Raw genomic sequence first — 144,179 nt, 5'->3', positions numbered from 1 at the left:
TGGCGTTTTTTTGGGGACAACCAGTGAAAGACCTTTGTGTTAAACTCATTCAAAATGTGTTCTGCTGTGTGACGTTTCTCCAAGCCAAACATGGCTAGTGTTGCCTGTTTCCGAGCAGCTTTAAAAACTTGGTCCGGGTCAACACCTGCGTTTAGCTTTGCTTTAACCCCTGAAAAAGAGACCCAGTTTGCAGTGATGCACATGTAATCAGCGCCTGCGCCACTGGTCCACATGTCTGTTGTCAGATGTATAGTGTGAACAGCACTCTTCTGCAAAGCTGCCCCAATCACCTCCAGCACATCTTCACGTAGTGCTGGAACCGCAACTCTGGCAAAATAGAACCAGCTAGGAACCTTCCATTTAGGGCAGAGCGCTGCCACTAATTCTAGAAAACCAATCCCTTCTACAAAAGAAAAAGGGAGAAGGTCCAGAGCTAGCATTTTAGCCAGCTTAGTGTTATACAGACGCGTCAGTGGGTGGTTACATTCATATGGCGCTTCTGTAAACAACATGGTTCTAATGTTGCCCTGGACCAAGCATTTACGGGATGATGATGATGATGACTTCTTCGACCCAGTTACGCTCGCTGATGAGCTTTTTCGCATTGGTGTCTCACGCTCTCCCACACTCTTAGTGTGGCTCACATGGGGTGTGCTGCTGACAGGGGTACTGGGTGTAAGTGAAGTGTTTGACACGTCTTCTTCCTCCTCGTCATCATCAGATGAAACATCAACGTTTTTTTGACTTGCAATTCGGGCTTCCTTGATCTCCTTTAGGTGCGCAAACCATTGGACAGCGTGCTGTCTCTCAAGATGACCTCTCTGGCCTCCGGTACCATAGTTGGTACCAAACTTACCACGACTAACTGCATGCTTACAAATGCTACAAATGGCGAGGTTTTCCTTTTTTGGGCAAACACTAAAGAAGTCCCAAACTGCGGACTTCAAATGTCTTTGGGGGCCGGAGGAGGCGGCGATACTGGTGGTGGCCAGATGAAGTGGAGGATGTGGATTGCCGAACTTTAGTACGTTTTGCACTTTCACCACCACTAATTGAGGTCGAGGTGGATGGAGGTCCCTTCTTGCGAGGAAGAAATATGGAAGTGTTACGTGTTGGTGTACTAGTTAACTCCAATGATTGTGGTGTTTCTTCCATTGCCTCCTCGTCGACAACATCATCACGCTCAGCAGATTCTCGGGCTAGGGTCAAAATGTCTGTTTGCTGCATGCCCGCTGGGGCTGCAGTGACCTTTATGATGACTGGGTCATCGTCGTGACAGTCTTCATCAGCAGCAGTATCCGCCACTTCTTGTTGAGCCTCATCACACTCCATAACTATGAGATGTTGGACGAGCTTCCTTTTACGCTTAACCACCTTTGTCAGATCATGGTGTGCCTCACTCTCAGACGGCAGTGGTGCTGGTTCCCAATTTTGATCCGTATCATCAGAAGGAGGTGTGCTTGAAGAAGATGTAGACGCCATCCTTGATCTTTTCCTTGCTAGGGATGAGGAAGACAATGAATGATCAGGAGGAGTGGCATCCTCAAATGATACCTCGGCTTGATTGTCGATTTCCTGATGTGCCCCTACTTCTGGAGGAACAACTATTGTGGGCACTTGTGACCCTCCATGCACCTCTGCTTGTGCATCTCCTTGCGCTGCCTCTCCTTCCACAAGTACTTGGGCTTGTACTTGCACATGTGGTTGTTGTTGCGGCTGTGGTTGTTCAACACTCGTCAGATGAGTTACAACAACCTGTGTTGATTGAGGGACATTGCTGCTACTTTCTTGCGATGAGCCAACATCACTGGTCGATGGTGATTGAACAACTAGTCTAAGTGCCTCTGCAGCACTCAAGGGCTTGGACTTGAGTTGGCGTGGTTGTGGTGGTGGCACTGAGCCCAATGGAGTGGGGGTGCTGCACCCAGCTTGGTCCCCAGCATATCCCGCTGCTGCTGCAAGCGTACTTTTTTTTTTACTTACAAAAAATGTGGTGGGCGGCACACCAGTCTCCTTGGTAACTTGCTTCTTCTGCTCCTTACTGGCAACTTTCTTGCTAGAGGAGCTAAGGGGAACTTTTTTTGGGGCCATCTTATTCAGAGCAGGTCAGAACAGCAGGCCGCAGTTGCACAAGTTACAGAGTTGTCTGTGGCCAGACGTGACGTCGCGTGACGTTATGCTGCACACACACACCGCTGCAGGACTTCTTCCTGGCACTGGTGGTTCTCTTGAGTCTTGTGCACCTAAAAGCAATGGAAGACAGAGGAACATCAGTTCAGTTATACACCCCAAAAAATCGAAAAACACAGAAAAATCAGCACAATCCCATGCCATCCAGGCCCTCCATGATGTTTAAATTCAAGACACCCCACAGAAAGACTAGGCCCATGCACCACTCACTACCCCTGGTGAAAAGGCCACAAGAACAGCCCAAAAACGAAAATCACAGAAAAATCAGCACAATCCCAAGCCCTCCATGATGTTTAAATTCAAGACACCCCACAGAAAGACTAGGCCCATGCACCACACTCACTACCCCTGGGCATAAAGGTTGAAAACTAGGCAAAATGGTTGCAGACCTAAGAGCACTGCCTGCATTCAAAATGGCCCCCTGCCTCCCAGCACATGGCCTGCCTGTAGCAGTACTCAAAATGGCCCCCACCCACATGGCCTGTCCCCATGAACACCCCAAAAAATCGAAAAACACAGAAAAATCAGCACAATCCCATGCCATCCAGGCCCTCCATGATGTTTAAATACAAGACACTCCACAGAAAGACTAGGCCCATGCACCACTCACTACCCCTGGTGAAAAGGCCAAAACAACCGCCCAAAAAAACGAAAATCACAGAAAAATCAGCACAATCCCAAGCCCTCCATGATGTTTAAATTCAAGACACCCCACAGAAAGACTAGGCCCATGCACCACACTCACTGCCCCTGGGCATAAAGGTTGAATGCTAGGCAAAATGGTTGCAGACCTAAGAACACTGTCTGCATTCAAAATGGCCCCCTGCCTCCCAGCACATGGCCAGGGCCTGCCTGTAGCAGCACTCAAAATGGCCCTCACCCACATGGCCTGCACCATGAACACCCCAAAAAATCGAAAAACACAGAAAAATCAGCACAATCCCATGCCATACATGCCCTCCATGATGTTTAAATTCAAGACACCCCACACAAAGACTAGGCCCATGCACCACTCACTACCCCTGGTGAAATGGTCACAACAACAGCCCAGAAAAACGAAAATCACAGAAAAATCAGCACAATCCCAAGCCATCCAGGCCCTCCATGATGTTTTTATTAAAGAGACCCCACAGAAAGACTCAGTCCACCCACCACTGTTTACCCCTGGTCAAAAGGCCCCAACAACAGCCCAAAAATCGAAAATTCCAAAATTGTAGTTGCAGCAACTGTAATGCCCCAAACAAACTTACTTGTGAAATTTATAATCCAAAAGTGATCCAAAGAAAGTCAAAAAGGCTCAAATCCAAATATCCAGCAGCATCCACAAAAAGTAATCCTTCCAGGTGAAGAATCCGAATGAAAGTGACCAGCACATGAAGAAAGCACTGGGAGGAGCCTGCTGGACAGGAACAGGAAGTTGGAGACTGTGGGGCACTTCCTTCCTCCCACCCCCCACCCCCAAAAATGGACTCCTTGCAAAAAAAAGTGCAGGCAAATGTCAACCTGAGGAGTTATTGTGATAAAAATCATCATTTTCAGAAGGTTTATGCTGCTTACTGGTGGATTGTTGCTGCTCGCCGCATCTACGTGTTCGCAATTGCGAACTCCCGCGATACGTGATCACGGCGTACTCGCGTTGACAAACTCTCGCTGTGCAAGGTGGGGGGCGCGATGACGTAATCGTGGTCGCCAAACTCCAGCGGGATCTCGCAGCAAGATCCAAAATGGCGCAGCACTCGCAAAATATCGACAAAAACAACTCAGCAAACGCTGAATGACGGTAAGTGAATGCCGCACGCCGCAAAATTGTATCACCAAGAAAAAAAAATCCGCTGCGTATTGATTTGCGGATTTTGCGGGAAATTCGCGAATCTCCCGGATTGCGAATTTACCGAAAATCCGCAAAATCCGCGAGCGGAATGGATTTTCCGCCCATGCTTAGTGCCGACCGCTGCACAGTCATCACTGCATTGATTTTTGTGTAGATAGCCAGAAAACCTACTTCAAAGGGGCTAGGACCGGATTTGCACCACGTGGCAGGGCAGAGGGGCCCACAGTTGGCAGAGTCCAGAGGCTGTTGAATGAAGTCTTTGATGTCCATGAGACTTCAGAACATGAGGCAAGCTAGCAAGACCTTAGAGACATTTGGTTCATCAGATGTAGAAATGCAGGTTCAGTCCTCCTCACTACCAGGCAAGGAGGGCAGCAGGGCAGTCACAACAGAGCAGGATTCCAGCAGAATGCAGTCTTTTCAGCAGCACAGCAGGCCTTCCTCTTGTTTGAGTGTCCTCATGAGTGTCCTCATGTCCAGAATTGCACTGAAGTGATGGTGTCTGTAGTCCAGAAGTTTTACTTTGGTACCTTGGTTATGGAAGGTGGGGAAAGCTTCTAGGCAGTGGCTTTGAAGTGCAGGGAACCACCTTCCCCCTTGCCTTGGTTTCAAGCTGGCTGAAGTGATAATACAGGGTTGTTATCCCTATTGTGTGGAGACTGGTCAGAGCCTATTCATGTTCAAGTGAGGCTATGTTTACATCTGCCCCCCACCAAGCTAGTTAATGACCCAATGAGGACCATTGAGTCATACCTAAGTTCCCACTCTTTGTGGCCATCTAGAAGGAATGCATAAGGTCCATCTGCCACCCACCCCAGACGTGTATTCAGAAACATGTTGAAGGCACAGAATGGTTAAAATAAGAAAATGACAGTTTTCTAAAAGTGGCATTTTTAGACTTCCAACTTAAAATCCAGCTTTATCATAAGTTGTGATTTTCAATTGTGTGTCCAGAGACCCAAACTCTTTTCCCTATTGGAAATTATAAAATGTAATAAAACAAACCCAATGTCAACCTATATAGATTGGCCTTGCAGTACTGAAAAATTAATGTAAGAGTTTTTCACTACCAGGGCATGTAAAACTTAAAAGTACATATTCAACTTTTTACATACACTGCACCCTGCAATTGGGCCTCTATGGCCTACCTTTGGGGTGAATAATGTGCATTAAATAGAATAGTTGGGCGTGGCAAAAGGGGTCATTTGCCAGGTTGAAATGGTAGATTAAAACTACACACTCATGCCCTGAAAGGGCCTGAGACATGTTTAAAGGGCTACTGCATTGGGTGGCAGAATCAGTGCTGCAGGCCCATTGGAGAATGTGGAGAAGCGTGGCTCAATGGTTAGAGCGGCAGACCCTGATGCAGAGGTCTGGCCCGGGACCAGGGTTCAATTCCCGCCTCGGCGGCTCTTGGACTCAATCTCCCCGACCTGATAATTCTCGCCTCGGTGCCTAGTCTAATCATGGGTCCCACTCTGTGACTCTGGGCAATAGCTTGCTTAATCTCCACAACGGCCCCAGCAGCGCTTGGATGCCTGGCTTCACCTTGGGGGTGCCCAGGAGTGGACATTTCACATGGTAAAGCCAGGAAGGGTTCCACAGTTTTATGAGTGCAGCGCCGGGACGCCCCGTCGCGTGGGCAGCCGTGTGCTTTACAAATACAACACATTTACATGTACATTTACATAAGTAGCATTTAAATTAGAGTCCCTGTGCAAATGTAGTACGACTAAAACCAAAAGTCAGGGTAAGATTAGCAAGAGGAAATAGTATAATCCTTCAAGTCAAATTAACGCCATACCCTATGGCGAAATGGTGAGGGCAAGACGTAATTGCTCTAATGACAGTGAATTCAATTTACTTCCCATTCCCATTCCTCCATTGCAATTGGTGTGCACTCCCCTGGCCCGCCTACCCTCCCCGATACCACCTCCCAGCTGACCCTCCCACCCACCGCCCCCCCTAACTACCATTTAAGGCAGATGACCCAACGCGCAGCGTCCACGTGCTGCGGCCACGCCGAAGGTGCGCCAAAGGTAAGCCTGTCTATGCCCGTCCAGGGCAAGACCGCGCCCAGCGCCAGACCCCCTGGTTCCCGTACCACCCACCCCTCCCGCATTACATACGACGCCTCCACCCTCCTGGCCCTTAACCCCGGCCGACTCCCCAACTGCGCCCAAGCCGCCCCTGGACACACCCATGGACCCTTCACATGCAACTCCTGCAAGTATGATGGCACCAAGACCAACTCCTCATCCAATAACACCAAACAGAGTCCTGACACCAACCACCTAAAATGCATCCTGCTCAACACCCGCTCAGTCCACAGACACACCATCGACCTCTGGAATCTACGAAACACCATCTATCCGGACGTCGCCTTCCTAACTGAAACATGGATGAACGCCTCCTCAGCCCCAGACATCACCATAGCCAACCCGAACGGATACAAGATCATCCGAAAAGACCGCAACAAGCAAACAGGAGGAGGCATCGCTATCGTCCACAAGAATTCCATCCGCATCTCAACCAGCTCAGACGTCAACCTCGCTAGCGCCGAACACCTTCACTTCCAGATCCACACTGACCCCAAGACCACTCTCAGAGGCACCCTCCTCTACAGGCCACCAGGACCCCATGCAAAATTCAGTGAAGACATCACTGACTTTATCACCCCACACGCCCTCCCCTCCGAGGACTACATTCTATTGGGAGACCTCAATTTTCACCTGGAAAAAAGCAACAACAGCAACACCACCGCCCTTCTGGACAATCTCGCCAACCTCGGACTCAAACAACTTGTTATTACCCCCACGCACCACGCAGGTCACACACTCGACCCTATCTTCACCTCCAGCAAACATATCTCCTTCAGTCACACCACAGCTCTCCATTGGACGGACCACAGCTGCGTTCACTTTATCTACAATAAGACCATAACCCACAACCATCCTCAAACTACTCTTCGAAGAAACTGAAACAAAATCACCATCAACCAGATCTCCTCATCGCTTCTTCCCCCCTGCCCACTCTTCGAATCCCAACCAAGCAGCCATTAACCTCACTCAATGGCTAACCAACAGCGCTGACAACCTAGCAACCCTGAAAAAACGTCAAATCAAACTAGGCAACAAAAACGCCCCCTGGTTCAACGATGATCTTAAGAAATCCAAGAAACTTTGTTGCTCCCTTGAGAAGGCCTGGAAAAAAGACCCAAACACCAGCATCAGGGACGCCTTCAAAAACGCCACCCGCATACACCACCAACTGATCCGGACTGCCAAGAAAGCCGCATTCAAAGACCGACTAGACAACAACGCCCACAACAGCAAGGAATTATACAACATCGTCAAAGAGTTTACCAACCCCACAGCCAACTCCAACAACATCACTCCCTCTCAAACCCTTTGCGACTCCCTAGCTTCGTTCTTCCACGACAAAATCGCAGACATCCACAACAGCTTCGACAACCAACGCGGAGACCAACCCACCCAACCGTCTGCCGTACCTTCACCCCCCTTGAACATCCTTAATGAATGGAACCCAATCTCCACTGAGGACACCATCCGCCTGATGAACTCCATCCACTCAGGATCCCCCACAGACCCATGCCCTCACCACATCTTCAACAAAGCAGATTCCATCATAGCACCACACCTCCGAGACGTCATCAACTGCTCCCTCAACTCCGCCACCTTCCCGGAAAGCTGGAAACACGCCGAACTCAGCGCCCTTCTGAAAAAACCCACAGCTGACCCCACCGAACTCAAAAACTACCGCCCCATCTCGCTCTTTCCATTCCCGGCCAAAGTCATCGAGAAAGCTGTCAACAACCAACTCGCCGCCTTCCTCGAAACCAACAAATCTCTCGACTCCTCACAGTCCGGCTTCAGAGCCAAACACAGCACAGAGACCGCCCTCATCGCAGCTACAGATGACATTCGAACTCTACTGGACAATGGAGACACAGTCACCCTCATCCTCCTCGACCTCTCCGCAGCCTTCGACACAGTCTGTCATAGCACCCTGATACAACGCCTCAGAAACATCGGAATTTAGGGAAAAGCACTGGAATGGATCACCTCGTTCCTTGCCGGAAGAACCCAGAGAGTCCGCCTCCCACCATTCAAGTCAGAGGCCACTGAAGTCATTTGCGGCGTGCCACAAGGATCATCACTCAGTCCCACCCTCTTCAACGTATACATGAGCCCCCTCGCGGCCATCGCACGCCAACACAACCTCAACATCATCTCCTACGCTGATGACACTCAACTTATCCTCTCACTCACCAAAGACCCTAACACCGCCAAAACCAACCTACATGAAGGAATGAAAGAAGTAGCCGAGTGGATGAAGCACAGCCGTATGAAACTGAATTCCGACAAAACAGAAGTCCTTATCTTAGGTACCTCCCCCTCTGCCTGGGACGACTCTTGATGGCCAGAGTCCTGTGGAAAAGCACCCATCCCGACAGACCACGCACGGAACCTGGGCGTCATTCTGGACTCCTCACTCTCGATGACCAGACAAGTCAACACCATTTCTTCATCTTGCTTCAACATTCTTCGCATGCTCAAAAACACATTTCACTGGATCCCCACCGAAACCCACGCACTGGTTACAAGCCGCCTGGACTACGGAAACACCCTATACGCCGGTACCACCGCAAAACTTCAGAAAAAACTCCAACGCATCCAGAACGCATCAGCCAGACTCATACTAGACATCCCGCGTAACGACCACATTTCTGATCACCTGAAAAACCTCCACTGGCTCCCCGTCAATAAGAGGATTACATTCCGCCTCCTAACCCACGCACACAAAGCACTTTACGAACTTGGACCCGATTGCCTCAACACATGACTTTCCTTCTACACTCAGCTGCGCTCCTCCAACCAAGCCCTTGCTGCTGTACCTCGCATCAACAAAACCACCATGGGAGGAAGATCCTTCTCCTACCTGGCGGCTAAAACCTGGAACTCACTTCCCATTCACCTTCGCCTCACTCAGAACCACCTAGCATTCAGAAAGCAACTTAAAACTTGGATATTGGACAAGTAATCCCCCACCCTTCTCCAAGCGCCTTGAGACCCTCTGGGTATGTAGCGCGCTATATAAATTAATTGAATTGAATTGAATTGAATTGAATCTAACCTCACAGATCTATCTAAAAGGTTCATAAAACATGGTTACCAGAGCAAAACTGTTGAGAATGCGGCATCAAGGTCTAGAAAGCTTAAGAGAGTAAACACTTTAAGTAAAAGAACTAGTGAGAATACTACTAAAAGATGAAAATTCGATTAATTACGAACTTCGGTACTGATAGTGCCAAACTGTACAGTATTATGAATAGACACTGGCATTTATTGAGCATGGACCAAGATATATTGCCGTTTGTTGGAGATAGACCAGGATTAACTTTTAGAAAGGGACGTACACGGTCGAATTGTATTAGTCCTAGCTACCCTGTGACAAAATTTGAACCGGATTGGCTAACTGCAACATTTAAAGGTTTTTACAAATGTGGTAGGTGTAGTCCGTGCAGATGGGCTAAACCTAAAGTAAAAACTTTCAATTACAATGGTACTGGTGAATATTGTATACATTTCTTCATCAATTGCGATACTACTTTTGTAGTTTACGTTATAGCTTGTTCCTGTGGTCAGATCTATGTTGGGAGCACTATCAGGAAACTGAGAGAAAGGATGGTTGAGCATTTTACAGCTCTTAAGACAGGAGACACTCGCTATCCTATTGCTTCTCATATGGTCAGAAATTATCAAGAAAAAGAAAAACATATGTTTACCTACCATGGAATTGATCATGTCAAACGTGACCCAAGGGGTGGCAATAGACAATTACTATTGCGACGCAGAGAGGTTATGTGGTTAATGAAATTGAAAGCTGTGGAACTGGGTCTGAACATTGACCACGAATTTGAATATTATTTAGGACAAGAATGATTAAGATTATGGTTATCTGGTCCTAGATTCTGATCTCTTTAGAATGCGATTAAGATTCATTTGATCTGTGAGAGAATTATATTGATATATAAATGCTTACTTTGCTCTGTGCTTTATCTTATTTACTCCCTTATACTATTTCCTCTTGCTAATCTTACCCTGACTTTTGGTTTTAGTCGTATTACATTCTCCCAGTCATGAGCCATCCATACAGGGGTAATATGACAATAATAGTTAGGTCTTATTTGTCTGTTAGTCACGTTGATTTGTGAACATTGACAATACATACGATATTTGCTGTAATGGAGAAGGCAATAGAATTAATTTACATGGTGGAGACATTCTTGCATGTATATGGAATAAGACTTGGATTAGCTTAGTGATCGCATTATTAATTGCGAAGTATACGGAGCACTATTTGTTTAGTAGAAATAGTTGGTGTTACCAGTTTCATCTGCAGTGTGGACAGCGACATCTTATTGGGTTTATTGAGATAATTTTGATACTTTAAGATGGCGCGCATTACCACTATTTAGACTCACTGATCTACGTGTACATAATACAGAGAACGAGGTTATAGGGAAATGTTCTTATAACAAAATGCGGCATTGGTGCTATTGATCTACTTTATAGTTTATTGCTGGCTGTGATACATATTTTTTGACGATACTACCACTCCAAGATGGCGCGCGTTTTTAGCGACTATTTAAAGCCATTACAAGATGGCGCCCGCGTAGTACGCGGAAATACTGAGTGTCGGATACTACAGATAAGAGGTACAATATCCTTCGCAATTTCATAGTTTATAGGCTAATTTAACTAGTTCACTGCATTTGGAATTAAGGTTAAACGTATAGACTTGATGACTTAGACTTCGTTATTTACTTTTTACAGTTGACGATTTATTTATTTAATGGGATAATGAACATTGGATTAATCGACTCGACATACAGATAGGTAAGGCGGTGACTGTGATCGGAAAATATGGGTGAGCTTTTGTAATCGCCAGAGAATTGTGTGGTTACTTTTTGTTACGTTTCACTTGCAGCTATTGGTTGATTTATGTGGGGTTTGAAGCTACTACCCATATGTTACATATTTGATGAAGATAATATTTATACATGCTACAAGATATATATTACTGGTTGTAGGTGAGTTTTACTTACGTCTGGCTTTTTCATTTATTATTTATCCCATGAGAATGGCTTGTGATCGGGTTGCTTTAATTTTATTCAGACAGATGAGAAGAACTGTTTACATTGACGGTTAAGGAATACTGAGAATTTTTGGGGTATGATTTTACTCCGGAGTTATTTATTTACCTTGGTTGACTTTGTCTTACTATGGGTGTCACACTTAGGACTGCCTACTTGGCTAGTTGTTCTGTCACACTTGGGAGATACAATTTCTCACGCTTGGTATTTGGGACTGCTTCTAGCTTTATGACTTTCTGTCTCACTTTGTTCGGTGACTTTTTTGAGAACTAATTATTAGCCTATGTATTTGTATTTTGTTTGAGGATGTATTATATTGTTTGTTATTATAACCTAAACATAGGTTATTGTAATTACTTGCAGCCCTGAAGAAGTCTGAATGTCAAAGACTGACTAAGACGAAACACGTGTTGGCTGTATTGGCTGTATTAAGAATTTCTTTTCATTGGATGGTGGAATAAAAAGAAGAAGTCTGAAGAAACTCATTCATCTTACTATTTTGAACTGTGACTGAACATTTGAGTGCTTGGTGAATTTTCTGTGCTGGTTCCAGCCACTTGGTGGCTACTAATGAGAGTCTTGGTAACAGACTCTTGTTCACTTTGAGCACCATTGACACCTGTAACCTAATTTACTTACACACGCTGTGCGCTCCTTTTAAACTGTTACCTTTGCTGTTTTCCTGTGCACATGTAGTGCACTTTACTAGGGACTTATAAGTAAATCAAATATGCAAGTTGTGGAGAACCAAAATGTTGCCATGCTTTAGGGAAAGAGCACATGCACATTAGCACTTTAGCACTCGTCACAGAAGTAAAGCGCCCAGAGTAGTAAAGCCAACAAAAACAAATTTAGCAAAAAGGGGAGTAGGAAGGGAAAAAATAAGGGGGTGACCCTGCAGAAAATGCCAGCCCAAAACAACCTTGTTCCATCCTAAAGCCAGGGTAGACCAATCAAGAACTCGATGGTCTTCCATGCTTAGGGCGATAGAACATGAGCAATGGACACTACTGCATGGGCACATGCCAGTTCTATGCCTTTCTGAACCAAGTTGGATCCCTCTGTTAAAGTCTCTTGGTTTAATGAGCTGACCAATGAGGAACCCTACTGCTCACCTATGGACCTCATCTGTGTAGCACCTGACCTTACTTTGCTCATAGGTGCATCCCACTAGGCAGACAGTACCACCATGGCCAACAAAGTGATGTCACTCATTCCACCCCTTGGGTCTGACTTCTGTCCATAACTCAGTACAAACTTTGTTCATAAGGACAACAACTAACAGAGATCACTAAAAGCTGTCAGTGTCCAGAGCCAGGCTACATGCCATCCAGGGGTATCTACCCTCTGTGGTTTCTCAAAGTGGGGGGCATTTACCCCGGTACCTTAAATCATTTTTCGACTTCACCTTCCACAGTTCAGAGGTAGTACCCAGAGATTGATCACTCAGCTCAGGATTAGCACCCAGAGTATGAACAAGAGACACTAGTGGGCTCTCCCTTGCCCAGTTCTTCCCTCTGGGGCCCTGTACCCTCCACTTGTGAGTGCTAGCCCCTGTAAACTGAACTGTTTGGGTGCCTGTGGTGGATGCATCTCCCAAAATCCATTCTATGGGCATGTGGTAAATAACTGAACCTCCTCTGGGTCACTTCCACACCCCATTCTAGGGATACCAGGGCCATAGGGTGGAAGAGGCCCTGCTCATGGGCTGGAGTTACCCTACACACCTGGATGGTGTACTGCTTAGGGGAAACTAGCCTTTCCACTATCATGGTCTCGGTGTCCCTCAGAGCAACAACTGGGACCCCATTCACTGCCAACTCGCGAAAGTAATAATGTACTTTATTTGATTTGTAAAAATCATAAAAGGGTGGATCTTGCGACCATGCAAACAGCATGTACATCGTGAAGTCGACATAAAAACAGCTTTAAAATCACCTGAAAAATAATACGTTAAAATAACGTAATCTTAGCTAATTTACACAAGTATACAATCGCAGTGTAAAATTATAAGGGTATAGCTGAAGGAGGGTATGGCTGTCTCATTGGAACTTCGAAGCAGCAGATGATTGTTCTGAGAAAAGGTGCAAGTACTTTGGGGAATAAATGTAATTTGGTGGGAGATACACATTTTGACTCAGAATAGAGAACGCAACCTGGAAAAGTGAGAGTAAAGGAATATCCGTTAGGAAGGAAGGTGGGGGTCCAGGGTCAGCCCTGATGAGACCAGTTGGCCAGGGTCATCTTTGATTACTGCCTTGTTTTCTAGCTCTTCAGCAGCATGAGCCAAGAATTTTATGGTTTTGCAAGCTAATTGTATCCGAGATCCGCTAAGGCATTCTATCACAGCCGCCCTGCAAGTTCTCACCTGAGCTTCTCTTAAAAGTAGTAGCAAAAGCGTTTTCCTTGATTTTTGCAGTACCGGGCATGTGCATATTAGATGTAATAAAGACTCTATGGCGTTGCTGCAGAGACGACAGGCAGGAGTTGACCAGGACCGTTGCCATTTGGGGGTGAGGTCTTTGCTCGAAAAGCATCCCAGCCTCAGAAGGCCTAATTTCCTCTTATAATGGTCCCTAAAACAGTCTTGCAAGTATGGTTGAGGTTTCAGATGTTTGTAAGTTGGCAACACAATCCAGGCATGGCTTTTACCAGTCACGGCAGCTTTGTCCATTAGCAGCGATACTTGTTTGATGGCTTTGTTGGTAAGCTGTTTCAAAGCATTGTATGACATAGGTGAAAGCCAGGCTTCTTCCAGCTTTAATGAATCGAGCGCTTGCCTAAGGGATTTGTATGTTGAGTTAGGGGACCCGGCCTGTTTTTCGACCTCTAGCCAGCAGAGGTGGGCAAGTGTGTTGTCTTCAGCATCCCTCATGTGCCAGTAGTATTTGGCAAGAGCACCTTGTCTTGCCGGAGTCTGATTAGTTAGTCCATATTCCAAACGTATTTGGGCTTGTGAGATGTGTCCCGGGATCGAAAAGAGGTTTTTAAACAGTCTGGATTGAGCGAGATTTAGCACTGTGGAGTCCCTGATTGCCATAATTTCTGAGCCATATGTGAGCGATGGCAAGAATTTGGCAGCTACGATCTTTAGCATATGGCCAGTAGAACTACCACTTAGGTGTTTTTGTATGGTTTTAAAGGCAAATTGAAGCTGTTTGGCTTTTGATTTCCCCAATTCTAAGTGGTGATTGTACTTTAATTGATGGTCGAGTGAAATGCCCAAATATTTATATTTGTCCACCTGTGTTAATGTAGAAGAATTTATCCTCCATACAAATTTAGTTTTTTTCTTTCGAGAGCTGGAGAAGCATAGGATATTTGATTTTTTGAGGTTTATAGTTAATTGTGCTTTGGTGATGTATAACGTGAGTTTGGAAATCAAACGTTGTAGGCCGATCGGGGTTTTTGAGAGGAGCACAATGTCGTCTGCATATTGCAGACTGGCAATGGATGTTTGGAGGATCTCCCTGGATTGTACATAGATTGCTTTCTAGGTCTGCGGTGTAGATGTTAAAGAGGCTCGGGGCCAACATGTAGCCTTGTTTTAGGCCGTTCAAAGTTGTGAATTTCTTAGTTAGGCATCGGCCGTCTCCTTTTTTTATTTGAACCCAGGTGTACGAGCATAGCTCTATAATTGGTCCCAGTAGCTTTGGCGGCGCTCCCCAGGCTTTCATTTTGGCCCAAAGTTTGGATCTAGGCACTTTATCGAAAGCCGCTGTCAAGTCTAAGAAACAAGTGTAGAGCGTAGTGGAATTATCAATTGCCTTTTTGGCCAGGAGGGTTAGCGCGGATAAGTTTGTGAGAGTGCCCGTTCCAGCCCTAAAATCTGTTTGTGTCGGAGGGATTAGCCCTTTGCTGCTGACCCAAGATTCTAGTTCTATCAAAAGATTTGATGCGTAGATCTTGGCCTCTACATCTATTAAGGCTATTAGCCTATAATTATTTGGGTTTGAGTGGATGTTAAATGCTGCCCCTCCAGGAGTCAGGAATATTCCCGGTGCTTAGGCTGTGACAAAACAAGGGAGATAATTGGATAGCCCAAAACTTTGGATCTTGCCTAAATAGAGCATTGGGGAGGCCGTTTGGACCAGGAGCTCAGTCTGCTCTCAAATTTTTTTTGATATTCAGTACCTGCGTTGTTGTGATTTGGTTGATTGCTCCTGTATGCTCCAGTGTCAGTGGTTTGCAGGTGGCTTTGGATTCGGGGGACTTTGATTCTGCCATTAAACTCGGGCTTTGGGTTGGAATGGACTCAGATGATAGTGCCAGTGTGATATTGGTGGATGTGTCATGCATGAAGTTATATAGTGAATCGATGTGGCTGCACCAGAGCTGATCGGTCATGTCTGAGTTAAACTGCTGATGTTTGCCGTTGAGCATGAGGTTTATTTTTGCCCAAAAGTCTTTGGAATTCCGCTGCTTGCTTGCATGGAGTATAATGCACTCAGGTTTTTCCATGTGCTGTCGCTTGGCCATTTTAATCTCTTGTTTTAGCTCTTTTTTTAAGGATTCAATTTTTTTCATGGTCTGTTGTGGTAGTTGAAGATCCTTTTTACGTTGAGCCCTGATATAAGCGTTTAGTTGCCTTTTTAATAAGCGTAGTTTTGGAGTGTACCATTTCCCTCCTCCATTTCTTATTGTTTTTTGTCCTCTGCATTTACTTTGGTATTTCTTGTTTATATCCACCACGAAGGATTCCCAGGTCTGTACTATGTCTTTTGACGTGGCAGGTGGTGACAACAATGAGTGGCATGTCTCCATTAAGTGGTGAAAGTGATGACACACACCCTGAGGGGTCACCAACTCACCCTCTGAATCCATCATGGCACGGTCTATGACCTGCCCCTGCAACTACTTACCAATAAGACCACATGAGACACCCCTGTAGTGGCACCACCAGTGGGTGGTTTCGTCATACAGACCAAGTCCCCTTGCTTGTGTCCTAGCTGGGAAAAATCAAAGCAGCGGGGTTGAAAATTTGGTGCCCTGGGCCACCACCCATCCGTACCTCCTACCTCTTTCTCATAAGGAGAATGGGAACCCTTTCCTCCTCCTTACCCTGTGAACTGCCTCCATCTCCCTTGACCTCCCCCTCGCTCTGTTGGGGAGAGCCTGAACCACCTCTCTTGTGGTCACGCCCAAGTACCTTTCTTTGGACTCTGGTTCTCATTCAGATGTCAGCCTCCTTAGCAAGCACCCTGGGTCAGTAAGTGTACTATCAGCAAGGTGTTGGCGCAGAGCTGGAAAACAAAGGCTAAACAGGGGCTCTTCTGCAATCAGATTATACAGTCTGTGGTAATCCTTTACCTCACTGCCCTTCACCCAACCATCCAGTGCTGTGCCCAAGGAAACCACACTATCCACCCAAGTCTGTTTGGCTAGCTGCCAATTGTACCTGAAGTTCTGCCTGTACTGGGGTCAGATCAAACTTCCTGATTAGGGCTTTCTTCGTGGGTGGATACCTTATCCAATCACCCCCTCTAGAGCCAGTAGGGTGTCCCACCCTTCACTAGGGACGTGCCGCCACAGAAGAGCCCCCCAACCCTCTGCAGGTACCTTGTGCATCTGTGAAACAATCTCACACCCCTCAAACCATTGGTCTATGTTATCTCCTATCACAAAGTCAAACACCAAACCCTTGGGCATATGGACACTCCAGTCAGAGTGACTGAAGAAATGCTGCCCCCATCACTGCTGATCCCAGACTGTCTGGCCTTAATTTACAGCACCTTCAGACTCATCTCCTCCACGGTCACTATTTTGTCTTGCAAGGCTCTCTCTGCCTTTTCTCTATCCAATTTGTGCCTGCCTATTTCAGTGTTTTTTCCTCCCCCCAGTCCTCCAGCTACTCTGGGGACAGACGCCTGGATGGCACACTGCTCCCTTAAAGTGGAAAATAGCACCCAAAATGTCAAAGTGCCAACCATGGACATATATTTGCATGAGACCAGGCAAAATCAAAAGCTATGCACGACCACAATGGAGCACAAGATCATAACCCAAAGTGAATAGAGCCCTATCTCTGCTTAACGTCAGACAGAGAACAATTTTTGGAAGAAAATGTCTGAGAAGGTACATTTCAGCAGGTGGCGGTATCCAAGGAGGAGGTATTAACAAGAGCCACTGGGCAGAGTCGCAGTGAAGATTCCTTTGTTTGGACTTAGAATCTTTTTTAGAAGTTGAAGATCTCCAGCGAAACTGCAGGTTGTAGCCAATGAGGGCTCCACGAAGACAGATACTCCTGTGAGGAGCCTTGGAACAAGATGTGCTACTGTGGATAAGAACATAGCAGCAGCTGCTGCAAAGTCAGGCCAACGACGATGCACTTTAGACAGATTGACGACCAGGTAGGACCCAGTTTCCTCTTGATTCTCAGAGCACTTTTTGGTCAAAAACATTTTAAGTCCCAAGTTTTGAATATGCTATGCAGGAACATGCTTTTTGCACTACCATTGCAGTGCCTTTCTAAGGCTCAAATATGACTAACTAACATACAACTATATTGCTGCCACTACCACAAACTGCCATTATATCATCAAGTTACATTTTTAATGTATTTTGCCACTATGTCAACCCCCTACACATTTGTCTTATTTGTTCTTATAATCATTTATTTTACTGTTTAATTTAAATGATGTTAGCCATGACTAACACCAATGTTTATTTATTTATTTAATATATAATTGATTTAAGTTAATAACCTTGCCTTTATGAATATGTAATTCATTCACAAGCACTTCAGTTTAATAAAAGAACCCTAACCCTAATCTAATCTTTAAATTTGTTCAATTTATGTATCATTTATTTCATAATGTAACTCATTTAAAACTATTTGATTAATGTATAATACATTTAATCTATACTACTATTATGAAGAGAGAACTGTGTCCTTTGAGCCAGGTAAACTCGAAAAGTACACCACCAATCCAAACACCCAATACATGTTTGAAAATGTCAGGGCAAGCAGAAGGACATAGGCTATATAAATTAAAAAAATAAACATTATTTAGAAAATGTATATTTAAAAAAAAGTAGTCCCTCCAAAGTAGCGCCGGCCGCGACGTGCGTGCTCACGTCAGGAGCACTGGGAGGAGCGGCGTCCGAGGAGCGACGGACATGGCGCGGGAGAGGAGCGGTGACCTGAGGAGCAGTGGACAGGCCAGCGGCGGTGCAAGCAACGGAGAGGCGGACGTGGCGCGGGGGAGGAGCGGCGGCAGACAGGCGGTGAGGAGCAGAGAGGCGAGGAGCGGTAAACTGAGGAGCGGCGGATCAGGTAAGCCTCCGGGGAAAATGTCGGGGCAGGCGGGTGTCGGGCCGTGGTGAGGAGCAGAGAGGCGAGGAGCGGTAAACTGAGGAGCGGCAGATCAGGTAAGCCTCCGGGGACAATGTCGGGGCAGGCGGGTGTCGGGCCAGGCGGGGGACGGGGATCGGCTGAGGAAAGTTCACAAGATGCACAGATACTCCGGCTACCATTTGGGGTTACTGCAACACGCTGTAGTATGTCGGGCCAGGCGGGGGACGAGATGTTGGGATGCACAGATACTCCTGCTACCATTTGGGGTTACTGCAACATGCTTTAATAATGAATAGATGCATGTGTGTCTTTATGGAGCACAGAGGCGAAAGTCAGAGTCTCGGGGGCATAACAATCACCACCTCATCTGTCTTCCCATTCACTGTCAGAATCTACTTGGTAGTAGACCCCACCACAAAGACAGGTGAACGCACCTTACACTGGGGCAGCCGGGGGTCGGGGCAGGCGGGGGACGGGGTGGGCGAGGGCACGGGCTGCTGGGCAATGTCGGGGCAGGCGGGGGTAGGGGAAGCCTGAATGCTCCCGGACAAGGTTGGGACGGGCTGCTAGTATAGTCATATAACTCAAAATGAAAGTATGTAAATAAAATACCTTGAGAGGAACCAACTGAACTACCTAATGCTTCATAATTTTAAATGTATCACTTAATTAGTAAACATGTAATTGAATACATTTATTTTAAATATTCTTTTTTGTGATCTGGGGTTCTGCAATATAGTTGTTTCCACCAAGTAACTGGGTTGATAAAATTGCTCAATGTAGAGAACTCAGTGTAGTGAGGGTGTACCAGTTTCCAGGATCTATTATATGTTACCTGTTTCAATGAGCTCCTCTGTTGAATGATGTTTGGCAGCAGGCAGAACTGATGAATGTGTCACTGAATGCTGCAATCTCCCTCTTAGGTGACTGGATACCTTTGTACCAGATGCAGTGATGAGGTTGGGATGTAAAACAGTCCCACTCACAACTCTCCTTTGAAGAAAGTATTGTCTTGAAGTGAGTGAGGTGCAGATTCTTAGTCATATACTCACCACAGTGGCAAAGTCCCATCCACCCTTCAGGTATCTGCTATTGTGGGGAACCATAGTGTGGAAGAAAAGCAGGAGACTCGATGTGGTTCACAACCTCAAGGAACATCTAGCTTAACTCAGATTCACAGAGTTGAGATTTACAAGTACAAATACGCTTAGAATTTGACCAAGGTTCTAGAAACTAGAATAACAGTTCGCATTCAGACACCGTGACAGAAGCATTCTGCTTGGCAAGAATCGTTGACCATTCTCATTGTATTTTCAATTGGCAAATGTAGGTCAGGCTTCCAAAAAAGTCATGCATGGCATTTTATAAAAAGCCCGAGTGTTATATCTTCACCTTACTTCTAAAGAATCTCAGAGAAATGTTCCTTATATTATCTGCGACCTAAGATTTAAAGTAATTTGCAATAATCATGGATTGCATGAAAAATAATTTTGGGATGATTGACATTGGCCTAATTTGGATCCATTCATCCTCTCTTTCAAGTAAAAAGCTGGAACAGCAATAATCTTGGTTAAAGGTGTGACTGACAGGGTCCCCCATGAGTCTTTGCGGTGCCTAATGTTTTCCAATATCCACATGTAGCTTTTATCAGATGTGATCTACCAACTTAATTTTCCTTTTTAATTGTGCTGACAATACTCTGATTGACCAAAGATGTCACATGATCGTAGGAATGCTGGCATCAACATGACCTGCCTCAGACATCGGGACCTCTGAATGAAAAATACCTCATCTGCCTAAATGGATGAGAAACATTTGATACTAAAATTAAAAGTTAATATTTTATACATCTGGTTTAAGCTGACTTCTTTGAAGCAATAAGTTAAACACACTTCTGCTGCTCTTGCACAATCCCCTTGCTGAGCGGATCTTCTACATGTATAAGCTTCAAGGCCTCCTTGAAGAGCCATTTGTGTCACTGAGGAGAGTTCGGATTGATACTGAAGGAATAATACTAACAAAGTAACTGTAGGGGATACAGAAATCAATAGGAACAGATGACATCCAGTGTAACCACTTACGCCTCTATTCTGATGGGTCAGCAAAATGTAAGGCCTTTTGTGGTCCATTCTACAAATACAAATATGGGTTTAATGCATATTGTTCCCCATACCAACATGCACCAACAGTTTAGTAGTGCCTGTTTGGGATCACTGAAAGAATATCAATGACACAAATATAGACTTAAACAACAGGGGGTGGTGATGGACAGAGCTTCTGAATTAAGCAGAATACTCTCACCCAGTCAAGAGATCAGGGCTTAATCCAACACCGTTTTTTAGCTCACTGCACCATCCCAGCTCAGAACCTGGCTATATGCAAATTAGTCTGTCCCTGGCCCAGTGTATCATGGGAACAGGGCAAACCAAACTACCAAGCCAATTCTTTCACTGGGAAGGAAACAAGCTACCGGGGACCGGTTTCTGGCATTTCAGCAGTCTTCGGCCCGGCTTGCTTGAATCCTGATGGTGCAATGAGCTAGGGACTCACGTCTGAGTATACCCTTCCACGCTTATGGTGGACAAAATAATTAAACAACAGGGGGTGGTGATGACAGAGCTTCTGAATTAAGCAGATTACTCTCACCCAGTCAAGAGATAAGGGCTTAATCCAACACCGTTTTTTAGCTCACTGCACCATCCCAGCTCAGAACCTGGCTATATGCAAATTAGTCTGTCCCTGGCCCAGTGTATCATGGGAACAGGGGAAACCAAACTACCAAGCCAATTCTTTCACTGGGAAGGAAACAAGCTACCGGGAACCGGTTTCTGGCATTTCAGCCATCTTCGGCCCGGCTTGCTTTAATCCTGATGGTGCAATGAGCTAGGGACTCACGTCTGAGTATACCCTTCCACGCTTATGGTGGACAAAATAATTAAACAACAGGGGGTGGTGATGGACAGACTAATTTGCATATAGCCAGGTTCTGAGCTGGGATGGTGCAGTGAGCTGAAAAACGGTGTTGGATTAAGCCCTGATCTCTTGACTGGGTGAGAGTATTCTGCTTAATTCAGAAGCTCTGTCATCACCCAGATGACACCGTCAGTGTTTCTGACCAACGACATACAGTTCCGGTTAAATAAAGTTTTGTTAGCAGGGGTAGAGACGTTAATGCCCTTCCTTCTTGTGAATATTCCGATTTTTGGTGATATTTCACATTAGTTTCCATCATAGGAATCCGTTCTAAGATGGCGCCCATTTTGGTGTTTGTTGGGCTGGTCCCTTGTTGATGTCTACCCCTGCTAACAAAACTTTATTTAACCGGACCTGTATGTCGTTGGTGAGAAACACTGACGAAGGCTAACGCCGAAACGTTTGTTTTGCTGCTAAAATAAACCGCTGTTGTCTGCTGCTGCCGGAGTGCTGTTTCCTTTCTTGATGGGAGAGGATTTTTGAGCGTAATATATATATATATATATATATATATATATATATATATATATATATATATATATATCGAAACCAGAGTCCTTCCCCGTCTAGAAAGGATACGAGCCCACGCAGGTCAGTAAAGATTCCTTCCTTAATTGGCAGTGCAAAAGATCGGCATAATGCATTTCAGCGTATCCGCCTTCCTCAGATGTCTTTGATCATTTGATCATTCACTGTTCACCTTTTAAATTTCAGAGTGTCCCTTTACTATTGGTAGAGGCTCTCTTTCACGTTTTCAGGGCGGGTGCTCAAGACGCAATGTCTCAAGCTTCCAAGCTGCAGCGACATCTGTGTAAGTACTCGCCCTGGTGGGCGGTGCCTGCAGCTACACCACTGAATTATGGACCTTGTGGTATCAGGAACTGGAAACTTTCTCCTTCATCCAATATATAGATTCCAAAAGAAATTAATAAAGAGACGGGCGCCAAGCCTCTCGAATCAGGGCTTGTACAGCTGAGCGTCACCGCTTACACATTACACAAGAAAAACAAGCATTACTTCAAATGACCTACAGCAGTCCCTCCATCCTTTTGTTTAGCAAGTAAAAGGTGACAGAGGAAAAGATTTTCCTCTGTCACCGTTAAAAAGAGAAGCAATTCATATGTTCCATATTGCCCTATGATTAAGGCCTGTGTTGGGTTGAAACGCGTTATGGCAAAGATTTCCACACTAATAAATACTTGCTAAACAGACGGATGGAGGGCTTGCTGCACCTCATTTGGAGTAATGTGTGTTTTTCTTGTGGCATATATATATATATATATATATATATATATATATATATATATATATATAGAGAGAGAGAGAGAGACATATCTAAACCTGCAACACGCCAACATTCTTCAGCATGACAAGAACAGGTACAGACCCTCAAGGGACTCAGTTGAAGTTTCTCAGTGCTTTATTAATTCAATAGATGGCATCCAGTCAGTCCTGCCCATATATATTCACTGCAAAAAACAAAGGTTACAAAGACGTTATAGTTAGGTTCAGGTTTCACTCATACAAAACAAGCAGTTATAGTTAGATGAGCTAACTATAACTCACGCCACCGCAATGCACTGCTTATGATCCCATATATTACATCACTAATGACATGGTCAGTGACATCACTGTCAACATCACTGATGACATCTCATATGACATCACAGATGACATCATCCAGTGTCTTTGAGTGTTTTTAAAAGGTTTATGAGTGATAAATATATATACCAATGTGTATTGATGAATCAATGGGTATGTGAGTGTGTGTATGGAGGATTCAGTGGGTGCAAGACTTTCTGTATAAGAGAGTGATTAGGTGTCTTAGTGAATGTATGGGTGTGAGTAGGATGTGCGAATATCTGTATCAGTCTGTCAGTTGGGTTTAATTGGCTGTATGGGTTAGTAGGAAGGTATGTGAGTGGTGATTGGTTGGTTACCTAGGTACCTGTATATGAATGTATATGTGGGTGGGTGAGAGGGTGTGTGATTGCCTGCCTGGATGAGTGAGTGGGTGAGTCAGTGGCTGTATTGGTTAGTGAGTGCGTCTGTGAGGGGCTGTAATGGTGACAGGGTGTATATGGCTGGGTCGGTGAGTGAATGGATGTGTCAGTGGTATATGGGTGAGTAACTGCATATGTCAAAGGGCATATAGGTGGGTGTTGGAGTATATGAGTGACTGTATATGTGAGTGAGTGATTGTGAGAGTGACTATATGGCTGAGTGTGTGCTTGTGTCAGTGACTGTATAGGTGAGTGAGAATGTGTAAATATATGTATGAATAGGTGAGTGGGTGTGGGCATAACTATATAGGTCAGTAAGTGGATGTGTGATTGACTCCATGGGTGAGTGAGTAGGTGTGTGAGTAGCTCTGTGGGTAACTGACAGTGTGTGAGTGGCTGTATGAGTGTATGAGTGGATATATCAGTGGCTGTATTAGTGAGTGAGTTGGTATATGAGTGGCTGTCTGGGTGACTCAGTGGATGTGTGTGTATACCTATGAATCAATGAGTGTGTGTATAAGTATTTGTATGGATGTGCCAATGATTTTGAGAATGGTAGGCTGGAAGTTGAAGAGCAAGTATAAAAGGTTATATTGGGTTGTGAGTGGGTGCATCAGAAATTCTGTGGATGATGTCATTAATGATGTCATTTGTGATATTACTGACCATTTCACGAGTGATGCAATATGTGCGTCCATAAGCAGTGCATTGCGGGGGTGCAGGATATATAACTGCTGAATTTCTCTGGTTTTGTACATGTGAAACCTGAGCCTAACTATAATGTGTCTGTAACCTTTGTTTTCTTTCAGTGAATTTCTGATTTTTTTTTATTCCACTTTCTAACTATAAAGTCCCTGTAACTGGTGTTGATTTCAGTGGATTTCTAGGTTTTAAAACTTACAGCATATGCTAGAGAAACTAGAAACTGTTTCCGTTGCACATGTAAGTCTTTCATAAGCAAAAAACATACAGTGACCATTCCTATCTGCTTAGTGCTATCAATCTTATCAAATTTAATTCTATCTCACTCCTGTTTTGAAAGCTGATGAAATCAATAATTATACTCATAGAAACATTAACTAATCCTCCCTCAATATTTAAATTTCAGTATAAAAATACTCTACAGTTCTTGCAAACACTTAAACATTTCTCTAATTTTGCAGTCTTTAAAGCAAATGTTTTCAATGATTTCAATTTGGTTTGCAATCTGTTCCAGTTTGTCTATTGTAATCAGTTCCAATATTTCTTCTTTGTCCAATTGCAGTAAATGTGTACTGAAAGAGGCACACTCTGCTAGTGTAGGTATTGGTTTTCCTTCTTGAATGAAAGTGAACATTATTTCTGCTGCTGTCTTGTTCATTGGAAACACTTTTTTAAGAAGATGACTTTGTAGCAGATGCTTTCCTTCTCTAGAATTATTACCTACTACTTCACAATATTCCTGTATTCAATGTCAGATGCTGGCTGCATATTCCTAAGTAATGCTTTGTATTGGAGGTTTAACCAATTATTGACATTTTCAATTCTTCCCAAATATTTCTGAGATTCATCATGAAGCAGTGTTTTCAACATAAGCTATCCTTTTACAGGTATACTTTGCAGTAGATCTCCAAAAACAATCAAGTGTTTTCCTCCAAGTAGGACATTGTAGTCTGTTTTAAGAATCTGTTGCATTTTTAACTGTACACAGACAAGCATTAGTAGTATCTTTATTCGATTTCCCATGAAAAGCACAACATATAAATACGAATAAATGTAAAATAATGCCCCAAATCCGTAAACTCAGAATACAAATAATACTATAAAAACTGAAATTCATAAGACATATACTAGTCACAATTCAAATTTCCATTTTCTGGTGACTGTCCTAAATTCCCAATGCGTACGTGATTTATATCATAAGTATGCTGAGGATCCAATCGTATTTTGGTATTTAATAAAGTGTCTATTGCACAACCACCTAAAATATTTACAATATAGTGATAGTGGTTTGATGTAAATATGAATCCACCATTAATTAACAAATTTGCCTATTGGGGGAGGAGTTAACCACTCTTTAAAAGCATGGATACTACCATTTATATCCAGTAGAAAGGAATAAAATGAGTTAATCTCAGTGAACGGCACTCTCAGTACACTATAACCAATTTCATGTACACATGTGCTAGTATCACTGGAATACTTATCATGAGTTTGGCAACTATTTCTCAATTTAAAAAAATCATGGATAATAATAAATAATAAATAGATTACTAACAATGTTAGAATCTCATGAGAATCCTTTTTTACAATATATGTTATCTTATTTAAAAACAATATGGACATGGCAACATGTATAGTAATTCATAACTGAGTCATTTGGTGTACAAGGATTTCAATATCCTATTTCTTAATCTCCCGGCATGTAGCAAAAATCTAGAGAATCCAATTTGTCAATATCCTGTACAATTACTTTTTAGAAGTCTTATAATCTCAGTTAATTGGTTGGCAGCCAAAATCCAATATATCAGCAGTATCCAAGTTCTTCTGATCTACTTGTACACTGGACAGAAGAATAGTAAGTGTGCCTCAGTTTCAGGTACAGCCTTACAGGCCGGACAACTGGGCAAGGTCTTGGCATAATTTCAGTTACTGCAAAAACTGATAACTGGAAGATGTGATTCAAGAATTCTTCTTGGTGCATTTGGTCTTTAAAACTCAAAAACTTGCTTCTCAACTCCCCTACATTACTCTTGCTTAACCAAGTGTCGGTCACATAACTACAATATCTCTTTTTAAGAAGGTTTAGGGACCTTTTTTGGATACTGTTGGGGTTGAACCAGAGATCCCACATACCCAGCTCGACCAGCCAACCCTTGATCAAATTGAACCAGAGTGTTAGTGGCCTGAGAGCAATCAAATGAGCGACTCTTCTCAGACCCAGGTCCAAATGCATTGGTATCTATGGTGCATTTCTGTGCAGTTCGAGCATTGATCTCATAAATAGGTTTTCAGTTTTTTCAATGGGGACCACATTAGTGTGACCCCATATCTCTGCCCCATAAAGTGCAGGTCCATTGCCCTGGGCATGTTATACTTGGATCTCCGAAGTCACCGGTCTATAAATTGACTTCTATAGATTTTTGACTAGGGCGGTCCCCATGAGAGCAGACCTTTTATTATTTGTGGAGTCCATGATTGTGAGCTGGTCAGCCTTACCCCTAAGTAGTCAAATTGTTTCACCTATTCTAATGAAGTAGAACCCAACTTTACACAACAATTGAAGGATTTGTGGAAATTAAAAAATATAAATGTAGTCTCTGAGGTGTTAATTTCTCTACCAGATTCCTCACATCCCTTCTTAAAATGGAATACTATGTTTTGTAGCCCCATCGGTGTTTTGGAGATTAGATCGGTGTTGTCAGCTGAAAGGAGTGCAGTCACCACTTGCCCTATTATCTTGGAAGCGGTCACCCCTGAAATCTATTAATGGTTTGACCAGCCCATTAATAGAAATGGTAATGAGAATTGGAGCAAGGACACACCCTTGCCGCACACCTCTGTTCACCCTGACCAAATCGGTCATCCTCCCCTCGCTCCCCCAACTAATTCAGGCATAGTTGTTCTTATTGAGTCTAATGGTGACTTGCAGGAGGTTTTTTGGAATCCCTATTTTAGTAAGAGCGGGGTTTACAAACACTATGTAAAGTGAGTCTTTTTTAATTGTCGTATATTTCCAGAGGATTAATATTATCTGGAACAACTGATCTATTATGCTTGTTTTACCTCTAAATGCTGCCTGCAAAGGTGATAATAAGTTAATTTCCCTTGTTCAGTCATGAAGTCTCTTTTCATTTTCTGGGCGATGTCAATGAGGCTGATGGACCTATAATTCACAGGGTTGCTTTTACCCTCTTTTTTGAAAATAGTCATTACCTCTGCGCCTAACCAGGAATCTGGAATTTCTGCCCCTTTTAATATAGCATTAAAAGTATAATTTAAAATCACACTCATATAATAGGTTCAGAAAAGAAGGGGTTTGTCTAAACCTGGGGCTTTCCTCCATTGCATGGTTGCAATTGCTTCCATAGTTTGTTCTATACCAAATATTACAGAGTCCAGGTCTGTTTTGGGGATGAAGTACTCAGAGATTTATCCACCACTGTCCTGTGGGCCTGTGTATCATTTGGAAAATTGGGCTTCCCAAGTCTGTGGGGGGGGAATGTGAACATTTTTCTCCATGATTAAACATTTTGACCCTTTGGACATCAGGTGCCTAAATTCCTTGCTATTTCTAGTTTGGGACACAGCTAATAGGTCCTGCCAGTTTCTTTGAGCCAAATTCTGTAAGTTTCTAAAGGCTTTCCTTTTTATAGCTACCATTGTTCTTGAGCCAGTTTTGACAGCTCCCATTAAGGATTGCCAAGCTTGTGTACAAGTCTCATTGAACCACTTGTTCTGCTTGTTCCTAGCCATTTAATCCCCACTGCTGTTTTTATAAAAATGTTTTAATGTTGTTTAAAAGATTGGTAAATGTGTCCACCATGGATTGCTTCTCTAGACTTCTGGTGTCCATATTAACCAATGAATGAGCGACTTTAGTATAGATTTGTGCCAGTATGTCAGCACTACTTGAAGGTCATTCGACTCTCCTTTTGTTATTGCTGAGGACAACTGGATTAGGTAAATTGGATTCTATCAGAGATTGAAGGGAACCAAATACATGCATTAAATCTAGGGATAGGCCATCATGGTCACTATCATATCTCTCCACTACCCACGTACCATGAATTCTAGATTTGCAGTTGACTCTCTTGTATGTATGATTTAACCTTTGATCAGAGGTAGAGCGGTCATTGATGGCCCTTAACCCGCATTTAAAAGTAAGAGAAGTAACTTGAAGGGCTACCTTCACATTTTTAGCTGACCTCCCATGGCTCAAACATGGGATACCTAGTTCAGCATACTCTTCGTTAGTTACTTCAAGAGTCTCAAAAGTTATGTTAAAGTCCTCTGCAATGACTATGTCATGCCTTTTCCTTTTCGAGAAGCTCATCTAGAGCGACTATTATTGGGAAATTGTGGTGTTGAGAGGCAAATATATTATAAATGTTTGCCAGTACCCTGACCTGTTTTTAGTAGTATCTTTAATATTCAGGACCATTAGATTGGTGGAGTTCATATAGTTTTTTTTAATACGGATCCCCAGATTAATTTTATTCCATATAATAATGAGACCTCCTACAGGGGTGACGCTTTTTTGATGATACAACTTATACTATAATCTGTAAAGCCCATTCTATGCATAGTGTCAACGGCTCAGGTCGTTTGGAAAATGCAGATGTCATGACTTTCTATCAGCTTCCCCCACTCTTCACAAGTAACCTTAGACCTGAGTCCTGCTAAATTCCAGGACAACAATCTCAGTTCCTTGTTGTGCTCAGCATTTAATTGGAATTCCTTGTCAGTGACTGCACCTGCGCGCATTAGGTTAACTTGATGAGAACCAGAAGTGGACCTCTACACTTTTCCCCGGAATTAGTGGGGTATAAGGGCCTTTTCTTTATATATGTAAATTCTACCTATTTTACCTGCCTACAGGATGGTATGGAAGTTGCTATCTCTCCTTGTTGTTGCCATGCACGTCCCATAAAGCCTGTCACAAATACACCATCTGGACCACATAATAGAGATACCCAAAAGGATGGCAATGTGGGTGGATAGCTTGATGACAGGATTAGGTGTTCTTCTGATGCCACCATTAGGGGTGGCCTATGGCCCTTACCAAAAGAATGATCTAGCTAGATTAATTGAGGCTAAGGCAGGGCCGACGGTGACAGCCATGGGAAACATAACAGAGGAACTTACTGCACTAGGGTGGTGAGGACTCAAAACCTCTTTGCTGTAGACATCATCCTGTCTAAAGAAGATGGGGTGTACCAGGTCATCTATCAGATGTGTTGCCCCTGCATCCTGGATAACAGCATTAACATAAATTAGGTCATAGGCAACATCAGGAAATTGCAGGAAGAGACCCATCATATACACACGGGATGTGGGAGTTAATAATATCCTTGTTTCGGGTCAAGAGAACATGGTTGGTGAAAGCACTGATAATAAGAGAGACAGGGCTTGTAACTATATGTGCATTAAGACAGGTGTGCTCAGCATGTCTGTCCACTACAATACCGGCTCCACCTATACACCTCTATGAAGAAATGAACGTGGTATACAAGACACCAAGGAACAAGGAGGGACGGGTAGAAGGGGTAGGAACAGAAATGGAGATTAAAAAGTAGGAAGAGTAGGATACATCATTGATTATCAGAGAGCGGGATGTGGAACCCAAATCCCATTTGTGTTATCCTGGTCTGTGATACTCAATGATGTGAGGGCCTGCAGAATGTGTGTTAAGGTCAAGATGCCTTCGGTAACCTCTGGTTCTCATAGAAGTAAACAGCAAGGCCTGGTTAAAAACATCACTTGTGACATACATTGTCTCTCAAGGCCAGCAACATCCAGCATTAGCCTACCTTGCATTATAGAACTAAGTGCTTGTCCCTGATTCCACAAGATCATGGAGCACAATAAGTTATTGTCAAGGTGTTGGAAAATTCCCACAGTCTTAATCACCAGGCATGTGAGCATCATGCAGTCCACCAAAATGTGTCACACCGGTGGCACGCCCACTGCTGTGTGCTTATTGGTTATATGCCTTGGATTTTGTAATTTTTCCTGCCTCATCAACAGCACAGGATGTAATTGTTCATGGTAATGAAGAAATATCCTTGCATCTGTATTTTCATTGGATATGTATTACAACTCCCTTTGCGGTTTACAGAAATAAAAGGTTGCATCTGCTGTCCCCTTGTGCACATATAGTAAAAATCTTGCCTATTAACCATGAGCGAGTCTGTGTCTCATTTTATTCAGATTCAACAGGAGTTAAGTAGCACCATATCTTAGAGTAGATATGGCGCACTTAGCTCTCCGGTTCATGCTACCTTGCTTGCTGCCCTGTCCTGCATAATGCTATGTTAAATAGACACGTAATATAGTAACAACCAAGGGGACTTTAAACCCAATGGAGACACACACTTCCGAAAACCAAGATTTTAAAGCAAACCTTCATCAGTATAATATCATGTTGTTCCTATAGCTATAGCTCTGTACAGCCCATGAAAACGATGGGGCATATTATCAATATGGGCATTAAAATTATCGCTGCTTTAGCGTCAGGAAGCTGCTGCTAAAGCGGTGATAATGGGCATGATAATATGCCCTTGAGTTTTCCAATAGAAGCCTGTGTTCACACCAGAACATGGGCTTCTATGGGAATGCACAACAGCATGTTATAAAGCCCATTATCGCCGCTTTAGTGGAAGTTGCCTGCCGCTAAAGCTGCGATAATTTTAACGCAGTTTCTTGATAATATGCCCCACTTAATGTATGTTTTTAGTTAGTTATGTGTGTATATATTATTTAATTAATTAAATAATTCATTCATTCATAGATTTAGATATTTGTTAAGTGTGCTGTTACCACAAAGTGACTTACAGACAAGGGAAGCAAAACTGATCAAGTAAAGTCTCTCATTATCAAAGAATTATTGGGTAAATAGTTGATCAAAAATAGAACTTAATGAAAAAGGCAAGACATTCCGTTTCTTTGTGTTTTGTGGGTAAAGAACGCTGGTATGGCCTACCTTTCTCCTTTCATTCAATTTCACATCACCTGCTCTTTCCCTCCTTTGCAAGTGCAAAATCCCTGGATTAAGAAATATTTGATGGCTTCTAGTGTTCTATTTAGACAATAGGTGATTAATTTGTCCTACAGATAAGTAGGACCTATTTTGAGAAGAACAAGCTGGTGTAGAATGTCCGGATGGTTAACCCTTCGATGCTCATGATGAGCTCAGCTCGTCATGATGCACGGTTGAGCTGTGCTCATGACGAGCTGAGCTTGTCATGAACAATGGTAAATCAAGGAATGCAGCACTGGGGAAGAATACCTTTAGCTTTGAAGGTGTTAAAAACAGATGCAAAGTTTTGAACAAATTGGAAACACTTCATAATGAAGTCTGGGGCAGCAAGTAGAAGAACAGAAAAGTGAGTGTTCTGATAATGAAGAAAACAGGGAATGTATCATTATTGACATCATTCTTGAACAGAAAAGAGGAATCAAACAGAGTGCCCCCCATAAAGAGTTCCAGATGTTTGGATTGTCATTAAGGATACACATTTCTCTCTCAAAGGGTACAGGTTATTCATTGATATTGATTAATACAGCACATTTCCACCTAGTAAGGTGTCCTGGTGCAGGTATAAGGTAGAAACATGTGACATATAAGACACATTGGAAAAGCCAAGTTTTAAGTAGCTTTTGGAAAGTGGTTGGATTCTTTTGGTGGTAAACTAAACTTCAAGTGGAAGTGTGATCCAAAGCCATCCAAGAAATTAAAAACTCGGCCTCCAAATCTTATTTTTGAAATCTTTAATATTTTAGTTCTTCAGCCAAGGAAGAGAGCATTTAATAATTGGATTTCTAGTAGTCCACCATCCTGTGCAGCTTAGATAAAAAACGCTAGATGATTTGGTACGTTAGACTGTATCAATGCTTCTGAGAAGCGAGCCAGTATATGGGAACCTCTTGTTAATCATGATTCAAATTCAGATAGAGGATTAACATGGTCCAATGATTAAGACATACTAATCCAATGGGAGTTATGCAGGGGAATCCTCAACACCTCGAGATAAAAGTTGAAAGTAGGTGTATCAGGGCAAGGGAACGTCCGGCAGGTACTGTGTGTATATTTAATTCTCTAAACCCAGTATGCACCGTAACAAACACCTTTTTGGAGTGTCGCATATGAGGACCAAAAAAAAAAAAAAGAGAGCAGTGATCAGCAAGGTGAGTAAAAGTCTACTTTGTCTCTGTAAAAGCGGTTGGCATTCTTCATGAAAGTTTTTCTATTCATCACTAGCTCCCAGAATGTACAATATGAACAGAAAGAAGCTGTGGATCCTGCCACAGAGTCTGATCTGATGCAAGAGATAGTGTTGGTATGTATTTCCTGTCCGGAGAAATGGTATAGATTTAACAGGGAGGTTGCACTCTCAAAACTATATATAAAAAATATAACACAAATAATTCAAAATGCAGTACAAGCCCTTGTCATCCCCCGCATAGACTATGGAATTGTGACCCTCAGTGGTCTCCCTCTAACAACAAATGCACCCCTAAGAGCCTCCTTGAACGCTGCCGCGAGACTCATTACGGGCTCAAGAAAACTCTCTCATATAACCCCTGACTTGAAATCTCTGAAATGGCTGCCCTTTGAAGCCAGAATACAACTGAAAATTGCTGTGATGACACACGCGGCCGTACACCACAAGGCACCTAACTACCTCACTCAAAAGCTGACTATATCAGGAGGTTCGAGATCCAATAGAAGAACAAAAAATCTACTATTAAAACCTTGCAGATTCCGGAAGGAAAAAACATACAAATGCTCCTTCTCCTTCTCCTTCTCCTTCATCCTAGGGCCAAACTGGCCCTAGGATGGACCAGGAGATCCTCGGCCACTGCTGCCTTGGCCGAGCTGCACTGGCTTCCCTTGAAGCAACGAATAGCCTTCAAGGCTCTTTGCTTGGTCTTCAAGGCACTACACGGTTTAGGGCCAAGACCTCTTCAACATCTGTTCTCTTGGTACATCCCTACCAGAACGCTACGATCCGTGACCGCCTGCCTTGTGAAAGTACCGAGATTTAAGAAGGCTAGGATCGGGGGAAGATCTTTCAGAGTAGCTGCTGCCAAGCTCTGGAACAGTCTGCCTGCCGACATTCGCCAAATTCCTCAGCTCCTACCCTTCAGGAAACTAATAAAAACATGGCTCTTCCCCCAGCCCTCCACCCCGCCCCCCCGTAATTAACTCCCGTTGCTTCTAACCCAGGAGTGAGCTACCAGCGCCAGGATACCTGCCAGGTGACAGTCGCGCTCTATAAATGTTTTAAATAAATAAATAAATAAAATTCTCAGGAATGGCACCGAGGATCTGGAACGCACTCCCTCCTGAAACCAGGCTTATCTCCTCCACGGCCGTCTTTAAGAAAGAGGTGAAAGCCATCCTCTTGGCTAAGTTCACCTGAACTTTAATGTTTGTTGCTCAGAGACTTCGCACCGCTTGGGTATTACTGGTTACATGTTTGTCTAATGTCAAATAATGTCATATTATTCAGGATCTAGATTTGCTTATTCTTCTTGTTTGCCATAATTCCATGATGGTTAGTCGATCATTTTATACTACTCACTAAATATCTATTATTAGACTATTCACGTTAGCCTACTGAATCTCGATGCCCGTCCCCTTTGCTCCCCGTAACTTTTAGATACTGGCATAAGCCATCCCTTTAGCATAAGTTCTCCTGATTTTTATCGTAGTTGTATGAAAGACTCAGTATCGTCTTATATTATCGCTTATTTGATTGTTTATTGATCTCTTATTAGAACATGACTGCTATCCGATCATGCTACTGAATTTTATATTGCACCCAATATTATGTTGCGTCACCCTCATGCTATCCCCACCCCTGTTTCTGTGAAGCGCTCTGATATCTGTAAAGATCTTGTTCGCGCTATATAAAACTCTGAATAAATAAATAAACACAAAGTATTCATAGTCCATTCTTCTTATAGGTGGGGATCATCACGTCATTTGCTATCAAAGAAGTTAAAAGCATCACTGTGGATGATATCTTTGGCATTCTTCAAGACACTTTACTGTACAAACTGCTAATTCTAGAAGTTTTTGCCACAATAGGTAAACCAGGTAGCTTATTTTAGGCTTCAACATTGCTGCTTCGAAAAAGATTGACCTTTAAGGAAAATATACCTTTATGACAAAAATGATTTCCTAATAGATCATTATATAATTGGAATGCATACATTTTGATGAAATGTGTAATGTCATGTATTGTTGAGGATAACACAAATAACTCAGTTTTTTCAGGAGCATGGTCAACTTGTGTACGAGTAATGCATTCTACCCAGGAGTAAATTAAACAACATTTAAAAACAAAAATTCTTGAATAAATTGATCATTTAAAACAAAGGTCGGAATTTGTTTCCAGGAAAAGAGAGATTGAGGGACCTATTGACAGAATACATTTTGTAGTACTAAAGTAATGCTACAAAAATGCTATTTACAAACATAGCAGAGGAGGTTTCGCCTTCTCCTGTCCCAGCGTCTGTACAGAAATCTCCAACGTGACTGTGGAGTCTCCACACATGTTAGTATATGTTGTAGTAGTAAATGTAGAAGGGACAGGGAGGAGGCTGGAAAAGGGGTAATAGTTACTACTAAAGGGAAGAGGGGTTTATGAAAGAATGTGTATTCACCCATAGGAGTAAACCCATTGCTATTCTCAACCTGCACTTCTACAGTTAATTCAGGCATAATTGACCTAAAAAAGTAGTAAATTACACAAGTTCAGTAAAGTGCAGTAACTCCAGCACCACATATAGCACACTGGTAATGCAAGATCCTCCAACAGAAAATAATGGAGATACAGACTTAAACTAAAACCTCATAGGAAATTCATATTAAATGAAATTATTTTAAATAGTTGCACATATAAAGGTAAAATGTATAAATAAGAATATACATGTTTATTATTTCATTATAAAATACTTTAACAATCTATCTTGAATTTAAAAATTATGAAAGATCGAATTTTAATGAAATACATCTAAATTACTTTATTTAAATATGTACATCAATTGTATTAATTATTAATACATAATTGGGAAATATATGTTTTAACTTTTCTTTTTTTTTAGCCGAGCATCAAGAAAATTAAATACCATATGAGCAAACATTAACACTAATCGACACAGAGATGATAACTTCATCTTTCAAAGCTAAAACCATTTACAAAATGGACGCAGGAAACCCTTTTCTTTCTTTATATTTAAATACAGCTATCCCAAATATCTAAAACAGAATGATAGAAGATTATATAATACCAAAGTGCAAAAGGTAAGAGAAAAAAGTGCAAGTGCTAGTGCAAAGATGCTAAGTTGCAATATTAAAGTGCTAAAGTGCTTAACAGAGCATTTTTCCCATTCCTCCAAACATTCTAAAAACATAAGAATAATAGAATGTCAGCTAGACTCTAAATTTCAGGTAGTACTATCCCTCTATCGGATTTTCCAAATTACTTAAAAAACTTCCAATTCTTGTTACATTTCCTGGAAGCTCCCACCCGTCTCGCGCAGGCTTCTTCAAAAGCCTGCAACTTTTTCATTTTGTTTAACCATTTATCGTTACTACAGAAGTAATAGAGAGGAAAGTTGCTTCAGCTTCCGTTAAAATTGATCTATCTCTACAAATTCCAAACAGGGCAACCTCGGCCTCCAGCAATACCCTCTTTTCAAATGCCTGACTTAGGGCCGAGAAGATTGCCTTCCAAAAAGACCCCAACATAGGACATGTAAAAAAATATGGAGCCAGCCCCTTCTCCTTCCACCTGGCATCGGAAGCACCTATTTTCGGCTTGCAGGTACTTTTCCTTGAGTGCTATAGGAGTAGGTAGGCCAGCCACTGGGATAGGAAGGCCATTCTTTTAAAATTGGCTGCTCTCAAAGACTTACTCCCTCGATGACATATAGCTTCCCATTCATTAACAGAAAAAGTACATTGTGTTTTTCACGGGTCGCCCTTTCCAAATGATTCTTTAGCAATAGGAGTTGGCCCTTATTTTGAAGCAGACAATACCAGATCCCTATTCCACTTAATTTAGCCCACAAAAGGGCTATCACAAGTTTGTATGGCATGTCAAAAACCCCATTAAAATTTTTTAAGAAATGAGCAATTTGTAAATATAAAAAAAAAAGCTGATTCCCATTCCTCAGCAGCACCTCCTGCCACGAGATCACCCTATTCTGGATTGAAAAATATCTTAGGTCACCTAGCCCACAGCCTTCCCAATTTCCAAGTGACATGATGGAATTTGGAGGCCGAGACTCTTACATTCCCTCAATTTCAAATACTGAACCCGGAGGAGCCTGTCACTATGAAAAAAGACTGAAGTCTAGTCGAGTAATCCTTAAGTGTCTTTGTTGTAACTTGCCCGATGGTTCTACCCACCTCCCTACGCTCCCCCCTACGCCACCTCTCCTCTTGGTACGGCCCGTGCTGTCACCTGAAGGCAGCGATAGAATGATGGGTTGTCTGAGACTAAGCCGTCAAACTGGGAGCACCTGTGTTTACTAGAACTTAATAAACGTTCATGAACCTATCTACGTGTAGTCTTTCTTTACTACACTTTTGGCGACGTTGGACAAGGAGCTGAGCCAGGGTCAGCGAGGTGTCTCTCCCCTGGAGCAGTTTGGTGCTTGGACGGAGAAGGGAATATAAACTGGTGAGTTACCCTTCCTGGTGGTGCATTACCTGCAGTTGGAGACGGAAGATTACAGGGAGAGTAGGATATTCGGTGATAAACGCTGAAGTTCATTGAAGTGATCTCCTTCGGGACGCAGCAAGCAGATTTGAAAGTCGCCTCGTTGAAGTTGAGCTGGTGCTGTGCGGGGGAGAAGAATCAAGGCTTTCCGATGTGTCTTCCGACATGTGGTGACCGGCGCGGGACGTTCTGCTGATCGGTATTCCCTGAGGTGTGCCCTGCGTTTGAGTGTGCAGCAGGATTCGGGGAGTCCTTGAGCCTGATCGGATGCTGAGGGGGAGCGGAGGCGCGTTCGAGAAGTTTGCCTGGTGAAAGCGGGGAGGCAATCGTCTGCTGGAGGCATTGTTTCGCTCCTGTCATCCAGTGTGAACTTGGCGAGGAAACCGCTTCGTGCCTTTCTTCGATTGGGTGGACTGGTGTGTACGGCGTGTGAAGCATCGGACTCGCGTGAGGAAGACAACGAAGTCGGACTGATTCTGACGAGGCGTCGACGCTCTTCACAGGAAGTTCCCGCCCTGTACAATAAACATTGCCTGCAATTGGTTCGGTGAGGGGAATCGAGTGAGAAAGAAAGAGGACTCATTTAGTCCCTCTAGCCATTGGTTTAATGACTGCAATGTTCAGTAGGAAAGTTGGTTAAAAGGAAGTAAATTTCACCTCACTGGGGGGGGGGGGAATATTGGTACATTGAATTTACACTGCACAGGAAGGAAAAATGAAACAAAGAAAGTTTAAACTGAGCTGGCAAACTTTCCCTGCCATTGGGGAAGCTTTTAGGGATAGTTACCAGTGCTAGCTGGAGGGAATCCTATTTTTATGGCCATGGCAGGGGCAGGAATGAGCCAGTCTCCACCTTTCTTAAATGAACTGGGTGAGCCTGACATTCCATGGAAAAGATGGGAAGGTATATTCAAGTCATACCTCATAGCTATAGGGGGAGATAATTACAACAATGTGAGAAAGCAACATATATTACTGCATAATTTGGGAATACATGGCAGGAAAGTGTTTGAGGACATAACTGGCAGGCAGGTAGATGATGAACAAGAAGAGGTAGAAGGGACCAATGTGTATGAATATACGTTAATGAAATTGGAGGAACATTTTAAAATTAAACTGAATGTGATACTTGAGAGGCACAAATTTTACAAAAGGGCTTAAAAGAAAGATGAAAAGGTCACTAACTATGTTGCGGTCCTGAGGGGCCTATCTGCCACGTGTGAATTTGGGGCTTTAACAGACTCTATGATAAGAGACCAGATTGTTAGATGCACTAATGACCCTAGGATCCAGGGGGAACTCCTTACAAGGAACCCTGACCTAGAGGAAGCTCTGAGTATTGCTAAAGGTTTAGAGCACACTGCGTTGTGCATGAAGGAGATGAAAATACATGATGGGGCAACAAGAGAGAAAAATTAGAGCAAAGGGGTACAAGAGGGGGAGACAGTTTGTAAAGTGGGGGAGAAGGCAAGGAGTAGTCAACGCAGCAACATACAAGGGTTACTATGCTACAAATGTGGTAGTCCTAATCACCTGGCTAACAACTGGAAATGACCTGCAAGAGATGTGTTATGTAGGAAATGCAACAGGAGAGGGCACTTTTCAAAAGTGTGTAAGAATTTCTATCCTAAAGTACACATGGTGGAAAATGTAGAAATTGATGATGGGGGAGAGAAAACCTTCATATTTCAGGTGGGGGATGGAGAAGAAAATGAATGTATGAATATCCTAAATGTGAAATTACCCTTGATGGAGAGAGAGTTGAAGTTTTTGCGGATTCTTGCTCCCCTTATACGTTGATAGACAAAAGTGTGTTTGAAGAAAAGTTTGCAAAATATGGTGTGGAACAAGAGAAAGCTGACATATGTCCAGTAGGTTACTACAAGGAACGTATACCATTAGAGGGAATGGCTAAAATGAGGATAACATTTAGGGATAGGCACACGGTGGGGAAAGTGTATGTCACCACAAGGGGTTCTAACCTCCTGCGGTGGAAGCACCAGAAGGAACTAGGGATTAAGCTAGATCCCAATAATAGAGAGCAAGTGCTTTAAGTGGAACCACCCAGTATCGCTGAAAACCTGACCATGGAATTTAAGGAGGTATTTAATGAAAAGCTGGGTGTGTTAAAGAACTATATGCACAAAATTACGCTCAAGGAAGGAACTGTACCGGTAGTACATAAAACACGTTCCATTTCCCTGCGAATGAAGGAGCCATTGAAAAAGGAGTTGGACAAACTGGTCAGCCAAGGGGTGATCAAGGAGATAGAAAGTTCAGCATGGTTGGCTCCGGTCGTTATCACGACAAAGGACGGAGGAAAGAACATTAGGCTGTGTGTAGACCTGGGAGACCTGAATGCAAACATTCAAGTAGACCGATACCCCCTCCCGAGAATGTTGAGCACTATACAAGGGGCAAGATTCTTTATTGTGTTGGACCTGTCCTCGGCCTATTATCAGATAGAGCTACATCCGGAGTCACAGTCTCTGACAGCATTCACAACTCCTTTTGGAAACTTTAAATTTCTACGGATGCCATTTGGGTTGGCGTCTGCGGCTGCAGCCTTCCAACGGGTGATGCAGCACATTCTCAAAGACTGCGGAAAAACAATGTGCTTCCAGGATGACATCCTGATTTATGGTTCAAATGAAAAGGAACACAGTGAGAACATAAAAGGAGTGCTAAGGAGATTGAAGGAGTGAGCAAGTGCAAGTTGGGGGTGAGCTCAGTGGACTATTTGGGCCACACTATTTTGGAAGAAGGCATCAAACCAAAATGTGACCTTGTCAACGCCGTTAGAGATGCTCCAACACCAAGAAACAGAGAGGAGGTGGTGTCATTTCTAGGACTGGCGGAGTACATGGCAAAATTCATCAAAGATTTTGCCACCAGATCTTATTCTTTGAGAGAATTGGTAAAGAAAGACAGCATCTTCAACTGGGGAGAAAAACAAGAGACGGTGTTCAGAGATATAAAAAATGCAATCATACAGGCACCCTTTATAGAAAAATTTGATCCTGAAAGAGACATAATAATTTCTACAGATGCAAGTAACAGCGGAATAGGCGCAACCTTAGCTCAATGAGTGGAGAAGGAGTTAAAAGTGGTAGCTTTTGCTTCAAGAACCCTCACCTCTCCGGAAGCCAACTATTCCACGGTGGAAAAGGAGGCCCTAGCTGTGTATTGGGCAATCAAACATTTCAAGTACTACGTGTGGGGAGTACAATTTGAGGTGCATACGGACCACAAGCCGTTGGTGCCTTTGTTCACCAAGAAAAACATGGAGGAAATGACCCCGCGCATAGCGAAGTGGGTGTTGGGCCTGCAAGGATATAATTTCAGAGCAGTATACATACCGGGCCAACAAAACTGGGTGGCGGATTTCCTTTCAAGGGCGCCCATCCGCTGTGATGCTGAGGAAGAAAAAGTTGATGACACCATTTTGGAAATAGGTGTAGCAGCAGTGGCAAAAGAAGAATGGGAAAAACAAATGGAACAGGACAAAACCTTGAAGAAGGTAAAGAAGTATATTGTGTCAGGATGGCCCCAGAGGTGCAAGGAACTGAGTACAGAAATCCAACCGTATTGGAATGTAAGAGAAGACCTTTCGGTGGACGCAAATTTCATCTTGAAGTCTGGAAAACTAGTTCCTCCAGAGGGAATGAGGAATCAAGTGATCACCTTGGCCCATGAAGGTCATTTGGGCAGAAGTCTATGTAAGTCAAGGTTAAGAGCAGACTACTGGTTCCCAGAAATGGATCTAGAGATGGAGGAAAAGGTACGAGATTGTTACGCGTGTAGCTTAAGCGACAAATCTAAAGTATCTAAACATTCTCCCTTGATTCCAGTGGAAGTACCAATGGCACCTTGGCAAAAACTGGGTTTCGACATTACGGGACCCATTCATGGAAGGGGCTCACAGGACTGGTACCTGTTGGTAATAATTGACTATTACTCAAACTGGATAACTCACAAGGTGGTAGTTAATATCAACACAAAGTCATTGATATGATTCCTGAAAGAGGTGTTTACAAAAGAGGGTATTCCCTCAACATTGATAACTGACAACGGAGTGCAACTGATCTCGGAGGAAATGAAAGAGTTTCTAAAAGACTGCTCGATAACTCATATCTGCACTCCGTTGTATTGTCCTAAGGCGAACGGCAAAGTGGAAAGGGCCAACCGGTTGTTGAAGGAATGTATCAATCTGGCCAGCAAGTCGGGGAAAAACGTGGAGGACGCCATCATGGAAACTCTGTGGGCCTATCATACCACCCTCAACTCCATTTCTGGACACTCACCGTTCGAGCTGATGAGAGGAAGAAAAGCTGGATCAAAGCTGTCCCCGAATTGGATGCGGAAAGGTGATCATGTGGAGGTGGATCAGGAGGAAATGAGAAAGAAAATTGAAGACAAGCAAAGCAAATACAAGGATTGGTACGACAGGAAGTGGGGTGCAAAGGAGAAGAACCTCAAAGAAGGACAGATGGTGTACATCAGAAAGCCGGACAGGATGGGGAAAAGAGAGGACAGATTCTATTCCCCAGGGAAAATAAAGGAAGTCAAGAGCAATGTGGTAGTCATGGAGGACGGGAAAATGTGGAGTCAAGACCAAGTAGTCCCTGTTACCATTAGAAGAAACCAGATAGGTGAGGGGGTTTCAGAGTCAGGTGACAGATGGCAGGAAATGGGGCAGAGAAGAGAAAGTCACAGGAAAAGAACCACCCCGTCCTGGCACAGACAGTTTAACATGAGGTAAAGGGTTGTTCTGCCACCTAGGGAAGGGGCACATGATATCTCCTGTCAGGTTAATCTAGGCATGAACCTAGGAAAGGGTCTTCTGCGCAAGACTCAATGTTATAGTGTTGTGGTACATTACGTATTTGTTGTTCTCACCCTCTCCTGCGCTTACCTGTTTTACCCTGATCCTCACTCTCTCCCTCACACTCTCCCGCTCTCCCTCTCCTTCTCTTTATCTCTCTTTCTCTCTCCCTCTCCTGCTCGCCCTTACTCTCCCTCTTGTCATTGGCCCCGCTCCCTCAACCCTGTGTGGTCTCGCTAGGGAGGATGATGTGTTGTAACTTGCCCCATGGTTTTACCCACCTCCCTACGCTCCCCCTACGCCACCTCTCCTCTTGGTACGGCCCGTGCTGTCACCTGAAGGCAGCGATAGAATGTTGGGTTGTGTGAGACTAAGCCGTCAAGCTGGGAGCACCTGTGTTTACTAGAACTTAATAAACGTTCTTGAACCTATTTACGTGTAGTCTTTCTTTACTACAGTCTTGTATCTTGTTTTTTTGGGAAGTTTGGAGGTTTTTAAAAATATTGAAATCTGTGAACCAGTTTTCTACACCATTTTGTCCACAAACAAGTTATCTCTAAGCCCATTAGAACCCAAAAAAGCAGCATCGTAATAAGTTTGTATATGGGGTAAAGCCACACCTCCCTGTTAAATCGTTAATTGTATTGATGTAAGCTCAACCCCTGGCAATTTTTTACCCCAGACAAACTGTTCATTAAGGGTTTCCATCTCTTTAAAAAAAAAAATATTTATTTTAAAAGGAACATTAATAAAAAGAAAAATGAGTAGCGGAAGGATGGACATTTTGATAAGCGCTACCCGTCCCACCAAGGTCAAAAGGGAGTAAAAGTCATTGCTCTAAAAAAATGTCTTGCGTTCCTATATAATTCAGATTATATAGCTGTTCTTATCGGTTGGTCACGAAGATCCCCAGGTGTCTAACAGGGTATGAGTTTGCGGCTTGCACCCTGAGACAGGGAGGAAAAAGTTTATATCTGAATCCATAAAAAGAACTTCAGTTTTGTTTGAATTTATTTTGTAACCCCCAATTAATACAAATGTACTAAATTATCTCATCACCACTTCCAAATTATAATTGTTGGGCTTCAAATATAAAATAATATCCTCCGCAAAAAGTTTCAATTTGGCCATACCCGAGATTGGGGCCCTAATTGCAACATTATCACACATTTTCATTCCTAAAGGTTCTATAAAAAAGGTAAAAAGCAATGGGGAGAGCGGATGTCCTTTTACAGTGCCGGCCCGTTTTGTATTAATTACCACCTGAGCCTGTGTACCCTGATAAACGTTTCGAAACATCAAAATAACCTGTGGGGTTAACCAAGGGTAAAAAACAAAGTGTTTCAGTTCACCAAATCAAATGCTTTCCCCGCATCAACCATCATAATACAGGCCGATGTAGAGTTAGTGTTACAATAATCCAAAGCCTGCATTAAAAATTCCGTATTGGCAGCCATAGACCTTCCTGCTATAAACTCGGCCTCGTCTTTATGAATTATTTCCTGTGCAGCCGATAAAAACGCTCAGCCCACACCTTCATTAAAATCTATAGTCTGAATTAAGGAGGTTAATGGGCCTATAAGAATTAACATCCTTTGGGTTCCTATCCTTTTTTACAAAGCAGACAACAATTGCCTCCTTAAAAAACGAGGGAACCTGACCACCATTTTTGATGTGATGGAATCATTTTTTCAAGGGTGGGATCAATTCTTTTGAGAAGATTTTATAAAATTCCATTGGGAACCCGTCTTCACCACATGCTTTATCTCCGGCCGTTGATTTGATAGATGCCAAGATCTCAGCAGCTTCTAAATCTGATTTTAACTGATCAATCCGAGAATCAGATCGTTTGGAAATTTTTACGTTGTCAAAGTATTCCTGTATAGTCCCTTCCCCCACCTGGTATTCAGTAGTATAGAGTTGCTGAAAGTGTTCCAAAAATATCTGTGGAATCTCATCACTATTAGTAACTTCTGCTCTGGTCTTGGGGTTAATCACCTTCAAAACTAAGGTCGCTTCTTGTTTGGTTTTTGTCATTCACACTGCTATCAGACTGCTTTCTGAATTGCCTTCTTCTTAACATCGAGATCCCTTCGTGTCTCAAAGGAAGATATTGGGATCAACCCCTTCTCTGAACACGCGTATATAGGGCTTCAGCTCGAGTTGGGTGAGGGGAGAAGGGAGCGACCCAGGTGGCAGATGGATCGCCTCCTTCTCCAAGATCAAGAATGGGTTGAGAGTTTTAGAGCATGGATCTCCGAGTATTTTAGGATTAATGAGGGGACGGCTGGACCCTTCGCGGTTTGGGGGTGTGTTAAGGCCACAGCTCAAGGGAAAATAATCTCTTTTTCAGTAGCCCAGTCTAAGACTCGGCGGTTCTGAATAGCTGAACATCAACGGGCAGTGGAAAGAGCATATGCCCAGAAGATCCGGGCACGTACAAATCAATTAGATAAGGCTAGAAAGGCCCTGATGGATTTTTTTGTTTTAGAAGATCCTACCAACAAAAGGACTATGAGGATAGCCAGATGGTCGGCAAACTGCTGGCCAGATATTTTTTAACTTTAAGTGTGAATTTATTTTTGTTAGGAACATAATCAAGAAATGGCACAGCAGCTGTGCACACCATACCAACAAAGGCAATATCTCATAATATTTATACCAATAAATAACAACAAAAGCAAAAAGCAAAGGCAAATCTGTGAAAGTAGCATGGATAATGTGATATGTAATTTTATCTGCAAGAGCATTTACAACATATGTAATTGCACCTGCTTCACAAATGGGGAGGTTATCAGCAGTGCTTTAACGTTAATAGTGGAATTGTGGCCATTTGTGAGTGGGCCATGCTGCCTGCAAAAGAAGGGGAGCCCTCACAAACTGAGAGGTTTGTGTACATTCAAATATCCATTGCAGGACTTTTCATCCGTTGAAGTGCACATACATGTTCACCTTTGAAGGGCAGAAGTAAGTGCATTTTTTAGTGGGTAATGAGGAGGGAATGCCTCATATTAAATTGTGATGAAGTCTGAGTAATTAGAAAAAAATTACAAGTGTATCTGCACCTTTGAAACGCATATCGAACTTGGTCAACATGTGCCAAAGTAAATGATTACCACACCTCAGTATTTGACCTCCGGTTTGTACTCTAGAGGTATCATCTTCCATCACTGAGTATTTCTGAATGAAACAGTTAGGTTATTATAAGAGTGCTGATCCGGAGTCCTAAATGTTGCAACTTCACCCTGTCTGCAAAGAGCAGTGATTTCTCGTTGCAATTTAATGTGACTTCCAATCCTCGCCCATCCGGTGTGCCCTGGGCACCTTAGCTTCGTGGATACATATTCAGAAGCACAGTCCTCCCCACACCCTGGGTGCTCAAAAAACGTGTGCATTTTTCAAAACAGCCCTTCCTATATATTTCTTCCACAGAACCCTGAAGAGTTAACTGACACGTATGTATGGTACATTATGTTATTGAAGTAAGAATGCACTACTCAAACTGAAACTTTCAGCAACTAAATTGTGTTTAATCTACTAACACAATAACAACGTGCCAGCACGATGGCACTTTAAGTGCGGCTTGTTTGATTGTGTATGTGACTGCTGAAGAATTATTAACATCGGGAATAGAAATCCTGCCTCTGCACAGTAACTCCTTTCAGAATTCGTAACATATAACATCTGCAAAGATTACAAAGGCGGCATCTTAAAACAAACAGGTCTGCAGGCACTCATATTGTCTTTGAGAACATGCTTAAAGTTCTGATTATTAACTGAAAGTAAAATTTACACCTCCCCTGCTATTTATGTCCTGATCCTTTTTTGGGTAATTGCTTTGTAAAAGGGCTTTCAGGATCACAAAATGTACTCTGTGCTCCGTGGCTGGCATAAATGGACTACATCGTTGAAGTAATGGCTCCCGCCTTGAGTGAGAGACAGGGCCTGCTGGGGATAGAAATCTATCTATCTCTGGCCATTGAGCCGTACAGTAACAAAAGTGTCATCTCCATATGCATTAGCGAAGGCAAATTTATTGTGCTGCGCTTACGACTGGATTCATTCTAATGGGCATGTAGAAGAAACAAGGAAAAGTTTAAAGAAGGGAAAATAACTAACAGCCAGAGTGCTCCAAAGAGTGATTATGCTATCCTTTCGAAATGAAGGATGCACGTACATAGAATGCGTCAAGGATTATTTGGTCATAATTTGTGTCTCTATGTGCATACCCTGGTGGTTGAGATTGTTCCTGATTTTGCTTGCTAACATGTCTATGCAAATATATCTGAAAAAGGGGCAAAAACAATGGCAAAAGATTCAAAAAGAGGCTGGGAGCCACCAAAGGGACCTCTACAAATGAGATTTGTGAGAAAAGGCGTTGTTGATGGAGGAGTGAAACCCTTCTCAAGTAACAGCTACAATCCTTGTGAGGGCAAACGACTGAAAGTCACAAAATTAACTTGTACTTACCCCACTGGTAGCTTGGAAGAAAGGCAGTCAGACTTAATTTACAGGCAATGTGTAAATTATTTGTGCAGATTTTCGCTACCCTTGGCATTGGTTCTGATGTGGCTGGCAGCTGCGCTGCGAGGCTATGCAGGGCATTTGCGTTGCTCAACGTTGATTATGAGGAGGCTGGCAGTTGTGCGGCAAAGCTTTGTGGGGCTTTGTGTCACTTGCTATTGGTTCCGATCTGATGAAGTTTTCAACTGTGCTGCAACTGGATTTGGTGGAACCTCCAGTTTAGGCCAGGAGGTGCTCTCTCCAATACCAACCAAGTGCCAAGGACCTGTAATGCATGAAATGAGGAACAAGAACTCACTGCAGCGGAGCCCAGAAGGGTTAATGCAGGCCCACTTGCAGGTCCAGACAGGTTCTGTGCAGCAGGTCCTGTACAGTAGGTCAGGTCAGCAGTTGCAGGGAGTCCTCTAGAGCTCTTCGTGTCCCCTGTAGCTCCGAATAGGAGGTCAGTCAGGTAACAGCGGTCGGGCAGTGGGCTGGGTGGGGGGGTTTACAAGGGACAATGCAGTGGGGAAAATGAAATAAATAATTAATTTTCCCTCTGCATTGTCCCTCGAAATCCTCCCTCACGTGGCACCACCGCTGTTACCTGCACGGACTGTGGCTGCACTCAGCCTGGGATGAAGGGAGCAGGTTGAGTCTTCCTTCTCAGCAAGCAGAACAGGCCTCAAGCAGCAGGGCAGCAGGATGTCCTTCCTCTTGAATCTCCACAGGTCTAAGAGTGTTCAGCAGTGTGGGTCTGAGGGTCCCCATCATGGCCGGACTGGGCGTAGTGGGCATCAGGCGTTTTTCCAAGTGGGCCGCCAGGGTGGGGGCCATTTATCAGCCGATGGGGGACGTTTTTGTTACCGGGGGTCTGCAATATCATCCCCCTGTAACAAAATCAGCCAAAACCGACTCTAACAAACAGCTCAGCCGCACCCCGCCTCCCCTCCCAGGGGGGCCAGCCGAGCAGTTTGCCAGGGCCAGTTTCTGTTCCCCCCATTTTATACCTGGTGCCCACTTTGAATTGGGAGAGGCTTCTTTGCTTTCCACCTATAGAGCTGTCTGGAATCTCCCGCCTCCCTGCCCTAGTCCCAGTCTTTCTGGGGGCATAATAGGCTATTGTGTTTACCTTTGTGTGTGAACTGAGTCAGAGCCTTTGAAGTGCTGTAGGTTACAGCTCTGTCCCCATCCTGCCAGTAATGGCCCATTGTCCCAACACCCAAGCCCTCTACTGTGATGCTCTCTTGGAGGAATACATAAAGGCCAACTACAAATTACATCTAGGCATGTGACCCAGAAATAGGCTGCAGGCACCAAATGACTAGCACAAGAAAATGACAACTTAACTTTCTCAAAGTGGCATTTTCTGAATTGTGACTTAAATTCTGAGTTTACCAGTAAAGAGGATTTTAATTTACAGTTCCTCAGAAACCAAACATGATATTCCTATTGGCTCCCAATTAAATTTTATCACTTATGAAATGTAATAAGGTGACCCAATGTAATCCTATGGAAGTGGTAGGCCTAGCAGCACTGAAAAATTGATTTTGGAGTTTTTTGACTACATGTGATGAAAACAAAAAAATGCATGTCCAACTTTTTAAACTCACTGCACTCTGCCCTATGGGCTGAATAGGGTCTATTCTAGGGGCGACTCATATGTATTCAATTATTCAATAACTCATTTGACTCAAATGTATTAATGGTTTAGGGGTAAAAGAAAACAGTTTAGACAGTGGAACTCTATAGAACACCAGCACCTGACCCACATTCCCTCTTGATATATATATATATATATATATATATATATATATATATATATATATATATATATATATATATATATATATATATATATATGCAGCTCAAGGTTTCCACCAGATTTGCCCAAGAAACCACGCACTCCGGGGGTAGTTCGCCGATGTTATTTATTTCAGAATTCGCAACAGCCGCGTTTCGGTGCTCCGCCTTCCTCAATGTTACAAACATTGATGGTAAGCGCCATGTTTTTAATAGCGTTCTTGTGTGATTACGTGGTAAAAACAAACAAGGGACTAAATTATACGCCATATTGGATGTTGTTCACAATGCACATCAGGTAATGTTTCAGTACATTATAGAAACTGTGGTAACTTTTCTTTTTGATTTCGCCACTATTCAGGGTCAATCAATCACATGCACAATACAATCGAACTTATTTTGCGCAAAGAAAAAATATCGATCGCGCGCACATTGCCACAGTAACATTTCTACGCCGTGTATCAGCTAAATTATTTCGGCATAATTAGGGTTTATGCAGTTAAACATATATTTCAACTCGGCTACTCCGAAATGTATGGACCAAAGCCACCAGTATCTTTTCTACTGACAATTTTTTCGCCATCTTGGAACTGCAACCCAATTTTAGAATAAGCCGTTTAGCCATATGCTGGCGTAACCATTGTACTGTAACAATTCCAATGATGTTTCAAAATAATCAAGCCGTGGATCGGCAATTCTCCCTTGACTTACAAATGTTTTACCACAACCTTAATTATCAATATCATAAACATATATCATCGGTTCAAGAACTTTCACTGTGGAAGGATTACCTTAATGTCATGCTTCAATTAATCATATTTTTCACAATATTAGAGGAATTAAGAAAACTACACAAATATTTCTGTTCTCGGCAACCTTGTCCAATGTCTCTATAAGTTGATTCGGATGGAATATTCTTAGAAAAATGCATTTCAGAAATTCATATGTTGGTTGAAGTCATTGATTTTCTACTGAGATGCAAGCCTGCATCAGTTCATTGTACTTCTGTTTCTTACTTAAAATCCAATATGAGATGCCAATTCTTCCCCTGCATTCAAACCATTGGGATGTTTAGTCATTAAGTCTATGATGTATCGGGACTCAAGTCTTCTTAGCCTATGTAATCTGTCTTCCCCCCTGGGGTTCTCTGGTATATAATCGAATCCATAATATTGAAGTTGATGTCTGTTGCTGGAATGTTTATCCTGGAAATGTCGGGCGACGGGATACGATTGGTCATTTTTGTCTATTGCCCTTAAATGTTCTAAAATCCTTAATTTTAAGGGTTTAATCGTACTCCCGATGTACTGTAGTCCGCACGGACATTTGAGACAGTATACTGCATAGGAAGTGTTGCAGGTAAGGTATTTATTGATTGTTTTTGTTACTCCTGTATTTGGTATCTCATAGTTTTTCACCCTTTTGCTGTGTGCACAGGCTTTGCAGTGGTGACAAGGATGAAAGCCCTTCAAATCAGCGAGTGTGTTGGATTTCCTTTCAATTTTCTTTAAATGACTTTGGACCAACATGCCTTTTAGAGACCTGGATTTCTTGAAGGTTACCAAGGGATAATCAGGAATGTCATCTTTGATGCAACTGTCAGTCTTTAATATATGCCAATTCTTTTGGAGCATACGTTTCAAGAAGTTCGCTTCCGCCGAATATTGAGTTACCAGCCGGAATTTACCCATTTCGGTTTTCTCATCAATGGAAGTACGATTCTTTTCTACCAGTAGATTTTGTCTCTGCAATGCGTTGACTTTATGATATGCATTTTGTAAGGTGTCCATTGCATAGCCTCTCTTTTGAAATCTACCAATACATAGTGATGCTGCAATTTTAAAATCTGAGTCCCTCGAGCTATTGCGTTTGAGCCTGAGTAGCTCTCCGTAGGGAATGCTCTGTATTAATGCAGTTGGATGGTTGCTTGTGGCGTACAATACTGAGTTTCCCGCTGTGCTCTTGCGGAAAAGAGATGTTTCCATTTTGTTGTCTATTATGAACACTTTCAAGTCCAAATATTCTACACTGGTATTGCTGATGGAGCCACTGAAAATCAAATTCTTATCGTTTCTATTGAGGACGTCAATGTAGGCCTTGGCAGTATGTTCCGATCCCTGCCAGATTATGAACAAGTCGTCTATATAACGACACCACTTGATCACACAGCCCCTCTCGCCATCCACTTCCAGCGACCTGGGTACCTGCTCCTCCCACCAGCCCATGAAGAGGTTCGCATAGCTGGGGGCAAAGCAGGTACCCATCGCAGTTTCAGATATTTGTCTGTAATAAACGTCCTCAAATAAAAAAATATTGTGTTTCAAACAAAACTCCACAAAATACCTGCAGGGGACTGAGCGAAATATATATATATATATATATCAACAACCAAATTTACCAACAAATAAGGGGTGTTGCAATGGGGGCCTGTTTCTCCCCGAGCTACGCATGTTTGCACAGGGGGCTTTGGGAGGAACAGGTCCTGGGGGGAGAACTGCGTACCACTATGGAACAACATGTGGTAACATACCTAAGATATATAGATGATTTGTTCTTCATTTGGAGTGGAACGGAAGAGTTGGCGAAACAGTTTATTGACAATCTAAATGCTAACAGTTTAAATCTACATTTCACATCATGTATTAGTGCCACTTCTGTCAGTTTTTTGGATATGGAGGTCTATGTGGAAAACAATCGCATGCAGACCAAATTATTTAGAAAGCCCACAGCAGGCAACACCATCCTGCATGCCTCTAGCTTCCATCCACGCCACCTGATTCGCAGTATTCCCTATGGTGAGTTACTGCAGATCAGGCGGATTTGCAGCAGTGATGAGGAGTGCGAACTAGCGCAGGAAGCCAGTATGAACAGATTTCTGGCTAGGGGATACTCCAAAGGTGTACTTGAGAATGCCCAGAAGAGAACTAGGCTTGTATCCCGGGAAGTTGCACTATTACCGAGGGCTAAGGAGGTAGACACATCCCAGGTGGGGGAGACAATCAGGCCCCGTATGATCATTGCATATAGCCGTCAGCATACTGCCATCAAAAGAATTTTCAATCGTAACTGGAACTTGATACTGGGGGATCCGGTTATTGGCAGTAAGGTTGTAAATAGACCACTCGTCACTTTTAGGAGATCAGTATCTATGGCTAGATCCCTAGTTAAAAACACTTTGGAACCACAGATGTCCAACACTTGGAAGGCTCTGGGGAGGGGTTTCAAAAAATGCTTGCAGTGTAAAGCATGCAAGCATGGGATCAATAAGACCAGATATACTGTCCCTTTTTCAGAAACCCCAAGAGAAATTTCAAAGCGCCTCAACTGCAAAACAGACTATGCAGTATATGTGCTTGAGTGCAGTTGCGGGCTCAGGTATGTGGGTAGCACCCGCCTGCCGGTCCACCAACGTGTGCTTCAGCACATTAGAGCCATTAAAAACAAAGACCAGGCCTATCCGGTGGCGAGGCATTTTGAATCAGATCATAATTCCAATCCAGTCCATCTCACGTATTTTGCAGTAGACACAGTTTGGCCCATGAAAAGAGGTGGCAATCGAGATGCGAGGCTTCGTTTACTCGAAACCAGATATATTCTGGAAATGAATAGCAAGCAACCGCATGGGCTAAACGCAACTGAAGATTTATATACATGTCTGTAAATGATCAGAACCACTTTATATTTTTGAGCATATGCTTTAAACTAGAAGGAAGAGACTCAACAACAAGACTGTAGGGTATGTTTAAAATGACAGCCTGGTTCAGGATAGCATATAGCTCCGTAAGTTAGAAACATACTATCAGTAATGTCACAGAGAATGTGGTTACTATTATTTTGAAGCAGGGATTTTTCATACATAAAATGTAAATATATATATATATTCAGAAATTCTTGTTTGTGCTAACTGCTCTGTCTGCGAGAAATTCATTCTTACGGAACATCTAGTTCAGTAATATATTCTGCCTTTTCTTACTGTATGTATTTTTGAGAGCAACATCATTCAAAGAGGGCAACCTTGGATGGCTATCCATGGAACTTTTGTTAGATCAATATCACATAGAATGACTATTTTTAATCAGCACTTGCACAAGAAAAATAAAAAATGAAAAAAATATAATTATGCACTCACTGTTTTGTGCCGAGAATGTGACTAATATCTAAAGAGTTCAGTTATGATTTTTTCAATGAAGTTGATGCTCACATGAGCTTTATCCTTTCTAATAATATTTGATGCTGCCCACTTGGGCTTTATTCAAAATGTTTTGAAGTTGTGCACACCGTATCAGAGAGTGAGCAGAGCAACCTTTGATCAGTATGAATTGAGTAGGGGATACAAAAATGTTCCCACTTCACGTTACTAAAGTATTTATACAATTGTAATAAGACACACTGTGATACTAGGTTGTTTTTTTAAAATATTTAAATACCTGGGGGCATATTATCAAGGGGGTTTATCTCCGCTTTTTTGGCTTTAAAAGCCAAGAAAGCGGAGATAAAATTATCTCCCTATTACCAAGCTGTCGCTAACACCAGTTAGTGACAGCTAATAGGAGATAGCGACCATCTTGGGCCCCGCTTTGCATGTCAGTGATATTTATCACTAATGACATGCAAAGTGGGCGTGCCAAGATGTTAGCGACTGGAAACAGTCCCTAACATCGCTATCTCCTATTACCAACTTTTGGAGATATTTGCGCTAAGCGCGAATATCTCCAAAAGCTAACACCTGCCCTGAGCAGTTCTTAGCCATGTTATCCAATGGGAGGTGGATAACATGGCTAGGAGCATTTGCTCGATAATGCATGAATATCGCTGACTTTTCAGCGATATTCATGCATTGCGGCCGTTTTTTATCGCATTTGCGATAAACCTTGCTAATAGCAAGGTTTATCTGCGATAAAAATCGCCGATGTGCGGCGATAATTTTTGTCTCTAAACAAGTTAGAGACAAAAATTATCGCTAGTTGTTGGTAATATGCCCCCTATTTATTTATATAATTTTTATACCTTGTACGGTTGCACAAATGAAATGTATAATGCAATAGTATTTCTTGCATTCAAGCATGTGAAACGAAGTATTTTTTCCATGTTGTTTACTTCTTGAAAAAAATAACGCGCGCACTGGCACTTTAAATCTCGGCACTTGCTCTCAGCAACTCGCCATGTGACCAAGCTTTGCAAGAGGCGAAACGCGTAATGGCGGCGGCAGGCTTGCTGGAGAATAAACCCTTCAATTGAGCACTTAATCTGGGTCTGTTCCTTCGTCATTTCAAGTTGTGTGCTGGGGCGGCTGCTTCAGCCAGGGTGACGAGTTTACGTTTATATATATATATATATATATATATATATATATATATATATATATATATATATATATATATATATGTATATATATATATATATATATATATATATATATATATATATATATATATATATATATATATATATATATATATATATATATATATATATATATATATATATATATATATATATATATATATATATATATTACCTACTGGTTATCGCCAGTAGGTATATATAGTTAGGATTTTTTTCCTATGGGACTTTTGAAAATTCTATGTCTAATAACTTTGGCGTTTGTGGACGGAATCGGCTGAAATTTTCAGGAAAATGGCACATTTTGTTTCTGAGCAGCCCTTGAAAATTTGGGGGGGTTTCATCAAGAGGGGGCCGAAAAAAAAGGGGGGTCCCAAAACGCCGAAGGTGCGCCAAAGGTAAGCCCGTCTACGCCCGTCCGCGCCTGGACCGCGCCCAGCGCCAGACCCCCTGCCCCTCGCGCTGCCCAGCCCCCCCGCGTTACCTACGATGCCGCCACCCTCCTAGCCCTTAACCCCGGTCGCGCCCCCAACTGCGTCCAAGCTGCTCCTGGACGCACCCATGGACCGTTCTCCTGCTTCTCCTGCAAATTTAGCGGCACCGACAACATCTCCGCTATGACCACTCCACAGACTCCCGACCCCAACCACCTACAATGCATCCTTCTCAACACCCGCTCGGTCCACAGACACGCAATTGACCTATGGAATCTACTAGACACCATCTCTCCAGACGTCGCCTTCCTAACGGAAACTTGGATGAACGCTTCCTCCGCCCCTGACATCGCCATCGCTATCCCTGATGACTATAAGATCACACGCAAGGACCGCACCGACCATACAGGAGGAGGAATCGCTATCGTCCATAAGAAATCCATCCGCATCTCTAGCAGCTCCGACGCCAACCTCGCTAACTCCGAACACCTTCACTTCCAGATCCACATCGACCCCAAGACAACTCTTAGAGGCACCCTCCTCTACAGACCACCAGGACCCCGCGCAAAATTCAGTGAAGACATCACGGACTTCATCACCCCACACGCGCTCCCCTCCAAAGACTACATCCTTCTGGGAGACCTCAACTTCCACCTTGAAAAGATCAACGACCGCAACACCGCCACCCTCTTAGACAACCTCGGACTTAAACAACTGGTCACTTCCCCCACCCACATCGCAGGTCACACACTCGACCCCATCTTCACCTCCAGCAACCATGTCTCCTTCAGCCACACTACGGATCTCCTCTGGACTGACCACAGCTGCGTTCACTTCACCTACAACAAGCCGAAACCCATCATCCACCTTCAACCAACTCTACAAAGAAACTGGAACAAAATCACCACGGACCAGATCTCCACATCGCTCCTTCGAACCTCCCCAGCCCTCTCTTCTAACGCCAACGAAGCCGCCTCCAACCTCACCCTTTGGCTATCCAACACTGCCGACACCTTAGCACCATTGAAAAAACGTCAACACAAACTCGGCAACAAGAAGGCCTCATGGTTCAACGATGATCTCAAGAAGTCCAAGAAACTGTGCCGCTCCCTTGAAAAGGCCTGGAAAAAAGACCCATCCACCAGCAACAAGGACGCCTTCAAAAGCGCCACCCGTACACACCACCAACTGATCCGAAAAGCCAAGAAAACAGCATTCAAGGATCGACTTGACAACAATGCCCACAACAGCAAGGAACTTTTCAACATCGTCAAGGAATTTTCCAACCCCTCGGCCAACTCCAACGACATCACCCCCTCTCAAACCCTCTGCGACTCCCTAGCCTCTTTTTTCCACAACAAGATTGCTGACATCCACAACAGCTTTGACAACCAACCCGGAAGCCAACCCACCCTACCATCTGCTGACCATCTTCCCCCCGTAAACACCCTTAACGCCTGGAACCCAATCTCCACGGAGGACACCATCCGCCTGATGAATTCCATCCACTCTGGATCCCCCACAGACCCATGCCCTCACCACATCTTCAACAAAGCAGACTCCGTCATAGCTCCGCACCTCCGAGACGTCATCAACTACTCCTTCAACTCCGCTACCTTCCCAGAAGACTGGAAACACGCTGAACTCACCGCCCTCCTGAAAAAACCAACAGCAGACCCCACCGAACTCAAAAACTACCGCCCCATCTCGCTTCTTCCATTCCCGGCCAAAGTCATCGAGAAAGCCGTCAACAACCAGCTCGCCACCTTCCTCGAAGCCAACAAATCACTCGACCCCTCACAATCTGGCTTCCGAGCCAAACACAGCACTGAGACCGCCCTCATCGCAGCAACTGATGACATTCGAACTCTACTGGACAATGGAGACACAGTCGCCCTCATCCTCCTCGAACTCTCTGCAGCCTTCGACACAGTCTGCCACAGCACCCTTTTACAACGCCTCAGAAACATCGGAATCCAAGGAAAAGCACTGGAATGGATCACCTCGTTCCTCACCGGAAGAACCCAGAGAGTCCGCCTCCCACCATTCAAGTCCGAGGCCTCTGAAATCATCTGCGGCGTACCTCAAGGATCCTCACTCAGTCCCACCCTCTTCAACGTATACATGAGCCCCCTCGCGGCCATCGCCCGCCAACACAACCTCAACATCATCTCTTACGCGGATGACACTCAACTTATCCTTTCTCTCACCAAGGACCCCAGCACCGCCAAAACTAACTTACACGAAGGAATGAAAGAAGTCGCCGAATGGATGAAACAAAGCCGTCTGAAACTGAACTCAGACAAAACAGAAGTGCTCATCTTAGGTACATCCCCCTCTGCATGGGACGACTCCTGGTGGCCGGAAGCCCTCGGAAAAGCACCCATCCCGACAGACCACGCACGGAACCTTGGCGTCATCCTGGATTCTTCACTCTCAATGAACAGACAAGTCAGCGCCGTATCCTCTTCCTGCTTTAACATTCTTCGCATGCTCAGAAAAACATTTCGCTGGATCCCCACCGAAACGAGGAAAACAGTCACCCACGCTCTAGTCACGAGCCGACTGGACTACGGAAACACCCTCTACGCAGGTACCACCGCTAAACTCCAGAAGAAACTACAACGAATCCAAAACGCCTCAGCCAGGCTCATATTAGACATCCCACGCAACGAACACATCTCTGGTCACCTTAAGGACCTCCACTGGTTACCCGTCAATAAGAGGATCACTTTTCGACTGCTTACCCACGCACACAAATCACTCTACGACATCGGACCAGATTGCCTCAACTCTCGACTGTCCTTCTACACCCCCTCCCGCCAACTTCGCTCTTCCAGCCAAGCCTTCGCCACTGTACCTCGCATCAACAAGACCACCATGGGAGGCAGATCCTTTTCATACCTGGCTGCCAAAACATGGAACTCACTCCCCACCTACCTTCGCCTCACCCAGAATCACCTAGCGTTCAGAAAGCTGCTTAAAACGTGGATATTTGACAAATAATCCTCCTCCCCTTCCTAAGCGCCTTGAAACCCTCTGGGTATGTAGTGCGCTATACAAATTTTATGACTTGACTTGACTTGACATAGGGCGTTTGGCCTCACTTTTAGCTCGAACGGCTGAATGGATTTGCACGAAACTTGGCAAAATTGTAGTTAGCCCGATGTGCCTTTGCTGGGTCTCAATATATGTGCTCCAGTGGATTTTGAGAAATTAACGTTTTAAAAAATGTATATATCTGTGACAGCGTCCTGGATAGCGCACCAGATCGCGTACTTTTCGCGTCACGGAGCTTTGCGAAGCGATGCTGATTGGCTCTCCGGTGTCTTTCAACATTCTAAACAGTCCGGTGCGGCCGCCATCTTGTCTCTCGGAAGGATCGAGAGACAAGAAGAGGTGAAAAACGAAGGGGGAATTTAATGAAAGGGGGCAAGGTAGACCCCTCTTGACCCCCTAGGAATGATGTTAGGGTTATTAAAGGGTCCCGTGGGGAAAATAAAAAAAAATTGATTTTTCACGGTAGAAGCGTTTCCCGGATCGCGAACCGGGCCGCAAACTGGTAGCGAAACGGGAATTCGCCATTTTGTGTTTCGATTTAATTAAATTACTAGGTATAAGGGGGTACGGGAGACGTATCCTGATCCCTTATGTTTTCTGAGGGTGGCTGAGGAGGCTCATATATGTTGATACATGTCTTCCAGTGGCTGTGCGTGAGCGTTTTATTTTTTTGCTGCGTGACGTCTGTTAACGTTCGATTCGATGAAAATCAGGAAGTGTTGACCGCCAATTTGTCACTGCGATAAAATATTTTGTTATAAATTAATCCTTATTGATAAACATTGTCTGCGCCATCTTGCCTTTTTTCCAATGCCACAATTTTGTCGTGCACGGCAGCCATTTTAGATGCCTTGACCAGACCCATTCTCTGCACGCCGTCGATTCTCAGCACGGCTCCCTACCCTCGCAAGCATCTCCCCCACGCACTGGTCACCCCCGCTCTCTCTCTCATGCATGGGCCATAAACCTCCCCCCATCTGCGCTGCTCTTCCCTGAGAATCACACCGCGTGCCTGCCCGACACCTCCTTTTCACCCTATTCACTACCGCACCCTCTGACACTCCTCTTCCTCTGTGTCCGATTGTCCAGGCCGGTCCCAGGCTATCACCTAGCCCTGCGGATGTAGTTTATGGCCCCAGCTGTAGAGAATCCAGACATGCCAACCCTCCCGATTCAGGCGTGAGGCTACCGATTTCAGTGCTAGTCTCCCGCCTCACGATTCCTGCAAGCAAAAACCCGATTCCTCGGGGGTTTCAGCTGACAGGGCTTGGTATTGTGTTACGTGCTAATTCTTCCAGGAAACGTCAGAGGGCCGATGCAGGGGCTCTAGAAGGGGTGATAAACCATTTAAGCCTCATTAACAAGCGCATGGTCTTTTAAAGATGTGTGAAGTACTCGGGCGGCGGTGTGTGTGCCCTGTTTCAGGAGCAGGCGGGGGGCGGGGGGGGGCACTGCCAGCAACTTGCCAGGCCAGGCAGTGTTCAACACTTGCATCACCCTTTCTCTGCCTACTATTGCGCTCCATGCTTCGGAAAGGTAAGAAATAGAACGTGCATTTGAGTTTGAAATGTCCGATCCTGCAGCAGCACACTTCCAAAGCCCACACATGACAATAACCCGATTCAAGGCCCCATTCTCCCGATTTAAAAAAAAAAAAATCTCCCACTTTGCTCTTCTGAAATGTTGGCATGTATGAGAATCATCCCTCTTCAAAGGAGTTACAGTAGATGAAGGCCCCCACCCCATGAGATCCGTCACACCATACGGGTTCCTACTATCTGATAACCATCCTGTATTGTGCTTGGGGAGGGGATTCTCACTGTGAGGGTGTGTGGGACCGAGCCTGAAGCGGAAGATTCCAGGGATGCCTCTTTGTACATCAAAGTTTTTACAATTATGTGTCACATTAAAAATATACTCCAACAAAGTAGTAGGATTATAACACTTTAATAACTTATAAATATATAGAACGCAACAAAAACAGTAAATACATTTAAACATTTTTTTTAAAAAATAAGCAACAATGGTCAGTAGCTGTGTTTTGTGCGAATAGTCCCAAGGCAGCACAACGTGCTGAGTTCTGGACGGCACCCAGGTGATGTTACCTGGGTGCCGCACTGGTTTTTGGTATCCTACAATGCAGCTCCGAAAAACAGCGTGGGGCGTCCCGGGGGGTGCGCGGGGAGGCCTCGTCAGTAGCGGTCTGTTGTGCGAATAGTCCCAAGGCAGCAGAACGCGCTGAGATGTGGATGGCACCCAGGTGATGTCCAGTAAGTTGCCGCACTGGTTTTGGCATCCTACAATGCTGCTCCGAAAAACGGCGTGGGGCGCCCCGGGAGGGGGGGGAGAGGCGGCGTGAACGGGCCTCCCCAGGTGGCGGCTCGTGTGCTGTAGTGGGGCGCCCCTTTACCGTTTCAGTTGCCATTTCGCCCGCTTTTGGTACACTGTACCAAAATCCGCCATTCAGCTGAGTTGCGCCTACTCTTGCGGTTCAGTGATAGGCGGCTGCCACAGGACTCTCAAAATGGCGGCAGGCTCTTTCCCTTTTGGGCCTGGTCCACTAAAATGGCCCTGGGACACCTTGGAACTCGGAAGCTTGTCTGCTAGGTCTTGGATCCCATTCTCGAAAGCGTCCCCTCAGCCGTGAAGATTCTACAAAAGTCTTGGGGGCTTTGTCGTTATTTTGGGTGGGGTGGGGTGGCCGGCGGAGTCGAGCTGTCTTGCAGCCATCATGGTGTGGAGATAAGTTCATCTTACTAGTTTCGTATTTCTCATGAGGGGTTGTTCTTAATGTTTCTATTTTAGCGAGGTCAAAAACAGATCCCATTAGTGGCCTACTGATTTTGCTCGATTCCTTTTGTTTTTTTTTAACTATTTTTCACTATCTGCAAAGACTAAACAGAGTATTGCGACTCTGTGCTTGTTTGTAAATACAGAATGAACCAAAGAGAACCAATTCTAAAACAGTAAATGCTTGGATAGCAATCAATCAAATAGAGAGAGAAGCAGGCGCGACGGATTACAACGGGGGCAAAGGCCTGCGTTAACTACCCTTCACTATCTGCAAAGAGAGAGTACTGCTAAGAGAAAAGAGGGGGGGGAAAGGGGGGCAGCGTTCAAAGCACATCAGCGTGCATAAACACGAAAATGTTTTTACCTATCATGTACTTGACATTTGACAGCATTTGATATTTGGTATTAAAAAAACATTGAAATTCACAGAAAAAACCATAGGTTTTAGGCCATATATAGTTAGGAATTAGCATTTACAAAACCTTGAAAATTCACTGAAAAAACCATAGGTTATAGACCATATATAGTTACGGATTAGCATTTACAAAACCTTATTTTACTCATATAAAACCATTGAAATTCGCATATATAGTTAGATGCGCTAACTATATTTCGCGCACCCGCAATCCACTGCTGATGATGTCACATATTACATCATTCATGACATGCTCAGTGACATCACTGATGACATCACTGATGACATCTCAAATGACATCACTGATGACATCACTGATGACAACATCCAGTGACTGTATGTTTCTGTAAAGTTAAAATATGTCTTACATATTGAAGAATGAGTGGATGTATAAGTGTCTGGATAAAGGATTTAGTAGGTGCATGACTGACTGTATGAGAGAGTAATTAAATGTGTCTCACTGAGTGCATGGGTTAGTGACTAAACTGTCTTAATTTGTGCATCATTATATCTGTTGTTCTATGAACTGCTGCATGTGTTGATCAGTAGCTATATGAGTAACTGTATGGGTTATTGATTGGTTGCCGAAGTATTTGTATGGGAGACTGAGTGTGTGTGTGGGTGGCTGGAAGGTGTATGACTCTGTGTATAGATGTGTGAGCAGTTGATTCACTAGATGTATCGGTTCAAAAGTGCATGTGGAAATAGCTGTATGGGTGGTTGACTGTGTGCATGAGTGTATTGGTGAGTGAATGGATATCTCAGTGCTACATGTCAAAGTAAGTACATATGTAAAACACAGTACATGTAAGAGTTGACATATATAAATAACTGTGCATAAGAGCCAGTGAATGTGTGAGTGGCTGTATGGATCATTGTGAACTTGTATCAGGGATTGTATAAGAGAGTAAATTTGTGTTAGTATATGTTTGAATAAGTAAGGTGTGTATAACTGTATAGTAGAGGAAATGGAGGTGTGATTGATTCTTTGCATGACTGACTAGGTGTGTGAGTAACTCCATGGATGAGTGACAGTCTGTGAGTTTTTGTTTACACTGAGTGTATCTAAGGTTATATTAGAGTCTGAAGAGGTTCATCGTATTATCACATGAATGATGTCATTAGTGATGTGCTCAGTAATGTCAAATGAGATGTCAAATGAGATGTCATCAGTGATGTCATTTGAGATGTCATCAGTGATGTCATCAGTGATGTCATTTGAGATGTCATCAGTGATGTCACTCAGCATGTCATGAATGATGTAATATGTGACATCATCAGCAGTGGATTGCGGGTGCGCGATATATAGTTAGCGCATCTAACTATATATGCGAATTTCAATGGTTTTATGCGAGTAAAATAAGGTTTTGTAAATGCTAATCCCTAACTATATATGGTCTATAACCTATGGTTTTTTCAGTGAATATATATATATATATATATATATCTACAGGATGATCAGAGATGAGGCAGCACACCGCTTGCAAGTGGTTCACAAAACCTTTACTTCGAGACAATGCAGCTTTCCATCCCGACATTCAGTCCCTTTGCCTTACGCGTTTCGAAGCATTTTCGCTTCTCATCAGAGGCTCACGCAGGAAACACAGTTCATTGCTGCTACATCTTCCATGTTTGCTTTCAGAAATTTAATTGGCCTCAGGTGTGCCTTCTTTAAGTAGAGGTATTTTTCAACATTGCATGCTGGGTCATGTAGTCATTTAGCATATTTTGTACCCTCCAATGGGTTCGGTTCCTGCATGTTGCTTTCGGGACATATTTAAAGCCCTCCAGTGGGCTCCCGGATGAAATTCTGCATTGTAAATTCTTTAACTTGCTCACGCCACATCAAAGAGGACATTACTTCTTTGGCGGTCCTTTTGCTGGTTTTCAGGCAGTGCGATCCCTCCACGGCCGGAGCCGCCGTGATTTGTATTTCTACAGGATGCTCAGAGATGAGGCCGCACACCGCTTGCAAGTGGTTCACAAAACCTTTACTTCGAGACAATGCAGCTTTCCATCCCGACATTCAGTCCCTTTGCCTTACGCGTTTCGAAGCATTTTCGCTTCTCATCAGAGGCTCACGCAGGAAACACAGTTCATTGCTGCTACATCTTCCATGTTTGCTTTCAGAAATTTAATTGGCCTCAGGTGTGCCTTCTTTAAGTAGAGTTATTTTTCAACATTGCATGCTGGGTCATGTAGTCATTTAGCATATTTGTACCCTCCAATGGGTTCGGTTCCTGCATGTTGCTTTCGGGACATATTTAAAGCCCTCCAGTGGGCTCCCGGATGAAATTCTGCATTGTAAATTCTTTAACTTGCTCACGCCACATCAAAGAGGACATTACTTCTTTGGCGGTCCTTTTGCTGGTTTTCAGGCAGTGCGATCCCTCCACGGCCGGAGCCGCCGTGATTTGTATTTCTACAGGATGCTCAGAGATGAGGCCGCACACCGCTTGCAAGTGGTTCACAAAACCTTTACTTCGAGACAATGCAGCTTTCCATCCCGACATTCGGTCCCTTTGCCTTACGCGTTTCGAAGCATTTTCGCTTCTCATCAGAGGCTCACGCAGGAAACACAGTTCATTGCTGCTACATCTTCCATGTTTGCTTTCAGAAATTTAATTGGCCTCAGGTGTGCCTTCTTTAAGTAGAGTTATTTTTCAACATTGCATGCTGGGTCATGTAGTCATTTAGCATATTTTGTACCCTCCAATGGGTTCGGTTCCTGCATGTTGCTTTCGGGACATATTTAAAGCCCTCCAGTGGGCTCCCGGATGAAATTCTGCATTGTAAATTCTTTAACTTGCTCACGCCACATCAAAGAGGACATTACTTCTTTGGCGGTCCTTTTGCTGGTTTTCAGGCAGTGCGATCCCTCCACGGCCGGAGCCGCCGTGATTTGTATTTCTACAGGATGCTCAGAGATGAGGCCGCACACCGCTTGCAAGTGGTTCACAAAACCTTTACTTCGAGACAATGCAGCTTTCCATCCCGACATTCAGTCCCTTTGCCTTACGCGTTTCGAAGCATTTTCGCTTCTCATCAGAGGCTCACGCAGGAAACACAGTTCATTGCTGCTACATCTTCCATGTTTGCTTTCAGAAATTTAATTGGCCTCAGGTGTGCCTTCTTTAAGTAGAGTTATTTTTCAACATTGCATGCTGGGTCATGTAGTCATTTAGCATATTTTGTACCCTCCAATGGGTTCGGTTCCTGCATGTTGCTTTCGGGACATATTTAAAGCCCTCCAGTGGGCTCCCGGATGAAATTCTGCATTGTAAATTCTTTAACTTGCTCACGCCACATCAAAGAGGACATTACTTCTTTGGCGGTCCTTTTGCTGGTTTTCAGGCAGTGCGATCCCTCCACGGCCGGAGCCGCCGTGATTTGTATTTCTACAGGATACTCAGAGATGAGGCCGCACACCGCTTGCAAGTGGTTCACAAAACCTTTACTTCGAGACAATGCAGCTTTCCATCCCGACATTCAGTCCCTTTGCCTTACGCGTTTCGAAGCATTTTCGCTTCTCATCAGAGGCTCACGCAGGAAACACAGTTCATTGCTGCTACATCTTCCATGTTTGCTTTCAGAAATTTAATTGGCCTCAGGTGTGCCTTCTTTAAGTAGAGTTATTTTTCAACATTGCATGCTGGGTCATGTAGTCATTTAGCATATTTTGTACCCTCCAATGGGTTCGGTTCCTGCATGTTGCTTTCGGGACATATTTAAAGCCCTCCAGTGGGCTCCCGGATGAAATTCTGCATTGTAAATTCTTTAACTTGCTCACGCCACATCAAAGAGGACATTACTTCTTTGGCGGTCCTTTTGCTGGTTTTCAGGCAGTGCGATCCCTCCACGGCCGGAGCCGCCGTGATTTGTATTTCTACAGGATGCTCAGAGATGAGGCCGCACACCGCTTGCAAGTGGTTCACAAAACCTTTACTTCGAGACAATGCAGCTTTCCATCCCGACATTCAGTCCCTTTGCCTTACGCGTTTCGAAGCATTTTCGCTTCTCATCAGAGGCTCACGCAGGAAACACAGTTCATTGCTGCTACATCTTCCATGTTTGCTTTCAGAAATTTAATTGGCCTCAGGTGTGCCTTCTTTAAGTAGAGTTATTTTTCAACATTGCATGCTGGGTCATGTAGTCATTTAGCATATTTTGTACCCTCCAATGGGTTCGGTTCCTGCATGTTGCTTTCGGGACATATTTAAAGCCCTCCAGTGGGCTCCCGGATGAAATTCTGCATTGTAAATTCTTTAACTTGCTCACGCCACATCAAAGAGGACATTACTTCTTTGGCGGTCCTTTTGCTGGTTTTCAGGCAGTGCGATCCCTCCACGGCCGGAGCCGCCGTGATTTGTATTTCTACAGGATGCTCAGAGATGAGGCCGCACACCGCTTGCAAGTGGTTCACAAAACCTTTACTTCGAGACAATGCAGCTTTCCATCCCGACATTCAGTCCCTTTGCCTTACGCATTTCGAAGCATTTTCGCTTCTCATCAGAGGCTCACGCAGGAAACACAGTTCATTGCTGCTACATCTTCCATGTTTGCTTTCAGAAATTTAATTGGCCTCAGGTGTGCCTTCTTTAAGTAGAGTTATTTTTCAACATTGCATGCTGGGTCATGTAGTCATTTAGCATATTTTGTACCCTCCAATGGGTTCGGTTCCTGCATGTTGCTTTCGGGACATATTTAAAGCCCTCCAGTGGGCTCCCGGATGAAATTCTGCATTGTAAATTCTTTAACTTGCTCACGCCACATCAAAGAGGACATTACTTCTTTGGCGGTCCTTTTGCTGGTTTTCAGGCAGTGCGATCCCTCCACGGCCGGAGCCGCCGTGATTTGTATTTCTACAGGATGCTCAGAGATGAGGCCGCACACCGCTTGCAAGTGGTTCACAAAACCTTTACTTCGAGACAATGCAGCTTTCCATCCCGACATTCAGTCCCTTTGCCTTACGCGTTTCGAAGCATTTTCGCTTCTCATCAGAGGCTCACGCAGGAAACACAGTTCATTGCTGCTACATCTTCCATGTTTGCTTTCAGAAATTTAATTGGCCTCAGGTGTGCCTTCTTTAAGTAGAGTTATTTTTCAACATTGCATGCTGGGTCATGTAGTCATTTAGCATATTTTGTACCCTCCAATGGGTTCGGTTCCTGCATGTTGCTTTCGGGACATATTTAAAGCCGAATTTCATCCGGGAGCCCACTGGAGGGCTTTAAATATGTCCCGAAAGCAACATGCAGGAACCGAACCCATTGGAGGGTACAAAATATGCTAAATGACTACATGACCCAGCATGCAATGTTGAAAAATAACTCTACTTAAAGAAGGCACACCTGAGGCCAATTAAATTTCTGAAAGCAAACATGGAAGATGTAGCAGCAATGAACTGTGTTTCCTGCGTGAGCCTCTGATGAGAAGCGAAAATGCTTCGAAACGCGTAAGGCAAAGGGACTGAATGTCGGGATGGAAAGCTGCATTGTCTCGAAGTAAAGGTTTTGTGAACCACTTGCAAGCGGTGTGCGGCCTCATCTCTGAGCATCCTGTAGAAATATATATATATATGATCAAGTCCCCCTAGCAGGGACGAAACGCGTCATGGCTGCCAGCATTTAACTGTAACTGAATGCAAATAAACTGAAGGCATTTCAACAAGCTTGGTGGTTCATGCTCTTTCTGTCCTGCGTCCTGCGAAGGTACGAAGCAGCTGCAAGGAGCTTTCGGCGATATATATATATATATACTAGGAGTACCCAGATCTGTGTGTGCACACTGTTAGCACACCCACTGTCACAGTGCAATTCAAATTCAGGAGTGTCACAACTAAAACAAAAGCGGAGGTGCACCACATAACAAGGGAAAGTATTCAATCTGTGTCCAGAGTGTATTCTTCAAAAAGTTTTTCTTTTATTTAGACAGAGTTAAAACAGCAATCCTGAAGAATTAAACAGCCAACGCGTTTCGGCCATACACACGAACTTCTTCAGGGCTACCATTTAACAAATATATACATATAAATATACAACAAGGGGACAATTGACAGAAACATAAGTTATATACTAATTGTAAACATAGACATACTAAAATCATAAGTGACTATTATGACAAAGGACCACTAAATACAACCATTTACATTAAAATACATAAACAATATATCTATTATCAGAATGCAATGTTATTCGTAATATAGCCAGTGTGTCCATGAAAGACAGTACTCAACAGAATTTTAGCAAGGGTAAAGCAAAAGTCAAAGAAAAGGGAGATCTCCTTTAAGATATAATAGAGAAGAAGGGGACATCAGGAAGCAAAAGGCCATATATAGTTGGTGTAAAATACCTAGGACATGTTTAACAGGGAATTAAAGATAAGTAGGCCCAAGAACACTTACAAAAATGCATGTCCAACTTTTTAAACACACTACACTCTTCCCAATGGGATGATTAGGGTCTATTTTAGGGGTGTCTCATATGTTTTCAAGTATTCAATAACTTATATGACTCAAATATATTAAAATTGATTGATGAGCCCAGCCAAATGTTTTATTTTGCCTAGCTGAAATGGCAGTTTAGAAATTCAGACACAGGCTACAATGGTAGGAATGAGTCATGTTAAAAAAGGGTAACTGGTAGCATTTCATTTACAGGCCCTGGGTAACTGTAGCAAGACTTTACTAGTGACTTACAAGTAAATGAAATGGGCCAACAGAGTGTAAATCAATTTCACTGTGTCTACAGAGGTGAGCATAGACACTTTAGGACTGATTAGCAGTAGTAAAGTGTGCAGAGTGCTAAGTGGAGAAGTGTGGCTCACTGGTTAGAGAAAGCAGACCCTGATGCAGAGGTCAGACCCGGGACCAGGGTTCAATTCCCGACGCGGCAGGCTCTTGAGCTCAAAATGTCCACGGACTCGATAATTCTCACCTCGGTGCCTACTCGAATCATGGATTCACACTCTGCAACTCTGGGCAATAGCTTGCTTAATCTCCACTACGGCCCTACCGCGATGGGATGCCTGGTCTTCACCTTAGGGATGCCCAGTAGGGGTTATCTCGCAGGGAAAGCCAGGACGGGTTCCCAAAGCAAGCGCTAAGAGACCTGTCGGTGATTTGGCGCTATATAAATTCAAATTAACATAACATAACATAACAAGTCTAACTGGATTGAGAAAAAAGTTCCTTGTTGATAATGGGGTGTATGGTATCAGAACGAAATAAGGCAATACACAGGGGAAAATAAGTTCTCATGATTCTAGAAAAGGCAAATAGGTGATTTTCAACAGGGAAGCTATTCCAGAAGTGGGATGACACAGAAAAGTTAAAACTTGATTTGAAGCCTACGTCAACCTAAAGAATGTGGAATGTTAAGATGATTTATGACTGTACTCCTGGATAACTTATATACACATGTATCCAGGGGTCTATACCAATAACTCTGAACGATATAAGTACCTATACCCACCAGACCAAATGTGCACACCAGTTTCCAAAATGGAAACTGCTATACCGGAAAATATTAATCAAATAGACGGATTCCCATCACTCACCCTTAGGTGACACGCTTCAGCATCTGGGTCCCCTCAATGATGTCACAATTGTGACACTAAGGGCTGCAACCTTATCAGAGGGATGGGGAGCCCGAGGATGTTTTATTAAGGACACTATATGGATATTCAGATGAGAGCACCTACATTTTGTGGGAAATATGCAATGCATAAGAAAAGAAATGATAGTTATTTAAAATTGACCTATGAGAGACCCTATCTTTATTATTGTCTCGCACAAATCAAACCTAAAAACAGTGCAAAAGCGACAGTCTATAACAAATAACTGTCTGGTGTTCGTAATTAAAGGGTCAACATGTGTCAGCACCTATGGACATTATTCTGTCCCATGCCTTCTTTAGGACCACTACTATGTTGCTACTGCAATTGTGTACAAAACTTTATTTGGCAAATTCCAAATGTATAAAAGTACATAGGAAAATCCCAGAGACGGTTGGAACAAATGCAACCAAAAACACGAACTTGGCCATATGTAGTCCTTCCTCTGCAAGTCCCCTACAGCTCATGGTTTCTGTGACATAATGAAGGAATAGGCACAACTATCTTAGTATACATAGAAGTATACCCGCTCAGAGAAAACTAGATAAATCGTAGTGATGCTTGGTTTATCATCTACAAACACCCAAAAATGTGTTCCTGCACAATCGTCCTTACCCGACTTGCATGAGGAGGATACCTCACCTCACCAGGCTGCAGCTTGGGGAACACAGAGGCACCGGTCTAAGGGACAAAAAATGGGGGGATACCACAGTCCCAAAATTCTGAAAAGCTTTCAAAATGTAACAGAGAGCACACATGCACACATATTACACAGAACTGCACATCACTTTAGCCAAGTAACACACTAATGTGGTCAAACAACCACTGACTAAACTAAACAGGTCTGATAAAATCTTCCATGGCCCAAAATAAAAGGGGCTATGACTGACCACTAGTATTTACCTCTCTCTTCTGTTATGACAGTTTTCTACAACATTTCAGACCAATTGGATGTTTAAATCCCTACACATATGGGCTTCACTTCCATGGTCAGTGCTGTGCAGGTCTTATATTAGTAAAGCCAACTTAGTCGAAGCAAATGCTGATCCCATATCATATCCAAAGGGAAGGATGTAATTGCCCATATATAACACATTTGTGCCCTCCTGATACCCACTACTCAAGCAAAAACAGTCATTCTAATTGTCTTCCTACTACCTTTAGTATCTCCCAGAGGAAATAACTACGAAGCCATGGTTCGATTTAAAATGAAGCACTATTATGGGCAGAGCGCACGCGTCTTTCATACCCCTTTTAATAGTGGTGGGGGACGCGCAATTATACAAGTGATCTAATCGGTACCTTACGCTGAAGCGCGGTGCAAGTAAAAACAGTCCTGCTAACATGCGAGATATCATGCATCTATCACCAACAACACAGGATGTACTTTCATCGCTGAGCACGCCGGTGGCCCACTTACCATTCTGTCGTACCTCGGACGGTCTTCCAAGCAGTCTGGGGATGTAGCGACCGGTGGGGCCATGGCTCGCTCTACTAGTATACAAGTCATTTAGAAACTTTATTCGGTTAATATCAGTAAAAACAACCATAAAAGTACAGTAAAAATTACAATGGATGAAACTACAGTCAAAGATTAAAAGGTAGGACATCAGCCAATCATTGCTTAAAGAGAGATTCTCATATACAAATTGATTTCCGCAATCTAAAAACATTTCTAAAATATTCAGAAATAGATGCAACTGTTAATATAGTGTCTAATTTCTGTATTGCTAAAAAAGCTGGGCGGCACCAATTTACTTCCATCTCCTTCAATAAAGGAACAATCATAACATTTACAGAAAAATGAAAAGTGAATGTCTGATTGTTCTGATGAATCATCACAAGGGCATTTAATCATATGTCGTGACCAGGTATTCATCCCAGGGAAACTAAAAATTCTAAAAAGGTTATTTAACCTGAAACTTGTTAATAAGAACTTTTCACAATCACTCATACGTAAAGTTATGTATGGTTGTAATTTGCTAGAGGTCATTATTAATTGGTGAGCTATTACTGTCTGTTTTTTCAGTTCCTCAGTAGTTCTTGTCTCTTCCAGGTACTTCATACATTGATTTTTCAGCTCTTTACTGGAGATATGGCACATTAAAAGTGGATCATCATAATATTTTCGACAGCCCAATTTTATAAAAAAGTTTTTTACAAATGTCAGCCATTCTATCTTGCTTGCATGATCTAAACTTGTCACATCCTTTAAGATAGTGCGGTTCAGTGCACACTCCTCGGTGGTCCACACCCTATGCCACAGAAGTTTTGGTTGGACCTTGATAGTGTCTTCTATATACGGTTGGCCAAGTTCTGTGTGACAAATGTAGGTTGAAACACTCTCGGGTACTGCTAGGAGATATCTCAAAAACATGTTTTCCGCTAACTGAATGCATTTTATGTTGGCATAACCCCATATACCTGCGCCGTAGACAGCAATTGCTATGCAAAAGAATATTAAAAGTTCCCTAATTGGCATTTTCCCCATGTTTTTAGTGAATTTTTTTAAGGCCATTATGGCTTTACAGAACATGAGTCTTCTTACTCTTACTGCACTTGTCCACAGACCATGTTCGTGGAACAATATGCCTAAGTAGGGAAAAGTGGGGTTGAAATCCAGGGGACTGGAATTGATGTACATGTTTTTTTCTGTTTATTAGCCCCTGGGCTGCAGTTCATACAGAACGTTTTTTGTGCAATTAATTTTCAAATCCAAATTTGACATGTAGGTATTAAGGGCCAGATGTAGGTGTCCAAATACCGGTCGGAAACGGCCTAAAATACCGATTTTCGGCCGTTTCCGACCGGTATTTAGACATCGGTATGTAGGGGTTAGAAAAACCTACAGATTCGGTAATTTTACCGCAACGGTAAAATTACAGAATCTGTAAATTTTCCGATTTTGTAAATGTTACCGATTCGGTAAAATTACCGATCGGTAAAAATACTGAATCTGTAATTTGCTATGTAGGTAGCACTGTTAACAGTGCTACAGGCCATTCAGGATTTGGTATTTACCATGTAATACTATTACATGGTAAATAACGAATTCCTGTGTACATGCACATCTGTGCATGTACACCTGTGCCATGTGGCACACAGACATGCCCTAAGGGCATGTATGTGTGTCACATGGCACACAAGCCTGAAACAGGGGTGCAACAGGGTGTCAAAGTGACACCCTTTCCCCCTTGTAAAATCGGTAAATTTACCGATTCGGTAATTACCGATTCGGTATTTGCTATGGAATCCTATGGGCTTCAAGGCCCATAGGATTCCATAGCAAATACCGAATTGGTAATTACTGAATCGGTAATTACCGAATCTTACCAATTCTGTATTTTTACTGAATTTTTCACCTACATAGCAATTACCGAATAGTAAATACCGAATTGGGAAAAATTCGGTATTTACCATTCGGTAATTTGCTATTACCTACATCTGGGCCTAAAAGAGGTTATCATCCTTTGCAGCGCAAGGGGCGTCCGAGCCATTATGACCGCATCGTCAGCGTACAGGAGTGCTGGGATTGCTCTTTTTTCTACCATAGGCATATCCCTGCACTCCTGAAGCAAGATTTTTTCTAGGTCATTAATATAAACTAAAAATAAAAATGAACCAAGGACGCACCCCTGGCGCTCCCCTCTTCCTATACCAAACTATCTTGTGCATTCCCCGTTTCTATCATAACGCACTGATGCCGTAGCACCTGAATAGAGGTCCTTAAGGAAATGAATTAGTTTTTCATCCACCCCCATATTTTCTAATATCAACCACAATTTACTATGTGTAACGCAGTCTAATGCTGACGTCAAGTCAACAAAAGCGAAAACAATGCGTTCACTCCTAGCCCTGGTAAATTTTTCTTGTACAATGAATAGGTTAAGGCCCTGGTCTACGGTCCCTACGCCCTTCCTGAACCCATATTGAAGGTTGCTGATAATAGAGTTTTCGTCCGCCCAGTTTTGTAACCTACTTAAAATTACTCGACCAAAGATTTTTATGGATGAATCCAGTAGTGAGATTGATCGGTAGCATGAACAAGATTGCCTATCTCCCTTTTTAAAAATGGGAACGATGATTGATGTGAACCATGATGGGCTTAAGCCTTTCTCAGTGGTTGCATTAAGTAACTGAGCTAAAATAGGCCCTCACAAATCCATATTATTTTTGAACAGGTCGGCTGATACGCCATCTGGGCCCACAGCTTTCCCAGCTTGGCTTGCTTTTAGGCTTAAGTTCACCTCTTCCACGGTGATATCCAATTTGGAAAACAGAGTCTTGCCCTGTGCCCTTTGTGCTACTGTCGTTATAGGTTGTGTTTGCTGAGTTCCAGATGGTACACTGTACAATTGGACATAGTGATTTACCCATTCCTCTTCTGAGATCACTATTTCAATTCGTGCCTTGGTTTTATCACAAAAAAATGGGGCATTGACCGCTTTCCAAAAGGCGGCTGTGTCCTTGCTCTGAGAGGCCTCACATAACGCATCCCAGGCATCGCTTTTCATTTCAGATTTCCTTTTCTTTAGTGTCTCATTATAAGCTTTCCGTAGCTCCCTAACCAGTGAAGAGTCCCGGGGAACAACATTTAATGCATGCTTAGGTCTAGAGTGGGCCTTTGTGCATGCAGATCCGAACCAGCTCACAGATTTTTCTTTACGGTTTTTCAATTCCACCCATAATCTATCCTTGATGTGTGATGCAATAATTAAAAAAGAAATGTTTAATAATATTCTGGCTATCTGAATTTTCATCCATACAAGCCATAATACTAATCAAGCATTTAGAAATCAACTTGTGAATAAAATCTTCCGGAACCACCTTGCTCCATTTAAGGGAGTATCCGTTTTGTCCACCCATAATTACATCAGAGATGGTCAGCCTCCTAGTGTTATCTACCACGGAGTCAAAATATGGGTTCAAAATCTCCATAGTTAGAAGGTAGTGCAATGTTGAGGGTCTTACAGGTTTTGATCTGCCGTCCATATCTAACAGGGAACAAAATAAAGTCAATTGCCGTGGAAGCACCCCTACCGATGAATGTCGGCGCAAAGGGAGACTCCATTTGGCAGATTTAATTTGCATAACCCAAGTCAAGGGAAATGGCGATTTCATTTAACAGGTCCCCACATGTACTATGTTCAAAGTGGGTTAGACTGGTATTCTGATCCAGCATAATACCGCAAGTGCCTTGCTGACCCCTTTTACAGGTGGAGCAATTGAAGTCCCCTCCCCATATGACAATTACTTCTTTAGTGTTTCCGTCCATCTCGTGTTTTACATCAGCACCCAGATTTTTTAGTGTTGCTTCAATTGCCTCCGAGGTGATATTATTATAGAAATTGACAATTATCAGAGACAGTAAGTTATTTATACATATCTTGACCAGTTGATAGTGTCTGTTATTGGACAGTAGATAACCTCTCTCACACTTAAACTGGTTTGACACGTAGGTACACAAACCCCCTTTTTCCCTACCATGTGTTGAGACTATTGCTGGGGTAACTAGTGTTTTAAATAGATTGATGGCAGGGCTCAGTTGTCCAGGTTTCTTGGAGGCATATAATATCATATTTATTCACGGTGCTTATCCATGTGCTATTGGACAATTTAGTTTTTAAACCTGCTATGTTCCAAAACATTAATAGCCATCCTTCCCCATTGAGTGATTGAGCCTTTAATTTAACAGGGCTATTCTTCTCCAAGTATTCCCTTTGAGGGTCCTCCACTATGGTATATCTCCTGGGGGCGTTAGCTTCACCTGGATCGCCTTCAGCGACTGCTGCAATGGGGTTAATCAATCTGGCCTTCTCTATATGTTTGCCATATCCATTCCCTCCCAAGCACTCTCTCTTTGGGGTGTCTTGTTCAATAAGTTTCAATTCAACTATGCCTTCTCTGGGCCCCATCATTACAATCGATGCACCATCAAGTACTCCCTCAGCGGCCACTAGTTTTTCATAATGTTTATGTGCATAGTGCTCCTTAAGCATCTCTTTAGTAAGTCAATCTACCCCTTCTAATCCTGAGAGCATGGCAAATCGGTTGGAAGTTGGGTTGTTAAAGCTAGAACCAAATGCATTACTTGCATATGGACTCCGATGTCTTAACGGTGGTGTCAGCATGGTTCGGGGGTAAAAATAACTTAAGTCGCGTGTAAATATACCTCCATCACTTCTCTCATGAAACCATTCTCGAATATAGACAGTTACTCTGCTATCCCTGAAATTAACAATAATGGAATCCCCCTGTAAGTCTTTTGCTCTGTGCCCCACCCAACGTAATCTTCTCACATGAAAAGTTTCGCCATCTATGTTTGGGGGAAGTGTCCTGTTCATTCTTAACCAGTAAACTACTTTGTTTTTTAGTTCCAGGTATCCTTCTGTTTTCCCATCTGTCAATTCAGGGACCCCAGCTAAGACTACAACTTATGGAGCTGCTCCCGGCGGCAAGTCTATATGTTGTAGGGTTCTTTTTGGGTTTATATCAATTGGGTGTTCCCTATCTGTGGATCCCAGTTTGTTGACCGATTTGTTAGCCTGTCCTACAGTTCTTTGCTCCCTGTCTATTGGGGGGCCAGTCAAAATTTTCGAGGGGGCCAATATGTTCACGGGGGATAGTAATAGGGGATCCACTCAGCTAGGTTCATTAGTTGTTTCTATCCCTGTTGTTTGCCCAAATGTGTTCTGGTTCTATTTGTGTTCTACCAGTTTCTTTATTAGTTCAGTATTAGAGACTGTTACTTCCTCTATGGACCCCAATTGTTCACCAATCCTTTTCACTCTTTCCACAAGTGGTCATTATAAGGATTTCACTAGGTGCTCAATTTTCTCCATTAGGCCTTGGGTAGATTGGTGCGATGGAGGTACGGGCTCTGGCAGATTTTTCTTTGTTACTCTTAGTGAGCCCTTTAAGGGGCTTAAGTGCATTTTAGCTTTTTTCGCACACCTGCCCCTATGGCTATCCCCCCCACGCATCCTTTTTAATATAGGGCCTTGCCCTAGTGGTCTATTTTGCACTTTATTCTTAGGGATAGGCTTTGGAGAGGTGCGTGATGCGGACTCCTCAGGAATAATTTCTAGTACGGATTCAGTACTTAAATCATCACTATTGGACTCCCTACTTAGCTCCAGGGATGCAGCTAGAGCTTGTTGCTGTGAGGGAACGCTAATTACTGTATTTGGATCTTTCTCGGCGTCTTGTTTCGGTGGGGCAATGGCTAACAGGATAGATCCCAAGCAAGAGCGTTTGTTGTAAAGGGGTTCTAGCGACAGGCGGCGCTCTGTGATTGCTATCTCACATTCTAAAATGGTAGCAGCCCTGGTTATGAACTGATCTAGTGTCCCTGTGATGCTCCTTCCCACTGCTGATTTCCTGCCTTTACCAGATCGTGAATTCATCTCCTGTATTGTGGGTGTTCCAAGAATAATAACTGATTACAAGATCATATCGGGCACACCAAAAATCGTATTAACAATATATTAGTGAAGTCCTGACTTATACAAGTCAATTCATTAAAGTCACTAATAGGGAGATAAGATCTTACTTCAGATGTCCTAGATGCCAATGTAAAGGGGGTGGCCCAGCCCGGCCTCCTCCAGCCCCTGACGGCCGCAGATGGTCCCGCCCTTGTCTCGGGCTTCTCCCGGCACGAACCTGCACACGTATCGCGCAGCGGGTGGCGCGAGAAGTAAAGTAGTGGCGGCTGGCGTTGGCGGGCCGGTACAACACAGGTACAACACAGGTGGCAACGGCGCTCCTGGGACACGTAGTCTGTCCAAGGTAGCTTCGCCCCCAGCAAAGACCAGCAGAGTCCTGAGCGGCAACAGGAGTCAGCCCCAGCAGTGACCTTTAGCAGCAGCAGCAGCGTCCTCAATTGCAAAGCGGCATTCGCGCAGCATGTGCCACGAGAAGTAAAGTAGTGGCGGCTGGCGTTGGTAGGCGGGGACAACACAGGTGGCAGCGGTGTCAATGGGGCTCCTGGGACACGTCGTCTGTCCAAGGTAGCTTCGTCCCCAACAAAGACCAGCAGAGTCTTTAGCGGCAACAGGAGTCAGCCCCAGCAGTGACCTTTAGCAGCAGCAGCAGTGTCCTCAATTGCGAAGCGGCACCCGGTATACAAGTCATTACGTCATGCAATGTAACGCGACTTTACAGAGTTTCATGGGAAATGTAGTGAGACTCCCTATAATGAGTCATAAACCAGATGATATCTCGCCTAATACTTAGGGGAGGCGATCCATTCAATCAAAAAAGTTGAGTCTATTGGATGAAAATCCAACTCTAAAATAAAATAAAGTGAATCAGGGGCTACTCCATATCATATATATGTGTGATCTACACGCATGAGTTTCATAATGCAGCACAGCTCGCACTGCAGGGACTCATAAGGACAGTAGTCAACCCTGCATCATGATGTCTGGAACAGGTATTTACGCCAGAAATGCTGTATTTAGAATCCAATCAATCGTCAATATAGATCTATGTTAGTTGTCAAACAGCTATCAGAGTGAAAACAGAAACAAGTACTGTTAGATGTCCTGCATTTGCGCGGTCTACTGCTCATGCGCACCATTGTGCAAAATGGCGCATCGCGGGGGTTCGTGGGACATGTAGTGAAGTGCTACAAAGATAACTTGAGCAGATAATGTTACCTAGTGTGATCACGAATCCAAATTGATGTTTTAGCAAAAAAACTCTAAAGTGGAGTGCTGATCAGGGGCTACTTAATGTGGCATGCTAACCCATCAGATCTCGAGCTAATAGAGAGACCTTATCTACAAGAAAATACCCTGATTGTGATGTAGAAAAACGCATTATGTTGCCCATAGGATGTACACAGAGGCAGTGAAGGTATAGAACACCTTTAAAAAGTTCAGTACCCTCCCTAATTCTGGGTTATCATACCTAGACAGTTGAACAGATCCATAAGAGCCAGATAAGCATCCTTCTATCTGTCTACTGTCTTACTCATGTAATGATTATCCAAGGTGGCTTATCATGACAAACAATAATGAGGCTACATCCTTGTTAAAGATTTACCCACGGTATGGCATCATTGAGACCCCCTTTGTCGCTTTTCAATTTAAACACCAACTTCTTTTCTTTTAGTAACAGGAACTTTGAGATGTCTGTGACATGATCTGGGATGTATGGCTGTTCCAGAATCGTCCATTTGAAATCATCTGGTTTGTGGTTAACCTCTAGGAAATGACCTGTGAGCTTAGTGGCCTGTTTTTTACACCTCACTGTGCTTTTATGTTCCATTATCCTCAATTTTGCTTTCCTTGTAGTCATGCCCACGTAATTCACTATTGCAGTTTGTAAATTTCTTCAGGGCCCAAGGTCTATCTGTCCAAATGTCAATAGTCTTCGATTTCTGTGTTTGAGGGTATTGTAAGTAGGAAGACTCGTAGGCGGGGGTGGTTCTTCAATCTTCTTTATTGTAACAAAGTAGTAGGCAATACAGCGACACGATCACAAGTGCATCCTCCACCTTCCCCTTCAGTAACCAAAGATATTAATCCAAACAGAAAAAAAAATATTTTGAAAAATTGTGTTCAATGCCGCTGCTGCCATGAAATCCCATCCTCGTCGCCATATATTGTAAGTAGGAAGACTCGTAGGCAGGCGTGGTTCTTCAATCTTCTTTATTGTAACAAAGTAGTAGGCAATACAGCGACACAATCACAAGTGCATCCTCCACCTTCCCCTTCAGTAACCGACTCCCTCCCACTACATTCTACCAGCATACATTCCACGCACTCCACACGTGCATACACATACACGCGCCACACACATACACGCGCCACACACGCACAACACGATACATATAACAAATACCACAGAGGGCAAACCCCACATGACCCACATGGAAAATGGCCCTGAACTGCTGGGAGGTCCCACAGTCTACCGACTATGTATGTTCTATCTGTTTTGGGTCTAGTATGGACCAACTGGTCACGCAGATTGGCGCTCCTCTTAAAGGAAAACAGGGGTAAGGGAATTTGGTCATTACCGGTGTTCAAAATTTTCCAATGTCTCCTGACGCTCCTTTGTATGTCATTCGACATAGTACTGAATGTATTTACAAATGTTAACCGAGACATCTCCCCTTTTGGTTCGGAGGGCTCCAGTAAGGCTTCTCTGTTGTTGTTCATTGCTCGCTTAACCGAGCGAAGAACCAATCTGGAGGGGTACTGTCTGGCACACAGTTGTGTAGATAGTGTCTTGGCATGTCCCCAAAATCCCTCTTTGGTGGAGCAGTTATGCCGCACCCGTAAAAACTAGCCATATGGCAAGTTATCCCTGAGGAATCTCGGATGAAAACTATCATAACACAGCAGGGAACTTTTTGCCATAGGCTTCCAACAGAGTTCTATCTCCAAACCATTAAGAGTTGCCACAATGAGTAAATCCAAAAATGCTAGCTGTCTGACTTTCCCTACCTGGAGGAACTGGATACTTCTAGCAAGCAAGCGGTCAAACCACTCCAAGACATCACAATTAATAATAATCCTCATTTGTAAAGTGCACAATCCCCCGTAGGGGGCTCTAGGCGCTGGGGGACGTCGGGAAGATTAAGCAAGCTATTGCCCAGAGTCACATGGTGCTGGGCTAACCTGCTGCCGAAGCCGGGGATTGAACCGTGATTCCCAGATTCCAGAGTCAGTCGCCCTAGCCGCGGCGCCAAACCTCTTCCACCACCCATTGCCTATCCCCATTACCCTCAGAGGTTAAAGCACAATACAATCCAGATTCAGCTTATTAAGAAAACGTGCTCCATTCAGGAATTAGAAAATTGATATGAGTCAAAGAATTTGAAAAACAGATTTTTTAATGAATGTATTTTTAAGCTATTAGGTATCCTGAACCAGCCTCCTCCAGGGGTCTGAATGATAAACAGGAGACTGACAAATCATATTATCAGACCTAAAATATGCAGCAGGAATTCTTACGATTTTAACAGATGTTTAACCTAGTCTTGTTACATCAAAATAGCTCAAGACCAGTCCTTCAACACATGTTCTAAAGAGATTTAGCTGAGGTAATGCACATGTTTAAATATAATGGCTGATATTTAATCAGTGAATATCAGAGTTGGAATTCAGGAGATGACCTAATATGATTACAGAGGAGGAAGGCAGTGAAATAGCTTCTGCCATAAGCAGACAGCCCATTTATAATTTGTGTAAGGATTACTTTCAAATACCATAAGGAAATAATTTTGGTAGGGGTGCTCAATTGCAGACTGAAAAACATTAGTATCAAAGTTGACAACATTTATAGGAGGCAAACATGTTGCTATTTGTGTGGTAAATTAAACACACTAAGAGTACTGGGAGCTGCTTGCAATAAGTCTATAATGCCTAACAATCAGCGAGGTAGCATTCCAACCCATTGTTCTTTTGCTCACCATGCCACCTTAGCTTGGACCCAGCCATATGCAAATCAGTTTTGACCCTCCTCCTCACAGGAACAGTCTAGCCCAAACTGCCAAGTCAGGCCCTCCCTGAACTAGATCACAGTCAACCCAGGACATTCTTTAGCCTTAGTTATGGGCTCATCAGCTGGGTACAGCTTGGATCCAGTGCCACTGTGAGCATAGGATCCACATGCCGGCATACCCTATCACACATAGGGCGGAACATGAAACACACAAAGGGTGATGAGAGGCTGCTTGCAATAAGCTTAACCACTGGCAATTGCTTGGGTTAGCAAACCAACCCATTATTTATTTGCTCACCACGCCACCCCAGTTTGGACCAAGCCTTATGCAAATTGGTCTTGAATCTGTTCCTCCTGGGAACAGACCAGCCTGAACTGTCAAGCCGGGTACTCCTTGATCAAGAACACAAGCAACTCAGGACCGGTATCACCCTAGTTATGGGTTCATCAGTTGGATAGATCTTTGCTCCAGGGACACACTGAGTATGAGACCCTCACCTGGGCACACCCATGCCACTTAGGGTGGTATATGAAATGCACAAAAAGTGTAGGGAGGCTGCATGCAATAAGTTTAATCACTGGCAATCGCTTGTAGTAGCATTCTAACCCATCGTTTTTTTGCCCACAATGTAGTAGCTCGTGCTTTGTTCTGATGGGAATGTTCATCGGTGCACAACCTCACTGCGTAAGTGTTCTGTACTGAGCGTTGGGGCACGACAGTTGGTTGTTGTCAATGCTGCAACTGCTTTGCCAGTGATGGTCCAGATGAGCAAATACAACTATTTATTGCACTTACCAGTTACCAGTTCCTTCATTACTACAGAGTTTTTCAGGCAACGAGTGCTGGCCATCAACACGGACCTGCGTGCCTGCTTCAAGGGTAACTTCTTCAAGGCTGTCGTGTTTTGAGTGAAGTTCGGAGACAGGAGCTTCATTGGCACAAGGTATAGGTGTCCGGAGTGTGGATCGGCGACATTGAATTCTTCTACAAGACACCAGGGGCAAAGCAGCATTTTTATGCACAGGAGGGGGAGTGAAACGCATTGAACAATTTGCATTTCACCAATGTTGAAGGACGCATGGCCAAGGATGGTGTGATGACGTAATTACAGTGAGCGTATGGGAGTCCAGCTGGAACGCAAAGGAAGATTTCCTGGTTTCCTAGGTACCCAGAGACATGCCCAGTCTCTTTTGTGACGTCACAAAGCCTGTCTTGAAGTTTTTTCCTTATTCAGCGGGGGAGTGGGTGATAAAGGCTTCTCTCTCTGTCATAATTGCTTCTCTCTAGTTTTCTTCATTCAGCGGAGAGGTGCGTCATAAAGACTTCCTTCTTCTACTTCTGCACAACAATATTACTGAGCTTATTCTTTACTTGGTAGACCAAGTAATACATTTTTCTTCTCACAGATATTTTTTCACTCTTAGTTGTTATATCTTTTCCATCTTTTTTTTCTTTCATTTTCTTCCTTCTGGTGTTTCTTCTTTCATTTCTTTTGTGTTTATGGGAAATACCCATATTGTAGCTCGTGCATTGTTCTGATGGGAATGTTCATAGGTGCAGAACCTCACTGAGTGTTCTGTACCGAGTGTTGTGGCGCGACAGTTGGTGGTTGTCGGCGCTGCAACTGGTTTGCCTGTGATGGTCCAGACAAGGAAATACAATTATTTACTGCTCTCACTAGTTACCAATTTCTTCATTACAACACCATGCCACCTCAGTTTGGACCCATCCAAATGCAAATCAATCTTGACCCTGTTCCTCACAAGAACAGTCCAGCCCAAACTCCAAAACAGGTCCTCCCTGAACTGGAACACAAGCAACCCAGGGACTAGTTTTGCCCTAGTTATGGGATCATTAGCCAGGTACAGTTTGGTTCTAGTGAAATAGTGAGCATGGGATCCACTTCTGGGCAAAAACATGGCACTTAGGGCGGCACATGAAACACACAAAAATTAATAAAAGGAGCCTTAGTGGCATGGGGATGCCCAGACATGGGTCCCATGTTCACTGTGTCACTGGAACCCAGCCGATGAGCCTATAACTAGGGAAGAACTGATGCTGGGGTGCTTATGTTCCAGTTCAGAGAGGACTTGATAGTTTGGGCTGGACTGTTCCCATGAGGGGCAGGGTAAAAACTGATTTGCATCTGGCTGGGTCCAAACTGAAATAGCATGGTGAACAAAAGAATGATGGGTTGGAGTGCTAACCGAGCTATTGCCAGTGGTAAGATGTATTGCAAGCAGCATTCCATCACCTTTTGTGTGTTGCTGTGTAGTGATAGAAATGGGTTCTGGAGGTTAGAATAGCTAGTGAACTGCCATACAATCATATAGTAGAATTGTTAGGCATTAATAAGGTCAGATGATTGTGTTAGCTGAAACAAATCTTGTATTTCATGCTGCACAATGTTTAAAGTATTTTGGTTAAATTAGGGGTCTCTTCTGAAAACAAAAAGCAGTAGAGTCACTTGGATTAATAGGTGCTCACTTGCTATGCAAGCAGCGTTAGCTTCATCCAGGAGAGGAGTGCATTTATTTTCCTTTCTTTGCAATAGTATGCTAAAACATTCTTCCACTTCTGATGAGGTAAAACAAAAAATTTATGTTTTTGCTTTACCTCAATATTACTGTTTTTCATGGCAATATTCCTTCCCACTGCCTTTAGCAGAGCAATTGACGAACATAAATTTCCTTTGTGTTGAACTACTAAAGTTACATCTTACTCACTTTGTTAGCATTATATTCAAATGAGGGTTGTTTATTTAACAAAACAGTGGCTATTTTACTCAAACCTTGCACTAAACTCAAAACTATATGAGGGTTGTGATTAAAGGTAATAATTGTGACTTTATTTAGACTTTCCATTCAGTTTTCAATTGTTTAGTTTAGTTTTCAGTAAAGTATATTTTTCTCTAACATGTTGGTTACTATGCCACAGAATGTTAGCTGTGTGAAAGAATGCATGTGTGTTCATTCACAAAAAAGCACTCATGAATCAGAATCACTAACCTGGTCCCGTTTACAGGCTTTAGAATAACTTTGTCATTGAGCCTCCAAATTAATAGCTTGTGTGCAGGGTCTTGAATATCCATTTTCATATGTAGGCCCTGGTGAGGGAAAACCTGCTAACTTTACTTTACCCCATGGTAAGGAATTAGCTCCAGGGCTGACATGCGACTACTTTAACAAAGTATAACTATTGATAGAAAGGAGCTAAAATATAATTCAAAGATTGGAAAGAATAGGTGTGATAAATCCAACATCTTGCCATTGCTAGATGTGAAATATCTATTACAGAAAATAAGTTATAGGATTTTCTTTTCTGTGAGCCAAAATACAGCCTTCCAGAAAACCCTCTCTGATTTGCCAGGCTGAGACACGTTGGGGCATATTATCAAGGGGGTTTATCTCCTCTTTTTTGACTTTAAAAGCCAAGAAAGCGGAGATAAAATTATCTCCCTATTACCTAGATGTTGCTAACACCAGTTAGCGACAGCTAGTAGGAGATAGCGACCATCTTGGGCCCCGCTTTGCATGTCAGTGATATTTATCACTAATGACATGCAAAGTGGGTGTGCCAAGATGTTAGCGACTGAAAACAGTCGCTAACATCGTTATCTCCTATTACCAACTTTTGGAGATATTCGCGCTAAGTGCGAATATCTCCAAAAGCTACACCTGCCCTGAGCAGTTCTTAGCCATGTTATCCAATGGGAGGTGGATAACATGGCTAAGAGCATTAGCTCGGTAATGCATGAATATCGCTGACTTTTCAGCGATATTCATGCTTTGCGGTGATTTTTATCGCATTTGCGTTAAACCTTGGTAATACCAAGGTTTATTTGCGGTAAAAATCGCCGCAGCTCAGCTGTAAATTTTTGTCTCTAACCAAGCAATAGCGATAATTATCGCTATTGCTTGTTTATATGCCCCACGTTGTTTTAATGAGGTGTGATGTAGCCTGCTAGAGAGACAAAGGATTTCCTGTGGTAGGAGAACTAAGACTGCAGAAGCGGAAGACAGGAAGTAGGTGGAGGGGCCAAACTGTTCTTCGTAGAGGAAATGACAGTTTGGATAGTACACAGGATCACCCCCACATTCTTCCAACCAGACTGGAACCCCAGTATTTAGATTATTAAGAGGGCAGGAAGGGTAGTGTTAGGAAATCTTGAAAACACCACCGGGTTGACTTACTTAGATCTAACCCTCCAGGAGAAAGTTTCTCTATTTTTGATTTTGGAAGAATAGTGCTTTCTGGGACAAATATGTGCCACACTTTGGAGCATGTGGTCATACCTGAGGGTGGCACCCTGTATCCTATTGATCAGGGGTGCTCCACTGCTTGATGCCCCGGGAACACTGAATAAATATGGGAGAGTTGCCAAGTAACTCAGATCTATTGACTGAAACGAGAAGAAGAAGGATTACCCAGCTGAAACCCTGACATGCACCCAAAGGATTGCACTCTGAATGAATGCACCTGCTGCACAATCTGGAACTTTAGCCTGAAGGACTTTGCCTGGCTTCTCACAGATAAGGGGTGGACTGCCTGGCAACAGCAGGATAATAGAGCTCACCTGCACCATCTCTCCCAAGAAGTCCCCACCCTGGAGAGCATCCCGTGGATTTTTTTACTGATTTGGCCGGGTGCATAGTTGGAATTGTAGTCCTAACATCCCAAGGATGATCTCAGACCGTCTAGACCCTGGGATAGGAGTTTTGGACATTTGAATCCATCGGAGGAACTTCAGGAAGAAGTTCCAGATGTTTGGAGCAACCTTTGTAAAAAGCACCAAAAATCAACCAGGTGCATTGTGGGAGTTGTAGTCCCAGACCCTAACAGGCAACCCATAGCATCTGGACCCTTGGTTGGAGCTGTAGACCACTTTCCTGCATCAAAAAATACATATGGAAATTAATTTAAAGAACTCTTGACTTTGTCTCCAGTGAAGCACAACCGTTTTTAACCTTTTGAGTGCTATTTGCTTCTAAGCGCTGTTTTACTTTTCATCTTTAAAAATGCATATCTCTGTCTCCCTACTTTGTATTTTTGTTGTTTTGCAGTCTGATTGTTTGTAGAAATATAACGTATTTGGATAAACTGGTGTTGGGTTTTTATTGGGTATTCTGTTTTACCTATTTAATGTATTGGTGTTTTTAAATGATTTACTCACCTGCCTCCTAAGTTAAGCCTGCCTGCCTGCTCGTTGCCAGCTATCAAGGGCTGGGCAAATGAATCATTTATTGAGATCTTACTAGAATGTATATTATGATTGTGGACTCATTACTAGTGGTTAGTACCTACTTATATCTACTTGTAAACTACTTTACAACATGCAACTATTGCAACAAAATAAAGAAAGGTTATCAAATATGCAAACTTTTTAAGACCAAAGTACAAGAACATCATCAATATGAGTTTGTAGGACCTGATATTCATAAACTTGAAGTGCTGATGTGGTGGGTGTTGGCCAGCCAACACTATTAAGTGACAACCAGAGAATCCGCTATTTAAAAAGAGGGGTGTCAGCAAAACCACACGGCGACGTGCTCATTTCCTTACTGGGAAGAGGAGAGTAAACCAAAGGAGCGCAGCGGGGGAAGCTGCCACCGGGAAGCCAGACGCCCAGGGAGGCAAAACGCTCTGGGGAGGCCTGCTGTGAGACCCTGGTGCCGTGAGGGGAACGGCTGGAAAGCACGAAATTTTTGCCAGCAACCCGACCGCCGCGAGGGCAAGGGACTACATCCCCCAGGTGCCCCGGCGGTCGGGTGACGTCAGCGGAGCGCCCGGAGGCGCGGGAGAAAAACAGGAGAGCCGAGCGCTGCAGGTGAGCGCAGCGGGGGAAGCTGCCACCGGGAAGCCAGACGCCCAGGGAGGCAAAACGCTCTGGGGAGGCCTGCTGTGAGACCCTGGTGCCGTGAGGGGAACGGCTGGAAAGCACGAAATTTTTGCCAGCAACCCGACCGCCGCAAGGGCAAGGGACTACATCCCCCAGGTGCCCCGGCGGTCGGGTGACGTCAGCGGAGCGCACAGAGGCGCGGGAGAAAAACAGGAGAACCTCTCGCACCGCGAGTCGCGCGCGGGAGCGGCCGGGCTAAGGCCGGGACAAGGCGGGACCATCTAAGGCCATCATAGGCCAGAGGAGGCCGGGACGGGCCACCCCCCCTGGCCGTGCATTTTAAAATAGGTAAGACTTCTTGTGCTAAGTCTTTCAAATCCCTTCAGGTGCCTGCTGCTACTGATAACATGTCTTGTAAAGGGGCCAAGAAACTGCATACTGGGTCTAGTGACCGGGCCAAGGGGTCAATGGTACAATACCTAATAAATACTGCACCGTCCACTGTCCAACAACCAGTAAGAATAGCACAAGATCAATTGTTTACCGACCGTCCCAATACTGACATTACTCCCCCTCAGTCTATCATCGTCTCTCCAAACTTATCCTTCTTGGAGGAACTTAACAGCTTATGCCACACCAAATATGCGGCTGTTAAGTCGACATCAGAGCACACTATCGCCTCCTTTTGTCCTACAGCCATTACAAGCCCCCACCTCAGTTCTTTATCCTCACCCTATGGAAACCGCTTGGATACTCCTCTCGGTCCACCAGAATTAAGTAACATGAACCCAATAATGTTTTTCCAGGACCCCTCTGGTGAAAGGAATCATGCTGCGGACAAACATATAGGCACTCATGCTAAGGAGATATTGTTTGCCCACTCAATCACACCAACACTCTTGGCCCAGATACAGACTATGATCAATGCCGCAATACACCCGCTAATCGAAAAAATTAAGGACCTCGGGGCCCGGATCACAGCAATAGAGGAAAAGATCAAGATAAACTCGCTCCCCCAAAATAACGTGGCAGACCCCAATCTATCACAGTCTCCACGTAATACTGTTAAGCCTTCAACAACTTCAAAAAATAGAGTATCCCAACTCCAACGGACAAGCGCAGGTACGCCAACTCAATCTAGCGGGAAAGCCCCCATCAAAACAAAAACAATACCTAGCTGTTCCTTTACAACAGGGCTGAATAATGCTACAATGCCACCTAAAGAGCTACTCCCCACGATACGGAACATGCAAAGGAAAACTAATCACATCCATCTAGCACCGTAGGCTGCTCCGTTCGTGGGTGTCCTGTCTGGGGTGCCGGAACTCCCAAAGGGTAAATCTGAAAGCGAACAGGAGCTGAGAAATAAGACTCTATTTTGGCTAACAAAAAATAGACCCCTACCCCCATACATTGATGGTAGAATAAAATGTGTTAGAAGGGTGGGATGGTTAGGCCCGCTCCGAAAAGAGAGATCCAGTGATCTGGTGCTAATAAAGTTCATTAATAACAATGTTGTCCCTTACCTCCAATCTTGGAAACCACAGATAGGAGACGGACCTATACACACCTGGGGTTTATCCGATTTTTATCCTAGAGAAGCACTACACCCTCATACAAGATCATCGCCGAGATTAACTTTTGGTTGGGCCAATACAACTCCGGGGTGAAGGGCTTTTAATATACAGACCCTCTCTGGACATTCTATTGATTCGCTACCTGACTTTTTAAAAACAAAAAAAGATTTTATTTTATGTTATCTACCGTGACATGATTTGAAATGAACTGAAATAATCTGATTTGTAATTGTGTATATATCTTGCAATGTGCTTTTATGATTTTATATTTAAATCGAATAAAGCTAAAGCTACTACTACTACTAAGAGGGAAATTACGGAAAGAGCAGAGCACAATCCCAACAAGCATTTACAATGCAATGGTTTCGCCTTTGGAAAAGTTAGAGTTATTGGCATTGTATATGCCAAAATGTGTATTTATGTTTTTGTTTCGAAAACAGATAAGTAAATGGCATTGTCATTTACATTGCCATTACCTTTTTTTTTGCAGTCACTTGGCACTCTCTAGCACTCCCTAGTACTCTTTATGCACTCTGCATTTCTTATGCACTCTGCATTTCATATGCACTCCCTGTGCACTCTGCACTCCCTATGCAGCACTCTGTATGCACTCTGTACTCTATATGCACCCTGCACGCTCCACTTTCTATGCACTCCCTATGCACTCTGCACTTTTTATGCAGCACTCTGTATGCACTGTGCACTTTGTATGCACTCCACACTTCCTATGCACTCTGCACTCCCTATGCACTCTGCACTTATCATGCACTCCCTATGCACTCCCTATGCACTCTGCCCTCCCTATGCAGCACTTTGCATAGAGAGTGCAGAGTGCAGAGAGAGTGCAGAGTGCCTAAAGAGTGCAGAGTGCACTCCCTATGCACTCTGCACTGTCTATGCACTCTGCACTCCCTATGCACTCTGCACTCCCTATGCACTCTGCACTCCCTATGCACTCTGCACTCCCTATGCACTCTGTATGCATTCTGCATTACCTATGCACTGTGCACTGTCTATGCACTGTGCACTCTGCACTTCTTATGCACTCTGCACTCCCTATGCACTCTCTGCATTCCTTATGCACTCTGCACTTCCTATGCACTTTGCACTCTCTATACACTCTGCACTCCCTATGTACTCTCTCTGCACTTTGCACTGTCTATGCACTCCCTATGCACTCTGCATTACCTATGCACTCTCTATGCACTTTGCACTCCTTATGCACTATGCACTCTCTCTGCACTCTTTATACATTCTGCACTTTTTATGCACTCTCTCTCTGCACTCTCTATGCACTCTGCACTCCTTATGCACTCTGCACTGTGTATGCACTCCCTATGCACTCTGCATTCCCTATGCACTCTGCACTTTGTATACATTCCCTATGCACTTTGTATGCACTTTTTATGCACTCTCTCTGGACTCTGCATTCACTATGTACTCTGCACTGCCTATGCACTTTGCACCCTCTATGCACTCTGCACGCACTCTGCACTCTATGCACTCTGCACTCCCCCTGCTCTATGCACTCCCTACTCTGCACTCCCTTTGTTAAAGTTTGAGCTTTTGATAAATGGTGTTTTGTATCTTCATTGAATTATGTGTAAAACGTTGATGTGTTTTACTTTACACAGAAATCTGGAGTGCATTTATAATGCAATTATTTGCAGAGAGAGGGAAGGGATGAAAGAGGCCAGGAGTAAGAAAGCTCAAAAGGAAGCGAGTGCAGGATAGAGAGGGAGGGCAGGAGGGAAGGAATAGACGCAGGAGAGAGGGAGGGCATAAAGGAGTGTGAGGGCATGAGGGAAGGTAGGAAAGTGTGAGAAAGGCAGAAAGGAGAGGGCGGCAGGTAAGAGAGGGAGGGCGGAAAGGAGAAGGAGGGCTAGAGGAGGAGAGAGAGGGAGATGGAGGACAGGAAGGTGAAAGAAAGAGGTGGAAAAGGGAGGGCAGTAGAGACTAAGAAGGCAGAAGAGAGAGATAACAGAAGAGAGAAGGGCAGAGGTAATAGAGTGAGAGAAGGCAGAAGAGATAGGGAGGGCAGGAAAGAATAGAGCAGGAAGGAGGGCAGAAGCGAGAGAGTGTTGAAAGAAAAGATAAGGAGTGCGGGATAGAAAGTGAGTAGAAAATGTAGATGGAGAGTGAAAGGCAGGAGTGTGAGAGATGTAGAGGGAGGGTGAAAGGAAGTGAGATTGAAATAAAGGAGAGAGAAAAAAGAGATTGAGGACAATAAAGTGAAAGAGCAGAAGAGAGGTGGAAAGGGAGAGAGTGGGAGAGAGGGAAAGGGAGGGAGTGAGAAGGAAGGATGTAGGGCAAGAAAGAGAGGGTAGAAGGGAGAGAGGGGCAGGTATTAGTGTAGTAATGTAGACAGAAAGAGGAAAAAAATTTGTGAAAAAGTTGACAGTGCCTCAGGAAAGCAACACCATTGGAGTGTGCAGATTTGTTCTCATCACATAAGGAACACCATTGGAGTTTGCAGATTTGTTGTCACCTGCACTCACTTTCTCATCATAAGCACTGGTCAACGTATAGCCTCTACACATGCCCTTTTAAACATGCACTATTTGCACTTGATCTCTCTGTACTTGCCCTGTCCGGAAAACACCCTCTCTGCGCACGCCCTCTTTACTCATGCCTTCTCTTCACTTGCCCTCGCTACACATGGACCTGTGCAGAGAGATCATATGGAGAGAGGCATGTGCAGAGAGGCCATGTGTAGAGAGGCTGTGTGCAGTGATAGCGCATGTTGAGAGGGCATATGCAAACAGGAGAGGACAGGATACAGAGGTAGTGTAGGAATGAGAAAGTGTAAGAAGTAGTGGGAGGGCAGAAAAGAGTGGGAGAGCAAGAGAGAGGGCAGAAATAAAAGGGAAGGGATGAAAGAGGCCAGGAGTAAGAAAGAAGAAAGGTCAAAAGGACGCGATGCGCCCAGCTCACCTCACCATACATAGGGGTCTCAGAGCACACACTCGCACGTTTATCTACGCCTGATGGGTCAAGTAAGGGCACACCCCATGATGGGGACTCGTTGGGTGGATTGCGTTCTGCTGACGTCACTCTCCGGGTTGCTGACCGCTCTCCAGCATTGCTTGCGTCACCTAGTCCCTGTGGCCTGCAGTCCGCTTAAGATGCGGCTCCAAGGTCAATTCACCAAAATGCCTGGGGTAGCGGAAGTGCCTTTACATTCCACTTGACCTTCACTTACACATACATATTTATACATATACAAACACACACTCTGCCTACTCATTTACACTCTTACATAAACACACTTAAAACTGCCAGCACGCACACAACATACATATATATAAAAGCATTTTTCCCCTTACCTCAGCTGCGAGGGAAAAGCATTCACCAGCTATAAATATGGGGTCGTTGGAGCCCCCCTCTGGGGCTCGACGTCCTGAAAAACTGGCCCCTCTGAGCCTCAACAGGCTCTCTTCAGCGTTGGGGCGACCGACTGCCATCCGGGGCCGCCCTGACTCTCCATTTACTTCACCAAATGCCCCCCAGAGCCTCTCAGGGCTCTAAATACAAAAAAATGGGGCGGGGAGCCTCTCCGGGCTCTGTGCACGTTGGGGCGACCCACTGCCAACCGGGGCCGCCCTTGAAATCTGTAGTTTCTAGTAAGGGTACCTTGAATACGCCCCTCTGTTTCATTGGCTAGCTCCATAAATGGAGGCTAGCCATTGGAACAGAGAGGCGTCCGTCATGGCCGGACCAGATTCGGGGGCGTTCCCGAGAATCTTTGGCTTTTGGCTACGTCATGCTACGTCAGCCAAAAGCCGGGAACGCCCCCTAATCTGGTCCGGCCGGGCCGTGCTTGCTGCTGTCCTGCCTTGTGTCCCTCCTCCCGCCGTCCCCCCTCCCCCCTCCTCGCTGTCCTGTTATGGCCTGATCGAGTGGCCACCTCGATTGTTAACTAACTGAAGAGCCGGTGCCCACCCGGCATTGCCCAGTGTTCTCACCGCTGCGGCCCGGGGGCCTGAAAGTGATCAGAAGCTGAAGCGAGAGAAACGAAGGGGCCGCGACCTGATTGGTCCTCTGTTGACAGGAGGCGCACTCTGATTGGCCGTTTGCAGTATGCCTGTCCCGAGAGCCGCGCTCTGATTCGATGCCTTGCCCACAGAAGCTGGGCGTGTATGGAGGCTCGACGCAGGAGCCGCGACCGGATTGGGCCGCAGCAGTGGAGCCGCCCCAGCGAGGATCCGGAAGCCGAGTCAGCCGTTCGACCCCGTCCTCGCCGAGGGAATCTCCGAAGTGCCGGGTAATCACCGCCGGGCCCGGGGAGAAGAGGAGGAAGAGTGATGGCAGCTGGACTGCAGGGCCCCCGTGAGCGGAGGGAGCCCTGCAGCGAGAGGAGCGGCCTTCAGAAGCGAGCGGAGGGGGCGCGAAGCACATTGCCGGTGCCTGCCCCCCCCCATGAGGCTCCCCGACTAGAGGGAGAGCCCCGAGTGAAGAGAGAGCCTTCTTATGCAATCTGCACTCCCTATGCACTCTCTGCATTCCTTATGCACTCTGCACTTCCTATGCACTTTGCACTCTCTATACACTCTGCACTCCCTATGTACTCTCTCTGCACTTTGCACTGTCTATGCACTCCCTATGCACTCTGCATTACCTATGCACTCTCTATGCACTTTGCACTCCTTATGCACTCTGCACTCTCTCTGCACTCTTTATACATTCTGCACTTTTTATGCACTCTCTCTCTGCACTCTCTATGCACTCTGCACTCCTTTTGCACTCTGCACTGTGTATGCACTCCCTATGCACTCTGCATTCCCTATGCACTCTGCACTTTGTATACATTCCCTATGCACTTTGTATGCACTTTTTATGCACTCTCTCTGGACTCTGCATTCCCTATGTACTCTGCACTGCCTATGCACTTTGCACCCTCTATGCACTCTGCACGCACTCTGCACTCTATGCACTCTGCACTCCCCCTGCTCTATGCACTCCCTACTCTGCACTCCCTTTGTTAAAGTTTGAGCTTTTGATAAATGGTGTTTTGTATCTTCATTGAATTATGTGTAAAACGTTGATGTGTTTTACTTTACACAGAAATCTGGAGTGCATTTATAATGCAATTATTTGCAGAGAGAGGGAAGGGATGAAAGAGGCCAGGAGTAAGAAAGCTCAAAAGGAAGCGAGTGCAGGATAGAGAGGGAGGGCAGGAGGGAAGGAATAGACGCAGGAGAGAGGGAGGGCATAAAGGAGTGTGAGGGCATGAGGGAAGGTAGGAAAGTGTGAGAAAGGCAGAAAGGAGAGGGCGGCAGGTAAGAGAGGGAGGGCGGAAAGGAGAAGGAGGGCTAGAGGAGGAGAGAGAGGGAGATGGAGGACAGGAAGGTGAAAGAAAGAGGTGGAAAAGGGAGGGCAGTAGAACTAAGAAGGCAGAAGAGAGAGATAACAGAAGAGAGAAGGGCAGAGGTAATAGAGTGAGAGAAGGCAGAAGAGATAGGGAGGGCAGGAAAGAATAGAACAGGAAGGAGGGCAGAAGCGAGAGAGTGTTGAAAGAACAGATAAGGAGTGCGGGATAGAAAGTGAGGAGAAAATGTAGATGGAGAGTGAAAGGCAGGAGTGTGAGAGAGGTAGAGGGAGGGTGAAAGGAAGTGAGATTGAAACAAAGGAGAGAGAAAAAAGGGATTGAGGACAATAAAGTGAAAGAGCAGAAGAGAGGTGGAAAGGGAGAGAGTGGGAGAGAGGGAAAGGGAGGGAGTGAGAAGGAAGGATGTAGGGCAAGAAAGAGAGAGGGTAGAAGGGAGAGAGGGGGCAGGTATTAGTGTAGTAATGTAGACAGAAAGAGGAAAAAAATGTGTGAAAAAGTTGACAGTGCCTCAGGAAAGCAACACCATTGGAGTGTGCAGATTTGTTCTCATCACATAAGGAACACCATTGGAGTTTGCAGATTTGTTGTCACCTGCACTCACTTTCTCATCATAAGCACTGGTCAACTTATAGCCTCTACACATGCCCTTTTAAACATGCACTATTTGCACTTGATCTCTCTGTACTTGCCCTGTACGGAAAACACCCTCTCTGCACACGCCCTCTTTACTCATGCCTTCTCTTCACTTGCCCTCTCTACACATGGACCTGTGCAGAGAGATCATATGGACAGAGGCATGTGCAGAGAGGCCGTGTGTAGAGAGGCTGTGTGCAGTGATAGCGCATGTTGAGAGGGCATATGCAAAGAGGAGAGGACAGGATACAGAGGTAGTGCAGGAATAAGAAAGTGAAAGAAGTAGTGGGAGGGCAGAAAAGAGTGGGAGAGCAAGAGAGAGGGCAGAAATAAAAGGGAAGGGATGAAAGAGGCCAGGAGTAAGAAAGAAGAAAGGTCAAAACGAAGCGAGGGCAGGATAGAGCGGGAGGGCAGGAAGGAAGGAATAGAGGCAGAAGAGAGAGAGAAAGGGCATAAAGGAGTGTGAGGGCATGAGGGAAGGTAGGAGGGTGTGAGAAAGGCAGAAAGGAGAGGGCAGCAGGTTAGAGGGAGTGCGGGAAGGAGAAGGAGGAGAGAGATGGAGGACAAGAAGGTGAAAGAGAGCAGAAGAGAGAGGTGGAAAGGGAGGGCAGTAGAGACTAAGAAGGCAGAAGAGAGAGAGGGATAACAGTAGAGAGAAGGGCAGAGGTAATAGAGTGAGAGAAGGCAGAAGAGATAGGGAGGTCAGGAAAGAATAGAGCAGGAAGGAGGGCAGAAGCGAGAGAGTGTTGAAAGAAAAGATAAGGAGTGCGGGATAGAAAGTGTAGAGAAAATGTGGATGTAGATGGAGGCATGTGCAGAGAGGCCGTGTGTAGAGAGGCTGTGTGCAGTGATAGCGCATGTTGAGAGGGCATATGCAAAGAGGAGAGGACAGGATACAGAGGTAGTGTAGGAATGAGAAAGTGTAAGAAGTAGTGGGAGGGCAGAAAAGAGTGGGAGAGCAAGAGAGAGGGCAGAAATAAAAGGGAAGGGATGAAAGAGGCCAGGAGTAAGAAAGAAGAAAGGTCAAAAGGACGCGAGGCGCCCAGCTCACCTCACCATACATAGGGGTCTCAGAGCACACACTTGCACGTTTATCTACGCCTGATGGGTCAAGTAAGGGCACACCCCATGATGGGGACTCGTTGGGTGGATTGCGTTCTGCTGACGTCACTCTCCGGGTTGCTGACCGCTCTCCAGCATTGCTTGCGTCACCTAGTCCCTGTGGCCTGCAGTCCGCTTAAGATGCGGCTCCAAGGTCAATTCACCAAAATGCCTGGGGTAGCGGAAGTGCCTTTACATTCCACTTGACCTTCACTTACACATACATATTTATACATATACAAACACACACTCTGCCTACTCATTTACACTCTTACATAAACACACTTAAAACTGCCAGCACGCACACAACATACATATATATAAAAGCATTTTTCCCCTTACCTCAGCTGCGAGGGAAAAGCATTCACCAGCTATAAATATGGGGTCGTTGGAGCCCCCCTCTGGGGCTCGACGTCCTGAAAAATGGCCCCTCTGAGCCTCAACAGGCTCTCTTCAGCGTTGGGGCGACCCACTGCCATCCGGGGCCGCCCTGACTCTCCATTTACTTCACCAAATGCCCCCCAGAGCCTCTCAGGGCTCTAAATACAAAAAAATGGGGCGGGAGCCTCTCCGGGCTCTGTGCACGTTGGGGCGACCCACTGCCAACCGGGGCCGCCCTTGAAGCCCTCGTGGCTTCACACACCCAAGGAACGCGAGCTCGCGCTACTGCGGGGGAGGGGCGGACACCGGCAATGTGTCCCGGCGCCCCTCCCTTTCGTCGGCTCACTCACCGTCCGGCGGCTCTCTCTTCACTCGGGGCTCTCCCTCCAGTCGGGGAGCCTCACGGGGGGGGGGGCAGGCACCGGCAATGTGCTTCGCGCCCCCTCCGCTCGCTTCTGAAGGCCGCTCCTCTCGCTGCAGGGCTCCCTCCGCTCACGGGGGCCCTGCAGTCCAGCTGCCATCATGCTTCCTCCTCTTCTCCCCGGACCCGGCGGTGATTACCCGGCACTTCGGAGATTCCCTTGGCGAGGACGGGGTCGAACGGCTGACTCGGCTTCCGGATCCTCGCTGGGGCGGCTCCACTGCTGCGGCCCAATCCGGTCGCGGCTCCTGCGTCGAGCCTCCATACACGCCCAGCTTCTGCGGGCAAAGCATCGAATCAGAGCGCGGCTCTTGGGACAGGCCTACTGCAAACGGCCAATCAGAGCGCGCCTCCTGTCAACAGAGGACCAATCAGGTCGCGGCCCCTTCGTTTCTCTAGCTTCAGCTTCTGATCACTTTCAGGCCCCCGGGCCGCAGCGGTGAGAACACGGAGCAATGCCGGGTGGGCACCGGCTCTTCAGTTAGTTAACAATCGAGGTGGCCACTCGATCGGGCCATAACAGGACAGTGAGGAGGGGGGAGGGGGGACGGCGGGAGGAGGGACACAAGGCAGGACAGCAGCAACGGGACAGGCCTACTGCAAACGGCCAATCAGAGCGCGCCTCCTGTCAACAGAGGACTAATCAGGTCGCGCCCCTTCGTTTCTCTCGCTTCAGCTTCTGATCACTTTCAGGCCCCCGGGCCGCAGCGGTGAGAACACTGGGCAATGCCGGGTGGGCACCGGCTCTTCAGTTAGTTAACAATCGAGGTGGCCACTCGATCGGGCCATAACAGGACAGCGAGGAGGGGGGAGGGGGGACGGCGGGAGGAGGGACACAAGGCAGGACAGCAGCAAGCACGGCCCGGCCGGGCCAGATTCGGGGGCGTTCCCGGCTTTTGGCTGACGTAGCATGACGTAGCCAAAAGCCAAAGATTCTCGGGAACGCCCCCGAATCTGGTCCGGCCATGACGGACGCCTCTCTGTTCCAATGGCTAGCCTCCATTTATGGAGCTAGCCAATGAAATAGAGGGGCGTATTCAAGGCACCCTTACTAGAAACTACAGATTTCTCTGGATGCGGAGCTTACGCTCCGTTCCCCAGCGAAACCTAAAAAGGATCCTTTTAGTAGTGAAACAGAGAGAGGAGAGCAGAGAAAATAAATTAAATTTTTTTTTAACCAAAATTCAATTATGCAGATGTAATTTATAGCATTTTGAGTTATGCTTTTAATACACCATTTAGAGAAACCACTCCATCAAACCAATTAATTGAGAGTGAGTCAGATAGAAAAATCCGATCCAGGAGCACTAGAACAATGCAAACAATCAAAATGTGAGCAGCTAGTTTTTGCAGCACTTGTGGATTTTGCCTAATTTGTTAGCATGAAGTTCATCTTGGAGTCAGTTTTGGACACACGTGCACTATATAATAGTGCAAGATTACAGACTTGTGTTGGGTCTAATTTTTTTGGGGGTGTCATTTGATACAAAATTTCCAATTTTTTGTGTAATTACACTGGAGAAAATGTGAAGTTTGCACACATTAAGGGCCACATGTATTAATTAATTTTGCGGTCCGTTTCTAACCGCAATAATGCTTTAACATATTTATGAAACACATGTTGCGATTCGGTAACAAATGGGAAGGAGTCCCGAGGGGGCCCCATCCCTTTTGAGAATGGAATTTATTTTGTAAAAGCAGGTAGTGTTCTCACGGACAGCCCATTTCTTTTAACTACTTCCATGGTCATGACGAGCCCAGCTCATCATGAGGCACAGTGGCGCTGTGCTCATGACGAGCTGGGCTCGTCATCACAGCTGCGGCGCGCCCACTCGCAATTGGTGCCCCGCCTGTGCGGGTGAATTAATAAGTGGGTGGGGTTGTGCATGTCATGAGCACAGCTCTACTGTGACCCATGACGAGCTGGGCTTGTCACCTGCACCGTGGGGGAAGGGGTTAAGGAAAATGGGCTGCATTTGAAAACAAAAAAGACTGCTTTATTTAAAAGCATTTACAGACCTGGTGGTATGCTGACCTCAGCAAGCCATCATCCATGTGAAGGTGTAGATTCCTAATGGCTCGCAAATTGCAACCTACCTCATCAATATGCATGAGGTAGGCCTATTTGTGACCCATTAAGCATCGCTAATGAAACTGAATAGAGTTTCATACATTAGGATTAGCGATTACCTAATTGCAATTCAGAGAAAATCGCAATTAGGTAATCGCTACTTGTAATAGTGATACATGTGGCTCAAAATGTGTACACTTATATTGGATTGTTAAGATGTTGGTTCTGGTCATTACAATCTACATGCTAACACTGGTTTTCTAGAGTTTAAAGATTTTTGGGAGGTCTGCTAAGTATAAAGCAAATAATATTGGGGCCATCACACAGCCATGGCACAGACCATTCTTGATGTTTATCTTCCTTGAAAGGCTAACTCCATAATCCAATCAGACCCTAGCCCAAAAATCCTTGTGTAATTCTTTCAGTATTGCTAATGCTATCTTTAACATTTCTAGTTGTGACCACAGCATTCATCAGTTTACCAGATTTCAATGCATCCCCGAAATTAACAAAATGTCTAAAACAATTATCTGTGTTTGGATGTCCTTCCTTAAAACCACCCAATTCTATCGGAATTCAGTGAAATCCAGTTTCTAAGGTCTCATAATATTATTTTTAAATAGACCTTTGACCCCAATCAATTAAACTAATTAACTGGTAAATGTAGGGATTGAGAAGGCCACCCTTTTTATGGAGCGGTTTTAAAATAGGGACTTTCCAGTTTTAAGGGTAAATACCAGTGGAGGTAAATGAATTAACTGCCCCAGCAAAAAATATTGACCACCACTGTGCAGTCCATATAATTATAATTGCTGGCATTTCATCCAACCCTGCTGCTCTCATTATTTAAGAGAGAGAATAATATGTTTTACGTCACAGAGAACAAGGAGAACACCACTTCAATGCCCCTTTAAAAACTCCCACAGAAGCGTGCTCACTGTTACTCTCGTATATTACAGAAAGGTGCTTGACTAAAGCATTGTCTGGCACTGTACAATTAGCACTAGTATCTTTGCCATGCCAACCTGCAAGTACCAATTACCAGAATCATTTTTTCCCTTGAAATTGTCCCTGTAGAATTGGGCTGTGTTCTGTTTTATCGTACCTTATATCATAATTGTACTGCTTGGTATTAGTTAACATCGCTCTACCAATTATATCAAGGTTCCAACTTGAATCATTTCTTTTTTCAAAACCTGACATTGGGATTTAAATCCTGTTGTCTGTTTTCCCCCCGTATACAGGTTACATTACGCTTTACATGATTCTTTCGCCACTTTTTGAGCAATTGAATCTTGCTAGAGTATGGAAGTCCAAATTTCTTTGTAACTTGGCCAATACCAATCAATCAATCAATCAAAGAACTTGTAAAGCGTACTATTTACCCGTGAGGGTCTCAAGGTGTTGAGGGGAGGGGGGTGCTGCTACTGTTTGAAGAGCCAGGTCTTGAGGAGTCTTCTGAAGGCGAGTAGGTATTGGGTCTGCCGTATGCGGGTAGGGAGGGTGTTCCAAGTCTTTGCGGCGAGGTAGGAAAAGGATCTGCCCCCGGAGGTCGTTCGTTGGATGCGGAGGTTGGTGGCGAGGGCAAAGCTGGCGGAGCGGAGCTGGCGGATGGGGGTGTGGAAGCTGAGTCTGCTGTTCAGGTAGGCTGGTCCGGCGTTGTGGAGAGCTTTGTGTGGGTGGGTGAGGAGCTTGAAGGTGATCCTCTTGTCGACGGGGAGCCAGTGTAGGTTTTTCAGGTGGGGGTTATGTGGCTGCAGGGGGGACGTTGACGATCAATCGGGTTTAGGCATTTTGGATGCGTTGTAGTTGTCGTAGGTGTTTGGCTAGAATTCCGGCATAAAGTGCGTTGCCGTAATCCAGTCTGCTACTGATGAGGGCCTGTGTCACCGTTCTTCTTATTTCGGTCGGGATCCACTTGTAGATCCTGCGGAGCATGCAGAGGGTGTTGTAGCAGGAGGAGGAGACGGCATTGACCTGTTTAGACATGGAGAGGGAGGAGTCGAGGATGAATCCAAAGTTGCATGCATGGTCGGTGGGTGTTGGTGCTGTTCCCAGTGTGGTCGGCCACCAGGAGTCGTCCCAGGCTGAGGGGATTGGTCAGAGGATGAGGGTTCAGCGTCAGATGGCTGCTCCTCATCCAGTCGTCGACGGCTTTTATTCCCTTGCGGAGGTTGGTTTTGGTGGTGTGTGGGTCCTTGGCAAGGGAGAGGATGAGCTGGGTGTTGTCGGCGTAGGAGATGATGTTGAGGTCATGATGGGGGGCCAGTTGTGCGAATGGGGCCATGTAGACGTTGAACAGCGTTGGGCCGAGGGATGAGCCCTGGGAGATGCCACAGATAATGGTGGTGGCTTCGGATCGGAAGGGTGGGAGGTGGACGCTCTGGGTTCTGCCGGAGAGGAAGGACGTGGTCCAGTCAAGGGCCTTCTCTTGGATCCCAGCTTCTAGGAGGAGTGTCTTTAGGGTGTGATGGCAGACCGTGTCGAAGGCGGCTGATCGGAGGAGGATGAGGGCTAATGTTTCGCCGTGTCCTAGTTGGTACCTAATGTCATCTGTGGCGGCAGTGAGGGCCATCTCGGTGCTGTGGTTATGTCTGAATCCGGACTGGGATGAGTCCAAGATGTTGTTGTCTTCCAGGTGGTGGGCCAATTGCAGGTTGACGATTTTCTCGATGACCTTTGCCGGGAACAGAAGCAGGGAGATGGGCCGGAAGTTCTTGAGGTCCTTTAGGTCCGCTTTGGGCTTTTTGAGGAGGGCGTTGATTTCGGTGTCCAGCTTTCCGGGAATGTCACTGTTTCGAAGGAGATGTTGATGACCTTTGGTAGTTGGGGTGCAATGGCTGCGTCTGCTTTGTTGAATATGTGGTGTGGGCATGGGTCTGACAGAGATCCTGAGTGGATGGAGTTCATGACCTTGTGTGTCTAGTCGTCATTGACGTTGGACCAGGAGGTCAGGCGGTTGACAATGGTGGTGTTCACAGGGGGGGTGGCGCCTGGCGTAGTCGGGGTGGTCGTGGCATTGAAGCTGTCGTGGATGTCGGCGATCTTGCGGTGGAAGAAGATGGCTAGTGAGTCGCATAGTTCTTGTGAGGGCGGGATGTTGTTGGCGTTGGCGCTGGGGTTGGAGAGTTCCTTAACGACGCTGAAGAGCTCTTTGCTGTTGTGTGCATTGTTAATCAAGTGGTTTTTGAAGGAGGAGCTCTTGGCTAGTCTGATGAGTTGGTGATGTCTGTGGCTGGCGTCCTTGTGGGCTGCGCGGTTGTCTGGTGTCCGTTCGTGGAGCCATATCTTTTCCAGTTTCCGGCATGCACGTTTGGATGTCTGGAGCTCGTCCGTGAACCAGGCGTCTCTCTTGTTGGTGTGGTTGTTTGAGGGTTTCTTGAACGGGGCCAGGGTGTTGGCGCAGTCGTTGATCCACTGTCTGAGATTGCAGTCTGCGGCGTCTGGGTTGGTGGGGTAGGTGGGTGGGTTCTGGGCGAGGGTGGTGATCAGCTGGTCTTCTGTGACTTTGCTCCAGCAGTGGTGAGGCAGCTATTAGGTGCGGTGGTGCATAGTTGGTTTCTTGAAGGTGAAATGGATTCAGCGGTGGTGGATGTTCAGTGGAGTTCGGTGGAGTGGTGGAAGGCAACGTGGGGGCCTGTGGAGAAGATGGGGTCCAGCGTGTGGCCAGCAGCGTAGGTGGGTGTGATGACGAGTTGTCTGAGGCCGAGGTTGACGAGGTTGTCGTTCAGGGTGGCGGAGTTGGCGTTGTTGTTGTTCTCGAGGTGGAAGTTCAGGTCCCCGAGGAGGATGTAGTCCGTGGAGGCGAGTGTGTGGGTGCTGGCGGGGTCGGCGATGGAGTCACTGAATGGGCCCGGGGTCCGGGGGTCAGTAGATGAGTGTTCCTGTGAGCATGGTGTTGGGGTCGGTGTGGATCCGGAAGTGCAGGCATACGGTGGTGTTGAGGGTGTTGTTTGGGTGGGTGGCGACCTTGAGGGTGTGCTTGTGGGCGATGGCTATTCCTTATCCGATTCCGTTGGCGCGATACTTGCGGGTGATCTTGTAGCCGTCCGGGATGGCTATGGCGATGTCTGGCGCCAAGGAATCATTCCACCAGGCCTCGGTCAGGAAGGCCACGTATGAGGCGGAGGTGTCGAGCAGATACCAAAGCTCGCCTGTGTTTTTGCGTGTGGAGCGGGTGTTGAGGAGTATGCAGCGGAGGTGGTTGGGTCCAGTCCTTGGAGGTTTGGTTGTTCTGTCGCAGGTGAAGCTGCAGGTGCGGCAGGAGAAGGATCCGTGGGTCCATTTCGGGGCTGCCTGGAAGCAGGTGTGGTTTTGGCCAGCATCAAGTGCGTGAAGGGTGCTGGCGTCATAGTGGATTCTGGTGTTGTGGCATTTGCGGGGTCCAGAGGTTTTGGCACAGGGCGCAGTCCAGGCGCGGACGGGCGCAGATGGGCTTGCCTTAGACGCAGCCGCTCAAGCGGCAACCATTATAAGGAGAGGTGGGAGGGAGGAGCAGCTGGGAGGCGGGAGGCGGGTGGCAGGGGGTAGCGAATGGGCATGGGGGCGGGGCCACAAGGGCAGCAGCGGCGGGAACTGTGGGGAAGGGGAATGGGCACAGAGGCAAAAGGCGGAACAGATACACAGGGCATAGCAGGATAACACAGTGCAAAAAGGATTACACAAGGCAAACTGGACACAAAGAGGCAAAAGGGAACAAGCAGATCACAAAAACAGCAAATGGACACAGAGAGGAAAAATGGAGCGAGCAGAGCACAAAAATGGCAAAAGTGGCACAAGAGGGGAGTAAGCAATGGTCAGTGGGCACTGAACACAACGGCAAGAGCGCTGGTGGAGCTGCAGCGGGGGGGAACGACCTACCTGGTAAGGTCAGGGGTGATGATCACTTATGTTTGTGGTAATGCAGCTGGGGAATTCTACATACATTTTGATCTAAAAGGGCGATGATCACTGTCCGTTAGAGAGAGAGATTGAAAGCCCCAAATTAGCAGAACATGCTGTGCTTGATCAAATATGAAAAGTATAGGGAGTTTTTGTTTAACCAACTTAAAGAACTGGCTTGCATATCCAAAACAAATTGACCATTTAAACAGAAAAAAACTCCAACTCTCTACACATTTCAACATGTTTCCCACCATCTTGTACCTTCAACATGGGGGAAAATTTGCAGGCAGAATCTTACAGATTCTCATCAAGCTGCTAAAATGTAACTCTTCCTGCAATGTCTTCAAATGTAGGTAAACATCACTCATGATTAGCATTAATACATTTATAAATGATGTGCACATGTTATATAGATCATTACTGAACAGCGTTTCTCCCATAAACTGATGTACACAGTCAAAATTATTATGTTTTCTGTGTCTCCCATATTATTATAGAGATTGATTGTACATGCCAGCAAGCACTCATTAATAGTTGGAACTTAGTTAAAATATCTTTCTATTTGGGCAGATATTAATCTTATTTGCCCCCGTGAATTATGCTGGTAGCTGCCTGGGGTTCCTTCTGACTACATTTGAATGAATCATGTGAATATTAGGTGATGGAAGCTGGAGTCCCAGTCCTGCACCACTGTCACCAAATGCGAGACCCAGGACTCCTCACTCAACGTTAGGCCAAGTAAGGACACCGTTTGAGATAGCCCTCTCACCCAATTAGTAGCTTGGCATGAGCAGCCAGCCCTATCTCCAAGGCACAAGTGTAAAGTATGTGCAACCACACTCACAGCAACACACTGGTGACAACACAAATGGACTACACAAGAGTTTGACAAAACGAGTATAAACTTTATATAAAATGATATACTATCAGACCACACAATACAAAAGCCAACATATAATAAAGGGTAATATTCGTTCCGGATGGCCGTTAAGTTCAAATCCCAACCACCGTTTTTAAAATACTATGCTGGTCGTAATGCTAGAATGACAGATGTTGCAATTGACAAACAATAATCCACTGAGTAACGATACAATCCTGTGCTGGGCAAAGGAGAAATAATACAATGTGTAATCATACACCCCGGTACCTTGCAATGGGAGAAATAATGCAATGCGTACAGCTAAAATCATGTACTGTGCAATGAAGGAATGATGCAATGCGTCACCTCCCAATCACGTCGTTGGCAATGAAGAAATAATGCAATGTGCACCGCTACAATCATGTACTTTACATGAAAGGAATAATGCAATGCATAACTATAGTCATGTACTATGCAATGAGGAAATAATGCAATGCGCAGCACTACAATTGTGTACTTCGTTAGGCACAAATAATGTCAGGCGTCATAAGACAGTCCGGCAGTTCGTTAGCAGCAATACTGGCAATGTGTATTACGACAATCAGTCTCTTCTGCAAGAGTTGTGCCCCACACATATCAATAATGACGTTATGTACAGTTTCTTACTCTGGCCCCAGTATTGCCACTTCTCTGGTCAGTACGGGCCCCCAATCTGTGCCTAAGCAAAGGCTCACATCGTCAGGACTGACAGGCCGAGAGATTGTCCCCCTGAGCCCGCACCCCGCCCAGGTAATGATCCACGGCCTGGCAGCTCAGCTTCTCTGGGGCTTCCAGTCCGAGCCGCGATTGTTAGTAAGGTCTCAGGTGGCCGGGGAGCAGATGTACCCCATGCCTCTGAGCTTACTTTACTCTGGGTGCACGTTCACCACAGCCCCCTCTGGGTCTCCTTGGGCACAAAGCCACACACAATGCTGATCGGTCTTCATGTCGACTCCGAGTGCACGTTCACCAGACACTCCTTCCTGCATCGCAGTTGGCACCAAGACATGCGCACAGGGCTGCAGAGACTCACTTTCTTCTGGTGCACACAATGGTCAGCTGATCACCTCCACAGTCCCAGGTTGCACTAAAGCATGCACACTGCTTCACTGAGAATTACTCGCACTCCAGTGCCCTGATATCCAGGCGCTCTTCTCCAATGCCTTCGGCCGAAACACAACACGCTCACTGTGTCCGAACCTCACTTCTCCTCTGGTGCACTCAATGACGAGGCGCTCTTCACAAGCACCTCCGGTGCACCCCGACACCTACCCTGCATGTCTGAGACTCACTCCACTTCCAATGCACATGTTGACCAGGCATCTTCCCCAACGCTTCCTGTGCACCACGACACGCACCCTGTGCGTCCGAGACTCCCTTCACCTTTGATGCACACGTTGAACAGACTCTCCTCACCAACGCCTCCTGTGCACCACGACATGTACCCAGCATGTCCGAGACTCACTTCACTTTCAGTGCACACTTTGAATGGACCCTCTTCACCAATGCCTCCTGTGCACCCCAACACTCACCCTGCGCGTCCGAGTCTCACTTCTCCTCCGTGTGTCCAAGATCACAGGGCACACCATCCGAGGGTCTCAAGCTGCCACAACACGTGCTCACTTCGCCACTTGAAACTTCTCCAGAAACTTTTATGTTCCTGTGTTTCCAAACAGGGAGCCAGCAAACTGCAGACCAGCCGCAGATCATCAAGCAAAGGTTGGTCCTTCCCAGCAGTGAATGAATGAATGAATGATTACGCATTTATATAGTGCATGGCTACCCGGAGGCATCCCAACGCGTTAAGTACCTAGTCATTACTCCGGCTCAAGGAAACAGAAAGGTTTTAAGCTGTTTCCTGAAAGTAAGGTGGTTTGATTCAAGTTGGATGGCATCTGGGAGCTGGTTCCAGAATTTTGCAGCGTGAAGGGAGAAACGACGGCCACCCATGCGTGTCCTTTTGATCCTAGGGACTGTCAGAAGTTTCTTGTGGTTTGATCTGAGGGTCCGAGGGATATAATGGAGCTGAAACATGGGTTGGATACAGGCAGGTCCGAAATCAGAGATGGATTTACGGACAGTACACATAGCCTTGAACCAGATCCTTTGCTGCACTGGAAGCCAGTGCAAATGGCGTAGTGCAGATTTGACCGAACTCTCTTTAGGCACATTCATTAGCAATGGTGCAGCACAGTTTTGTACTATCTGCAAGATTTTATTAGTTCCCTGAGGGGCGCCCGGGTATACTGCATTCGCGTAGTCAAGACGTGACAGAATTTTATTTATTTATTTGCGTGTTTGTATCGTGCTAGGATCATGTCCCGAAGGAGTATCTCCGCGCCTTTGGCAGCCTTATTGCAAATAAACAGTACTGGCAGTGTAACATATTAATTTTGAAATAAAAAGGTTTTAAGCTGTCTCCTAAAGGGGAAGTGCTCCTTACAGAGTCTCAAGGAAGTGGGAGGGTATTCCACAGCATTAGACCAGCAATGGAAAGTGCTCTATCGCCTTGTCTTGCCTTTTTTGCTCTAGGTACCCGCAGCAGAGCCTGTTCGCTAGATCTCGGGGATCGCGAGGGTACATAGAGAGAGAATTTATTAGACAGGTACATGGGGCCTTTCCTCTGAAGACACTTGTGTATGATACAACAGGCCTTGAACTTCACCCTCTGTTTGATGGAAAGCCAATGCAAAGTAGTAAAAAGGGGTTTGGAGGGGGTGCGGGGGGCCGGTTTAGATCAAGGCGAGCCACGGTGTTTTGAACTACCTACAATCTAGAGATTACTCCCTCGTTAGCTGAAAGAAGTAACCCATTGCAGTAGTCTAAGCGACTCAACACTAAGGCCTGTACTAAGGTTTTCCTGGTTGAGTCAGGAAGCAGAGGGAATACTTTCCGCAACATCCCAATGATGTGGAAACAGGACCCCACCACTTGATTGGCATGTTGCTTGAGGGAAAGTTCCTGGTCTAGACGAACACCGAGATTCTTAACCACCTGCTTGGGCTCAGGGACTGGGCCAAGATCTTGTGGCCACCAGTCGGGGGACCACAGGAGTTTGGCCTCACCGAACAGCATCACCTCCGTCTTTGCAACATTGCATTGCAGGAGGTTAGATGACATCCAGTGGGCCACTGCCTTCATCCCTTGGGAAAAGGAGTTCCGACCTCATCCGTGAGGGATTTAAAAGGAAAGAGGAGTTGGGTGTCATCCGCATATGACACAGGGATGAACCCATGGGATCTCATGATGTTCGCTAGGGGGGCCACATAGATGTTAAAAAGGGTAGGGCTCAAACAAGAGCCCTGTGGCACCCCCTTCGAGATTCCCAACTCCTCTGACCGATAAGCACCCAAGGTGACTGTTTGGGTGCGATCTGTCAAGAAACTCCTCAACCAGGCCAGAGCCTTGTCTTCCCGGCCGATGTTAACAAGCCTGGTGGTCATGATGTCGTATGACACGGTGTCAAACGCCGCAGACAGATCTAACAGAACCAGGATAACAGAGTATCCTTTATCCTGGAACATGTGTAGATCGTATGCGACTGACAGCAAAGTAGTCTCGGTGCTGTGTCTTGGCCTGAAACCCGACTGGGAGGGGTCCAGTCCATTTGTCTCTTCGATGCATTTTGACAAATGCCTATTGACAAATTTCTCTATGATTTTGCCCATAAAGAGGAGAAGAGAGATAGGTCTTAAATTGGTAAATTCGGTCCAGGGAATAGCGGTGTTCTTCCTCAACGGTCTCACTAGCGCCCTTTTCCAGTCTCTCGGGACCTCTCCAGTACTAAGAGATAGATTAATTAGCTGTTGAATTCCTGGCCCAAGGACTTCTGCCAACATAGGCATAATGCGGGCTGGGATGATGTCCTGAGGTCTACCACTCTTAATCTGAGTGATTAATGCAGTGACCTCTTCTAAAGAGATAGAGGGAAAGCTTTTAAGGTAGTGGGAATTTGGTTTCTGTTGTATGTTGTTGTGGGAAAGGTTGATTTCGGCTACCTCACTTTCCTTCGAGGCTACTATCTTTTCATAGATTGAATCGATCTTCTTCATAAAGAATAGAGCGATCTCCTTACATAGATCTTGGGATGCAACCTCTATGGTTTCACATGCTGCTGGTCTGGTAAATGTTTGTAGGATTTTATACAGCACTTTGGAGTCTTTCCCAGCCTCTGTTAGTTGTGTAGCAATGTAGTTTTTCCGAGCTGCCCTAATGGCTTTGTGGTATGCCCTAAGTGAGGTTTTGTGATGTTCCTTATCATCCAGCCTGTCTCCATACTTTTTCCAGCTTCCTGGTTTTTTGTTTCAGCAGTCTCAGGTCTTCGGAGAACCATATCTTTTGTCTATCTGCCTGGCAGGGTTTGTATGTTTTCAGCGGGATGGTGGACTTTATTGCTTCACTAACTGTCTTCTCAAACCGCTGGAGCTCAGTGGTCATGTTTCCTGAGTAGTCATTGGGCAGGGGGGCTTTATACACCTCTCTAAAAGTATCCGCTGTTAATTTATGCCAGGGTCTTCTTTCACTAGCCAGGGTGGTCTGTATACGTGGCTTATCCATGGCATCGGTGTAGAACTTTAATATAAAATGGTCAGTCCATTCTACCTGGGTAGATACTGTGCATGTAGTTAGGGGTGAGTTGGAAAACACTAGGTCCAAAGAAAGGCTGCCTCATGTGTGGGTCCATGGTTAATCTTTTTGAGACCTAAAGAATCAAGATCGGTTAGGAGGGATTTAACCTCCGTGCATTTTTCTAACTCACCGTGCATATTGAAGTCCCCTACTAGCAGGAAGTTCTGATTTTCCTCTACAAATGGTGCTAGGGCCTCTATGAGGGCAATGGAAAAATTCCCACTCGGGCCTGGAGGGCGATATACCAAAGCACCCTTTCTATGTTCCCTAGATGTGGAACTGAGTTTAAAGATCAGTAGTTCCATCTGTGGGGTGCTGATTTCCTCTAGACAGAGTAGTAATAGTTATTTTAGTAATGTTTAGTAGAATGAGTGACTGGACCAACAGACGCCTGGCTACAAAAAGGAGGAGATTTAAGATCTTTCTTAGCAGTCTAATTAGACCATTGCAAGTTGGAGCAACCTTACGCGCTTGTACCAGAAAATTAAGGTTGGGATCTAGCCAGACACCCAGACTCTTTATTTGCTTCCCAAGGCAGCTAGGCCACCACGGATGTAGATTGTTGGGGGCCATGTGCCCCAGCATCATTGTTACGGTCTTGGAACCATTAAGTTTCAGGAAGAATGCATCTATCCATTCCAGTACTTTACTTAGGCATGAAGAAAGATTAGTGCCAGAGGTGCCATGTCTGGAGAGGGAGACTGCCAACTGGGCATCATCGGTGTAGGAGACCAACTGGACCCCCCAGGGAAGAACCACCTGAGCCAGTGGCCTCATGTAGATGTTAAACATGGTAGGGCATAATGAGGATCCCTGGGGGACCCTGTACTGCAAGGGAATCTGCTTTGAAATTGCCTCATCTTCAAAGTCTCTTCAGTTGTTCCTTCCTTAGCAAAGGTTCCTCTTGAGCACGAAATGGGTCCAAGCCTTTTCAGTCTCGATTCATTTCTATTTCATTTCAACGTTCAGGGTCGCAGCTCTCATAGTTATACCCCTAAATGGCTTTAAAGTTTGTTGTGCTCAGGGGTCCCTGACCCCTGCATAAATCATTTCTGGGTGTCTCCCTCCCAGTGTCACCTTTCTCCCTTTGATACTGGGGGTCTGGATCCTTAATCACTCAGCAGGAGACGGGTCAATTGTTTTATGGCAGCAAACCAGGCCTCTTCACCTCCCGGGGCTACTCCTCGCCTACTCTCAAGATGCAGGTAAGCCTGTTGCCATTCCAACCCCTCCCTGGGTCAAGACCTCCCCCAGCTCCTCTCACCTCTCGGATCCACCAGTCAATCCACATTCAGCAGAGACACACAGAAATGTTTAAAGCACAAAACTCAGCCACTTTCTTGTAAAGTGGTTTCTGAACACAGTGAGAAAACCACTTTCATCGAAAGATGTGTTATGATACTGTGAGTTCATACATACTAAGCTTCACCTCTCCATTTTAAACTAATAGGAAACTAGGCTAACAACACAGCCTATGGGCAGGATGGCCTTTCACCAGGGAAAATGAAATGGAGTGTTTTTCACTATCAGGACATAGCACACACCTCAGTATATGTCTTGCCTTTTACTTACACTGTACCCTGCCCAGGGGTTACCTGGGACCTACCACAGGGGTGCCCACTGTGTACGCAACGGGGAAAGTAAGGCCTGACAAGTTGTTGCACTTGTCAGGACAACATGCTAACTTAGCAAACTGCGCACAGGCCCTACACTGAAGGCCTGAGTTCCCTTCTCCACGCATCTTTGCATTACTAGCCCTGGCACACACAGTGCACATTACTATAGACTTTACTAGTAAGGCAAACATACCAATCTTGGCCACTCAATTACCATTACACTTTGCACAGGGAACACTTGTACTTTGACACTGATCAGCAGTGGCAAAGTTCCCAACGCATATAAATTGGCAACTCTATATCAGGAAAACGGTCTAGGGGGAAAGCAAAAAGTTTAGGGAACTTTAGCCAAAAGGCCAAGTCCTACACTAGGGTATCCCAAGATAGCTAAGTTTCTTGGACACATATAGTTGTAGTCGCCTCAAGAATTTTCTTTTAAGATTCAGATAATCTGGGGAAATACAGTCCAAATCTAAAACCCTAAATTTGTTGAACTTGTCATACTTGCTGCTTTGGATTTATAACCTCAAATCAGTTAAAATAACTCACAAGAAGAGTCATTTTTAATTACCTTTACTTTACCCCGCTAGTCTTCATTTCTGGTTCCAACGCCAATCTTCCTGAAAGACATTGACTTGCCTTATATGTAGTCTTACTTGTGTCATTTTCTTTAGGATAGTCCCATCATGTACATACTGATTACATACATTGTGTCCCATCCACATGACATAACGGTCCTAAACACAGGTGACTTTTTACCAAGTAGCTTACTTCTGTGTCTTTGACAACCAGGTTCTTGGTATCCTATCTTAATCCCTGTTCCTGACATACATAACCATGTCCCCTGGCACAGTAGATTTATTCTGTATAAAGGTCACCACTTTTTTTATCCATGGCCAACAGCCAGCTGTGCATGAGTGTTTTTGCTTAGTAAAGGATTAGCAAAGGATTAGTGGATGTTTTAAAAACATATTTATTCCGGAAAGACCCTGAAATTACCACTTAAGTATACAAGACCCTCACTCCCCCTTTCTGAATTGAGGAGAATTCCTTCCAGGCTGGACCGAGACTCTGCAGGCTGATCCATTGACAAGCAGAGCCCTGACATCCGTTGCGGGGTACCATACCCGATGCAGACATGGGGTCCTTCATTCAGACAACCTTATCTTAAGTGTATGCAACACTTAACCTTAGCGCACTGTTGCTATATAGCGGAACCCGCTAAAAATTATTTGGACACTCTTAGATGCATTTTCAAATCCGTTTTAGTATTTTTACAAATGAGTATTTTCAAAGCATTATAATTAAACACAATACAATTTTGTTATTCATCAAACACAACAAATGTTACTAACAAAACATTTCAAAACTTCAATGTCAGTTTCTTGAAAATTATAACATTTCCTCTGTGTATGCCCAATGCAGTTCGAGCTATATGTAGCTCTTCGTCGGGGGCCTGTAAAGATAAGATATAAGATACAATACAATCACTCAGATGTCATCTGGTACATAAAGAGGTCTCAAATGATATATAGAGAAAGCGGTACCGCATTATCAGCTTTAACCTTCACCAACACCTTAGTGCATCTGTGAAAATAACACCAAACCAAAACTTACTACAGTCGCGCTTCTCAAGAGCTTTATCCTTCTGTGGAAACAAAACACACAAACAAACCGATCTATCCAACCTTGTAACGAAGTGGGTAGCTGAACGCAAACATGAACATAAACTCAAGGAACTGAAGACTATCTTACCTTGAACACCAACCAGTATTCAAGTCAAATTTCGTTTACCCAGCGCTTCAATTTTCTGCCTAAAAATAACAGAGAGACCGTGACCTGTCAATCGGGTGAAATGACCCTGACGAAAACTATAAACACCACTGCTGCAGCGCAGCACTCTCACCTTATTAATCCTTCTCGGCGTTCTCTCTCTCGCTCACACTCGCTACACTCTGGGAACAGTAAATGCGAGGAAACTTGCCTCACCGGGTCCTATACACGGAAATCTATCCAACAACATAAAAAACGGACTCGCGGCTCTAACCTAACAATACTAACCCGCGCCATCTTGTAATGGCAAAAAATAAAGACCTACCAACTGTGATTGGAAAAGAAAATGTGAAAAGAAATATAGTGTGAAGCACAGAATATGCAGTGATGTACCTGGGAAAGAATGAAATTCTCTACATATACATATTTCAATTTAAGTTACAGTCATCATACTCGAATACAGAATCAGAGTCAAGGGGAATCATAAAAAACATGAAAAATCGACTTTTTCATTGAGACCCTTAGGTTCTTGTGACGCTAGGAATTTGATCCAGTGAATTTCTCTCTGGAGGAGGGATCTGGTGAGATCAACCCCCTCTTGAGTTTTAACTACCTCTAGGATGGAAAACCTTATCTGGGCTATGCTATGCTTGTTGTCATTCCAATGTTTGGCTAGGTTGCTTTTGGTGTTTTTATTTCTGATCGTACTCTTGTGTTCTGAGATCCTTGTTTTAAGTTTTCTTTCCGTTTTGCCCGTATAAATTTTACCACAAGGGCATTTGATGTAATAAATCAAATTTTTTGAATTGCAGTCACCGTTGTAATGTAACTTTATTTCTCTGCCAGTTTGCGGATGATTCAATGTTTTACCTACGATCACATTAGAGCAATGTACACAGTTTTGACATTTCTTCATACCTCTGTTTGTTTCTTCAATCGCCCTGGTTGGAGTCATTAATAGTTCTTTTAAGTTTTTTGATCGTTTGTAGGCAAAGATGGGTTTGTTGTTAAATATCCCGTTGAAATCAACCTCATTTTTTAAGAGATCCCAGTGTTTGTATATTATAGATTTCAGTTTTTTTGATGTGGTTGAAAATTTAGATACAAACACCTGTCTGTCTTGAAGTTTTTTAGGTTTTTGTATCAGCAAATTATCTCTGCTATAAGTTTCAATGCGATCTTCAGCTTTCTTCAATACCTCCTCAGGGTATCCTCTGTCTTTATAGCGTTGGTGTTGCAAGTGTAGGTTCTTTTTATATTCATCCTCCTGAGAGCAGATCCTCTTAATTCTCATGTATTGAGATACCGGGAGATTGTCTTTAAGATGTTGAGTATGGAAACTTTGATACAGTAATGAGTTATTGACATCCGTTTGTTTTCTGTATATGGTAGTGTGAATTTGTAGATCATCAATGTTAACTAGGACATCCAAGAAAGGGAGTTCTTTTTCACTTATAGCATAAGTAAATTCAATGTGCTCTGAACAGTGATTTAGCCTTTCTATCTCCAATTCCAAACTTTGTCTGGTTCCTGACCACATAAGAAAAATGTCGTCAATAAACCTCCTGTACAGGGTTGTATGATCATTCCATAGTTTATTGTTATAAATGTGGTCTGCTTCGAATTTCGCCATAAACGTATTGGCATATGCCGGGGCCCCGGCAAATCCCATGGATGTTCCATGCTGTTGGAGAAAGAACTCAGACGACCATTGAAAATAACTGTGGTGTAAGCAAAAGTGTAAAAGTTCTAAAATAAACACTTTGTTGGCTCTTATCGGATTTTGTTGTAGCAAAGCCCATTCCACGGCTTCCAATCCAGCTAGGTGAGGAATGGAAGTGTACAATGACTTAACGTCAATAGTACACAATAATGTAGGACTAGTCATGGTGACATTTTTTATCGTCAAAAGAAAATCATTGGTGTCTTTGGTGTAAGATGGCCATTGTTGGACGAATGGTTGCAAAAATGTGTCAATATACTGACCGAGTGGTTCAAAAATGGTGCCACACCCGGTCACGATTGGACGCATTGGGGGGTCTAAGAGATTCTTATGCACCTTTGGGAGCATATAGAGGGATGGTCTCCTTGGATTTGACACTGTGAGAAATTGTTTAGTCGTGGTGGTTATATGGCCTAAATCAAACGCTTTGGTCAGGATTTCATTGAGAGTTAGTTGTAATTCATCTGTAGGGTCTCTCTCCAATTTTAGATATGTCATGGTGTCTTCTACATGTTCATTCACTTTCCTGTGGTACATTGATTTGTCCATAATTACTATAGCACCTCCTTTGTCAGCTTTTTGTATGTGGATGTTTTGATTCTCTTGAAGGCCCTTTATGATGGATCTGTCATAAATAGAAATGTTTTTCCTTTTAGACTTCTTCAGGTTCAAACTCTCCATTTCGTTAAGGACGGAGTTTTCAAAAACATCCAGGATCTTGTGAGATACTGGGGCTTGAAATTTGGATTTCGGTTTGAACTCTAGGAGTTCAGGTTCTTCTTTGGCAGTTTGTTCTGGTACCACATTCGTGAAAAAGTGTCTGAGTTTGAGAACCCTCATGAATTTATAGAACGCAATTTCATTCTCCAATTTGTTGGTGTCATATGTTGGAACGAATCCTAATCCTTTGTTCATCATTCTCATTTCATCGTTGGTCAATTCCGTTTTCGAAATGTTTAGAACCAAGTTTACCTCGTGCTTCTTGTTCGGACTCCTTCTACCTCCTCTCCTTGTTTTGATTGTTTTTTCTGTTGTTTCCCTGGTGGTTGACTTGCATCCCCTCCCTGGGCTAAAAAAGGCTGGCTTGTGGTGGTAGTTTTGGTAGTGTCAGTTGATGTGTGACCAGAGCTAGTTTCTGCCATTTGAGTTTGAGCTGCCGGCCTATTTGTGCTCAATTCACTTTCGGATACTAAGCTCTCTTCTGAGGTTGCCACGGTCTTTTTCTTCTGGAATGTTCTGCGTTGGGCATAAACTTCAGCCCACGTGTACACTTCATTCAATTTATAGTCCAAAGTGTCACGTTTGAACTTCCTCAGTTTACCCTCTTGGAGCTCCTTTTGGTATCTTTCTAGCTTGGAGTTTAGATCCTCCAGTGATTTATCCCAATCAGTCTTATTCATCCGGGACTCTAAATTTTGTTTTATTTCGTCAATTTCATTTGAAAGTTCATGGATAACTTTTGCCAACTCTTCAATCAATAAGAGGATCAGGTCCAACAAACATTTGTTTAAAATTGAGAACCATTTCTCCATAAACTCCTTGTTCAGGTGAAATCTGTGCAACATTGGTTTTATAGACATCCTTAAGCCACGTGGGATCCTCTTGACCCTGTGGTACTGCACCAGGGTTGATGCGTGTAACTTTTGATTTACCTCACGTTTAGCAAGAAATTCAAGTTGCTTTAATTGTTGAATGATAGTATTGCCTTGCACATTTGAAGATTTAACGTCCTGAATCAAAGTATAAATGCTGTCTGCTTGTTCAGATGTATAAGCTAATGTTTTAGCCCTGTTTTCTGTCATGCTTGAGATTTGGTCATAGGCCATGGTGCTCACTCCGTGTAGACAGATTCTCAAAATGTTTTTTGTGTGATAAGAGGAGCACTCACAATTTTATTCTTACTTATCTTTTGATAATTACTATTAATGAAATTTTAAACTAAAGCGTGCAGCTGAGGTAGCGTGCTACCTCAGCTGCACGCTTTAGTTTAAAATTTCATTAATAGTAATTATCAAAAGATAAGTAAGAATAAAATTGTGAGTGCTCCTCTTATCACACAAAAAACATTTTGAGAGTCCTTCATTCAGAACCATCAGGTGAGGGGTTAGTACTTCCCCGGGAGTTTCTTGGCTCCATTAGAGCTTCACCATCATACCTAGGCTAGGTACATTTAGGTAGGCTACGCATTGGAGTACACTAATGCTATTGTTTTATATTATATGTTTTATTTATCTTATTAGCACTGTGGTAGAAATGTATCTATTGTTTACGATATTGCTACTAGTGATTACATTTGTCTGCTCCTGTCTTTTGATTGTCGCAGCTAATATTTTTCATACTAGACTGACGCTTGATCAATAAATAATTATTGAAACTGTTCCAATCATAATTCCATGTGTATTCTGAGAAAAGCACGCAAGAGTGACTGAGCAAAATATACCATATTGTTTCCACGATACCTGAGGAGTCAGGGTTGTCATGTTCAGTGGTTGCCAGAAACTTTATAAACCACTGTAGAATACAGGGGGGTGGTAGTGGCACCTTAGAGCTAGCTGGTCTAATTGCTGATTCATCCTGTGGGGGTGTCCAGAGTCTGTCTGCACACCAGGCCCTCAGTTTAGGTCCTGGGGGTCCTAGGAACTACACAACACCTGGCTATTTAAAAAAGGTGGTTTATGCATAGCAGATTTTTCAAGGGGCACTATTGGAGTTAATCCTTGAGTAGCTAGTTTTTTCTCTACTAATTAAATGTACTTCTTTATTACCAAAAAAAGTTACCTTTTGAAGTTCTTTAAATGACACCCCTGCAATGAAACCCACTTGTTGTTGGTCACTTAAATATGTATCTATTACTGATGGGCAGTTCCTAAATGCCCCCAACACTGTGGATCTGTTGAGAGGTCCCAGCTTCACTTTTTTCTCTTCATTTTAAATATCAAAATATATTAAAAGAGGGACAGTTTTTACTTTGTATTCAGATTCTCCTATTCTTGTGAACTTTATTTTATTCAGTTAAATCTACCCTACCCCGCTCCTCGTGATTCTTTGTCTTTATACTCTGTCTTAGTGTTTTCACCTTGGGAAAAAATCAGAAGGCCAACATTTGTGGATGGGGATTTTTTCCCCCTTTTGCACAGATCTCATGGTGGGGGGAATGATGCAATACTTTTGGATTACCCACTAGAGGATGAACTTCACAAAGCATTTTTTCCCCAACTACATCACTATGCGACTAAGGTTTGGGAATATTTTTATATTTTCTTTTGGAGACCCTACATTTGCTGGAATGATTCTTACAAATGCCAATGTAATCACTTCTCTTAATTATTTTACAGTAACCTCTGCCATGTGGTTATCCTCTCCTGTAAAATACGTGATCTCCTCTCTTTTAAATTAACATTGGGTCCCTAGAAATATATGTTATGGGATGTTACTGCTCCCTGCTTGTTTTTCTGTGAGGTTAGCTGATGAGTTGCTTAAATTGGGTGGCTCAGTAGGTCTAACCAAGGCCAGCATTCTCTGCGTGATGTGACTCATGAAAGCAGTGACCACCAAATATGTAATAGAGCTCTCAATTAGAAGATTTGTATTGTTTCTCAACTATAGGAAAACTGTGCCTCAATGAGCATAGGTGATATATTCACATGCAAATTCAATTGCTCAATTGCAACTAAATCTCAGTAAATTTGAACATTATTTCAGCCTGATTGATTGCTCATTAATTTAACCTGACCTTCTGATGAATCCCATCTTTATATGTACTCTGCACTCAAAACACTGTAACCACAAAACCATTTAATTAGTGAAATAATTTCCAAATTCATGAAGCCTTTGACTTTAATACTAAAGCTGGCCCAATTTACTAAATATTTTTCCCACTTTCTATTATACTTCGTTTCTGATGGACCAGGCCCTCTCTGCAGAGTCAACCCCTAAACGTTTTGCCTTCACCCCTACTGTCTTGCTACATTTTTTGTGTTGGCTTTAGGACTTCACCACTGCTAGCCAATGTTATAGTGTTTGTGTTCTCCCCCTAAAAACATGGTAATTTTGACCCACCCCTAATTAGCACATTTAATTCACTTATAAGTCCCTGGTAATTGGTACTGCATGTACCCAAAGCCTGTAAATTAAATCCTACCAGTGGGCATTCAGCACTCAGTGTGCCACCCACCATAATAGCCCTTTTAAACATATATCTAGCATACCACTTCAGCCTGTAGTGCTGTTTTGAACTGCCATTTCGACCTAGGGTAGGTCATAAAAGTTCCCAAGACATGGTGCATGGTATTTAAAAAGTAGAACATATGTACTTCTGTTTTACTTTTCCAGGTAATGAAAAACTCCTAAACTCGTTTTTTCTGTTGCAGGTATATCTCTCCCATTGACCAACACCGTATACATTTAATAAATGCTAACTTTGGAATTGGTGCAGACTGAGATATGCTGATCAGAGTCAATGAATTGTAATTTAATATCCTTTTTGCTAGGAAAGTCGGATTTTAAGTCACTATTCTGAAAATGCCACTTTATGAAAGTTGCACTTTCTCATTCTAACCATTTGTGCCTTCTGATAGTACCCTGGGTCACATTACTGTGAAGGTTCTGCTGTTGGGGCTTGTGTGGTCCTCCAAGACAGTGACACAAAGAGGGCCGGATGTGGGCAGGATATGCCATCCTGTCAGGATGGATGGGGGACGCTGCACCCTGCCCCACTTACACCTCAAAGGGCTTTGCATTCAGTAAACAAAGGAACCTGACACAAGTCTTTGGTCCACCGAGACAGTTATGAGACTTGAAATCAGAAGGGAAGAACTCCCCACACGCAAAGGATGATACCTGGTGCACATATTAGACCATCAGAACTACTCTTCACTTCTTAACCACTGGAATTCTCTGAAGAAGCACTGCTTTTCTGCTGAAGGACAGCCTTGCTGGGTTGCTGCCTGAAAAAGGAATACTGGCCCTACTTCTTGAACCAGGGACCACCAGAGTGACTCAAAAGGCTAGCGAGCTGGCCCCCTGTGTGAATTTTAGGATCACAAAAAGCCCCAGAGACCCTGCAACTTACTTGCGTGCTGCTAGTAGTCCCTGCTAAAGTGAGCTCCAGCTCCCAATTTCTGCCCCAGGTCCTTCGTGTGATGTTAAAAATGGCAAAACATGGGATTTGGAAACATTTTCAGCAGAGGTTGCACTGAGAACCAACAGGAGTCCGAAACCTACCTGCATGTCTGGTGGTATTGACTTTGTTACAGCTCCCATTATGATCTTCGCCACAGCAAAAAAATTTCTTTAGTGAGACCTCCAGGCAACAACATATACCCTTGTAGTGCTCTTTTCTGCTAAAGCCTGCAGCCTCATACCAATGGGTAAATCTGAGGCCCAGAAATTCTTCTATGTCCAAAGGTAGAAATCTTCACTGGGCTCAATGATGATCACCTCTCATTGGCAAGGACAACCTACTGTGCCTGAGCTTCATCCGATCGGAGCTTTCCTACCTTTGTCAAAAGTTTTGCAGAGACCTCATCCAGCAGGTTCTTTCAGCCATTTTTTAAAGTCCTAAGGTAAGCCGAGGCCGGGCCCAATCCAAGCCAACCTTTGTATTCGAACTGTGCTCCACTGGGGTCATCATTATCTTTTAACTTTGACCTGGTCTCTCCAGACCAGATGTCTGTTGGTGATGTTTGATGTCTTAGGTGCTTTTTTTCACAAAAAAGTTCTACTGATTTGAGTTTTTTTGCTTTGGTATCATTTTATGTATTAAAATGCACTCTACATTTCTGAATAGGTGTAAACATTTTCATAATTTCTTACTTATTGGGTGTTGTATAAAAACGTTCACAATGCCTCAGAGGTTGAGGTTGACTACCGCGCTCCTTTACTAAAAGTTGGCAGGCCTTTCAATGTTCTAGACTCTATTAACCAGAGAATATCACATCTGTTCCTCCTAAGAAGGGCCTCCAAGAGAATTTCTCGTTTATTAAACACTAATGGCATTTTACTATTGGACTAGATACTAGCAGGCTTGCAATGTAAATCTATTATTCTTGTAAGGAGGATAATAAACTTATTGATAGTATTAAAAAAAAACTTATCTTCGCTAAAAATAAAACATTTGTAGGCTAGCCTTGGTGGGTCAGAGCTTGAACAGATTCTCTACCATTAGTATTTGTGTATTGCTGTTCTTTTCTGTTCTCTTCTAACTTCAAATGAGATACAAGTCCCATTGAGAGTAGAGCAAAATCAATGTGATGGCTTCAGTTAAATCTCTCCATCACTTTAATGAACTGCTTTGGGAAAAATCACGAGTTTCCCTGTTAGGCGTTTTCAGAGGGAAAGTTAATCTTAAGTCTCGATATGGGACGGGACAGTTAGCCTTTTATACCAATTGGAAGGGAAAAAATTGGAGAGAACCTTGTTTGAAAAAACGTGTAAGTCTCTGACTGATTACCATGTTACACTCTCAAAGAATTGAGTTGGACTTATCATCTTGGGAATGTCAAGCCATATCCCTTCGTTCAAGATATTAACTTCAATTACAATTCTCAGAGTTCTCTAAACTATCATTTACAGGTTATATGACTTGTGATGGCTTTGAATTCTGAAAATGGATTCACTCTTTTCTAAAAAGTTGAACATAATGTATAATGACTTTTCGTTGTGTAGCTGATACCATTTCTCAGATTGTTTGAAGATGCATCTTTGTTATGAAGCCTGATAAATAATATTTTCCAAAAGTCAACAATTTTTAAAAGGAAATCGTCTCTTTCATATTCTACGAGTTAGCTTGCCTCTTTTGAGGCATACCCCTATGTGCGTGATCTATCTGATGGAAAGTTGAGACTGGTAATTCTTGGAATTGGGTGGGTTTGAACTCGATCCAGCTCTTGATAGAAGTGGCCACGTTCATTAGAACAAATAATGAAATGTGTCCTTGGAGGCTATCAGTTAAAGCTGGTATGTGCCGGGGCGTGGCTTGCGCGCCGCTGTGACATGGCGGTCTGCGCTTGAGCTCTTAGGCGACGAAGACCGTCGGAGGTTTCTTTGGCGCCCCTTCGCAACGGAGACTATTTCAAGGTGCCGCTTTTGCCGTCGGAATATGCCGTGAGTGCTTTGTACAATCCTTGACACACACGCTGCTCGGACAGCGCTGATATTTGCCGCAGTGTCCTTCTCGTCAGGATCTTCGAGCGGGCGCCATTTTCTGCCCTGGTGGCGACGCTCGAGATCTCCTCAGCTCATGTCTCAACTACTTCACCGGAGCCTGGCTTTTTATCAAAGATGACGTATTTAGCGCTGGAATTCCTATGCTGACCCCTTTTAGTACACCTTGCCTCATAATATGATGTTCTTCGGCGACTCTTCAAATGGTAGTTGTTCCTTGCCATTTTCAGGACTGCATATTATATGAATTTAACTCTTTCTATGCCAGGAAAATTGGTGAGCGATTTGGTCTCTTTTATTACTATCACAACTCGGTTTGAGGTCTCTGCTCTGCCATTTTGTGTCCTGTGTGGTGCTCACTATTGGAATGTTTGCTTGTGACTTTTTCAAAACCCTGCTCTTAATGGCGGATAGCGACATCTGACACTACTCTGCATTGTTCTTTATGCCTCCTGGGGTCTCTGGAGCTGGCGCTGCTCTTTTCTTACGGTGCCCCTGCTTTAGCCTTAGATTTATATGTGGCTCTGCTATACACTGGTGTGCCCATATTCCATTTAAGTCCGCCGTTGCCAATTTTTTGGCGTTTTCTGCGCTCTAGGTGCTTCATTCCTTTATTTTTTGTGTGGGATACGCAGTTTCTGTCCTCTCCTTTTCCTCAAGTGGCTGTCTCTTTTCTTTGGTGACTGTTACTCCATGGCTGCAAATATGGGCCGTTCCTCAACTAATAAAGACTCAAAAGATGCTGGCACCTCTCTTAAAAGACTTAAGCCATTGTCTCCTATGCCTGGGCCGCTCAGTCTGACACCAACTCTACTCTTGACGCAATATTGACGCGCTTAATCTTCGGAAACGTCTTTCTGAGATGAACATTCCTTTTTCTTTTTCTGGTCCATCGAAATTCCGCATTACTTTCAAGGGTCGTTCCAGAATTTTCGATGAGCCGGCGGATTTAGCTTCCTTCCTGGACAATCAGATGGAGATTCAGATGGAGATTCAGAGGGCGACTTCGCAGGATCCTGGTGCTTCGGGCACTTGAAATGTTCACTTATGTCTCCTTTGTCATGGCTTTCTGTATACCTATATTTCTCCTTCTCTCCCTTTTTTGTTTCCGGGTTTATTGACTTAATTGTCTCTTATGGTTTGTCTCCTTTGCTGCTTGTTTCCTGGTAATGTCTCTTTGTAATGCCTTTACTGGAGTTTTTCCGATCTACTTCTTAGCTGCACTGTACTCTCTTTGCTCCACTTCTATTTAGCTTATTTCTTTAGATTTCCATAGTGCTTTTATTTCTTATTATTGTTGATGTTTCCGGGCCTATCTTTTATCTCTGTGCTCTATTTTCATCTTTCTTTACTATATCTTCTCTCTATACTTTTTAATTCTTTCATGGTCCTGTTGACTCATACATGTTTAGTATTTTCATCTCATTATCTTGCGTTCAGTCCTAATGTTTGTGTATTTTATCTCTATATATATCTCTGGACAGTTTCTTTGTTTGCTTTTTGCCTATTCATATCAATTGCCTTTATCTAATTCGTATCAACTGCTCTCTCTCTCTTCCGTTTTCTACTCCCATCTCCTCTCCCTTCCTAATGTTTTTTCTTTTTGAAATGTTCATGCATTTTCAATTTTTCAATTACTTGTAGTACGCTTTATACGGTTAAGAATTGTTCATTATTTGTGTGTTTTTAGGCTTTACATATTCATCATCATGAGATAGTGGTATCTTTTTTATTCTATCATACTACCTTTTTCGTTATTAGATTACCTAGTTTTAATACCTATCTTTTGCATGACATTTGATAGTAGTTTAATGACTAAATGTGACTTCATGGATTTGCATGTGGGTTTGTTCTTTTTTTTTTCTTTTACTCTACTGATATTGGTTCATATTTTGATTCTTCCTATCTTCTACCTAAATGTTATTAGCTTGATAATATATTGGGGTTGTCGCTATCACCACTTTGTATATATTGATTGTTTCATATTTGCTTAGTATTTACATTTTATTTGTCTTTTACTTTTTCTACTCTCATCTCCTCTTCTTTTCTATTATGATATTTTTGATATGTTCATACATTTTCCCTTTCACTTACATATAGTACGTTCCATACAGTTAAGGATTGTTAATTACTTGAGTGTTTTTAGGCTTTACATATTCATCTTCATGAGATAGTGGTCTCTTCTTTTCTCTAATATACTGCTTTTTTGTTTAACAGATTGACTAGTTTAATACCTATCATCTGTATGACATTTGCTATTAAGTTAATGACTAAGTGGGATTTTACAGATTTGCATTCTCGATTGTTCTTCTTGTTTCTACTACTTTACTGATATTAGTTCATATTTTGATTGTTCCTAGTTCCTATCTGAATGTAATCAGCTGGGCAATATATTGGGGCTCTTGTTATCAATTATCTCTCCTCCTTGTACGGTTCCTTTATCGCCTTTCCACGTTCTCCCTAGTATGACTTTGGTCCTTTTCAGGCCTCCCCTGCTGCTTCTTCTCTTTCTTCTCTCCTCTTCTTTTCTGTCTTTTTTCTTCTTTCGGATTTCCCTCATGGATTCTCCCTCCTCGCTGTTTATCGTTGATGTTTGGTTGCTTGGATTTGTGCTGTTGGCTGTCTATCCTTCATCTATGGTGTCTTTTCTCTTTTCTTGTATATTTCCATGCCGGGTTTGAATGTATTATCCCTCAATGTTAAGGGTTTAAATCATCCGGTGAAGAGGTCAAAAATTTTAGATTATTGTAAATCTCTATCTTCAGACCTGATCCTTCTTCAAGAGACAAAGGTCTCTACCAGAGAGGCGTTGTTTCTAAGGAAAGAATGGGTTTCTGATGTTTGTTGCTCTGATGCTTCTGGCAAACGTAATGGGGTCATTACATTAATTTCAAAAAATGCAGGTTTATCTATACTTTCCTCTGATAACGATTCTGAGGGTCGGTGGTTACTAACTAAATTGTCTGATGGAAATAATGATCTGTATGTGATGAATATCTATGCCCCTAACAATGATGATCCGGCCTTTTGGAAATTGATTACCAAAAAATTAAATGATACCCCGCATGCTGGGAATCTTATTGTTGGTGGTGACTTTAATTTACCAATGGATCCCATTTTAGATAGGAATTCAGCTTTTCAGTTTCGTCCTCCAAAAACCCATAAACAAATGATTAACATGTGTTCCCTCACTCATCTTCAGGATATATGGCGTCTTCACAACCCCACTGGTAGTGACTTTTCCTTCTTTTCTTCTCCTCATTCTTCCTTTTCTCGTATCGATTACTTACTTGTTCACTCTTCTCTTGTTTCATCCTCCTCCGCTCCGCTTATTCATCCTATTTTGATTTCTGATCATGCTGCAGTTACTTTTACATTGCTGCCCTTTGCTCCTAAATCACGTGCTCGTTCCTGGAGATTAAATACAGAAGTTTTGCATGATACTGCTCAGGTCGATGAATTCTCTAGTGCAATAGAAACCTTTTTCCTTGAGAATGAAGGCTCAGTTTCTTCCCCAATTGTCCTCTGGGATTCGTTTAAATGTACTTTCCGTGGCCAAGTTATTAAATGTATGTCCAAAAGGAATACTGCTATTAAAAAAGAGCTTACAGATCTATCAACTGAAATTAAACATCTGGAAGCTACCTTTAGACATTCTAAGGATAAATCTTGTCTACAGTTAATCAAACAATTAAAATACAAATATAATACTATAGTTACCAAAAGAGCCCATATTGGTGTTCAAGCGCAGAAATCCAGGAGGCTATTGTTAAAGAATCGTGCTGGGAAGATTCTCGCAGCTACCTTAAAATTTCAAGATTTCTCATTTAAGTCCTCTCAAATTTCTTCTATTACTGATAGCTCTGGCTCTAAAAAATTTCAGACTGGAGAAATTCTCGAAGTTTTTTGTGACTTCTACAATAACTTATATACCCCTTCTAATCAAACTTCCTTTGAGCAATGCCAGGACTTCTTAAAATCTGTTCCGGTTAAGACAGTTTCTGTAGATGATCGTACTCTTTTAAATGGCCCGATTTCCCCTGAGGAAATTATTACCGCAATTAAATCTACTCGCTCTGGAAAAGCCCCGGGCCCTGATGGCTTCCCTATTTTGTTCTATAAAACTTTTCTTTCTGCACTTGTTCCCAAACTACAATCTGTCTTTGATACTTTTATTAAAGATGGGTCTGTTTATGGTACTGTGGCTGATGCTACTATTGTAGTAATTCCAAAAGAAGGAAAGGATCATTCAGACCCAAAAAACTTCCGTCCTATTTCTCTTCTCAACATGGAGGCTAAGATTTTTGCCAAAATTCTAGCCAAGAGATTAGAATCCCTTATTCCTAAACTTGTCCATTCGTCTCAAACCGGTTTTGTTAAGGGTCGTCTTGCGCGTGATAATATACGCACTTTTTGCCATATTCTTGGAGCAGCTAAACGCTCTCATCTCCCTGCCGCGGCCTTAGCCCTTGACGCTGAAAAGGCCTTCGACACGGTCTATTGGCCTTTTCTTCGTGCTGTCTTGTGTGCACATAATCTTGGTGACTCTTTCATTAATATGGTAATGTCCCTATATTCTCAACCTAGAGCTAATATACGAGTTAACGGAGCTACGTCGTCCTTTTTTAATCTTCGCCAGGGCACTAGACAAGGTTGTCCTTTATCTCCGCTTTTGTTTTTACTATCCATTGACCCTCTCCTCCGATTGATTGAGTTGCACCCAGACATCAAAGATTTTTCTTTTGGGCCTCATTGTATTAAAACTGCTGCGTACGCGGACGATGTTCCTATTTTCTCAGATGACATTGCTGTGGCTATTCCTGCTATTTCAGATACCATTTCCCTTTTTTCAAACGTTTCAGGTTACACCTTAAATAAGGATAAGACTGAAATGTTCCCTTTGAATGCCTATTGTTTCCCTGCACATATGGGCTCTGCTGGCTTTAAATGGCAGCCTACACATTTAAAATACTTGGGTATTTATTTCTGTTCTACCTTATATGCCACTACTGCCTATAATGAATCCCAGACTATTCTTAAAGTGCGGCGTCTTTTAGACACGTGGTCTCCGAAACATATTTCCTGGTGGGATCACCTTCAGACCCTTAAAATGATGATAACACCCATTATTAATTTTGTATCCTCCATGCTTCCGGTTAAACTATCAGATTCCTTTTTTCATGACATTGATGTCCTGACCTCTAAATTTTTATGGAATGACAAACGGGCTAGAATCGCTTATAAATTCTTGCGGAAACCTTATGAAATGGGAGGTTGCACCCTTCCTGATTGGGAAAAGTACCAAACCGCCTTTTTGGCATCTCAAGGTGCTCTATGGTTCTCTTCACCCCCTACTCATGTTCCATCTTGGTTGTTAATAGAACCGGAATTAGCGTCTCCTCTGCCGACTGCCTCCTTTTGCACTGCATCTACCTTGCACATCCTGTTTTCTCGCTCTATAATTCTTGATACTCTTGCTGCGATCCGGAAAGTCGACAAGAAGGTGGCAATTCCACTCCATAAATCTAGGTGGTCGTCTATTTAGCGCAATTCTAAAATTAAACTTAATATTACTCCCACACTCATGTCCTATTGGGCAGCTAAAGGGATTTCGCTTGTTAAACATCTTTATGGTTCTAATAATGAGCCATTACCCTTCTCCTCCTTGGCTCAACAATATTCTTTAACTAACTTGGATTTCTATACTTTTCTTAAAATTAAAGTAGCACTTGCTAAGTTGCGTCTTCATCCTACCTCTCCTACCATTTCTCTCTTTCATATCTGGACTAAATCTGGTCACGTAGCCTCCAAAATTAATAAATTCTTATCATCTGCTTCATTACCAGTGCATACGGTTGCTCAACAAAAATGGTTAGGTCATTTTGATCAAGGAGTTACTGATCATATTTCTTCAGACACATGGCAGCTGATTGGTAAACTTTCTCTTCGCAATAAAATCGCCCCATCATTGATGCAATCTAAATTTGTCTCCATCAACCTTCTTCATTGGACACCTGTTCGTTTACATTCGCTCAATCTCAAAGATGACAATTTATGCTGGAGCTGTGGATTATTGATGGGCGATTTTCCGCATATGTTTTTTGAATGCTCCCTTCTCCAGCCTTTTTGGGACCTCATTCATAAACATCTCACTCTAATCTTTGGTATTGATTTTCAACTCTCTTTTCCAGTAATTCTATTAGGTCCATTGGCTGCCCCTGTTCCTCTTCCCTTAGATCCCATGGATTTACAGTTGATGGATCTCCTTTTGACTATTGCTGTGAAGGTCATCCTTATGGATTGGAAATCCTTTTCCTCTGTTTCTTATCATACTTGGTGGGCGTGGGTTTCCTTTTTGCGTAGTGCTCACACTTCGGTTGATCATGCTCACCTTTCTCCATCTATTTCTAGTGGGGTTTGGAAGGCATTAGATAACTATATGGATTTGTCTTCAAAAGGGTTGGTTGCTCAATATCCTTTTGTTCCGTCTGGTTGAATGGTGTCTTGTATGTCGGGTTAGTCCATTGGAAATCCTTCTTTCTCTTCTTCTTCTTTTCCTTTGCTGTTTTCTGCCCTTTTCTATCTTTTCTCTTATTCTCTCTTTCTTTCTTCTTTCTTTTTTCTTTCCCTCCCTTACCCTGATTTTACCAGCTGATTGTGATACTTTTGATTATTGATTTTATATACGACACTCATTTTCCCTTACCTACTTCATTTTCCTGTTTATGGCAGGCTACGTTTATTTAGAACTACATTTACTGTGCTTATTCTCAAGGTTTTGCCTCCATTTGCTTTGTTTTTATTTGGTGTCAATTGTATCATATTTATTGTCGTATGTACCTCTTCTTCTTCTTCATAAAATAAAATTCTTTGAAATCAAAAAAAAAAGCTGGTATGTGCCAAGTGATATTTGATAGGCACCTCCTGCTACCCTTGCATTAGATATTCAGCATCTGCTATCAGATGTCATTCTTTGAGAGGAATTGAAACAATACATTTGTGTGTGTCAAATAAACACATTTGAAATCTGAATTTGAAGGAGCCCAAATGAGGTTTAGTTGAAAATTGGTTTCAAAGAGTGCCCAAGACCGAGTCCTCAACTAATTTGAGCATTTCTATGGTGTTCGTGATGATGTTCACCTTTCTGTGAATAAGTGGTAAGAGAGTGCTTGTTAGCAGTGACGTGATGTGCATCAAGGTAACAATGGAGGATGTACATTTCAGCAACAGAGGACGTTCACTATGATGGCAGCATAGAGTGATGTGGAGAAAGGTGGACAGATTGACGTAAGAGGGTAAAACATAGGAAAGACATATTAATGTGCCTCATGTCACATGCGAACACTTTAGCCAGACCTAGGTTTTGAGCCTAATGCATTTTGCATGCCGATAATTTGAAGCCTAGAAGAAAAAATGCAAGTCTCAATACAAACGACTATCAGCTACAAAGCCCGAATTCGTAGAAGTTGTAAACACGAAAGGGGTCATAGGCAACTCAGCAACTCTGCATGGTGCTGAGTGGAAGGTACCTTAAAGAAAGATACATGTATATTTGACAAATATTTGGTAAGCTTTTTTGAATTGTTCACTGTTTTTTTGTTGGGTATCCCTCATCCCTCACAAGTTAAATGTGCTTTCAGCTATCAATTTCACATATTTTAATTTGCTGTTTTGTATCAAAGAAATGTTATAAAGGAAACAAAAAGTAAGAAAGTAAATATTGCACAGATATCACATATTGTTAACCATTGTTAAGGTCCATAAGGCTTAACTGCTTCACCTGGCATGTAAATTAAGTCTTGGACGTCAACTGTAGATACAGAATTGTGTAAAGGTGGCGACGCATATAGAAACAATCTTGGCAAAACGAAAAATGTCTTTCCTGATTTAGATGAACAGATGTTTTGTTTTCTGCAATGTCTGTTCGTTGGATGTAAGAAATGTTAGCCTATACTGCATCTCAGAGTACAGTAGCCAGCGAGCACCCACTTCAGAATATGGTGAGCAACGAAGAAATAGAATTGCCTAAATTCTGGTACTGATACACTGCAGCATGCGCTAGGTCATGGGCAGGAACAAATCATCGAAAGGGTTTCTTGATGCTCCTCCACTAATTATTACATAAAATCAACATGCTGCTGAATCAAATGGTTGCAGTCTCTACAATGGCACCACAACACTCACTGTAGCACACTTTTTTCTATTTAAAATATATATATATAATCTGTTCTATTAGTCAGCAGTAAACAATTGGCCCTATTCATAAACATACATTTACACATGTAGATTTACTCATGTGTAAACTTAGTCTTGAACTTAAATGCAAGTCTACGTTTTTTTGCTTTTCACCATTTCCAAGTGTAGATGCACACCTAAATATAAACCTACACATTCTCCCCTTCACGTTAAAGGGGGCGAACATAAAAAAATAATAACTTTTCACATGTAGGTGGAGATCTCCTTTACTGTAGTAGAAATCTCCCTGTGAGAAATGTTATGGAAAATTAATTAAGTTTATTAGTCTTAGAAATATTATAAAAAACAATTTAAATCTTAAAGTAATATAATTTAAATATGTATTATTAACATAGAACTAATAAAATAAAATGTTACAGCAGATTAACTCTTTATATTAAAAAAGTATTGAATAATTAACAACTATATTTATTTAATTTTTAGACAATATGTCTTCAAAATTATGAAAAATACCAATCATAGTAACATTTTAATTTTTATTTAATATGTATTACATTTTGTGTTGATTTAATTGTAATAATTTGTGTTAACAAATATTTACATGTTCATTTTAATTGTCTTTGTTATTATATATAATTTTCAATCTTAAACAAAATATACATTTTCAAAGTCAAATTAATTACATTTCCATAAAATTATTTTCCAAAGAGTAGTTGTTTAATTCCCTGCCTCTTTCTTTTATCTTTTATTGATGTGTACTGCCATGCCAGTGAGTGGTTATGTGTTGTGATTCACTTACTCCAGGCTGGACTGTTATGCCACCTTTAGGGCTGTAATACCTTTAGTAGTGTAATTTGTGAATAGCAATGTACGTACTCTTTTGTGAGTGGGTTTTTATAGTAATCTGTCCCTCCCTAAACCACACCTTACTATTCTGTCTCCCCTCCCATTTTGTAGTAGGTATTCCCCATTTTCCCTCCAGTCCACATGGTCCCTCGCACATTTACAACTACTTAGTAAACAGTTTTTTTTTTATAATTTTTTTTATGGTCAGTCAAACTGTGCAAACTTACACATTTTATATCCGTACAATAATGCGATAAAACACACAATGAGTTTGTACATTAACATGTTACGACGTAGCGCCTAAAGTGACACTAAATTTAAATTTCTAGTCCCTTGTACACTTAAAAAAATAATATTAAATACATGCCCGCTAGCTGGTAAATATACAGGTATGTAGGTGTTTCTCCCCACCCACCAATGGGATTGGATGAGTCTCGTCCCCTCCGCAGCGCATCTTGTCTGTGAGCCGAACATTGCCTACAATCAGTCCTCTGTTTGCTTGGATAGGAGGTATTGAACTAGTGGGTCCCAGAATTCTCGTGGTCTAGAGGATTGGGGTAAGTCTTCTGCATAAGTATGTAGCTGAGTTTTACAATATGACATGTCCTTGACCCAATCTGTATGTTTCGGAGTCAGTTTACTGCCCCATTTCAATGCTATTCTTCTTTCAGCCAGTATTAGTGCTACCGCCAGTAGCTTACGTCTATGCGCCAGTTTAATCTTGTAGATGCCCAGAAGACATACTATAGGTTCATTTGGGACACACTCACCCAGCATATAAGTGACTGTGTTAGTGACGTCCTGCCAGTAAGATTGAAGTTTGGTACATACCCACGCCATAGTAGAAAGTCTGCACTGGGGGCCTGACATCTGTGACAGTGGTCATCAATCCGAAGTCCATATGCATGTAGTTGCTTGGGTGTGTAGTATACCTGGTGTATGAACCTGAAATTTATGATTTTCAGGTTGCAATTAGACGAAAGCAGTTGTAGTCGGATACATCCAAAATCTCAGTCTTCTTGTGGAATGGCTATGCCGAATGTTGCCTCCCATCGTGCTAGGGGTTTATTTGCAGCTAGGGGTTTATTTGCAGTTGTGACACAATGTATAATTTACTGACTAGACGTTGTCGTGTGGCATTGGTCAAGAGTATCTGCAGCGCATTGAGCGTTGGTGGTTTGTTCTGGAAGGAGGGGTACAAAGCTTTGATCGCCATACGTAGATGCAGATATGCAAGCATTTTCAAGGGAGTTTGAAATGCGCTTAGAGCGTAGCACCCCACGGTATGTATTCCGTATCAGGGAAGAGATCACCCATGGTGTGGAGTCCCATCTCTTGTAGTTCTTTTTTTTAATTATTTTTATTATCAGCACATAATGAAGAGTCAAACACAAACAGAACAAATATACCAGCATTATCTATACATAGAGCTATACAGAAAGGCATAAAATAGAAACTTAAAAGGAGATCAATTAAAGAATATACAAGAAAATTCATACAATAGGAAGAAGAGAAGATAGTGACCCTGCAAAGAAAATTTTACATAAAGTTGCCCCAAGTTTTCTCAAATTTAAGAAGAGATCTGGTACCCCTTATTCGAGCTAACCCAGCTTCCATATTGTGGATTTCATTAACCAAAAACCACCATTGCACAATCTGTGGTGGCTGTGGCGATATCCAAGCCCGAGCTACTATGAGTTTAGCACAGGATAGCAAAATAGTGACTAAAGCTTTTGTTGGGTAAGGCAGTACTGTGTATATCTAAAAGTATGGCATAGGCTGACAGTAACAGTGGTCTTGCCAATTTAAATTTCAAAACTTTATCCAAATTGAACCAGAAGTCTTTCAGTTGAGGGCAAGAAAATAGCATATGTTCTGTATTTGCGCCCACAGTATCACATTTAGGGCATTTGGTACGATCTGTATATAGTGGATTTAAAGACCATTTAAGAATCACTTCTGGGGTATGATATAATAAACAAGAAGTTTTGAACTGTTGCAAACGAAGGCTAGCTGAGTGAACCAGCCTGTTTATATTAGAGAGGGAATGTGAGATCTGATCCGGATAGACCGTAGTACCAAGTTTAGAACTCCATTTCTCCGCTAGTTTGGAGCAATCTTGTTTTACATAAGAATTTAGACAGTTATAGCCAGTGCTTATTACTGATTTAATTTTAGATGAGTAGAGGCAATCCCAAATATCAGATTCTGAGACAAATAAGATTTTCATCCGACGTATTAGAAAGTCGTGAATCTGAATATATTTAAACCTTATAGACTCTGTCAGATGGGTCAGATGTTTTAATGTCTCAAAATCTAAAAAGCCATTAGTACCATACATATCCCCTAAGGTTGATATACCATGTGTTGCCCAAACACTAGCCCTGCTGCCATTAAATATCCCCGGACGTCCTGGGTTGTCCCATAGCCTCAATTTTGAGTGATAGAAGGAAGTTTTACAAAAGGATATCATACCAAACCAAATCTTAGCAATGCCTTGGGCTGTCTTAAATGTCACTCTTTTGTAAAAATGTGGGTCGTTCAATCTGAGCAGAAACATTCTTGCATCTGATTTCAACATTATAGTATGAAAGAAAAAATGATTAAGCTCGGGATTAAGTAAGGAACGAAGACGTCCTATAAAAGTTGCCCAAAAATAAAGTTTAAAGTCTGGGAAGCAAAGGCCTCCCATATCAGTAGATCCTTTTAGTGAAGATAAGCTTTTTCGAGCTTTCCTGTAACCCCAGATAAAGCTGCTAAATATTCCGTCTAGCTTTTTAAAAAAGAAATATTGTTCAGTGCCAAAGGAATAGAACGGAAGAGATAAAGAAGTTTTTGGCAGGATTTTCATCTTAACAAAGTTAATTCTACTTATAATATTTAGTGGTAGTTTATGTCATTTTTTAAAAAGCTGCTTAGTTGATTTGACCAGCACATCATAGTTAATGGGAATTATATCGCTAATCTTGGATGAAATTTTAACCTCCAAATAATTAGCTGCACTACAGACCCCCTTAGTTCCCCCCGATAATTTATAATTAACCACTATCTGAGTTTTATTCGCATTTAGTTTGTAACCAGAGACATTGCCAAATTTTTCCGCTTCAACCATTATACCCTCTAGTGCTGTTGTAACATTTGATGAGTATACCGCGATGTCGTCCGCGTAAGTGGTAATATTCAAACAGTGGGGTCGGAACTAAATGGGATTATCTTGGGCTGAGCCAGGAGCGCAGATAGAAATGGCTCCATAGAGATTGAGAAAAGCAGAGGAGATAACGGGCACCCCTGGCGGGTGCCACGTGCGATGGAAAAAGCAGAAGATAACAGACCTGAGTAACTGATTTTAGCCATGGGTTGGTCATATAAGGCCCGGATCTAGCTGATTATGTTGTCCCTGAGACCAATGAAAGATAGCACAGTCCACAGATAATCCCACCCCACTCGGTCAAAAGCCTTTTCGGCGTCTAATAAGATCATGTCGAGTGGGGAGTCCTCAGTTTCGGCGATGTCAAAGGCTGTGATAGCTGTATTGATATGAGTTGTTGTATCTCTGCCCAATACGAAACCATGCTGTTGTTCACTAACAATCCCAGGGATAATTAGGGCCAATCTATTTGCCAGCACTTTGGCGAAAACCTTAGCGTCAAAGTTAATCAAAGATATTGGCCTGTACGACTCACATTCCTCTGGCGGCTTATCTTTTTTTAAAAAGAAAATATTTTTCGTTATGTTCCAAGAGCTCAGGGCCTTCCCAGTTAACCCAATATGTTGTATTACAAGGAGAAAAAGAGAGATTATTTCCTCAATACAAATTTGATATACTTCCAAAGGAATTGAGTCCTCCCCTGAAGCTTTCTCTGTTGGCAGAGAAATAATTGCGTGTCTCAGTTCCTGCTCGGTAATATTATCCGAGAGATCTTCCAAGCCAGGTAAATTAAATTTCCCATTGATATTACTTTTTAGGTATTTTAATATATCAGATGTGGGGGGTTGATTCTCCGGAGTGTAGAGAGTATTATAGTAATCTCTGAATTGAGTCAGAATCTGTACCGGTTGATTATATATAATTTGATTTGGGCCTTTAATACAGTGCACAAAATATCGACTCCAAAATATCGACTGGACATAATATCGACTTTTAAATATAGACTGGACAAAATATCGACTGGGCAGAATATCGACTACAAAAATATCGTTTTTAAGGTAAGTGAAGTAATATCGACTGTATAAAATATAGATAGCAAAAATATCGAATTTTTAATAATATTTAATATTTTATAGTGTATTTTTATGTGATAATATATGTGAAAAGTGTGTATTAATGTTATAAATAATTTTATTAAAAGAACTTTGTTTTTATAATAATTTCGTAATGTAATTCTGTAGCGGGTTGTGGGTTTATAGGGGAATAGGGTGGGAAGTAATTTTTTAATAATTAATTAAATATGTAAATTATTAATTGATATTAATTTAAAATTAATTGTAAATTAATTTATATGTATTAATTAATTTAAAAGTAATAGCAAATTAATTAATAATAATTGAATAATTGGTAAATATGTAAATTTTACTAATTTAATGCAGTAGTGGGTTGTGGGATTATAGGGGAATAGGGTGGGAAGTAATTTAATTAATAATAATTAAATATGTTAATATATTTATTGATAGTAATTAGTAAATAATTGATACATAATTTATATGTGTTAATTAATTAAATAGTAATTGTTAATAATTTTATATTAATTGATTAATTTGTTAATATGTGATTTTTACAAATTTAATTATCACAACTACGCTTTCCAACGCTTTCCCTACTGTTGCACCCACTGGAGTGGGAATAGTAATTTTAACCCCTACGCTATCCAACACTTTCCCTACTGTTGCACCCACTGGAGTGGGAATAGTAATTTTAACCCCTACGCTATCCAACGCTTTCCCTACTGTTGCACCCACTGGAGTTGGAATAGTAATTTTAACCCCTACGCTATCCAACGCTTTCCCTACTGTTGCACCCACTGGAGTGGGAATAGTAATTTTAACCCCTACGCTATCCAACTCTTTCCCTACTGTTGCACCCACTGGAGTGGGAATAGTAATTTTAACCCCTACACTATCCAACACTTTCCCTACTGTTGCACCCACTGGAGTTGGAATAGTAATTTTAACCCCTACGCTATCCAACGCTTTCCCTACTGTTGCACCCACTGGAGTGGGAATAGTAATTTTAACCCCTACGCTATCCAACGCTCTCCCTACTGTTGCACCCACTGGAGTTGGAATAGTAATTTTAACCCCTACGCTATCCAACGCTTTCCCTACTGTTGCACCCACTGGAGTGGGAATAGTAATTTTAACCCCTACGCTATCCAACACTTTCCCTACTGATGCACCCACTGGAGTGGGAATAGTAATTTTAACCCCTACGTTATCCAATGCTTTCCCTACGCTTGCACTATTTGGAGTGGGAATAGTATTTTTTACACTTCTGGTATCGTACGGTAATATAATAGTATCTTATTTAATTATAGTATGTTACTATATATATATGTTTTAACAAATATGATTGTAAAAAAATATTTTTATTAATTTAATTCAATTTTTAATTATTATAAGTTAATTTAAGTATTTTTAAGTATATTTTAGTAATTAAATTTTAATATTAATTTAATTTAACACTGTTTTTAATAAAGTCGATTTTTTTTACAACTATATTATTGTAAACAATATTTTGTACTCGATATTTTTGTACTTACCTGTTTGTAGATACAAACTCGATATTTTGACTGTCGATATTTTGTCCACGATATTTTTGCAAGTCGATATTTTGTCCCTCGATATTATTTCAGTGATCCCTTTAATACATTTGATACGAGTCTGAGCTCTGACATCTGCTACTTTATAGGCCAGTAGCTTACCAATCTTATCCTCTCCTTCATAGCACTGAATTTTGGTCTTAAGCATTTTGGCACAGTTTTTTTCCATTATGGTAGTTTTAAAATTAGATTTAAGTGATCCTAGTTTTAGTTCTATTTCTAGAATATTGGTAGATCGTAGACAGAGTGCCTTAACCAATAGGATTTCAGATTCCCTAATATCTGCTATTAATTTGGTATTATCATTAAGACGTTCAGAGTTTTGTTTAAGAATACATTGTTGCGCATGGCCTCTAATACTGGCCTTACATGTATCCCAGACACATATATGGGAGGCAGTATGAAGATTTATTTTGATGAACTCAGACAAATGGAGTTTAAGTTGGGAGATATAAGCAGTGTCTGTCAATAGATAGCGGGGGAAAGAAAACAATCTGATGCTATTTTGGCCCTCATTATATCTATAGGTTAGTAAAATGAGATTGTGATCCGAGGACACCCATGGACAGATTTCCATAGAGCTGTTCTGAATAATTTGATCTGTTGCCCAAGCCATATCTATCCGGGTACACAGTTTGTGGGGAGAAGAGTAGAACGTGTGACCAGGGATATCAGGATAAAGAGAGCGCCATACATCCTTAACATTGTGTACCCTGCTTAAATCCAAAATAGCAGCCCTAACTTTGTGCATACGTTGAAAAGTCCCCGGTCTAGTAGTATCCTGCTTATAATCAATATTGCAATTAAAATCCCCCATCATGATTAATTCCCCCTCCCAGCCCAGTAATTCCGCATTTAGTTCATCAAAAACAAAAGCTTCATCCCTGTTGGAGCCATAGATTCCACATAGTACATATTTACACTTGCCAGTACAGACTTGAGCAATCACCCATCGACCCAATTTATCGGTGCCAGATCGGATCGTTTCTATTCTTGATCTTTTATCCTTTAATATGGCAACCCCCCTTAGAGAAACCGTTTGAGAAGAGCAGACTATAACCTCATAGCCCAGCTGATTCAGTAATTTTCTGTCTTTATACGATATGTGTGTCTCAGATAGAAAAATTAGCTGAGGATTATAAAGTCTTAGTTCTTCAGATATGTCTTCTTTTATTCTTATTATTTAGGCCGACTACGTTCCACGCTAAACATTTTAATGTATGCATTTTTGTAAATAATCTAAATCCATTTTGCCATACTGTATGTTATAGAACAATGAAATTAGACAGAAAAAACAACGATGCAGCACTTTCCAGTTTAAGCATTTATCATAATGTGCTGAATTTTTTAATATTTTACCCCTTCCCCTGCCACCCACCCCTCGGAGAACCTGGGCCCACCCCCCACCCGGTTTCTCCCTCAGCCCAGGACCAGAGGGAGCCCCTTCCTTGTCTGCTGCCGTTCAAAGGGCAGCACAGAACACAGTAGCACCGGGGCTATCGGACCACCCCCTCTCTCTTTTTTCTTTCCTTTTTTTCCCCCTTTTTCCCCCTTCCCTTCTTTCCTTTCCATTATTTCCCCCCTTTCTGTTTTTTCTCCCTCCCTTTTTCACCCACTTATCTTTAGCCCAACAATTAGCTCAGATTTGATAGCGTTTTCTGCGCTTCTTTTTCATCCGAGAAATAATAGGTATGAGCCCCTTTAATGATTTTGAGGCGGGCAGGCTCCTGCAAAAACGCTTGCGCCCCAATAGCTTTGAAGGGGTCTATAAGCTTTTTTAGTCTCCATCTCCTATCCATTGTATGTTTGCTCAAATCTGAGCGAACAAATATAGACATATTCTCATATTTTATAGGAGAATTGGGACGTGCTTTAAGAGCTACTGCCTCCCTCAAAAGAAAATTCCCAAAATAAATTATAAGGTATTAACTTTTTTTTTCTTCTGGAATGGGGGGAGACGGTGGGCTCTCTGAACCTGAGAGTCCCAATCCCAGTCAGCTAGATCAGGTAAAATTTTGCTTAGTAATGCCTCCACATATCCCCTAGCATCTGACCCCTCCAAACCCTCCGGTACACCAAAAAGTCTTAGATTTGATCGACGTTGGCGGCTTTCCAAGTCCTCGACCTTCAGCTGTAATGCCAGAATCTGGTTCTCATGGTCCTTTAGTGAAGTCTCAGTGTGGGCTGAGCATTCTTCAATGCCAACTACTCTCTGTTGTAGGTCTTCAATATCCTGAGTTATCCCGCCTAATTTAGAAGTCATTTCAGTCAGTGATTTCTGAAGCTTGGTGTTATCCCCACGTAGTTGCAAAAAATGTTCTTGCGCCTCAGCACGATGGCTAGTTAAAGTATGTAAGATAACCTCAAAAGGGGACATCTCAGGACAATTTTCCTCAGTGCCGTCTGGAATGATATTACTGGAAGAGTCGGAAGGTAAACATGTAGATATGTCAAGGCCATGGCAAGATGGTTCAAGGCTTACAGGGGAGATTGCCATTGCAGAGATAGTGGTTGAACATGTCGGGCTCGGGGGCTGGGAAGAGTCAGAGTCCCGATCTAGCGCTGGTTCCACCGGCAAAGATCTTTGTTCCGTCAGCGTAGTTGTTCCAGCTGTTGTTGCAGTCAAAACGATAGCTCGCCCTGGCGATGTTATACCTTGATCAATTACTGCAGCTTTAGTTGCTCGAGTTGACCTGGGCACGTTTTTTGGGGCCATCCTCTCCACCTCCGCAGTCCGAGGCACACGTCTGAGCTGCAATCGCCACCAGCCGGGTGTATAGTTCTGGGTTAAATGAATCAGGCGGGATGTGGAGAACAGCCCCAGACGGCGATTTATCCAGAGCCAGAGCATTCGGCGCTCGTGTAAAGCAGCCAAGAAGCTAAAAGCAGTCTGTCCGTTGTAACAGTGTAGCAACAATGTAGCAGGCCGTCAGCTCACGGAGGAGCATCGGCCGCACCCCGCACGCCGCACACAGACCTCCGTAGATTCCAGTAACCAGCGCCGGCGGCAGCGCCGAGAGCACGCCGGTGTCTACGAGCACTTCCAGCACTCTCTTCCCTCGGCAGGGTTTTCGACCGAGAAGAAGCAAGGGGAGCTACAAAAAAGGCAGAATCAGCCCAAACGAAGCTCCTTGCGGGGTAAAACAGCCCAGAGAACGGGTAAGTCCGAGAGCCCCGGCAGCTAGCTGTGATCTAGGGCGTCCTCACTCCGCCATCTTGGATCGCCTCAGCACTGAGTCGTTCTTAGACTCTTGTAGTTCTAGTGTAATTTTTTGCTCTTGTGTCACCGTGAGTTGTGGATGATGTCGAAGGGGAAGTGCTGGTGCATATGTCGGGAGTTTTTGTGCTCGCTTTGCCAGTGTGTGTCAGGCCCTCGAGTGCAGAGCGCTGGGTGTATCTCTGAGTTAGGGGTGTACTGTCTGGGGAGGATATAAGTGAGAGAAGTGGGGTGGGGTGCATGCTCTCGTGTTCCACCTCAATATGGGGTACTTGGCAGTGTGGCTGTGTCGAATAGTGTGCATGCTGTGCCTCTGCACAATAGTAGTATATCCCAAAACGGAAAAAAGGGGCCCAAAACAAAGGGGGAAGGAAGGCAAAAACTCAGAAACTCAATCCTACCCCGGAGGGTGATAGAGCAAAACGGGGATTTTGCCTATTGATAGAGCTGAGGCCCTACCCATTGAGATTCTACATGCAGAGACTACAGAACATACAAACATGAACCCCTTTGAGACCTCAGATGAAGATATCACTCTTGCCGACATAGGAACTCTTTTGAGGGCCTTATTAAGTCCCCTGGAAGCTCGCCTAATCAAGATGGAAGCTAGGCTAGTGAACATAGAGAAATCTACGGTGCAACTAGCCGACAGCTTAAAAGTAGTATAATTGTAAGTCAGGGGCGCCAAAGCCGCCTTGGACGTAGGGTCTCATCAGCTCCCTCCACCCACCCTCGCATTTTTCCCTGCCCATGTCAAGTGGAGCTGTGCTGTACGTAGTCTGGTAAACAGGTCCTGTGGTAACCAAATCAGTATGTTCATAAATAAATATTAAAAACGAGGGAGCACCACCATTTTTTGCAGTGCGATTCTAACCGCAAGAGATAGGGGGAGTCGGATTCATCTGGATATTTGGTCTTCTAACTTAGTGACTGCTGTGCCATAGTTTTTGCATATCACAGTGTCTATGTCCCGTTGTATCCAAACACCTAGGTATTTAAGTTTTTCTGTCTGCCATTGTAGAGGTTGCAGTCGGAGGGCTATACGTTTGGCTACAATCTTAGCGTCTGTGGTAATGAGTTAAAGGGGGCGATTGGACTCACACTCGGCAGGGAGACCATCTATGTCCGGTGCCTTCATGTTAGGAAGGGAATTTATGGCTTGTTGGAACTCATCCTCAGTTATATGATGACTAAAATATTCGCAATGTGTATCAGATAGCCATGCCAATGGGACTGCTGTGCCATGGTTTTCGCATATCACAGTGTCTATGTCCCGGTGTATCCAAACACCTAGGTATTTAACTTTTTCTGTCGGCCATTGCAATGGGTAGGTGAGGGATGGCTTGGTTGCCACAGGAGTGATTGGGATGAGCACCGACTTATCCCAGTTAATACACAGCCCAAGAAGTATGCATATTTATTATATTCCCGAATGAGCTCGTTTAGATTAGCGTCCAGGTACTTAGTGTATAAAACCATGTCATCTGCATAGAGTGATAAACTAACAGGGCGTAGGTGGAAATGCAGCGCAGACTCGGAGTGTCTCTGGCGTATCTTACAGGCCAATGTTTCCAGTGCCAATGTGAAAAGTAAGGGCAACAGAGGGCTTCCCTGTCTCGTTCCTCTGTGGATGATAAAGAAAGCAGATGTAATGCCATTAATTCTCAGCCTTGCAAAAGGAGCTGTATATAATAGTGCTATCCCTTTCAGATACGGTTCCGGGTATCCTATTCATCTAAGAACATCGAACATATAGGGCCATTCTACAGAATCAAACACTTTTGCAGCGTCTAATAAGGCCGCAGTGGCCAGTAATTCTGGGTATATCTGGTGGAATATGGCGAATATGGTACGTAAGTTTTGCGTTGTGGAGCGGGACGGGATAAATCCTGCCTGGTCTGGCAGGACTAACTTCTGCAGTAGAGGTTGCAGTCGGAAGGTTATACGTTTGGCTACAATCTTAGCGTCCGTGGTAATGAGTTAAAGGGGGCGATAGGACTCACAGTAGGTTGGGTCCTAGTCAGGTTTAAGGAGGGTGATCAGTACCGCCTCATGTATGGATGGGGGAGCACACCATCCTCGTATGATTCCTCATACATGGCTGCCAAATGTGGCAATAGCAGATCTTTGTATTACTTATAAAACTCGGCAGGGAGACCATCTATGTCCGGTGCCTTCATGTTAGGAAGGGAATTTATGGCTTGTCAGAACTCATCCTCAGTTATATGATGAATAAAATATTTGCAATGTAGATCAGATAGCCATGCCAATGCGAAATCATCAAAGTACTAATTCAGTTTGGTGGGATCGGGGTGGTGCCTGCCATAGTAATCCTGGAAACACTGCACAAATCGAGGGGGTGTTGTTTCGGGCCATGGCCTTGGAGTCCACAATCTTAGTTATGTATGATGCCAAGAGTGTAGGACGAATTTAGCTAGAGAGCACTCTCCCAGGCCTACCACCTTCCCCATATGCTTGTGCTGTGTATTTCCTTGAGATGTACTTAAGTTCGCTGTCTGCAAACTCATGATATGTATCTATTTTGCCTCTTATGTCAGCCAGAACCTTGGGATCTAAAGTAGATGCATAAGTGGACTCCACCCGTTGAATGTCCGCCTCTACCATGGAGAGCTGTCTACGAATATCCTTAAGAATACCTGCGTGTTTGAATGCCTCCCATAGAACCTTATCACGCTCTACGGTGCCCACATTATGCTCAAAGAATTCAATGATAGCTTGTCGTACATCGGAATTAAAGACCTGATCTTGCAGTGTGCTAGGCTGAAGGCGCCATGCATGGCGCGGTGTATGCGAGGGGGTGGTGAGTTCCAATCGGACTGGTGCGTGATCTGAGAGGGTTTTCGTTAAGTGTGTTATATCAGTGGACCAGGCATTTACATCTGCAGTGGCAATCCAGAAATCAATCCTAGACCATGTGAGTAGTGGATGTGCATGTGCACTCTCAGTGATGGGGTGCCGCATTCTCCCAATATCTAGCATGGCATAATCCTTCATCCCATCCCTAAGCGATTTAGCTAAATTTTTCCTGTATCTATCATTCACTGTGGACCTATCTGCCAGTGGTTCTAAGTACGTATTGAAATCGCTACCCCAAATTATTTCGTAGGGACAAAGCGAGTACAGTTTGTTCCAAATATCTATGAAAAAGGATCGATCATCTCTGTTAGGGCCATATGCTGTGACAATAGTTATGATAGTCCCGCCAAAATCACCCTGTACAATGATATATGTACCTTGGTCATCTGAATGTGAGTAGAGCATTGTAAACAGTGTGCCCTGTGTGACCAGAAGGAGCACCCCCTGGCAAAAGAGGAGTATGAGGATGCAAGTCTGTAGGTGGTCCACCTACCCCCGATTCTACAGTCAGTGTCACGGGTAAGGTGAGTTTCTTGAAGTCAGGCTACATCTACAGCATGTCTGTCTAAATATGGAAATACTTTCCTTCATGGTTGAGGCAACCCATTTCTCGAGCCTTTCGGAGCGCCGCATCCCGATCTCGATACTTTAGGAGTCTTGCAATTATCGGTCGTAGTCTCGCTCCGGGTGCAGGTTGAGGCGCAAGTGACCTATGACCCCTCTCTACTATGAAAACCTCTGAGAAGGTGTCTCTGCCGAGGAGCGCAATTAGCAATGACTCGACATAGCGCTCCATATTACCCATGTTGGTCGACTCCACCACTCCCATAAAGAGTAAGTTGTTACATCGTGAGCACGCCTCGAGGTCCTCTGACTTCGCTAGCATGGCTGTCATGGCTTTGTCCATTTTCTCCTGTTTCACCTCCATTTGGCGTTGTGCATCCTCAGAGCCTGATATACGACGCTCTGCCATGTTGATTCTCTCCCTGTGCCTATCCAGGCATTCACACATGCGGGCCACTCGATAAGTCAGGGAATCGATTTTCCCTTTGATGTTGGATAGAGTGGACTGGATTGTTGTGAACATAGAGTGAATGTCAGCAGGTGTTTCACTGCACAATGCCAAATTATTCGCCTGACTGTTCCGTGGGTCATCCGAGGAGTGCTCAACAGTCTTTTTTGATTGTTCAAATGCAATTTAGGTTGGTTTCTGTCCAGTTACCCCATGATGAGAACCACAGCGAGAGGCCAAGGGAGTCAGCTCAGCGTCCAGTGAGAACCACCAGTTAGCCACAGATGAACTCAGGAGGGAGGTCAGTATGGGCGCCTTTCAGCCAGACAGTAGACCAGGCAAGCCAGCGCTGAGGCCCTGTCGTAGAGGGGTAACCCACCCCTATGAGCATCCACTGAGACCAAAAATGATGAAGGATTAATCCAAAGACCACAGACAGGGATGGCGCAGCGATCCCCAGGCTGACTACTCCGTCTTAGTATTTGTAACCCGACCTCTCGTGGTTTGCCATCCACAATGGTCTCCAAAGGGGTGCATAAACAGCGTCATTAAAATGGAGTCAGGCCAAGGGAGCACAGGTCAGTCACAACAGGGCAACAGCATGCGGGGTCTCAACAACCCGCAGGGGCACACACTGTGTCTAGTCCTGCCCTCCGCAGAGGCGGGGGCACCGCCACACCAAGCAGCACAGATAAGGCAGTCCCAGCAACGGGGGTTACGAGACTATGCCATCATCTGCCACGCCACACAGGATGATGTTGAGAGTTAGGCCACTCGTTCCTCCTGACCAGGAGCAGGCAGCCATCCGCGGGAGGCACAGAGCGAATACAGCAGGGGGCCCAGCAAGGTGCCCGAAACAGCCGGCATTCAGCACAGCCCAGATCGGCCCAGTGACACCCACGCAGGCAGGCCCAGAGTGCCAGATTCTCCCACGGGCCCTGGCCATGGTCACCTCAGAGGCACCAGGCCCATGGCCAGGGCACCCCAACAGAGTCTCTCCAGGCGGGTAGCAGATCGGGCAGAGGCAGGCTCGTTGAGGGAGGGTAAGGCCCTGTGGTTCAGGCACCGGACTCGATGCCCGACTAGAAGTCACTGCCGAGGCACCTCCTCCACCGCACAGACCACAGCGCTGCATGGGCCCCGCCCCGATCGCTACCCCTGAGGACCGGTCTCCGGGCATCAGTCTCTGCAGGCAGCAGTCCGGGCAGAGGCAGGTTGTGTAGGCGCCGGCCTCAGCGCTCTGGCAGACGTCTTCGCCAAGGTATCCCTACGCCTTGCAGGCCTCAGTGCGGTGCGGACCTGCTGCACTCAGTTCTCTCTGGGACCGATCCCCAGGTGTCGGCCCTGGCAGGCAGCAGTCCGGGCAGAGGTTGGCTGTGCAGGCCAGACCCACTCTGGCCACGCCGCAGAAGGATCAGGCCCGGCGGTTCCAGTCGCTGGCCCAGACACTCGAGTAGGCGTCGCCACCAAGACACCTCCCCCTCCGCTCAGAATTCAGTGCGATGTGAATCTTGCCACGGTCGTTTTCGGCGAGGTTCAATCGCCACCGGCCAAGAACAAATCTGCAGGTCGGCGTCTCCACTCGGGGCAGTAAGTTGGTGAAGTTGGGCGATTTTAGAAGTCAAGTGACCAGGATAATTGTAGGATAGGGCATACGACCGGAGGAGCAAGCTCAACTTGCGGTCATCTCCAAGCGTGGCTATCTCCGCCCCCAAATACTTAGTAAACTTACAGGTGTGTTGACCTCCTGTACCAAAGGGAGGCAAGGTTGAGGTGGAGATTTTCGCTCATAGCTTTGCAGTTTGCATTTTTTAGTAAGTAAGTAGTACTACTGCAGTACTAATTGGCATACTACAAAATGCAGTTTGTGAAAGAAGCCCAATACCGCATCTTAGGTAGCCCACTAGCTCACACAGTAAGCACCGATTATTCATTTATGTGCATCAAGTACCTAAATATGACTAAGTTTACCAAAAACATAAACAACTTTCACTACCTTATTTCCTGTGTTAGGTTTCTATTCAATTTAGTTTGCTTTACCATTTAGTATTAGCCCTATGCTCATGGAAACTGGATGCAAAATGCAAATATAATTCAGCTGAATGGAATGGCTCAGCTACCTATCATTGTCTTCTTATTTTGGTGGGGTACGTCAAATATTGGTGTGCTAATGTGATACAGCTTTCTCATACAATATCCCCATCTCTAAAGTAAGGTAATGAGGAAACAACATTTATTTTCCAACATTTCTTTCTTGGTTGTGCATAGATTATTCAATGTATGGACTCCCCTCTAACATAAGAGAGTCTGGTACACTTTGTATACCTTTATGTCTTTCACTGTATCCCTGAATATGAAATTAACATGCATGTGCCTTTACACATTACATGATGAACCCTTTGGGTCTGATTAATACTTTCATGAAGCAAAGGATAGGGGATCAGTGCCTGGGAGGATTGGTATGCATGTGTGCTGTCCCTGGTTTTAACTGACATGTTTTTGCCGGTTTCTAAAAGCCCAAAGGGTCTCAGGCATTCATCAGGGTTAATATTCCTGCCCCTAACTTAAAGTTAGGGTAAGTAGTTTGTCATAAAAGCAGAGGGGACACACCTCTCTGAAGGAAACATCTGTATTTGATACCTAGTCCCTGGGGGCAATTCCCCTCATGGTCTATTGACGGGGGCATATCCTATAGTCACCCATTCGTTAAGGAGAAATGCCTGCATAGATCCTACCTCGCCCCTACCAAGAGACAGACCATCTAAGCTTTTAGGAAAGGGCAGAAACATGTTTGTTTTACCCAGAGGTATGCAAGGATCATAGTATCCATACCTATTCCCTGCCATAGGCTAGCGGTACGTTTTAAAACTATACCCAGGGTACCACCTTTATAAAAGTACACTTTTGTGGCATACCCTGAGGTGTGTTTAGTTTAGTAACTGGACCCATGCTATCCAGAAAAAATAATAATAGCTACAAACTCCTTCCGGAAAGCCCAACCCAAGTTCGACTCCACCC

This window comes from Lissotriton vulgaris, chromosome 9, assembly GCF_964263255.1.
Source record: "Lissotriton vulgaris chromosome 9, aLisVul1.2, whole genome shotgun sequence".
Lineage (NCBI taxonomy): Eukaryota > Metazoa > Chordata > Amphibia > Caudata > Salamandridae > Lissotriton > Lissotriton vulgaris.
This window is presented reverse-complemented; position numbering follows the sequence as displayed.